Below are 144179 nucleotides of genomic sequence, written 5' to 3'. Positions count from 1 at the left end.
GTTTTGACTTTAAAGTGGGACAGAGGTGGAATTTGCTTGAAGGACAATATTTCTTTTTATACTTCCTCTTTAACACTCTTATTTATCGAAGAAACAGATGACATAAAATCCTTGCATTCCCACTTATACAGAGAGACTTCTTCCAACAACCTCTGCTTGGAAAGAGAATAGGAACAGTGATTCTACTCACTCTTTCTCTATGAATAAGGGTAAAGGAATAGGTTCAGGACCCTCTTTAGGTAAATACAATAATATCAAATACCAAAACCAAAACAACAGCAACATCAACAACAAAAAACAGCAATGATAAAACAAACAAACACTAAACTGGAAATCATTTAGTTCATTTGCATATTTCTAGCTGAAGTGATGGGAGAAAATAACTAATCATTATTGTTTTGTTGTTTTGGATTAGAGATGTGTGCAAATACTTGATTTAGTAGTGAAATTTTTTGATTTATGTTCTACTGAAGATAAATGTTGTAACTTCAGAATTAGGCAGCATTATGGAAACAGATGGGATTTGAAATGAAGAACAATAAAGTTAACTTCCAGCATAGAAAGACTGCATGTCAGCTCGCTAGCTAACTTTTCAGGATCATTAATAAGAATTACAGCATTCTTAAATATGCAATCTCAATGCATCACAGCTTCCTATGGGCATCTTCTGTAATGCAAGCTTTATGGATCAAGCACTGGTTTAATATCTGTGTTCTGCATGCTGTTAAGAACTCTGCTGTTATGGAACAAAAATACAAGTGGAAAAAATGTAAAGTTGTGCCTCTATTGGCCTAATCATGATTAAGGGCAAGGGTAAGAATTTGTCTGCAGATGGATTCTGAGATTTTTTGTTCCACTTGAATATATGAAGAAAACATTGTTAATGAACTAGGCCAAATGTGCGGATGAAATGGATCTGTAGACGAGACACGCTGATTTGGCTAATGTGGCTAGAAGCAGACCAGTCCCATGGAGTTCTCCTTGTATTTATGTCAGTCTCCATCCAACAAAGCAGGAGCTGATGTTTAGCTTCAGTCACACAGACAGTCCCATTTTCATAGGCACTGTGGAGTGGCGGAGGGGTGGAATGAATGTGTCTGCAGAGAAAGGTTTACCAGGTTGTCAATTAGTGCATACAGTCTCAGGACATATTTATAGGTTTTCTAAGCATGAAATTTGCAAAAGCATCACATCTGCATTTTAAGAGTCACTTTCAGTAATTGTCAGGCTTGTTCCAAGTGCACCAATCATATGCAGTCAGTCTTGAACTTTCCCAAAACCAAAAAAATCTGAAGAAAGCATTATTTTCTTAGATTATATATCTGGTCTCCTGGAAAAGATGAAAAGTGGGTTCTTTGTCTCTTTCCTGTCAGTAATAGCAACAAAAGGCTTTCATGAAGCAACCCTGTGTCTTCATAGAGACAAATACAAATTTCAGCCAGGTTAGAAAATACTATAGAAAAATAAGATTTTATGGCCAAAAGAAATAAAACAATGAACAACTGAAATCATGAGAGATTAAGAGAGAGAGAGAGGGTGAATACCTACCTTTTTAACCCAGTTAGATAGGAGGATAGGATATCTGAAAAGAGAATAAGTGAGAGTAACAGATCAAAACAAATCTCTCTGAAGAGGACGACATTCTAAAGGAACTGATCCTAGTGGCAAATCAAAGTAAAATCTGCCTGAATCACTGAGGAATAATTTTAACCTTTATTTTTTTTCCAGTTATCTTGAAAACCTAAGGTCTGTAGGACACTGGTAGTTTGTTAAAAATATATCTCAACTAGGTCCACAATGTGAAAGCCATCACAAATATAATAACTACAGGTACTTTTATGACAAGAGAATATTTGGTTTGTATATATATAAATGTATACACAAGTATACATATGTAGGCTATAAAGTAGCCTTCAACTGAAAGAAAAATTCAGTAATGTTGATTTGCCATGACTGAATTGATCTAAGCTATCTGCTGCTAGTTTCAAAACCATTAATTTTCCTTGCCACATTTTAAAATATAATTTTCTCAGTGAATTCATAGAACTATTTCTGATTTCTGAGGGAGACTTTGGGAATATTTCCGTGAATCAATTTTTATTTCTTGTTTTATCAATTAATGCTATCATAACTGAAATTTAGGGCCTCTTTTGTACCTATTTTCTATTTGTATTGTGGTAGTATCTAGAAGTCCCAATTACAAGTCCATATAAACCTATATTTTATGTTGTACAAACACATATTTAAAAATGGTACCTGACCCAAAGGATTTACTGTCCAAGTAATTCTACTGTGCATAAGGCATTTCATATATTTAGCTATGGGATTTTATTAATCTGGGCTACAATATTGATTTAAGCACAGGCTAGAAAAAATCACTTTGTTTTCCTGCTTTTTCTGTATCCCTAGAATGAGAGTAGTTTAGTATTAACTCATCTTTCACAAGAGAGTGCCAGATAAAATCATTACTGGATTCCTGTTTTGAGATTGGAACTTGTTAAAAAGGGTATAAATTTTAGGGTTTGTGATTTTTAACAGTTGATAATCAGTTGCCAAAACCAATTCATACAAGGCATGTATGTGATAATAATAATAATTACTTTTTTGACACATATTGAGGTTTGGGAATTTATTTTTATTCTGCATATTTATAATTTATTGTTTTCCACACATAATAGAGCTATTCAAAACCCACAGGACTTGAATGTCAGTATTCCATATTTTAGGTAAGACTTTCTATTGCTCTTTTTTTCCATTTTCTCTACTTCAAAAAGAGCCGTCAGAGTCAATATTGTCTCCTGAAATAACATTTTTCTGAAGTATTTGTACTTATTTGATTTATGTGTTTCTGATATTTTTGTATTTTATCTCTTTCTTGACTGGACAAAACTTTCCTCTGATCTAATCATAAAATCCACTGTTAAAACTCTTCAACTGGCTTCGTATGTGGTACTTAAAAAAAATAATATGAAAAAATCCCTGCTTGTCTTACTTTGTTTATCTCTCTGTGTATTTCTGTGCTACTGCCTTTATAAAAAAAAAAAAATCACATTTATAGTAAGGACAAGGTACAGTGTGCTTTCTTTTGAATAGGTTATTTGCAGCATAATCTCGTGATTTACCAATATGCTGTGGAGCAAGGGGAAAATGTGATTGTGAAGGGCATGATGATGATTCAATTGGTTTTGTGGACATAATGCATGCTTTCCAACAGGCATTTCAGCATTTGTTCTATCTTTGTATAGATTATCTACTTGTACTGTATATTCAGAAAGTCTGCTCTGTAGCAGCAGTAGGCTTTCTTTCATAAGAGTAATTGTCAAAGTTAGGAGTGTATGAAGGACTTGCCTGACCAATGTTCAGTGCCAACTTTGTATGACACCTCTCCCTCCAGAATCCTTGAGAGGCCTCTCTCCTTGCTATCAATATACAAAACACTCACCTTAGCATGAAGAACGTGTGTGATGCTACTTCCCATTATGCCTCCTATGATGCCACTTCTTCCAGCTTATATTTATGGACAGCGCATCTTATATCAATGCATGTTTGTTTCCTTCTCCATCAAAAGGTTTATATTTCAACTGTTTGTTTCTTCCTGCTGTTCCATCTTAATTTAATCAAAAATCTTATATTAGGATCACATAGTTAATCCACCTAAAGGATAAATAAAGGACTTGACTTAGCTAACCTAAATTGAAATAGAAATCATTCTCTGGAAACACATCTCCCACTTCACATTTTACCTATAGGATTAGGTAAAAGGTGTTGGTCCTGTTCTGTCCATGTGCAAAATTTTGCATCTCACTTAAAACATAGGCTCCAGACCTCCAGTTCCACCTTTCTGGGATCACAGAGTCTGCTCTCCTCTTCAACGTCTTGATATTCCACATTGTGCCTTAGGGACATAAAGCATCCATCTGTACTAGAAAACTACACGAGGCAGAGCAGAGCAGAATTATTGGCACTACATAGCAGAATTTTAAACTTTAGAATGTTCTCTAGAATGATTTTCACCAATTAGTTTTCATTCAAAAAATACCATGCAAAACCTATGCAAGCTAGTGCAGACTGTATCAGTTGTTCTCAGAGCCTGAGAAATGCCCAGGGCCCACTTTATTAAAATGGCACAACAATAATGTAGGCAAGAATTTAGTTTTGAATAGGAACATATCATTTTCTGTGTGAGTTACATCTTTGCATTAGCATGTGCTACTGTTGAATAGACATAAACAAAAAGAATGAAAGTGGCTCACATAAGTACCTCATTGTATGGACTCTAATATTATCATCTTAACAAGGTGCCTATTACTCAGTAATAGATGTTACAAAACAGTAACTGTGAAAACAAATAAGCAAGCAAACAAAAATCCTTCATATTTGAAAAAGAGGTAATGAAACAGTATTGTTTTATGGTGACCACTGGAAAAGGCTGAGAAGGTTATTCTCTTTGAGATTGGCAGTGATAATTGATGTAAAGAGAACTACTTACCAGTTTCCCAAGTTCGAATTTCAAAGTTGGATCACTGGGATTGGCAAGATTTTAACAATGCAGAACAAATATTTTCTGGCTATACTTAATCTGTAACATGCCCTGACCTAAGCCAGGTGGGTGATATATGCAGTTTGCATGTAAATGAACTTAACAGAAAATTGCTTTTTCAATGTGAAAGCACACAAATGTGCAGAAGCTACACAGCTGAGGTCTAGCTGCAGTGGAGATGAAGCAGTTTCAAGCAGAGAAAAGTCCATGCTTCATATTGGATTTTGTTTTGTGTGGCCTGATGGCTGGATACAAACTGATATGATGCAATGCTCATGTTACAGAATAACAGATTTCTAGGGAACTGTTAATTTATTTGTTTATTTTGTTGGTTTCTAAGCACCATGAGGGCTTTAACTGCCTCTTCTTATTGTAAGAAAATATTAATTCTGACACACTCATGATTGACTGTTAAAGTACTTTAAAAGGTGCTATGATAAATAATATATGATGTTTTTCATAATTTCTTGTTCATCCTTTCAATTAACACATTGGTGTGGATAAAGCACACTGAGAAGTCAAAGACGTAGGATGACCCAGGCAACTGGGTCAATCCAGCAGTATCCACTAGCTATTCTTATGTAGCAAAAAAGAATACACAGAGGAACAAATGTCATTGATTACGTCTATTTAGTAGTTAAAAGCCTTTACGACTTGTACACCATGGCACAGTAAACTGTGAGAAGGAAATTGGCTTCCTGTTCATTGCAATAGGTGAAAATATGAATGTCGAGTTTTAGCACAGTGTTATTTATGCACTAATATCAAAATTACAGCTATGTGCTGCGTGTGTCACTTCACAGTTGGAAATCAAATTATACTCCTGCTGGAATATTGGCACATTGGTATCAGCTATAGCAGCTGCTTTGCCTTCTCTGACTTTTCTTACTGTTGCTGCTAATGAATAAGGAGGCTGCTGTTGCTGCTCTTAACAGCACTGTTTTCCTCCACACTTGAAAGGCAAGCAGACAGTCTGGGTCTTCTCGTGGCGCAAAAGGAAAGGAACATTTAATTGCTGCTGAAGTGCTTTTACAAAAGGTCACCAAACAATGTAAGTTCTTATTTGGTACTGAACTTTGAAGTGAAGAATTATGGATTACATAAAGGATCCAGCAGTTTGTTGATGTGCCAGATCACTGATATATAGAAATGGAGGAGAAAGATAAATTTGATGGGAGTTTCCTAGGAGGCCAGGAACAAGTTTACCAACCATATAAAGGTGTTCATGAAGCACATTTAAAGAAGCCATTAAAACTTTTCATTTGTGGCCTACCAAAAGCACATAAAGAGGTGCACTGTGCAACTGAATATGCAGAAGTTGTTGGTTCTAAACCTACAAGAGTTATGCAATGACAATGACACAATTTCTCAAAGGAGACATGAGGCACTAACATATACATACCTAAGTACTTACAAGCCTTCCAAATCCATCTTCTAATCTTAGCTCCAGGGGATAGTGGATATGTAGGAAGTCTCTACTCCTCTAAAAAAAATCCAGACTTTCTGGTGGTAAATCAATGATTAATTAAAAACAGAGACTAGCTTCATCTTGCAAACAATGATGTGCTAGACATGACAAAAGATATATTGAGATTATTTACAAATATCTAATTTTAAATTCATAAAACATAAAAGAAACCAGCTCCTTCCCTAAGGGATTTTGCCTGTTTCTCATTATTAAAAAAATCATTTGTCTAATCAATATCATGATATCACAAACTTTGTCTTCTGAGGTTAAAATTTCTTCCTGAAACAAAGAACAGCTTTTTTTTTAGATATAGATTTTATTTTATTTTATTTTTAATTGGTTTCTCTGTCACTGTGATTTTTTATTTATTTATTTTTTTTTTACTTCATTGTCATTACTCTTTTTTTGCTGAGGAGTCTAGATACATGATTGATACGTGATATGCTCTGTACATTTGCAAAGGACATTTTCAGAAATAAAGGGCTTATTTTATTTTCAAAGCAAATCAGTCCCTCAACTTCTCCACCACACGTACTTTTCTCTTGCATCTTTAAGTGCTTTCTCTGCTCAAGAATTTTGTATTATGCACTATATCTTGGTAACATGCAAAAAAAGAAAAGCAAGTTTTTTATTTAGTTTTTATAAAAGCTGAAATCATTGGAAATGTTCTGATTTCCACCATCTGACATTTAATATAGAAACTTTAAGAGAAAAGTGAGACAACTATCACTTTTTATGCACCATCTCTACCACAGATAGGTTGATTCAATTCTGACTTTTAAAGATGTCACACATGTTTAGAAGAAATAGCTTCACACATTCTTTGTGTTAGTGTTCTGAAAGTAAACTTCAGGACATAACAGTTCTGTTTATTGTATAGTGTATTGTGCAACTTCTCCTTTGTGCCTAATACAAAATATGAAAAAAAATATATATATCAGAAAGAAGACTTCGTTCCATTAACTCAAAAAAGCCAACATGTAGTCCAGCTTCAGCCCTTGGTATTAATCATAGTCCTCGTCATCGCATTTCTATAACCGTCTTCACTTCTGCCTTCTCCCATTTTACCACACCATTTATGACTATTATTCAGTGTTTCTAATCTGACAGGATCATCTCATTTGATGTATGGCATTATCCCACAGTATTACATCAGTAATTACATGAGTAAACATAGTCTCCAAAGAATTCAACTTAACTTTAAATGAATGAAATGATAGACTATCTATGGATTTTTTTTATTATTTTTTTTTAATTTGGTGTCTGATCAGAAAGCAGAAGTTCTATTTCACAATAATTTATTTATCTTTCAGTCAGGACATCTGCACCTAAAAAACTTTCCCCTTAAAGCAAAACACGCAAAAACTGGGAAAATAATAACCCACTGAATTGCAAGGAAGTCTGTAGTACTTACTTATATTCACCAGTGGCTGAAATGTTATTGTATTTAAGGACAAAGTAATTTGGCAGTAGGTGGAGCTCATGAACATCCAGTTTATATCCAGAATGTTGTAGGCGTCAGTACTAGGGTACTGAAAGAGCTGGTTGATGCAATATAATTTTTCAAAACTCTTGGGAATCTGGAGAGGTCCCAGGTGACTGGAAGCTGGTAAATGTTGTCCCAATTTTCAAGAAGAGCAAGAAAGAAGACATTTGTAATTACAAGCCTGGCAATCTCACTCCAGTGCCTAGTAAAATTATGGAGAAAATTATTCTAGGAGTCACCGAAAAACACTTGAAAGACAATGCAGTCATTGGTCATAGCCAAAACAGGTTCAGGAGGGCATAGTCTTGTTTAACGAACTCCATTTTAGGACCAGTACTCATATTTTCATAAATGACCTGGATTCAGGACTCAAATGCATACTAAGTAATATTGGAGACGATACTAAGTTAGGAAGAGCTGTTGACTGTCTTAAGGGTAAAGAGGCCTTGCAGAGACACTGGCAAATTAGATATAGGCCAATCACCAATTATGCGAAGTTCAACAAGAGCAATTGTGAGATTCTGCGCCTGGGACACGGCAACATTGGACATGTGTACAGACTAGGGGAGAGGTAAGAGGCTGCAGGGAAGCTCTACGGAAAGGGATCTGGGGCTTCTGGTCACTGGCAAGTTGAATAGTCAGCAGTGTGCCCTGGCAGTCAAAAGAGCCAAGCATATCCTGGGGTGCACCCAGCACAGCATAGCTGGCTGGTCAAGGGAAGTGACAGTTCCACTCTATTCGGCACTTAGTAAGGCACATGCAGTTTGGGGCATTGCAATATAAGAAGAACATGAGAGCAACAAAGATGGTGAAGGGTCTAAAAGGAAAGAAATACGAGAAACTGAGGTAGCTTTACCCTGCTCCATATGCTGAGCTCCACCATAAACACAATCTCACTCCACCTTCTCAAAGTAAAACGTGGAGATAACACGATGAAAAGTGCTCAAGGGTTGTGATAATGTCAGGGAGTCACTCAACAATCATCATCACAGGCAAAACAGACTCAGCATAGGGAGAGTAATATAATTTATTGCTTATCACTAGGGGACTAGAACAGTGAGAAACTACAAACAAACTAAAACCAGCTTCTCCCCAACCACAAATTTCCACCTCCTCCCCATGACCAGCACAGGGGAACAGGGATGCGGGCTGTATTTATTTTATTTTACGTTTATGTTTACGTTACATTACGTTATGTTACGTTATCGCTTCATCTCTGCTGCTCCTTCAGGGTCCCTCTCTGCCCCTGCTCCACAGGATGCCGTCCTTCCCAAACTGAGCCTGCGGGGGCTGCCCACAGGCAGCAGCTCTTCAAGAACTGGTCCCACACAGCTCCGTACCATGGGGTCCATCCCCCAGGAGCAAACTGCTCCAGCACGGGTCCCCCACAGGTGGGCGGCAGCTCCCCCCAGACCCCCTGCTCCTGCGTGGGCTCCTCTCCACGTGCTGCAGCTCCAGCCCGGGGCCTGCTCCTGCGGGGGCTCTCCATGGGCCGCAGCCTCCTCCAGGCCACATCCACCTGCTCCACCGGGGGCTCCTCCTTGGGATGCAGTGTGGAGATGTGCTCCATGTGGGACCCCTGGGCTGCAGGGGGACAGCCTGCTCCACCAGGGGCCTCTGAACAGGCTGCAGGGGAACTTCTGCTGTGTGCCTGCTGCACCTCCTGCCCTCCTTCTACACTGACCTGGGGGTCTGCAGGGCTGGTTCTCTCACATTTTCTCATTCCCTTCTCCCAGCTGCTGTTGTGTAGCTTTTTTTTTTTTTTTTTTTTTTCCTTTCTTAGATGTGCTCTCCCAGAGGCCCAACCAGTGTCACTCACTGTCTCAGCTGCAGCCAGTGGTGGGCCCCTTTTGGAGCCCACTTGAGCTGGCTCTGTTCTGACCTGGGGCCCTGCTGGGCTCTGCTCACACAGGCCACTCCTACAGCCCCCCACTACCCAGCCCTTGCCATATAAACCCAATGGAATTACTTGGTTTGTTTCGCGTAGAGAAGAGGAAGCTGAGGATTGTCCCACATGCTTCATGGCCCACAGTTCCTCATGAGGGGAAGTATAGCAGAGAGGAAGCCACTGCTCTTTTCTCTCCATTAACCAGCAATGGGAACTGAGGGAATGGCAAGAAGCAGCATCAGGGTAGTCTGGGTATCAGGAATAGACTTTTTACTGAGCGGGTGGTTTGGCGCTGGAACAGGTTTCCAAGGGAAGTTTTGACAGCAACACGCCTGGTGGAATTCAAAAAGTGTTTGGACAAAGTCTCAGACATATGGTCTGATTTTGGGTGGTCCTGTGTGCAGCCAGGATTTGGACTCAATAATCCTTGTGGGTCCCTTCCAACTCAAGATACTCTGATTCTATGACTTCTGCTTGTGACGTATTAAACATGGCTTTTCTCACCAGCTTTTTACCTCTAGTTGAAGGGCAAGTTTTAGAAGGTGTTATGAACAATCCACTGTATTTAATTACCAGAATAAGACATAGAGGACTTAATCCATCCAGTGGACTGAGATGGATTTTAATTCTGCCATTTATTTTGGTAGAATTTTGAAATCTTTATGAACTTTGTATTTGCAGCTCTCCACTGTTAGATACCTTTAATCAGCAGGCTATCTGGCTTGAACTAAAGCTTAATAAAGTCATACATTTAAATGTCTGGGAAAAAAAAAAAAAAAGCCACCGGTACGTGAGTTATCCTCTATACAAAATCTGCAGACACAACCAGTCTCAAGACAAACATATTGAAGCCGTCAGCTCTTTCCTTCTGAGGTGGGTGCGAACTAAATCTCAAGATAAAGGGTAAGAAAATAAAAGAGGTGGAATTGTAAAATTTGGTGAGAAAAATATTTTCAAATGAAATTATCTCCTGCCTAAGCCTTTATATAAAATCTAAAATAAACAGTCCCTACTACTGATAAATGTGCTGATACTTCTGGGGTCCAGTGAGTGAGCCCTTTTCACATCTTCTCTATTACACCTCTCTTTCTCTATTATGACTCTCTTACTCAACTTGAATAAACAGTTTCCAAACAGTAATTGATATTAAAGTACTAGTTACTAAAATAGCTTTATCAGTATCTTCTCACCGTCACACAAAGCAGGATGAGTCTGAGTGTTTTCTCTACAGTAGCCTGTTGATCTAATGCTAATTAGTGTTTGATTAGGATCTGAGAACCAAGGTAACAGGACCAGATTTTCCCACCATTGATTGGTGAATTAATTAAAGGAATCTAGATGGAATTTAATGCTGGAAGTGTGCCATGTCAATTGACCTCTAGCATTTTGCAGGAACATTTTCATCATTATCAATGTAACATTGTTTTACAAGATTAAGTCTTCCAGACATGCTTTAAGTGGTAGGTGGGTATCTGGAAAGGCAAATATCTCTAGAGGTAACAGTTACTCCAACACAGTAAAAAAAAACAAACCTGCAGAACTCCTTATAATGACCTGATTATCAGAGTTGATGGCAACCTGTACTTCTAACTGATTTCAATACTCAATTTTGGATACTTATGTAGAGAAATTAGGACCAACCGTATCCTAAAACAGAATGAGAACTGAGGTCGTGCAAATAGAGACAAAAACCTTTAGTGCTGTATTCTCTGCAGTTGTAAAGAAACGTAATTCCATCAAAATTACAGATGTTTTGACAATTTATACCAAACAATGATTCACCTTCCACGGTTTTCCTCCTTGTGATTAGTCTGTGAACACCTGACTATTCTGTAGTTGTTTTGTTGTTGTTGCTGTTGTTATGTGTTTGTTTTCCAGTATACCCATTCTGACACACTGACAAAGTAAAAAACTGCATCTAGAGGAAGAAAAAAAAAAATTAAAAGAACCCAGGAATGACTTTTTCAAGAGGTGATTGAGACAGAAAATAATTTACACCAAGAAAGGCAAAACAAAAGCTACACAACTGTTTTTAAAAATTATATGTTGTTTTTTCCATTTTACAGTAAAAAGATGTAACAGCAGGTGCTAATCTTGTACAAATAACCTGCATCTTATCACAATAGGATTGCTTTGACTGACATAGATAAACAGTCATACATAAATACAATCTTGTGAAATAAATGAAACCAATGTTAAGTGATAGATGGAAACATCATGGGCTAAAATGTTTTGAAAAAAAGGTTCTGCTGTGGCTTTTAAAAAGCTTTAATATTCTATAAAGTTTTATAAAGCATGACACTTTTTTCTTACTTTGCTTTGTCTGGCTATGACAAAGACATTCTTGGTATGCTTATAGTTTTTTTTTAGTATCCCCAAAAGAAATTTTAAGAAACTACAGTGTATTTGCTACAGTCATAAAAAACACATATTTCTTACACATGAAAGGTAAATATATACCACCTAACTTTAGCGGTGGGATGAATCTCAACTAACTCAAGACATCTTCAGTACAGAAGCCTGTGCCTGAGAAAGTTGCTGTAGGTGCCATACCAAAGGAAAAAAAAAAAATCAGCACAGTGCGAGTTTTTCATCTTGTATATTTTAGAAAGCTATTTAAGAATGGGATGAATTGTACCTACAGAGTCCAGGAGTAGATCCAGATCAACTTTAAATAAACAGGAAGTTACACAAAGCATAATAATATTTTCCATTTGGTATGACTTAATATTAACAAGTTTATGTGATCCAGTCCCATAGCTCTAGGTGAGGGATGAACAGTACAGAAGATACAAATAAGAAAAACTGATGATTTTAGGAAATACAAATCTGGACATGCTCTAGGGCCTCAATGTCTTTCTTGAAGTGAGGGGTCCACAGTACTCGAGGTGCCGCTTCACCAGAGCAGAGCACAGGGGGATGATCGCCTCCCTTGTCCTGCTGGTTACACTATAAGTGCCATGAGTGAGAAAAAAAACAATGTGCAGGGTGGATAAGAATGACATCAGTGCATTCTGTTTTGACAGATTAAACATAGTAAAATATTTAAACTAGAAGCTTTCTGGAGTGTGATATGATCTCAGAAGGAAAAATGGTTTTCTGAGCCCTTGGGAAGGAGGTTATTAGTACATCTGAAATAACCATTGACAATGGAAAAAAGAAAACCTTTTATTGAATATCATTGCATTAACTATAATTTCCTCCTTTCTTTTATTTTATTCAAGACTTTATCCAGCAAATAAAGGTCAGTAAACTCTATTGGACATCAACCATACATGTGAAAGAGTTTTAAATTATCAACCTTACTGAGCTTCACTTATGCATAAATTGAAAATCTGACTTTCAACAGGGTATAAGAAGCAGTTTAAGAAGCTGTGCCTGTTATCTGAATATGATTTGGAGAATGGTAATCTGTAACTGCTGTAATTTTTTTATCTGTCTAAACTCTAAATCTTAGACTTTTGAAAATACTGCCCTGTACATTTGCAGCAGAGGTGTAGGTACAGGTGAAGGTAGTGAAGAGTGTTACAGCAGAGAATATTGTTCCTTCGAGAAATGAAGATTCATGATCAAACTACTCTTAAAGCATGTGAGAGTTAGTTAATTCTTGTTTCAGAAAGCTGAGGAATAATGTTCAGATCAATGTATTTTGGAGATATGAAGGATCGATACAATACTTGGATACTTGCCAAGAGAAGGTCTGGATGCCCCATCCCTGAAGGTGTTCAAGGCCAGACTGGATGAGGCCTTGGCCAACCTGATCCAGAGGGTGGCATCCCTGCCCATGGCAGGGTGGTTGGAGTTAGATGACTTTAAAGGTTCCTTCCAACCCAAGATGTTCAATGATTCTATGATTCTATGATACTTTTTCCATGTATGGTTGATAATGTCTCAATCAGGTTAAAAGATCTGGGGGAAAGAATTCCTGAAAAAGGAAGGAAGGTCAGATGACAGCTTTATTGACTTTTCTATGGTGAGGTGTTTCCCCCAAGCATATGAGAAAAAAAAAAAAAAAGTGATAGTGGGAAAGTAGGGATCTTGAAGGATATTCTGGCCATACTGTTAGAGGCAGAAATTATTTTTGAGTGAAGATACTAAAAAACCCTACAAGTCTTCAGAACAGATTTCATTTTAAAGCTTTTTAAGTACAGAAAGGCCAAGAGCATGTCGTTGCCACTTATAGTCATGATGTCTAACCTATAGTTAAATAATATTGACACACTTGGACGGGTAATGTATACCTCACCTTCATCTGAAATACTCAGCAGTAGAACTGGCTAGATAGTATCAGAGACTTGATCTGGGGTCTGGGCTCTGTCCCAAGGCAATAATGATTTGTCTTCCCGAGCATCTTCCTAAAGAAAAAAGGATCTGGCAACTGCAGGGAGAAGCAGCAAGTGCAAATCAAATGTTTTAAAATCAAAATATTTCATCATCCACAAACTTGTATTTTTCAAATGAAGGGAAAAGTAGGAAAAGATGGAAATAGGATGGAAGAGAAATGTTTTGTTAAAAATATCTCCATGGATTTTAGTAACTACAGAATAATTTGACTTGTGTTACCAATTATAGTATTAGTAAAAATACTACTAGTAAAACCACTAGAAACTCAGTTGGTTGAAAGTTTCCTGAAACATAAATTGAAAGTTGAATAAGGGAAAATGTGCAAATCATGGAAATATTACTAAATCTCTTTGAAAAATGTTTATGACAAAAAAATGCAATAAAAATAGCTTCACAAGCAGACATTTTTTTTTCAGGAAACATAGCTTACGGATTACTTATTGCTCTACTGTTAAAATTTCTGAGTTTTTCATCACCCATGTGAAAAATATTTAAAATGAATTTTCATAGCAGTCCATGGAGCTTTCACAGATAAGCATTTTGCTCTATTCCTTTGTCAATGATTCAACATTACAAAATGTAGCATTATGTGAATGTGATATCATGCATCACTTTGTAGAGCTCCCATTCCCTGATTTGCTGGAGGCAAATGGAGATGAAGATGGTTTGTTATCTTGACTCCAAAGGATAGGAAGAAGTGAAAAATGAAATAAAAGCTGAAATAGTTTGTAATGTTTAATAAAATATTGTGGCATCACCTTAGTCTTCATTTGTGATTCACCAAGAATCTTTGGATCTAAAGCACAATCATAAAGTATTGAGTCTTAAGCCATATGATGCTTATCTTCTCAAATGAATGTCTTCTGTGGAGATGGATAATGCATTAAACTGGTGAACAGCAAAACCTTTCTAATTATTCAATAGTTATCTAAAAAACTCAATCATGTAGTGTAAAATCATTCAACACCTTTATAGTCAGTAGATTTTTCAGGGTATAACTGTTATCAAAACAGAGAAGTAATTTACTACTTATCAACTTATTATTTGAGAAACTTCTCTAAAAAGACCCGTATCAGTTCCAGAAATATGATGTACAGAAAAATGTGGCATATGTGTTCTGTTTATCTTCATTTGTGTTTAAAAGAGTGGAAACAAGGCTGTTATAAAGGATGCATGAATTAGAAGGTAGCATTCATAGAAGACAAAAATGTTTACATATGAGGAAAAGCTAAGAAAAACAATAACTGTTTTGTTTATCAAGTGGTTTCTAAGAAATGCCATTGAATTTCTATCACTGTTATCATGTAAGATTCGACCAGAGAGTGTGTGTGCACATCTATATGTAATCTATCTCTATAGATAGTGAGATTTAAGTATGAGAAACCTAAGTGATAAAAAGCTCTTTTATTTTTGAAAGTTAAAATACCCATGAATGTATCAAGGTCTTTGAACAAAGCAGAAGAAACACAACTGGAATAATCACCAGTGGGGTCAGCACTCATCAGTGTGGAGGTAATGTGGGATAAGGTTTGGCAAGGAGCGAGTGTTTCTAAAAAGCCTCCTTTTACTTAACCATAGTTGTAGGTTCTCTATCTCTCTTTCAGTATCTGCTTTCCTTCAGCTTACCCCCAAGCTCAGTAGGACTATGAAAAATGGTATTCAATGTGATGAAATTGGAGGACTGGAGAATCTGATCCTAAAGTATTTACACAGTGGGGTTTTCATAAAGCCTGAAGAAAGAAAGCAGTGATGTTCTATTGTCAATTCCCCTTTTACCTAGATTAGGACTATTTGGTAATGTTTTTATCTCCTTCTTGGTTAAAACTGAAGAGTTAAAGTTGAAAATAAGTATGATCTTGTGGTTTTCTGATAAGAAAATCTTGACGTATTTGTTATATACAAAAGGTATTAAATAACATGGCAAGAATACAACTAAATGAGTATTTTGGAGGAAAAAAAAATAAATAAATAAAACAAAACAAACAACAACAACAACAAAAAACAAAGAAAAAAGATATCAGATGTTAGATCATTCTCCCAAAGGTTTTCTACTCCTATGAAAGTGCAAGATCAGAGAAGAAGATAGATAAAATATTACAGGATAGAATAGGGAATTGAAGCATAAAAGTTAGAAATAGCCAAAGTACTGTATGAAAGCTTTTAAAATATGTATAAAGAACACTGAAATATGCTGACTGTCTGGGCCTTGCACACCATGTATCCATTTACCTGAAAGACACTAAAGTTAGAAAAGCAGAGTTTTGAATATGAGTACAAAACTACCAGATCTTCAGATCTGATGGGCTTTGGTAGAGAAAAGCTGACTGAGATACAGAGGTCTGTTCTTAAAGTACAGCTATGCTTGAAGAAGTGACTACCTGAAGTACTTACAAGTTACGATTTCTGCAGTTAAAGAGACCTTCACAATTGTTAATACATTTATTATCAGGACATTTTGTGAAGTTATGGAAGTCTTACTATAAATATTTTACAGATGGAGAACATAAAGGTGAATTACTAGTTCATTCAAAAAATAAAATAAAATAAAATAAAATAAAATAAAATAAAATAAAATAAAATAAAATAAAATAAAATAAAATAAAATAAAATAAAATAAAATAAAATAAAGTAAAATTATTTACCACAGTATGAAAATTTTATTTTGGTACTCAGGATACTACTTACAGATCACTGTAGACCTAAGGCCTCTTAACTGCTTGAAGCAATATAAATGTTGGTTACTTATGGTCAGTTACTCTAAATTTGCTTCACAATAAATAGAGAGAATAATCACCTCTAAAAGGCACTATATCTCATGCTTAGACAGGTTAACTATCATAGGTTGGATGAATCAGCCTGTAATTTCATCTCTAAAAGGAACCCAATGTATCTATTTTGATGTAAATGGATAATCTTCATACATGTAGGAAATTATCCTGGTGCCTGAGCACATGTGTCTAGCACCATTTAAATTCTTGAGGGTGTCCAAGACCTCTGGGACCAAGAGCGAAAGTTGATGAATGCTACATCCTCAGCTGGATGGTGCCTGTGCTCACATCAGGTAGAGGTAGAAGGTCAATACGACCCTTTGTGCTTCCTGGTCAGGTTGGGCTGCCACAAGACGGTGAACTCAATATGATTTTTAAGACCACAGAAACAAGAGGAAGATGGATTCTATAAGGGTCATTGAATAAAACGCAGCACTTTTTTTTTTTTCACGCAGCACTTGCAGGGCAAGCAGGCGATCAGGCCTAGTCAGCATGGGTTTATGAAAGGCAGATCCTGCTTGACAAACCTGATCTCCTTCTATGACAAAGTGACGCGCTGGGTGGATGAGGGAAAGGCTGTGGATGTGGTCTACCTTGACTTCAGCAAGGCTTTTGACACCGTCTCCCACAGCATTCTCCTCAAGAAACTGGCTGCTCTTGGCTTGGACTGGTGCACGCTTTGTTGGGTTAGAAACTGGCTGGACAGCCGGGCCCAAAGAGTCGTGGTGAATGGAGCCAAGTCCAGCTGGAGGCCAGTCACTAGTGGCGTCCCTCAGGGCTCGGTGCTGGGGCCGGTCCTCTTTAATATCTTCATTGATGATCTGGACGAGGGCATCGAGTGCACCCTCATTAAGTTTGCAGATGACACCAAGTTAGGTGCGTGTGTCGATCTGCTTGAGGGTAGGAAAACTCTGCAGGAGGATCTGGATAGGCTGCACCGGTGGGCTGAGGTCAACTGCATGAAGTTCAACAAGGCCAAGTGCCGGGTCCTGCACCTGGGGCGCAACAACCCCAAGCAGAGCTACAGGCTGGGAGAGGAATGGTTGGAGAGCTGCCAGGCAGAGAAGGACCTGGGAGTGATGGTAGATAGTCAGCTGAATATGAGCCAGCAGTGTGCTCAGGTGGCCAAGAAGGCCAACGGCATCCTGGCTTGTATAAGAAACAGTGTGACCAGCAGGGCTAGGGAGGTGATCATCCCCCTGTACTCAGCTCTGGTGAGGCCGCACCTCGAGTACTGTGTTCAGTTTTGGGCCCCTCGCTACAAGAAGGACATCGAGGTGCTTGAGCGGGTGCAGAGAAGGGCGACAAAGCTGGTGAGGGGCCTGGAGAACAAGTCCTACAAGGAGCGGCTGAGGGAGCTGGGCTTGTTCAGCCTGGAGAAGAGGAGGCTCAGGGGCGACCTTATCGCTCTCTATAGGTACCTCAAGGGAGGCTGTAGCGCAGTGGGGGTTGGTCTATTGTCCCACGTGCCTGGTGACAGGACGAGGGGGAATGGGCTTAAGTTGAGCCAGGGGAGTTTTAGGTTAGATGTTAGGAAGAACTTCTTCACTGAAAGGGTTGTGAGGCATTGGAACAGGCTGCCCAGGGAAGTGGTGGAGTCACCATCCCTGGAAGTCTTTAAGAGACATTTAGATGTAGAGCTCAGGGATATGGTTTAGTGGGGACTGTTAGCGTTAGGTCAGAGGTTGGACTCGATGATCTTGAGGTCTCTTCCAACCTAGAAATTCTGTGATTCTGTAAAACAGTACGTAGGTTTGGTATGAGGGACTGGAACCTGAGATCCCTCCTAGCCATTTTGTTCAGGCATCCAGCCCTGGCTCTGCTAGTGACAGCTTGAACTACTCATGCTCCTGTGTTCCATGCAAATCCAGCTTCTCCTAAGGTTGCTATACTGTTGAAGACCTCTCAGTCTTCAATTTAGGTCAACATAACCACTGAACAGAAGGACTTGGTAGTGAGGCTCTGTAGACGTGCATTTGATTTTTTCAGTAACACACAAAAATGGAGAGTGCAGCTCACACACCAAATGCCCGCTTTGAGTCTGCATCCTAATAAGTGTTCATGAATTATGTAGGCAACACAATGAGAACATTTGAAATGGTGTTTGCATCTGCTATGAGACTTAAAATTTAATGGATTTTTAAGTAATTAGCATGAGCTATTTACCACACTGAGTTATACTGTAGGAGTAGCTGAATATAAAAATAAATATGATAATAATATGCATAAAATGCTCATTTCTTGCAGCATTATATTTTACTTTTAAAAGGCAGTGCTTAAGCAGACTATCCAAATTGACAGGGGAAACATGAAATAATGCCTTTTTTTGTTGTTTGCTTTTTTTTTTTGTATATATAAAAAAAAAGAATTCTTTTGTCATTTACAAGATGACAGACTAGTTCTCTGATTACTTTGATGTGACATAAGGCAGCGCATCCATAATCTAGCATGTCAGCCATTTTTAATACTTGTGGTATATGCTCAGCTAATCTGGGATTTCAATGAATGATCTATTCTCTGTATTTTTCTATGGGGAGCCCAGAGTTTTGCATTTAAGGAACAAGAGTGGTAGTCAAATGTTGTGATGCTCGTGCCTAATTCTGTCATCAACTGGTTTAAGGGACTCTTTATCTGAAAAGAGAAAGACATAGCAAAGATAACTACATTGTAAAGCCAGACCATTTCAAATCAGAAATAATGTGCAAGCAGCATTGATAGCTCTTTAACTATGAAGATGATATTAGGATGAACTGGAGGACTGGTAAGCTTTCCTTGTCTTGTAATAACTGTCTCCTTGAAAATGTGTCTTTCTTATGACTGAAGTAGAAGGGAACACATTAGGACAGGCAGTGATGTCTATATAATAATTGGCAAAAGATGAGATGAGCCTACCCAAGGCACGTGGAGAAATCTTTCTCCATCACCATCTAAGGATGTGCACTTACCAAAACAATTTGGTCTTTGTAATGTATAAGCATGGGAAAACATGTGGAAAGGGAAAGGCTGCCTTTCTAGTTTCAACCTGTATCTGTAAGGTTAAGATAGATAACCAAGTTGCTGCATTCTTTCTCTGAAGACACTACACTCGTGCTCATAGTTGGATTTTGACCTAGTTTCAACAGGAAAAATGATGAGCAATCATGTAGAGTGTTGTGTGATCTGCTTCTAGGTCACCTGACCACAAATGAACAGTATGAATGAAAACCCATTCAGGGTGAGGCAGCCCCTGTTCCAGGAATCTTGCTTCCAAAGCAGATGTGCTAATTTATTCCACAACACACCAACACCACCACATCTTATAATGAAAGCCATCTTACTTAATAGAGATAGTCAAAACCTATGATTAGATTACCAAGTCTGGCCTTGTTCAACATGTTACGTGACAACTAAGGATTCTTCAGCTAAGGTGTTGCTAAACTTTTAAGGTGCCTAAGAAGTTTTCAGAATAATTAAGATGCCTCCTTAATTACTGAGGTGAAAAAATACTGAGGTGGGTGGAAAAATACATGTTTTCTAAAAAATTGTTCTGTTCTTGGATAGGTTCCTCATTTATAAGACATTTGTATAATCTGTATCCAACCCAATAATGAAGCAATAATGAAGCGATTCATTTATTGAAGCAATTTTGACTTCAAATTTATCATCATAATTAATAAAACAAAACAAAACAAAAACTTTAAATATGGATTTCAAAAATGTTTTTTATATGAGTTGCAATCTTCATCCTTAAAAAAGATTATATAGTATAACTTGTACTGATGGCAGTTGGAGCAGAGCTGGAGCAATTCCAGCAGCTTTAGAAAAATGACTCCCATCGTATTTGAAGATAATTCTGCTCCTGTTGGTATCCAGTGCTCTACAGGTTCCAATGAAAGTCATTCAAGCATGCATTTGAAAGCAGGGTTTGGCACATAGTTTCCAATTTAGCAAGGTTTATGACTTAAAATGTTTTCTTCTTTACACTGAGCCAGCAGGAACAAATAATACAATGAAAACACACATGCTGGCCCCAGAGGACTAAGTGCTTGCACTCTTCCACAAAGACCTCCTCTGAGTGACAACAACAGTGACACTGATGGGATCCAGGGGGAATTACTCCCAGATGCCTTTCGTGAGCCATAAAGGTGGAGTTGCTCTGTTACAATACCTTTTGTGGAGAGAATAAGAAATATCAGTGAAGTATTTGTGAGGATGCCACAGAACCCTTAAATTGAAGATACATCTTCTTCAGTATTTACTCAGAAAGCTAAAGATAGCTTTAGTGAAATCTTCATATACACATAAATAATAACCCTGGAAATAATGCAGAAAGAAAAGATATTTACTTACCAAAGTTTAACACCTTGGTCTAACTTGTAAGCCAAAAATGAGACATAAAATCGGGGAGATCTCTATCAGGTCTAGTTTTTAAAAGTACTGTCTTTTGAATTGGATTATGTTTTAAATGTACATGCCTCATAAGAAAGGCAAGAATATCCCTAATTACCTGTGTAGGAAACTTGGCATTGGATATTCAAGCATTAGGACAGCTGGGAGGTCTGAAATGACTTTCAAAATGATTTTAATTTGGCAGCAAAGGAATTTGTATCTTACATTGAAACATGTGTACTGGAGAAAGAAATGATAATAAGTCATATCCAAAATCTGAGCTGTATTATCAAAAAAAAAAAAAGAAAGAAAAAAAAAAAAAAAAGAAGATGGGAAATGGGGGAATGGGCAGTTAAGGAAACAGCACAAGCTACTACATTGTCTTTACTACGGCATTATTTTTCCCCACGTGAATGAATGTATAATAGACTAACACCCAAAGCAGTCTGTCTGCACAATGCTTCATGTCCAGCAATGTCCAGTACAGTTTGTATGCACCTGCCCTAGCACTTAGAGCACTTGGACAGGCTGGAGAGTTGGGTGGAGAGGAACCGCATCAAGATCAACAAAGGCAAATGCAGGGTCCTGCACCTGAGCAGGAATAACCCTGTGCACCAGTATAGACTGGGGGTTGACCTGCTGGAAGTCATCTCTATGGAAAAGGACTTGGGGGTCTTGGTGGACAACAAGTTAATCATGAGCCAGCAATTGTGTCCTTGTGGCCCGCATCGCCAGCAGGTTGAGGAAATAATCCTCCCCCTCTACTCAGCCCTGGTGAGGCCTCAGCTGGACTGGTGTGTCCAGCTGTGGGCTCCCCAGTACAAGAGAGATATGGAGCTACTGGAGAGAGCCCAGTGAAGGGCTTTGAAGGTGATTAGGGGGCCGGAGCATCTCTTATAAAGAAAGCCTGAGAGAATTGAGCCTGTTTAGAGTGGAGAAAGGAAAACAGAGGGGGTATCAGCATATATAGATATCTTAAGGGAGGGTATCAAAAGCATGCAGCAAGACTCTTTTCAGTGGTTCCCAGAGACCGGATAAGAAGCAATGGGCACAAACTGAAACACAAGTTCCATCTGAATATGAGGAAAACTTCTTCACTGTGAGGGTGATGGAGCGCTGGAACAGTTTGCTCAGAGAACTTGTGGAGTCTTCTTCTCTGGAGATATTCAAAACCTACCGGGATGGTGACCCTGTTTGTCAGGGGTTTGGACCAGATGATCTCCAGAGGTCCCTTCCAATCTCAACCACTCTGTCACTCTGTGACTCTTACAATATTTCCAGCCAGAATCAGTGGATTCTGATTCATTCTGACTACATCCACATAAATAAACAAATCAAGCTGGGCACAGCATTGGAATGTTATGTTTTGACCAGGACCATATATATCTTGCTAGTGTCTGTGTCTGAGGGCTGCAGCATATGGCAGGGGAGGGAAGGGCAAAGCAAGAAAGAGGAGAGAGGGACTCTTCCTGTGCTCTGTATCACATCCTCCCCTCCCACACCTGAACAATCTGTTCCCTTCTATAAAGGGATTTAATCAATAAGCACAAACTGTTTTTCTGCTTTATGAAACCATCTTCTCAGAGATCAGATGACTTACAACCAGAGAATACATTAATTAGTTCAAACCAACCTTTCTTCTTCTCCCCCTCCCTTTTCCCTATCACAAGAGGCTATCGAGCAGAGTTCAACTCTTTCTGTTTGCAAACAAAATTATAGCATCTGTCTTGTCACTTTCACTGGGGTTTCTGACTACTTTTTTTTTTCTGGGTTGTTACCATAGTAGCAGGGTGGTGACTTTTTGACCCAAGAGAAAAAGACAAAGAGTCACAGTAGTATGCTAGTAGCTCCCAAGTTGAGGATTTGATTGATCAACTCTGTGTTGGAATTAATTCTTCCATTTATTAATTTTTTTTGTGTGTTGAACTGAAACTCTGAAACCTGATGATCTTGAATTGATTCAGATTGAATGCAAGGTATGATTAAAAATGTAAGTAGGAGTCCAGTAGAAAGACAGAAACTCCAGTAGAAAGAAAGTCGCAGCTGAAGTTTCACTTGGCAGGTTCATATATATTGGGTGATGAATCTGGGAAAATTATGCAGGGAATACTCTGAGTTTTTTAGTTTCCAGCTTCACATTGTACATTTAAAAAATGTTATTATGAGGAAAAAAGATGAACAAGTACATAAGGTTTTCTTCAAAAGGCTTATTGTGGCAGCATCATTGGGTTGAGTATGAAAAACGTATTCATTTGGGGAATCCATTTCCATTACAATGCAAAAGGCAGAACACTACTTCCAAACTAGCCCTCTTCATTTGCTATTTTGAACCTATCTCACCACTTCTTTTTTTTTTAACTCTTTTTTTTTTTTTTTTTCTTTTTTAACCTTTTCTAATAGTTTCAAACATAGTTTTGAACATTCAAACAAGTATTAAAGTAATGCTGTAGGGAAGCTGCTTGGCTTATCTTTTCTGTTGCTACCTGTTGTTCAGTAACAAGGGGTCAACACTTCTGATAGCTGTTCACAATCATCTGCTTGCTAGATTTCAAAGAAGCAGTCCCTGGCCACCTCTTCAGCTTGGGAAAAGTGCTTAATGAACAAAGCTGCTTTGTTGTTATCCTTTATAACCCATCTTAAAACTTTTCTTTGTCGTGTTGGCTGCAGTGATGCAGACTGTGGTCTCTGGAGTACAGCAAATAATTTGCCTCAGCAATTAATACAGGTTGCCTTTTATTGACTTGATTTTTTATGAGGAGTTTTGGAAGCCCATGTTTCCTGAATGCTTATTCAAAGTGTAACTGATCATTTAGATTTCCTTCAAATGTAAGTAGTTCTTGCTGCCATCAGAGAGGAACACTCTGCTTTAGGATTCTCACTTTGACATTCATATGAATATTGCATAAGTTACTCTTCTTCAGAGGATTTGGGCCAGGCTCAAAAGGTTTTGGAAGACATGGTGATCTTAATGGAGACCCACAGACTTGCTGACATCTCAGCCTCTTCTTAAAGGTCGCTTAACTTAAGCAAATGTTACAAATTAAACATCAGTGACATGTTTACTTCAAGGTAAGCATGGACTTTGGGCTTGGTCTCAGTTCATACATGGTAATTCTGCTAGTGAATGAATGTTATGGTTCTATGCCTGATTCCCAGAGACCTCTTATGACCACCATCTTATGGTGGTCATAATATGGTTTAAATCATAGCTCACACTACAGTAACTTATTATTATGAGTTTAGGGGCAAGAAAGTGTTTCTATCTTTTTAAATTTATTTATTTATTTATTTATTTATTTATTATTTTTTCCCACCCCCTTTGCAAATTTGCTGTGGTAATCTCATTAACAGAGACAAAAATTCTTGAGATAACCTTTCTATATATCTGACGCACAGAACTGTTACCAGAATGGTGACCATGGTGTGAATGATCATCATCTCAGTAGCTATGACATTGACCTTTTAAGTGAGATAAACCCAATTTCAGCCATTTGAAGGTTTCTCAGTAAACTTAATGGTGTTCGGTTCCATCCATAACTCTTCTAACATGTAAAAGAAACAGAGGTTCCCTTTAACTGCTTTTAATGCACACATTTTTTTAGAGACAGATATTTTCACTGAATGTGGTGTTGTTGCTTAAGTGGGTGCCTTTCTGTGAAATCCTGGATTTTCATTATACCATTCACTCTAAATGTACCTTAGTAAGAGAAAAAAATGATGTAAAAATTCAATACCACCCTCTGTAATATTAAATAAAACATCTCCCAAGGGAAAAAAAAATAAGAACCCACATTGCCAGAGCAGAAGGGGTCAAACAATAAAATATCCATTGTCTCCTGTCAAAGTAAATCACACTAACAGGTTGCTATGGCACAGGCGTTATGAGATACTTGATAGCAATATTTTTAAGATGAGAAATCTATATTACCTAACAATAAAGGGTGTATGGTGAGAAATGTTTATCTCAGGGTATGAACACACACCTAGGAGCAGGCAGGTGACATGTATTGCCTAGCATGTGATTTTAATTTCCTGGGATCAAAGTTAGTCCTATTTTTCCTTCTCAAAGTCTCTGATAAAAACAGTGCTTGATAATGCTGTCTGCTTTGATACATAAATCAAGGGATGACTTTTGTCTTATTCCTTCAAGCCTCATGGTAGCATGAGGATGGTCTGCCTCCTTCCAGATCAGAGCTGCTAACTGGAAAACACTGATGAAAAAAATGTAGCCCCATCACTTTTCTCTTGGTTTTTATAAATTCATTGATGAGTCATTAAAAATTTCTTTTTTTTTTCTCCCTAACCTCTTGCATGTGATAGACACTGTCTGCAGATACAAAATAGTCAGGCCTCATAACCTCACTTGCAGATGGACCAACTTCAACCCTAATTCATGAAGTATGTTTAGGGAAGAGAAGGGAAAACTGTTATATCTTTCCTTATTTGTCCACTAGCAATTTGGCCTTAAGAAAGCATGCTCAGGAAACAAAATAGCTTTTAGTGTATGTAGTGGTGATGGTACAGGATCAGAGATAGAATTTCTGACCTTCTGGACTAAATTCAGTACCCTTGCATTTTGCTTCTGGGTAATTATAATGTTCATGACTGATTTTAATTTGTGAGGGATGGAGGCTAGTACTTCCTTGCTGGGTAAGGTAGAGGCTTGTGATATACTTCCTGCCCTGTATGTAACCCCAAAGCTTCCTTTCCCAATAAGTCATTTTGTTTATTTACTGTCCCTCTGTTTTATGTTTCTACAAGTGCAGCACAATGAAGCTCTGATCTGGGTCTTTAGGTGACAACCTACTACAATTTTTAAATACAAGTCCTTAGTACTCCACTGCCAAATACTAAGCTGACAATATCTTGCAAGACTGGTGTGAGGGGAGGAAGAATACGGGGAATACGTTTGATTAGAAAAGGTGAACCATAATGTCAGCTTTAGACATGGGACATTTCACTGTCTAGATATCTGTATTTGGAAATTTGGGAGTATACTGATAGTAAGCAGGCAGCAAGATCAAATGTGTAGTTAGATCTGTAATTGCAAAATTATACTCTTGAGATTTTTTTTTCTCTCTTTTTTTTTTTTTTTTTCTCACACTTTCCACATTTTCACAATACATCATATTTTTCACTACATTTCTAAAACTTCACAGAAACTTCTGAGATCTCCATTCTCCCACTCCACGCCTCTTGGAATCCACACGTCTGAGCAGAACCAGAGTTTGCATTGCCAATAGAGCAGACATGGAAATGAAACACTTTTGATTTCTCTCACTCAGAATTTTTTAGCTAGAGTCCATCTGCTCTCCAGTGCCTATTTAGGAATGCACAACACCTTTTGCTTCTTCCATAGCAGCCAAACTGAACAAGAGTGGGTGGAAATATTAAAATGACACTTTTGAACTGAACTGTAACTTTTTATTAAATGAGAGGGGGGAAAAAAAAAAAAAGTGATATGTCTCCTTTACAGATTCTGAGCAGGAGCTGAAAAAGAAAAATCTATCTGTTAAAATAATCATGACTAAATTGTCAGTAGCAAACAGATTTTTGCCTCTGTCACCTCTGAAGTCAAAAAGTAGCCCTTTCAGTAAATATTGATCTGTAGTCCATTGTTGGATAAGAGGATCATGTAATGACAATAGTTTACGTGGACTGCAAAATTCTGCTTAAAGGAGGAGGCTATGAAGTGGTCTTACCAAAGGTTAGAAAGGTAATACTTTTAAAAACTTGTTCCTCTGGTCCTCTGAAAAATATTGCATGTGATGTTTTACTCACAGAAAACTGTGAATGCAAAATTTGGTACTGGCTATGAACTGCGAGTAAGAGCTAATTATCAATGTGCTTGAGTTTATAATGAAAAAAAAAAAAAAAAAAAAAAAACAAGAGAAATAGTACTTGCTATCACAATTTTCAATTTTTCACCAGTCTATTGTGCTATTGTGGGACAGGATTCAAGCACTTCCTCATGTGCTATAGTGAACATTTTATTCCTCTCTATAAGAGTAATGAAAGAGTAAAGTAAATGACCTTACAACATTAATTTGCAGTGATTTTCACTTCAAAATGCAGTGGCTGCTGTCCTACTTTGCTCCTTTTAAAGGTGTACTTATATTGTGCACTTCTGCCAATAATTCTCAGAAGAGATGCAAACTCATTAGTCCTCAGCATGTGTGGTCTGGAGAATCATATAAAACAATACACTTATGTCCTTCAGCAGCTACTGTTAATGTCACAACAAAACTCATACTGCTGTAAATATCTGTTAAGGTACAACTAGGAAAAAATAACCATTTACCCATCATCTGACATTTCAAGTTACCGTGAGCAAAACATCTAAAAATTGGTGCACCCACAGTCATTAATTATTTTGATGATGGCTCTTGAATTTTAACACTGATAGAAAAGTGAGCTAGATAAACATACGGAGCACCTGTAACAACTGTATATACCGCCATTTCAAATAAGAATCTCTGGTAGCAGAGTTGGCTACCTCTGCAATTTCATCTTGAAAATTACATCTGATAAATCTGTATAGCTTCTCTGTAGGCATCATAGCATCTTGCCTGAGGTGAGGAAAAAGTAAATAATGACCACATCAGGAGATTTCTTCCTTGAAAAATTTGTTTCTGACATGTCCTCATATAGCAGTAAATGTTACATCAGGAGCCTATCTCTGGAGCTGGAAAAACACTTAGGGTAAGTCTTCATATTTTAAAGAAGACTGTATTAATAAAGGTAATCCAAGCCATCCAAGGATTTGGTTTGGATATCAAGAATTATGTCATTAGGTATTTGTATGTAGCTAGGATATCTCATTCATACTCATTCAGCTATCTCATATCATATATCTCATATATATCTCATTCAGCTGATTTCCACACCTGAAGTAGTCACTATAATTGGCCTTTATAGATAGAATAGACATTAAATACTGGAGAAACTGGTCACCCTGTGATGATTCTGGATGTGCTCATTTACCTCTGTTGGTTATAAAAGAATCCCAGCTTGATTAGTTCAGATGATGAAGTCTGCAGCTGTAGATGGCAAAATTATGGACGTCGACCCCACCCACAACACTCAGAGTTTGCATACATATAAAATGGCTCTATTTAGCAGATGTATTTGTCCAGGAGCTCATGAAAAAGTAAGGAAACAGCAATTAAGTTCAGGTCTACCTAGCATGTGAAAAATTTGCTCTTGTTTAATAGTTGTACTTCAGGTATCATTCATCATCTTCTTAATCAAGTATATGTTATATTCCTAAGTCTGTAATGTCTCTCTTTTCCTCCTTTGGATCTTACACACACACACACCAAAAAAAAAAACAAAAAAAAACAAAAAAAAACAATCTGAATAAGGCTATTAGTTTCTTTAACAAACATGCAAGCTTTGCTATAACTGCATTATGAAACGTGACAGTAGAATTGTTTGCGCTGAACTGCTCTTTTATTCTATTATAACCAGTCTTTTTATATGCTCTTCTGCATTAAATGCAAAGTGACAACACATCGACATGCTAACATAAATGACTAAGAGATAAACAACAGAAGTCAGATAATCTGCAGTCTTTGATTATACTTACGGTAAACCTTTTGAATAGGATGTTTTACATAAATTACTCCTTCTGAAAGCATCACCTTCCCATTCTTCTGGCAGGTAGGACATAGTCCAAGTAATTCACATGCCTCTTGGGCATATGATTCAATGAATGTTTTGGTTTATATATGTGTGTATATATATAATGATACATTATCATAATGCCATTACTGAAAAGGCTTGGGAAGAAAAAAAAAAAAAAAAAAAAAAAAACACAAAAAAAACTCTGTATTCCTGTATTCTCAATACAGATGTCACACTTAACTGTTACGAGAGGCAGCACTGAGATTCAAAAACACCATAGTGTGTCAGGTCAGAGATGCAACTGTGCTCCTTTGGATTTGATTGCTAAAGATTTCCATATAGAGGAAGCTATTGCTTCCTTGCCTTGCAGATGTTGCACCTCAAAATGTATCCCTGAATCATGAGCTGACTAGCAGACTACACTTGCTGGAAAATGTGTCTAAATTTTCCACTGTATGAGTTTTTTCAGACCCTAATATCTCAGAGCCATCAAGTGACAGGCCTTTAAAACTCTACACTATTGAGCAGAAATTCCTGTTGCCTTGGAAATACAGGGAAACTGCTGAAGCTGAAAATATGTCTGACGGTATCAGAAACAGGATTGGTGTCTATAAAAGAGCTTGGAGTAATAAGGCTATTTAACATTTATACCACATGTTCATTTACAGGTGAGGTTTGTCGAGATTATGGCTATTACTAGCCCCATTTTCCAGAAGAGAATATTAATCCTGCAATGTTGAGAGACTTAAGTGAGGCCCCAGAGTGCACATACACAAACTAAGGCTGTGCATGGAAAAGTTATCCTCTGAAGTATTCAATCAACTATAGCATTATATATTAAAAATTAAAACAGCAGCATAGCTAGATTTAAATATCAGTATTTACCAGCTCTTACGAGGATTCCTGAATATTGCTTGCATACTACTAATTGTAACATCACTAGTGCTGGTTACCCATAACCAGCTTTGGGTACCAACAATGATGGCAGAGTGAGGAACAGATGACAGCACCCCAGGTACTGGTTCTTCACATTCAAGTGCTCAAGAGGTGTGTATCAACTGCTTCTACGAGTACGGATTTCAGCAGCTGAGACCTTCACTTTACCTCTTTACTCTTGTTTCTCTGATGAACACCTTCTCACTGACCAACTCCCTACATCATGCTAAGTAACTACTTGTTCTGAAACAAGTGCATACAGGGTGCCATGAACTGCTTTTATTTAGTCTGTAGAAGTTGTTATTGTGTCTCAGTTTTGCAACATCTGTCCTAACATTTGCTTTCAAACGTTCTTATTTACAAATGAAAAATAATTTTTGAAGCAATGTCAAGAATGGCAGCCTGGTGACCTGGTGAGAATCATGGGAAACATGCCAGTAGATGTCAGGAAGATCTTGAAGGACGTAACTGTAAATGGAAATGTAAGCTTCTCAAAGTTAATGTAATATACATTTGTACACTCAAGTCAATACAGACGTGAGACTGAAAAGCAATCAGTGGGAAAATGTAAGAGAAAACCATTTCAGAATTCACTTTCTTCTGAACAATACCGCTCACTAATCTCCACAATAGATCAGTAGCACCACATTACATGAAAAATTGGTTACTTTTGCTAAATATTATAATCCTATTGAGCTGTATTTTATACTACAGTTCATAGGATCTTTACATTTAAGCAATAATTTTGCCTATCAATGGCCTCCAGAAGCATTCACAACTGAGTTATTTTTATGTGAAATACAGCTGACTATGTGGAAAGTAATGTGGGTTATTCTAATTTGCACACAGTAGTCTATAGATTATTCTAAATAAAAGTCTATCAAAGAATGAATATGTATAATACATGTATATCTAGGACCTCGTTCTCTTTTCCACTGAGTTCCTTCTTAACATTTTGTGCATACGTAAGTACTTTGCAACCCACTTGAAAATGATTGTAACAAGACAGCATTTTAAAAATAAATGCAATGGTAAAGCATTTCTCCTGGCCTCTGTTAAGCCCATTCTTTGTAGAACATACACACAGAGAGTTGTGCAGACAGGTCACATTTTCACTCGTTATCTGATTTTCTGTGAACTGGGTCCAGATTATCTTGTACTAGAGTTTTGGATAAAGGTTTATGTTTGACCCTCCCAGAGAATAGGCAATGTAGCTTGGGTATCTCAAAACCATCAGTCTGGATGTGCATTTAACATTTTAGAGGCTTAACATTTTCCATGTACTTACTAAGGAATGTAAGAACATAATGTGGAGTGCCCATCTAGACAATAGGGGAACCAAGCAAATTAAGTGCACTGTGGCATGCCCTTACAGACCATTTTGTAAGCAATCGAGAGGACTTCAGCATTTATCTTTCTCCTTGATTTCTTACCTACCATTTCTGGTGTGATTAAGGTCAGTTAACTCAGATACCTGAAAAGTAGTTTTGTATATCTGAGGTAATTGCCCTAAGAATATGTCCTGCAATCAATGCGGAAAAAAAAATAGGTCCAATGAGCAAGCCATCTAATCCTAGGAAAAGTGGCCAAAACGGGTAAGATTAATTATCTTCTGGAGGATCCCTGGAAGTCTTCAAAAGACGTTTAGATGTAGAGCTTAGGGATATGGTTTAGTGGGGACTGCTAGCGTTAGGTCAGAGGTTGGACTCGATGATCTTGAGGTCTCTTCCAACCTAGAAATTCTGTGATTCTGTGATTCTGTGATCCTATTTCTCTGCACTAACTGTAAAAAAGCCTGAAAATTACTTTTTTAATTCCAACAGGTACTGTTTGTATACCTGAATATAACTGATGAATCCCACTTTTATTCCTCTTAATCCAGCCCTGCCACCTCAGTCAGAGATCTGGAATCAATGTCTACCAAAAGTACAAAAATACTATCAACTGTTTTGTCATAAAACATATTTTAAATTTTAAGGACCACCAGACTCCTTAGAGGCCTACCTCACCCCTGAGCTCCTGATTACTATTCCCCTACTGTAGGTTTTGGTGGTGAAAACCCCATGCCTTCCAGATGCCAAAAACAAAGAAAGAAGGTAGGGTAGCTTTGAAACAGCTTTGCTATATTAGATCAAGCAACTTACTGGCTAACATTTTTATCTATAGGATGAAAACATTATTTCTGTATCCTCATTTTGAAGAACTGCTTGAAGCAGGAGCTATTGTTATTCCATGGCATATGACAGTGTCTTCTTCAAAGCTTTTCTATTCAATAATAATAATAATAAATTACACAAACAATATTTTAAAACAGGTTTTCTGTTTCCTATTTTAGTATTTTACTCGAGAACCTACTGATTTAAGATGAAGAATAACTGCCATATCTAATACTTAATTTCAGAGTGTACTCACAGCTGATGCATTTCCAAATTGCTTTAGTAGCTAAATATCACCAGAATGGAAAAAAAAAAAAAAAAAAAAAAAAAAAAAAAAGAGGATGTAACTTTGGTCAAGGTGTGGAGATAAAAATATGGACATTTCAGTTGAATCATACATACTAAATCAAACATATTTTGGCAGCATAAATGTGAGATAAAAAAAATTAGAAACTCTTGTAGTTAATTTCAGGTTATCTTGTCCAATTTTCATTTTGCCATCTCTAACGCAGGTCTTTCTTCAGTAAGAATGACATCTTAAGAAGAAAAACTTTACCAGATTTCATTAAGAATACCAAAATTACATGTTATGGCATTTCAAAAAAAGAAACACTTCATTAAAAAGTAAAATATTTTGACTATATATATATATGTATATATATATTTTTTTATGGTCAAAATCATTCACTGGAGTTGAGATTCCTTTAGGCAGAAAATATACTTTCATAGAAAAAAGCGTCACTCATTTCTACAAGAACACATCCTAGGGAATAAGTGTAGGCTATTCTGTCTTTCCTTTTTTTTTTTTTTTTTTTTTTTTTTAAGTTTTTCTCCCTCCTAACCCTGGTATTTCCTCACTTATCTCAGGGCTCTCTGCCAAATCGTCATCTTATTTACCTAACTTTTCTATCTTTTGGGAGTGTTGATATTTAACTCAGAGATGATAGAATAATTGGCACCAATGTGCTTAAAAATGGGTGCAGCACTCCCTCACTTTTCATTATAAATTAATTATAAATGAAAAGTGAGGGAGTTAGCTTTATAGAAATAAGTTAAACGAGAAACATTACTATTTCATTGAGTCAACTCAGTGTATTAGGTTACATGTCAAGTGTTTGGTAGGAGGGAAGCTATAGAAAGGGCCTCTGTGAGGAGAGCCCAGCAGATGCCCAATGTCAGATCAGCGACAGCTCCATCCAACTCCAAGAGGGACCGGCTGCTGGGGCCAAAGAAGTGCTAGTGGTGACACTGTTTGGGTCTCTACGAGACCAGAGTTAAGAAAGGGAAGATAAATAAATAAATAAATAAATAAATAAATAAATATAAATGTGGTACAGCAGCTGGGAGAGAGGGTGAGAAAATTTAGAGAGAAACAGCCCTGCAAACACCAAGATCAACACAGAAGGGCCGGAGGTGCTCCAGACATGCAGCACAAGTTCCCCTGCGGCCTGTGGAGTGGCCCCTGGTGGAGCAGGCTGTCCCCCTGCAGCCCAGGGGTCCTACATGGAGCAGATCTCCATGCTGCAGCCTGTGGAGGAGCCCCCGGTGGAGCAGGTGGATGTGGCCTGGAGGAGGCTGCGGCCCATGGAGAGCCCCCGCAGGAGCAGGCCCCGGGCCGGAGCTGCAGCCCGTGGAGAGGAGCCCACGCAGGAGCAGGAGGTCTGGGGGGAGCTGCTGCCCACCCCTGGGGGACCCATGCTGGTGCAGTTTTCTCCTGGGGGATGGACCCCATGGACCCCATGGTACGGAGCTGTGTGGGAGCAGTTCTTGAAGAGCTGCTGCCTGTGGGCAGCCCCTGCAGACTCAGTTTGGGAAGGACGGCATCCCATGGGAGGGACCCCATGGGGGGCAGGGGCAGAGAGTGACCATGAGTGAGTAGCAGAGACAAAGCATAAGGGCCTGACTGCAGCCTCCATTCCCTGTTCCCCTGTGCCACTCAAGGGGGGAGGAGGCTGAAGAGGGTGGATGGGGGAAAGGTGTTTTTAGTGTGTTTTTAGTTTCTCACTGTTCTAGTCCCCTAGTGATAGGCAATAAATTATATTACTCTCCCTATGCTGAATCTGTTTTGTCTGTGATGATTGTTGAGTGATCTCCCTGTCCTTATCTCAACCCCTGAGCACTTTTCATCATATTTCATTCCCCTTTTCCTTTGAGGAGGTGGAGTGAGAATGTGGTTGTGGTGGAGTTCAGCTGCCCATCTGGGTAAAACTATCGTACACGGTTAAAAAATGCTCAGCCAATGCAGAAGTTAAATGAGTTTACAGGGCTGAGAATCTTGTTTACAATTTCTGCTGTGAGAAGTCAACCTTTGAAGTATGGACCTTCCCACACTCGTCTCTGTGGGGAAAATGTTGATATTCTATTGGCAATCATTTCCAAATCTTCCTCTTTTTTAACACTCAGCATTGGGAAGGCTGATTCCAAATTATGATTATTATTATTTATTTATTTATTTATTTTTGTATAGAGCATTTCTTGAAATAACCCATTCTCCTTTTGATTTACTGGGTGTTGGAGAATTCTTTGTGGAGGATGACATTTTGTTTTTCTCAATAGCTAACAGATTTTTTATTCATTTATTATTCCTGTGAACTTTCAGTTCCTTGTCCTCATGGAATGAGCTGCCACTCATACTTTTAAATGACACCGTATAATAGACTCATTCTTTCCTTAGGTGAACTGGTCTATTTCTCATGCTGCTTGGTGCATTATAAGAATACAGTTTCTTTCTTGTAGCTACATGCCATTTAACCTTCACAAAACTCAGTTCCCTGGTTTCTCCTAACAAGAAAATTCATTACTTTCTGCCCATAAAAGAGTGTTGCTCTCTCCCAGGGGAATTATTAGGGAGTTTATACTTAGCATCACATCTGAGGATGTTATGGATATGTATCCAGTTAGAAGTAGATCATCATATAATTTTGATTTTCTAATAAAATAAACCAGTTTGTGGTAAGTTGAGTTTTTGAATTACTACTTGCCTTTTCTGAATGCTACGTATTATTCATGCAGCAACTACATGCATGATCGTGAAATAATTTAACTACCCATACTACATGCATAATCCATCTCCTCTTCCCAAGCTATGCTAGTAGATTTGCACAGAATAAGCATGTGTGATTGATGTTTCCAGCATTTGTTCTCTATGGAGCAAATTTTGATACAAAGACTGTACCAATATCATTGTATTTATAATAACAAATATATTCTACTTTGCAGTCACATGGTGTAGACTTAGTACTTATTATATATACAAGGTCAACAGTTATACAGCTATAAACTGGCTAATGCTATCTTCATAATATAAAATGCTAGCAAGACAGAAATTAATCTTAATCATTACATTCATATAATGAGAACATATAATGAGAACACAAATAGAAGGCACACTAATGGCACACAAAATGAAAGGAGGTCAAATACCAAAAAGGAGTGCTGAATACTTAGTCTGTCCCAGCTAGCTTTCACTTTATTCATTCACAGAATAGAGAGGGAAGTTATCTTCCCTCCTCCAAAAAATATCTTCAGACAAAATGAAGACATTTATTTGAGGCACCATTCTCTTTGTTTTGAGAAAAGTAATAGCTTCCTCCAGGCAGTACAGTTATTTTTTTAGTTATTCAGCCAATGAGGGGCAAGGACAGGGAAGAGGCAGCTTTTCTTATCAGCTAGTAACAACCTGAACTAGGATTTAGACAGTGTTACCTAGTCCTGTCCAGACCAAACATCCAGGTGTCATCTGAGGTTTTCTCTGGGGTACAGCTTCCATGCAAAAATCTGTGACCTAAGTCTTTTAAAAGCTTTTATAACAAAATTTGAAGAAATAGTACATTTTTAAACCATTGTTGTAGCAACAACGGGGTTGGAGATGGGTCCTGCATCTGTGTCAGGGAAATCCCAAACACAAATACAAGTCTGGATTGAGAATAGCCCTGAGGAGAATGACTTGGTGTTGTTGGTGGATGAGAAGCTCAACATGAGCTGGCAAAGTGCTCTTGCATTCCAGAAAGCCAACCATGTCCCGGGCTGCATCAAAAGAAGCATGTTCAGCAGGTCAAGGGAGGGGAGTCTACCCCTCTGCTCTGCCCTTGTGAGACCCCACCTGGCACCCTGAATCCCTGCATTCAGCTCTGGGGCCCTCAGCACAAGAAGGATATGGACCTGTTGGAGTGAGTCCAGAGGAGGCAATGAGGATGATCAAAGACCTGGAGCACCTCTCCTCTGAAGAGAGGTTGAGGGAGTTGGGGTTGTTCAGCCTGGAGAAGAGAAGGCTCTGGGGACACCTTACAGCAGCCTTCCAGTGCCTAAAGGGAGGCCTACAGAAAAGCAGGACAGGGATTCTTTGTCAGGAAGTGTAGTGACAGGACAAGGAGCAATGGCTTTAAACCTTCTAACCCAAACCATTCAGTGATTCTATGATCTACTTGGCCAAACCAAAGAATAATAATTGTTTGATCTAATTTCTAGAAGAATGCAGAATGACATCTGCACAGTCACACTAAGTCCTATGAATAATATTATTTAGTTTTCATTATTCACAGACAGAAAAAGTTATATCATTTTCAGGAAAAGCCAGTTAGGCTGGATGACTTGGAGATGTTTGGCATCGCTAGATTTAAGCAAATGCTAAGGTTTTTTTTTGACATTTTAAATTTTAGTCTCAGGTACACATGTCCATTTCTGATTTTAGCCCTATATCTGTATGGATCCCTCCACTGTGATCAAAGATCTTGACAGAGACCTACTGATCTGAATTCAATTTTGCAAAAAAACATCAGGAGTGATCAGATACCTGATGTTCTACAGGAACACAGAAGGGCAGCAGATGTAGTAAACATTTAAGCTAAAATAAACAGTAGAGACAGGTTTTTAGACATGTTACAGCTAAAGGACTTCATGTTTGGATTCTCCAGTTGATGTTGCACCAGGTGTATTTCTTTTCCAGCATCCAGAAGATGCTGGAGATGTGATTATAACTAACTCATTTGGACTGGTTCAGTGGAAATTAAACCACCCATGGTTTACAAGATGCTCAGTTTTAGAATCTTCCTGAATTAATATTTCTTTTGACAGTAACAAAAAAGTAGTCCCCCTGTACCTAGCACTAATTTTAGATATGTAACTAATCCCATTCATTCCAAAAGGTGTATTTTAAAACTTTTTGTTATTCTAACAGCTTCAACAGGACTACACACCTACCTAAAATTAAGTACATGCTTCTGTGCTTTGCTGGATTTGAGCTTTGGATTTAGTAAAAGCTTAAAGACTGATAATAATAATAACAATAAAACTGCTATAATTAAGACAGTGACACTAAGATGGTTACTGCTGTGGCTACACTGAGCGATATATACCGTAACGTACAGCATAGTAATAGTAATTACACACTTCACTAGTTTTTATTGTAATGCATGCTATAGTGTAACTTAATTTCCATCTTGTGCATATTAACCCAAGATACATTTGGTAGTGTTTACTACCAGGGTTGTTTCAACAGGAATGAGGATTATGTGTTTAATGTGCATGTAGAATAAAAATAACATTTGCATTACTTGTATGGAACCAGGAGTTATAACAAAGCCTTGCATCTTCTAACCACAGGACTCTAGAATATTAACTTATTAAAGCAGCCTTCTCTGGGACTGTATTAAAGCAAAATTTTTACTTTACAATCCTATAGCTCTAAGTTCCTAAAATACTGCTTTTGTTGTCAGGCCCCTTCAGGCAAGAGCTCACTATGTTCAAAGTCTAATCAATGTATATAATTGCAAAGCAAACAATGCTGAGCTACAGCATTGTCAAATTAAATCCAATTTCACATACTGTAACTAGTTAAGTACTCAAGTGCTTCAGCAATTTATGTTGTGTGGGGCACTGAAGAAACTTGGCTGTATTTAAGAGAATACCATTGCTGCAGCCCCTTTTTACATCTATGGGGTACATAATTCAGATCTTTTAATTTGCTTTAGGATGAACAAACTCGATAATTCTCACTCCTTTGACCTTGCAAAATTGAAATGCTACAGATTGGGCTGCTTTTTGCCATTTTTTCCTTATGGATTAGGAATAAATCCTTGTTGCCAGTTTGGGAAGTTTCATTCGTACACATCCAATAAAAAACTACACTCATTTTTTCACACTAGTGTAGTGCAAGTCAGCAGTCCTATGTAGTAGCTGGTGCAAAAAAAAATGATAGTAAAACTATGCAAACCAAGGTATTTGCTGATACAGATGGTTGTAGCTGTAGCATTTCTGACTTAGTTTTACTCAGTGTCAGCAATAGAAAGTATTTGTCCATCTTCTTTCCTCAGTTCCTTTTTCCCTGTTCCCTAGCTGTTCTTTACATCATGAGAATTTGACTAGAGATTTGTGTCAGGTATTTGCAGCCTCATCTCTTTTCTCAAACTTGTTCTCATTTGTGTGTGTAGACTACACACTATGAAACAGATGTTCCCAGTCAAGAGCAGGTTACTTTTTGCGCATGCCACCTGATGCCCCCCCTCCTTTTTTTTTTTTTTTTTTTTTTTTTAATTCTCTTCTCCAGGATTGATGATCAATTATTTTCTCTCCTCTCAGTGATTCAGGAGACTGCCACTCCCCATAAACATCTGACAGGTAGCATGCTTTATAGTGTTTTGTCACTGACATGACCTTTAAGATCAGAAGTGACCATTAGACCTTGTAGTCTTATCCCCAATTATATAAACCCTGTCTATATATATTTTAGCTTTCAGGAAACCTACTGGAAAAAAAAAAAAAAAATCACTGTCTCCTTTGACTCCTTTTCAGACTACTCCTTTGTGGAAGCTATCAGCAGCCATATTCGTCTGGACTTTTTTATTTTTTATATTTACTTTTGAACATGTTCTGATTGGTTCTTTGTAACTAGTGGGTTAGTTGCAACACACATTTACATTCAGCTGTGTAGTATCTCATCTGGAACTAATGCTCTCATATAGATAGCTTACTTGATAATAAATCACTTTCACCTGTACTTACACAGACTTAGAAGGGTGGTGTTTTTTCTTTTTACTTATCGACAAAAAATTCAATTTCTAAACCAATTGCCACTTTCTCCATTTCTTTCAAGTATATATTAGGGCTCAGTTTGTTGCTTTTGCTCATGCTGAGAAGACTGAGTATAGCAGTAATACCACTGACATCATTGGATTAGTGGACTGGAGAGACAATTCTTCACTTGATTTGTGTTTCCACGTTTGAATCCTTTCCTTTTTTAGGTTTGAATGAGAAACAGGATGTCCTCACTTTGATATAAAGTAATCTACAGTCCTTAAAATATATTTAATATTAAATATGACAAGAACTAACCCTGTTAAGACTATTCACGTTCTTAAAAGGGCATAGTAGATTATGCATTCTTGTATATCAATTAACATTTTTAGGCATAATTTTGATTTGTGATTTATGCTACAAAATTCAATAATTTTCCTCTTCTTTTTCTTCTCTTTCATCCTTCTCCCCATAAAACTAGTAACATACTAGTAACTGGTAACACACATTTATTCCAACATTTTTAAAGAAATAAAGAAATGCCTGTTTTAACTTTATTTTGCACTTCATGACTTTTTTTTTTTTTTCCCTACAGAAACACCATGTCTTTACATGTGTGCAGTAGGTGGTCCCAGAGCTGACTGATTTAGTTGTGGGGCTGCAAGCAACATGGTCTCTGTGAAGCAAAACTAATTAGCATGGATATAAGATTGTGCTAAGGTTTTCAGGACCCAAATGGCCAGCTTTATAGACTGCTGCCCTGAGTCCCACGTGTCCAGGAAGACTCTTACACAGTCTCTAAATGCAGCACTGCAGCATGTAAGCATATGAATTCTGCTGAATTTGGGCTAGTGATACCTCCTCCACTTCACAAAAGATTTTTTATGTTATAGTATTCATCTTAGTACTAGCCTAGTATAGAAAAGATACTGTTAGGACTGCAGGCAGATGATGAGGTCTCTGACCTTGTCATGGTTTGAAGTTAAACTAGCTGAACAGGAGGAGGAAAACTATTTGGAAGTGACATGGATGGAGAAAGGAAGATACATAGGGAGTGAAAGAAATGGAAAAAGGACAAATCAGGTCTGTGAAGCATGTGTTTGGTGCTGCCCAAGGGTGATGCTGGGCAGCCCTGTGCTTCATCACTCCAGGACAATTAATCAAGCCTGCTGTTTTGACCCATGCCAGGCAAGTTAAGCCTGCTTCAATGGCCAGGACTGGGGAGAGGGAATGCTTCTCCTCGCTGACTAGAGAACACCCGACATAAATCTTATTTCGCAGAATTACCTACTCATATAAAAAATTTATATAAGACCTAATTGCATTGATGCAGATTGACAGAGTTGTAATTGACTTATACTGCTGCCAAATTTGATCCTTAAATTGCTGAATGTTAGGGATGAAGCATGCTTGATGCATGGATATATGTAGTTTCAAAACCACCTCTGTTCTTTTTTTCTCTCTCATGTATCTGACACCTTATTCATTCTCAGTATATCTTATTTTCCCTGCATAGACCATTTCTGTAGTCTTTCTTCATGCTCCCTTACATTCTAGCCAAGCTTCTCCCATGGAATTAACTAATCATATTTCTCTTTTGCTAGGGGTAAGGGCTTGTTCTCTGAGACTGCAATCTTGTAATTAAAGAAAGCTCACAATGCCAGTGTCAATCACGCTGCTCTGAAACTGGGTAGCAATGACCTCAGTTATGTTCCATTATACAGCACCTTTCAGACTATGATCAGGAAAGTAATACTTTAGGGACATGAATCTGACTCAACCTGTAACTAAGGATTTAAGTGATACTCAGACTTCTGCTCTTGACCCATTCTTTTCTGCACTTTACAAGATAATAACCACATATGAAGAATGTATGAAAGACTTGATTTTCTATTTTTGTTAAAAAGATTGTGTGCTAAAAATACCCCTTTACTGAACTTCACTTCTTCACTTCATTTTTGGTTTTGCTTATTAGTATTAAATATATATATATACAGAGAGAGAGATCTTATTAAAGAGAGGTTTAGATTTGCTTTGGTTTTTTTTGATTTTTATTGTTTTTATATGTTTGTTTGTTTTCTGTGTTCGACTTTATACATATCATAGGAAAACAAGATAACAGAATTCATTATAAAGTCTTCTCCAAAATTTTTGTTGTTTTTCAGTATGCAATAGCACAGATGACTGTCAGAAGAATTAGGACCACAGTACGTTATGTAGTGTGGCCTAAATTAATCCCATTTAACTTGAATCATTAGATAAATAAAACTTTTTATGGGAAGTAGAATATACAACCCAAATTATTCAACATATTTTTCCTTATAAAAGGAAAGAAGTAAGAGGAGAAGAGAAGTGAGATTTGTTATTTGGCAGCGTGTCTTTGATATAGGATGGATTGCTTTTTTGAATGTACGTTTTTTCTTTAAAGATATTTTAAGAAGGTTAGGTAACTAGTTTGGACATGATATCTACATCTTACATTCTTGCAGTTAAGTATATTTTCCTCTTCATCTGTTAAGAGTAACAAGGATTTACTTAAATCTTGATGAATTGATGCCAGTATCCAATATTTTTAATATTACCAAGGTAGTATATTCATGACCAGTTGTCCTAGCATGACACTTTCTATGAGAAGATTTTCAACTGCACATAACTTTACCAAAATCTAACATCTTAGGCAGCCATTTCCTGCTCCAGATGACAATCTCCAGCTGATTCATTTTGAATAATTTCTGTCAGACTTATCCATATGTCTAAGAAAGATGCCATTGGTAAATTTCTAATATTCTAATAATACTGAAAAAGACTGTTGGTATTTGAGAAATCTTACTGCTTCCATACTTGGGAGCTGCAGGGGTTTGCATATGTGTTCTTACTGCCCACTGCTGGCAACTGTTAATGGGAGGAAGGGAGGAAGGGAGGAAGGGAGGGAGGGAGGGAGGGAGGGAGGAAGGAAGGAAGGAAGGAAGGAAGGAAGGAAGGAAGGAAGGAAGGAAGGAAGGAAGGAAGGAAGGAAGGAAGGAAGGAAGGAAGGAAGGAAGGAAGGAAGGAAGGAAGGAAGGAAGGAAGGAAGGAAGGAAGGAAGGAAGGAAGGAAGGAATCTTCCTGCAATGAGGGGTTGTATCTGGTAGGTGTCATTAGTGGCTCTAGTGCTTACATACGACATTGTTCTTTCCAACTCTCCCTCCGTAGTAGTTACTTATTATTCCTTAGCAGTTTCTTATTACTCCTATGCTTAAATCAGTTCACCATATACAGTACTATTTAAGCTTTGCAGATTTTTGGTAATTTCATATCCTATTGCATATGCTTTGTCCCAGGACTGAAAATAAATAGCATTTCTAGGTGCCCAAATCTCAAGCAGATTGGCTTGTCTGGAAGACCAGAAAATGCAGTTTTCCACTCACCATGTGTGCCAAAGTAGACAATATAATTGCTGCAGAGAGGAAATCCCCATGGGAGGATGTCTGTCTCCATCTGTGCTCCATCCCGAATGACATTTATGTTCCAGGTAATGGAGCACAGAGATTTGATCTGAGAGTTCCAGATTTCAGGCCCTAAAATGCAGTGGCATGAGCTGGGCTGGATTTTCAGACAGCTTTGCTATTAAACTGGACATGGGCAGGGATTGGGCACTGGTGATCAGTGGCTCACTTTTCAATTGCTAGTGTTATGCTCAAAATCTTGTGGGCAGGAGAATAAATAGTTTATATTTAAAGCCAAGATTTTGTTACTAGTATAACTGAAATCTCAACAGTCTAATCAAAGAATCTTTATTAGTCCAGATTTAACTACTGCAGGAAAATAAAATTAAAAAAAAAATACTAATAAATAAAAAAGAAAGAAAAAAATTACTATAATACCATTACAGAAAAAAAAAAAAGCTTCAATAATAACAAGACAGTTACAATTGTTATACATACACCACCTAGCATCTAATCCTTTTACCTGTTGTTAAAACCACATCTCTGCTGTCACTTTAAGTGTTAAGGTCTACAGCTTCAGCCAGGAAGATGAGTAAGGCAAGCCATCAGTCCTTTCCCTGGGGGAGTACGATGTTGACAGTTTGTTCCTCCTCTCTTCAGGATCCAGTGGATGTCATTTTCTTTATGTTACAAAAGATAAGATGAAATTCAAAATACATGGTGCATTTTATATATGTTAGATATGTTTTCTTTGTTCTTTTTACCACTCTTAAGCTGCTTTTCTCCAGCTTTCAGATCTGCATTTCTTTAAATGACGGCTGGTAAGCTTCCATAGCAATGGCATCTTCAGCGTGAGTCAGTGCCACTCTTGTTATCATTCCATGCTTCTATGCATGGAATAGCATAGGAATTCCATGGATGCATGGAATATGCATCCTTTGCACTTGCTCTTAAATACCTTGAATACCTTGAATACCAAGCCTGTGCTCCTGTACTTGAGACCACTTTGCTAAAATCACAATTATTTAATTCTACACTTTCTACTGCTGTCAGTGTAAAAAATTTGGTTATACCATGCAACAATAAACACATACAAAACAAAACAGGCATAGGAAACTGGTCATCAGAAAACTTTCTGCTACAGCCAAGCAAGCTAAAAGAAAGTTCCAGAATTAGCAAGACAAGTTAAGACAAAAGTAAGTCTATACAAACCTGGCAGTATTGTATTTTCTGGGATAAATGGAGATAGATTAGCACAATGCCTGCCAGGCTCAGCCTGCTCAGAGTTCAGGCGTGGTGTAGGGAACAGTGTGGGCCAGCAACTGTTCCCAAAGACAATGCAGATGCAGCCTCTCTGTTTTGGGGGGGTTTCTGTTTGGGTGGTTGTGTGAGTTTTTACCTATAGGTATGCCAACTCTGGCTCTGGGATCATAGAGTAGTTGATGTACAATTCTGTTTACAAATAAAGACATAGAACCTCAGGCTATTTTTGTGATTTGGTTGGGTTTGTTTGTTTGTTTGTTTGCTTTTTATTTGTTGCACTGTAGTTGTAGATCTGTGTCGTACTGTGGATATGCAATTTAGTTCTGCACCCTGTCATACAGACATTTCAGAACAAAATGGTCATTCCACAGAGCTTTCTCAGAAAACAAAGCAAATAAAACCCTGACATTATCAAAAGATATTTTATCCTGTACTTTCTGTTCCTCCCATACTGGGATGCAAAAACCAACCAACCAAACAATATTATTTCAGATGGACTGTCTTTTAATATACTAAGTGATCCTTCCCCATCCAAAATAAATGTTACCCTCAGAACAGTTGACTCTGACTCCCAGATTAAAAAAGTCAGAGTTATATAAATTTTCTTTATTAGTTTGTCCTCCAACTGCTGTATTTTTTGGGACACACATTTTTGTCATTTGAGCATGGCACAATGATGACTGAGATAGATAAATCCAAAGTTGCTATGTCCACAAAACAAAATGGGAATTTTTTAACTTGGGAGTAAAGACTATCTAGTCACATTAGTATGATGCTTTTGTGAAGCCATGCCTTGTTTCTTTGTGCTCTGTTTTGGGCATCTTTGCTTCGGGATGGGCTCCAGTTATGGTACAGCTGTGATATGGACCTCCCTGAAAATCTTAAATCTGCTCTCCACAACAAATGTTACTTGAAAACGTTGCTTTTGAACATTTATTTTTCTGAATTGTATCAATTTTTTACCAGAGACATTTATCATGTAATTTGATCTTCTATCAGTTCAGTTCTCTCAAAACACAATACAGTTATAAGTGAAGACATGATTTTCTAAAGGAAGAGAGATGATTTCTTTTTTCCTTTTGAAAAATCATATGAAGATGGGATCTAAAGTGCCTAACCCAGCTAGCTAACTTAAGTTGACTGGATTTTCTTTTAGAAGCCCTCAGAGACACCTATCCTTTCCATTAGCTGTACAGGAAACCATGGTACTTGCTTTAGAAGTAAAGGCCCATTAGACACTTGTATTAAGCATACTGAATATCATCCATATTTTTTTTTTACTCAATCATACTATATAGGTGACAGTCTGCATTTTTAATGATACATTAAAAATGTTTTCTAAGTTCCCGCAGTATAGGCTCATCTTCAGATGTTTAGGTGCTTAATAGGTGCTTCTAGGATACGAGTCGATAATGTACTTTCTAATATTTTTGAAATTCATCGAAGTCTAAATATTTGACGTGAGTAGACATCCTAGCACAGGACATCAACACAAAACAAGTCTGGCTTATGTCCTTTTATATTAAATCACTGTATATACTAAATATTTTTGGTAAATATTAATTATTTAGGTGATGGAAATAAGTGAATTTTTTGACAGAATTTCTTGATGAAAAAAATTAGGATAGTTTAAGGTGGATGGAACACATGATTAATCTTTAAAGTGATCTTTATCAGTGAGAGAATTGGTTCAAAATCAGCAAAATAAATTCAACAAAAAGCTGATGTGAAATATCTTGCTTAGGAAGGAGAAATCAATTACACACATACAAAATAGAGTAGCTGACTAGGCAATACAACTGCAAAATAAGTAAATAAAAAGAGTTAAAAGGGGTTGCTGAATACATCAACAGAAAGATATTACAGAAAGGCCAAATCTCCTCCTGTAATATAGTAACAGTAATGTTGAAGGCAAGACAATCAGGTGATTATTCCTCACTATCTTGTGCTAAGGGAGGTTGCACCTAGGGTACTATGTCCATTTCAAGAAGATGAAGATAAATTGGAGAGAATCCAAAGGAGACTGGAGGAATGATTAGAAGCTGGAAAACATCACCTCTGAGGAAAAGTTCTAAATAATTAGATTTGCTTATTCTAGAAAAGAAAGAATGGAGGTAAGAGAAAAAGAGGAAGGCTGTGAGAGAGACACTTGAGAACAGCCTTTAAATATGCAAAAGATTGCAGAGTTCAATTGTTTTCCATGTCTACTGAGTTTGTGGTACAAAAAGTCATTTGCTTAATTTATGGGGGAGTGAGTCAGGAAATATGTTTTGTGTTAGATATTAGGAAATGTTTTCTAACTGTAGGAATAATTTCATAATTTTTTTCTACTTTTTTTTTTTTTCCCCCACCTTCTGGAGGAAAAACAACAAAACAGTTTCTTCAGAAAAGAGGAAAATCTGTTTTCTGAGAAGTTGGTTTCATTCTGTTCCAATCTTTCTCCTGAAAATGCAGTCAAACCTTCAAAAATATGGAAAGAGGTGACATGATTGATCACAATACGAAATCACGGAATCACAGAATGGCTGAGGTTGGACAGTAGATCCCTATGCAATCTGTTCCAGGGTTTGGTCACCCACATTGTGAAAAAGTGTTTCCTGATGTTCAGAAGGCACCTCCTGTGTTTAGGTTTGTGCCCTTTACCTCATCACTTGATACCGCTGAAAAGAGTGTTCATGTCTCTCTTATACTGGGGAACTGAATATAGTACTCCAGGTGTGGTCTCACCAGCACTTTGTGGAGGGAAAGGATCACCTCCCTTGATCAGCTGGCAACACTTTGCCTCATGTAGCTCAGGATACCATTATCCTCTTAACAGCAAGGGCACATTACTGGCTTATGTTCAAGCTGCTTTCCAGCTGAGTGGACCCCAGCATGTCTTGGTGCTGGGGTTGTTCCTTCCTTGGTGCAGGACTTTACATATCACCTTGTTGAACTTCATGAGGTTCATGCCAGCCCACTTCTCCAACCTGTCAAAGTCCCTCTGGATGGCATCACTCAGTAGCATATCAGCCACTCCTCCTAGTTTTTCGTTATCAGGAGGCTTGACTCTGCCCCATTATCCAGATCATTAATAAAGATTTTAAATAATAATTAATCCACTATTGGCCCCCAGGTGGGTTATTTCTAGTTTATGGTCTCCAAATAGACTTTTTACCACCAATCACCACTCTGTAGGCATAGCCATTCAGTTTTCAGTCCACCTCATCGTCTGCCCACCCAGTCCATACATTAACTTGTCTATGAGTCCATACATTAGCTTGTCTATGAGGATTTTACAGGATATTACAGTGTCTTACTGAAGTCCAGGTAGACAATATGCACTGTTTTCCTCTCATACATCAGGCTGGTCATTTCACCACAGAAACTTATCATCTTAGTCATTGTGACTTCCCCCCGGTGAATCCATGCTGACAATCCCTGATGATTTTCTTGCCCTTTCATGTGGCTGAAAATGGTTTCCAGGATTAGCTGTTTTATCACCTTCCCAGGGAAGGCTTTAATCAAGTATTTATAAAGTTATACAGTTTCCTATTTGGAAGTGATTTGAGGAAATGTGACAGAACCTCCAATAAAAGTTCCTGATCGAAATATATTTGATCCAGCTTACTTATACAACTGCTAAAAATTGTGAGCTACCTCATATATTTTGAATGGAAATGTCTCTGGTTTTGGATGGAGGTGGGACCATCTAAGAATCCAGCAACTGCATTGGGGGACTGGTAGTCACATACGCCAAAGCCAAAGTATTAGGTCACTTGTGGATCATAGATTTCTGATTTCCTGCTAATACTCAGAGCAAAGAGAGAGCCTTATCTCAACTGAGAGCTTCATAATTTGGGCTCCCAGATTCAATTTATTTTGGGTTAATTTAAATAATATTTTTGTTTGTTTGTTTCACTTAGAAAGATTTTCAGAGTTTTTCTATAAAGAGAATGGATTGAGAAGGGGGAGTCAAAATGAACACATGAATAGCCTTGTTGCATCAAATATTACTACTTTTATGCTCAAAGTTTAGTCTATACTGAAATGTTATGACTAATCAAAGGAAACTGCTCTTCTGCATCACTGAGTCTGTTAAATACTTCTAGTTTTAGAAAACATTAATGTGTGTGTTTAACTTTATCCATTCAGCATGTGTTTAGAAAATGGATTGTTCACTAGGTGGTATTTCTGCTTGACTTGTGGAGCACACTGAAATCCTCACTCTGCTCTCACATGTCTTCTGCTTCTCTCAGAGGTCAAAACCAACATTTCCTTCAACTGTGAGCACAGTCATGCTTACCTTGCATTGTTCCACATAGTATTTCAATATAGAGATGTATCTGCCTATTTTTGTTTTGATTAATGCTGTTATAAGATAAATCAAGAGCAAAAATATGTTGTAGGAGGTAGATGTTTTCCAAAATGTAGGGAAAGTGGAGTTTGAAAACTGTTTGCATCAGTACCAAAACACACAGAATCATAGAACGTTTTGGATTGGAAGGAACCTTAAAGACCATCTAATTCCAACCCCTCTACCATGATGGTTCCATTAGACCAGGTTGTTCAAAGCCCCATCTAACCTGGCCTTAAATGTTTCCAGGGATCTGTTCTCACCTTTTGTTGTTGTTGTTGTTTTTCTGGACAAAGTGTGTGATTGGACCTTAATGGCATTGATGGGCTTTACTGACCCCAACTAGCCTCACATGGGGTATCTGTAATCCCTGCCCATTGGGATCCCCTCTCTAATCCCCATAGGTTTAGGGGCTTCAATTTGGTTCACACCCTGTCTCCTTTTGCTCCTGCTTCAGCTCCCTATATGGACTATTGCCGTGGCTTATCACTGGCCATGTCTAGGGACATTGGTGGACACTTTTACTGTGAATTTACCTGTTTGCTGAGTTCAGGCCCTGTGGGACTGTGCTTGAAGCCACAGCCCATTCTGGGTGTTCCTAGTCTTGTCCATAAAGGAGCCGTGACCTTACTGGGCCCCACTGTCACTCATTACACATCTGAAACTTTGTGTATATGGTCACAATATCACAGTTATGACAGATTGGCAGGGTTTTACTATATATGCATTTTTCTTTTGTTTGATGCCTGTACATATGCCAGATATAAGTGCTAAATCCTTCCTTTTAGCTTTAAATTTCATAAATCCCATAACAGAAGCCTTTCACTATCAAGGAATGATAACTAATAATAATAATAATAATAATAATAATAATAATAATAATAATAATAATAATAATAATAATAATAATAATAAACATAAACATAAACTTTCTCTGAGTGGTCAGCTAGAAAATTCTCTCTAATAGGATAGCTGAGTTTTTAGTCTCCCCCAGGATACTCAGGACTGTCTCTTCCCTGGTCTTTAGCCAGGCTAGGATGGGTAAAGAGCATAGTGTATTTAGGTGAGCCTCAGAGTACAAGCCCTTTTAGCAAACACTTGTTTATCACACACGATGAGACATTCAGCTTACCCAGGAAGTCATCCAGACGTACACAGAAAGCAATTTGTAGGGCCACCTGCACTTCTACTTAATAATTGCAAATCACCAGTGGTACTACCAATATTCAACTGCAAATCAACAGTTCTGCTACCAGACTTCTCAGTAGTCACTCTTGAAAAACGATTGTTGCCTGAGCTAACTGGGAACCTCTGGGATTAGGAGTATAAATATCACAACACAGCTGAAAAGAAAGCCTGCTAGGTCTTTCTGCACGTGAATTATTTGCAGAACAGGCATTGACTTGGGAATTAAGGATGCTGAAGAAGGCCTTTAACAACAGTCATGTCTATTTAAACTGTCTTCCATATGGTATGGTATCTGAAATGTATTGATTTATTCAGCACAGCAAATAAGTTCTCTAACCATGGCCAGAAAACTATGCTTATGGAACCGGGCTTATAATGGTGCCTTTTTATTCCCTTGTGAATAATTTTTAACTTTTTTTCAGAGCTCTAATAATGTACATGTAATATATATATATATATATATATATATATATATATACACTTGCTTAATAAGTGCTGTATGTTTCAGGTAAGAAACAAACTTTTTTGCTTAGAATCATTCAAACTGCTATTAGCATATACATGCTTCATCATGTATTCCTGATCCAAAGGTTCTTACTGAAATATCTCTTTTGGTGCTCCAGAGAACAGGATCATCCTTCATAACCAGCTTAATATTTGAATTATTTTCTAAAGTGAAATATATGTACTTCATTGAAGCTGGACAGAAGAAGCTCAGAATGTGGTCTAAAAATATTAAAAAAAAAAATACAGTAGTTTTAATTGATCAGGCATTTAAATCATTCTCTTTGAGAAATAAGTAGCTATGATCATAGAAAAGAGCTATTTAACAACCTACTTTGTTCCCTGTATTTGCCTTGAAGAAAAGTCATTGATTCCATTTTTCTCAATCTAGTGATGTTTTTATTTCTGCTTTTTGTGAGGTCCAAACTGAGAAATCAGGACCTGGTTTTAGATTTATTGCACCTTCCTTGATACAGCTAAAAAACAGTATAGAGGGCTACATCTGAGCAAGCCAGTCTGTCACCAATGGAGAAACCTAAATATTTTTAGGGTATAATTAATTTGTCCAAAAGTAGACATCTACTTTAGGATTAAATTAATTTTACCTTGGAAATACATAATTATCTCTATTGATTTTAAAAGAGGAAGCTGATGTGTCTAATTTAGATAGGGATATTTATATTTGGTTAGGCAAGTTACACTTAGCATTGAAGGGAAAAGAAAGCTTTTTTCTTTTCTTTCTTTCTTTTTTTTTTTTTTTCAATCCCAGAAGAACTGTGAGCTTTCAATATTTTTTTGTTCCCTTTGCTGAACAGGTTATAAAAAGATTAAAAAAAATCAAAATTTCAGCAAATGTGCATATTTTAGGGAAAAAAAAAAAATACTAACCCAAATGACTTGTGTATTCCTCTTTCAATTTTTCCTTTAAAAAAATAAAAATTAAAGCTATGATTTATATTAAAGAGAATTTGACCTTAGTCCAAATGCAAAAATAATACAAAAGCAGAAAATATAGGGAATTAAAGATTCTTCATACTAGTCATTGCTGATATTAAAGTCATTTTCCTTTTGTTGGCAAGTTCATAGGCTATGCTCCTAGAGTTGATGTAAATATTAAATTTAGTTTAAATCTGAGCAACTTATTCAAAATAATTGATCCAGTATTAGTATGGGAAGCAGATTGGCATGAAAAATAAATAACTATTTTTGGTCGTAACAGAATTTCCATTCAGCTTTGAACATTGAAACCACAGCACTACCAACTTCACAAAAGAAAATTCAAGAATCCAGAAACAATATGTAGTTATAACTGCTTAAAATTTACGCAGGTCTTTCCACTTACTTAAACCTAAAATTCATAACTGTCCTTCTCTTTTCTGTCACTGAACAAGCCCTATCTTTGCTGCTCAGGGGAACATGCTGAAAATTGCTTCCATGTGGAGAAACCCCAAGCCCTCAGGACAGCTGCTGTGAGCTGGCCCATGTCCTCCCTGCCCAGTGCAAGCACCCTGAAGAGGAAGCCAGTCACATTTGTGTGTCATACCACCGTTGGTCCTGGTGTCCTTTGGAGTTCTTGGTTTTCTTATTTCTCCTTTCAGTTCAAGGGAATGGAAAAAAAAAATTAGATAAGGTTATGTCAGAGCTCAGCCTAGCAGTGCTTTGCAGCATTATATTATATTTGGGGGTGTTCAAGGAAAGGTTGGACCTGGAGCTTAGGGACATGTTTTAGTGGATGACATTGGTAGAATGGTACTGGTTGGATCAGGTGATCTTGAAGGTCTCTTCCAACCTTAATGATTCTATGATTCAATGATTTTATATGGTGTGCCTCAAGCCCTGTTACAAGAGAGTGGGGAAGAAAGTGAGGATGGGGTTGTGTCAGATGGTTTTTAGAAGAATGCCATTGTTGAAGAAAAACAGAGGTGTGATACACCTCCATGTTGTCTATCTGGAGTCAGTATGATGGTGGCTTAGTCTTGGTTTCTTCTCAGAAGTAATTAGCTGGTTTCAGAAGGGAACCCAAGAGTGAACTACTATGCATGGAAACTGGGTATCTGAGGAACTAGACATTTAAAGTGAAATTAGGGGCAACCCAAAGTGACAACACCATATGTCACTTAGCTCCAAGTGACATAGCTCCAAGCATATAAGCTACGCAGAAGCATTTCTGGGGTGGGCTGGTTCCTGTGCACCTAAAGCCTCCCCTTGCTGCTCTCCCTAACCCTCACCTCACCCTAACTGCAAGCTCCCAGAGAACAAAACAGGAGGTGGAGGAGGGCAATGTAGCTGGAGGAGTGCCAAGAAATGGTTCAGGCAGTGGTGTATGTCAAATGAATCAGAGAAAGCTGAGCAACCAGAAGGGAAGGTCTAAGGGACAGGAGTCCTTTTCAGCTGTTGTGCTAGCAGGTGCATTGCTGACTGCTTTCTCAGACTTTCTGTTGGTTGCAGAACAGCTGGAAGCAGGAACAAGGATAATCCAGACTATTTGCTCCTGTGCCAGGCCCTCTCGTCCCAGAGAAATGCAGAAAGTGGGTGCACCTCAGCACCACACCTCTTTTGGTATTCTCTGTTGAGTACTACCTCGAGATAAAATAGAGATGAGAAAACAAATGAATGAATTGACTAAACCTGTCAGACCTGAAACAGTGGAAATGTGAAGGTCAAATGGGAAATAGCAACACAAATACGTTTTACTACAGAACTCCAATCATGATATTAAAAAGTCAAGTGAATGTGCAACAAACTTACAGCACACAAAAGACAGACATGAGGTAACTTTATTTCTGAAAATAGCCCAGACTGAAGCACTCACATTTTTTAGCAATTTTCAGTTGAGTCGTGCAGAGGTGACTGACTGTGAAACTAATTATAGAAATCTGAAGAGCACTGACACCTGTGTGAAAATGAAACGTGAGTGACATTTTGTCAAAGTGGACAAAAAGGCTGAGATAATCTTCTGACTGATCTGAGTGGAAGAAGCAGCCTTTTCATTTTGGTGGGGGAAGATTAAACAAGCTTGATAAGAAACCAGAGATGAGATGCTGTTTTCAACAAAACACACACAGACATACACAGACAAACCTGAAAGTTTTAGAACATGCTCTTGACAAAACTGTTAGAATTTGCCCAGCAAAATGCTATACCACTGACTCTGTGGAGGACAGACAAAGCTCTAGCAGTGCTGAAGTTCTGCAAGGGAACACAGCATATTGCAGGAAAAGGAAAAAACAAACAAACAAACAAACAAACAAAAACAAAGGCAGAAAATCTTGCAGAGTTCAAAGTCAGAATCTAAATTGTACATGAAAATGCATATTACCTCAGATTTTGAAAAGATGCAAGAACTGCAGTAGATTACACTGCTTTGTGAGAGTTTGCAAGTACAGGCAGAGTTCTCACAGCATGGTCAAAGAGGATGCCAGCAGCACCATTAGTTCAGATGTGTTTTTTTCAAAGCAATAATGGACAGAACTGCAGCAGAAAATGGGTAATCTATCAACCAGAAAGTAAATGTATCTTTTATTAATCCTAAATTGGACATGGGGCACAGATTTATTCTCTATCACTCTGTGCATAGTGGAGCAGGGGGGGGAGAGCTGTGTTCTGAGCAGTCGTCCTGTCCCATGTTTACAAAGATACATGCTACACTGGGCACTGTTAATGGAAGGCAATCATTCTCCACCCCCCCCACACACCCCCCCCCCCGCCCCAGCAGTACACTTTTGGATACACAAGCAGAGCCAAAATGCTATTAGAAAGAGTGCTTTTGGCACTGAGTAAAAAGCCACAAGCCTTATGATTAAAACTTTGCACTTAGGGAACTTACCTCCCAAAAGGAACATGTAAGCTATATATATGGGTAAATAATGAACTGGAAAAAGTACAAGTTACACCTACTCCATGTGTGTGTGTTTGTGTATGATCATTTTAAAGTGGAAACAAGTTAAACCTCTGGTCTCATCAGGGAATCAAGTTACTGGGAATTCAGGGAATCAAAGCAATTGAGGGTAAGTGAATTTCTAAGAAATAAATATTTCTCAGCAGAATCAGGAACAAAACTGGCGGAACTTAAATGTCCTGGATTTAATGAGTTTAAAGGCTGATGACATGGGTGTATTTAATAGATTAATTATAACAACAATAATAATAAAGAAGTTACAGCCATTCATCTTCTCTATATACCCTCCATATATTAATTTTTACAGTCCACATTTAACATTCCCATTCAGAGGTAACGGCTCTTATTTTTTGTTACAACTTGTAGGTTGTAACTCTTCCTCAAATCCAGATTCACATACTACACAAGTAGTTTGCAAATAGACTTACCCTCTGGGAGGATTAAGCTCTTAGAGAGGTGGAGAGTACCCTCCTCAGGTCGCATGTGGGCAGATTGTTCTTCACGGGATGTGGGTAGATCAGGCACAGGAAGGACAGGCCGAGGGACACCCTGGTCCCATTGCAGCTATTATTTTTTCTCTTTCTAAAGTTGGGGTATATGAATTTTGAGCTTAAGCATGTTTTTTGGGTCTTGATGTATTTAAACCTCCTCTGAAGCTCACAATATAGCGTTGTTTGCAGTTTATTCACCATGCAGTTTGTATAGTACTGAGAACCTGAAATGTTTCACAGGAAAAGGAAATGTGTTTTTGATGGAATGTTGTGGTTGTATAGATGAAGTTTGGAAGAAAAGCATAACTAATGTCTCTAAGGTCTCTGGAATGACTGTGCTACTTTTCTGGAGTAAAACAACCAAGATTGCAAATTCTTGTGAAACAGAAATAATATATTCAAGAGCAAAATGGAAAAAAAAAAATGGTACAAAGACATTACAAGACTTAATATTTAGGCATTACAATGGCAGACAATTCAATAAATATAAATTTAAAGACGCACAAGGGAAAAATAATTTAATCTTTATATGTGGAATGAGAGACTCTGAGCTGATCATTACCACTCAGGAATTGTATCTTGGTATTATAACAGATTTTTCTATGAAAATATCAGCTCTACTGTCCTTAGTGACAAAAACCCAGCTGGAATAGCATGAATTATTAAGAACAACATTGAGAACAAAACAGAATTTATGATGACATATGAGATAGCATCTAATGTCAATTATCAATGTCAATAATATAATGTATGCTGACACTAGATAGTGCCATGTCCCTATATAGATCCTGCTCATAGCTTGGTTTGCCATCACCAAAATTATATAGCAAGAATCTACAAAATTAATGGAATGGCAACAAAGCTGCTAAAAAAGCATGGAGTTGCTAAGTAGGTAAGCTATAAAATAACTGAGCTTGGTCTTCTGCCTGTGAAAGAGTTGTAAGGTCTGAGAGAAATCTGGGACTACTATCCGTAAGGTTATGAACAGCACACAGAAGAGTTACTCACTACCTACTCCAAGCCAAAATCTGGGGAGGGTTGGACATTAAACAAGATAACAAGTCACAGATTCTATGTGGTTCTCAAGCAAATCCAAAGATGTAGTGGAAATTCCTATCACAATATGCTTCCAGTTCTGGTCAGTACTGAAGATAAAGCTGTGACCTAGGAAAACTTTGGTCTAATCCACAATTGGTGCTCTGTGGATTTTAATTTCTGCAGGTAGATGGCAAGGTAAACTCAGTAAGTTGTATTCACCACAATGCAATGTAAGAACACAGGTGCGGGATTCACCCATTATGCTGTGTGGGTGTCATAATTTGAACTGTTTGTTTAGATTCCTGTTATAGTCAGTGCAGAACTAGTCAATACGGCTTATGGAGTTTAAGTTGTGATTCATCTGGTCAAAAATCATTGCCTGTTTTAAAAGGAGATGTGTTCCAAATTTGATGGATTGACTAGCTCTGACCTGATGGAAGCTGAGTGATGTGTTCAGACAAAGAAACTGATATTGTAGATGACTCAGCCAGTCAGCTGAACTTTGAGACATCCTAGACTGGCAAACCACAAAGAAATGCATGCCTAACACAGCTAAGACAACTTGGTAGCATGAGTACATAAATATATTCAAAAATAGAGTATGCAATTTCGTTCAAGAGAACAAAAGGTATAATTACACAGATGTCTGTCTTGTCTTAAAGACATCCAAAACTATGACAGTGAGAATAAAATGTAGTTCTTCTTAACCTTCTGAAAGCAAAGTATTTTAGCACATCCTTGTTACTATGATATAAGGTAACTTGAGTACCTATAGTTAGGGACGTTTGGAGTGGGAGGAAGGAGGAGTAATAACAAAACAACAACAAAAAAAAATACAATACACTTGAATAAAGAAAGGAGTTTCAGCTTTGTTATGCCTATAACTTTGGGAGATAATGTTAGAATTGATGAAAAGCACTTACTAATTTGGAAAAAAAAAAAAAAAAAAAAAAAAAAGGCCCATTTATTGTTCCCCTTCCTGAAGTTCAGGAATATAAAGAATAAGTTGCCCATACCACTGTGAAATTCCACTATTAAGGATTTTTCTCCCAGAAGACAGATGGAAAGATGACTATGATGCTTTGCTGAGTCTTATATTATATATGGTTGATCAGACTTAATTGAGACATTGAAAGCAGCTAGTAGCTAGTAGTAGCAGCTAGCTGTTGTTCATACTATCCAACACCTGAGTCTACTGAGCAACACATTATCCAAGTCACTGCTCCCTGGGAATCCAGCAAACAAATTTCACATACAAATGAATAGGTAGACAGACATAATACAACCTATATTATATAAATTCAAACATAAGTCAAAGTACAAAATGTTTCCAAAAAATAGGAAGTATCCTTTGGGAAAATGAAAGTAGAAAATAATAACTTTAGATTTGATTATGGAAATTTGTGATGGTTCTTAGCAAGGGAGAATTAAAGTTGTGTTAAAAAATATTCCTTTTTTTTTCCTTGAAAACTAAAGGTAATGTTGCTTTATATTTTCAAGTCTGTAAAACAATACAGCAACATAAGAGATCATGTGTTTTCAAATATTCTGGGAATGTTCAGATTAAGGATTTTTGCTTAGAAAAATTCCCAGGTTTATGATAAAACTGAAAGTGCAGACAAGGAAAGGATTTATTCCATTTGCCTGCCACTGTGAGAGTGTTTTCACTAAGTCCTGATGGTCTTACCATCTCAAAGGACTCAGTTACATCTGTGTACCTAGTGAAGTTAAGTCAATAGTTTACATACTAAATTAACAAAATGTTGGCAAGAGGAAAGTTTAATCTATTGTTTTGCCACGACCACCACCAACAAAAAGGTTGAAAACAAGAGAAGGATAGATTCAAGTCATGCATGCAGGAAATTTTCCAAGTTGTCCTGTAAACCATTATTAATTCCCCACATTTTTCTTCCAGTCTTCTCGTAGTAAAGATGGCCCTGCACACTCCAGCTAAAGCCAGTTCTGTTGCTTGTAGTTGTTGTTGTTGTTGCCTGTATTTTACAATCACTGCTAATATTCTGAACGCAGAACTTTTAATTCTGTAGTTGTTTATGTCCTACTTTCAACATCATATTTGCATACAAATATGTGATTTGGAGGTTTTATCAGATTATACATAGATGTCATGCCTGAAATTGTTTTATGGTATAATCTACTAATCATATAGAGATGTTTAATGCAACAGGAGTGCTGTGTTGTCCTCAGAAACATTCTATTAGTTGCACTCATGGTAAAGGCATGTAATACCTGCTCTATTCAATTAGAAACCCCTTAATGTATCTTTCCATGAGAATATAGTCCTACTGGGTATTGATGCTGCTGTGGAGCATTCAAAATATTTTTAATATTATGCACAAGCATAACCTCCCACCACCACTGCCTCCATTGCCCTTACATAAGTCTGTAAAGGGACCATTAAAAATCCATTAAGCTTGTTAGTTAGCACAGCTTTCAGGGAATCTTGCAGCAAGTTTTGCTTTTTCAACACTTACAGGCTTCTATTAAACACAGCAATCTTTGAGGTATAAGGGTTTACTGGAATGGCCCATTAAGTGAGAGTTTTCTAGGGGGATTATGTCTGGGAGAAAGAAGGAGATCAGAGTTGTAATTACACAAATGGGTTTTGCTTTCTGCATTTTGTTTTTAAAGTAAAAGTGACTTCTGTTATCTCAAGAACCCCAAAAGCAAAAAGTTGAAGAGTAAAGGGATGGTGTCACCATTAAAGTATTTATTAGAGATTCAGGAAACTGGTTTCAATTGATTGATTTGAGATTTCAGAAAAAAATAAAAAATAAAATCACTTAATATGCAGACTGGAAGTACCGAATATCTCAAAACTTATGTCTATTTAAAGCAGAACTGTAGTTGTCTGGGTCTCTTAAAATCTTTTTTCTTTTTTTCACTTCAGAGTACAGAGAGTACAGAGTTAATAATAATTCATTTTTTTCTTGCCTATTTGGGTATTAAAATTTTTAGGGCCGGGGGAGGCTTATTTCTGACCTCTAGTTTCCTGTATGGTTCTAAACAATTATTAATAAGGAAAAATCATACCATCTGTAAAAAAAAAAAAAAAAAAAACCTTTCACTTGCTTCATTGGTATTCACATAGAAGTCTATCTTAAAAAATCATTGGACACTCATTTTAACAGCATATGCAGCTATTCTTGTTCTGTCTGGCCATTTAGTCTTGCATTTTTACAAGAGTTTTTTTCACTGGCAATCACTGCCCTTACATTGTGAAAGGAGATTCATAAAGACTCATTGCAAGCTATTGTGAAGATAGATTGGTTCCTCCGTATGAGGTCTAGCATTTGAATTGTTTGTTATTTCTGGGAAGGCATCACATTCCTGAGAAGGCATCGAGCTGCTTATGGGAATATGTGGATTTATGGGAATAAAATTGACTGGAATAGTAAAGTTTCACTTTTTTGTTGTTGTTTAGAGAATGGTAGCTATCTTTAACTTTGCATAAAAATATGGATAACAATTTCCAACTTTAAAAAGAAATACAATTTTTTGAATACAGTGTTTCCAAATAGTTGAGTACTTCCATGTTTTGCAAAAGGAGCTTTGGCATAAGTACAGCCCTGAGGTCAGGAAGATGCTTTTTACTCTCCTTGTGTCCTCAATCCATTCAGGTTTGCTGAATCATAAGCTGCCAAAAATCACTATTCCCCATCTGTGCTTTCCTCACTGGAGCTTGCTAGATGCTGTCTGCTAAAATCCGTCAGCATGCTATCAGTCCTGCCCATGCACCAACCTAGCATCTTGTTTAAGTATGCCACAAAGATGAAGCTCCAGATGGGATCATGCAAAACTGGTTCCCTTCCAGCTGCTCTTTCCTCATTTAAACAATACCGTGGGTTCATACGGAAGGGAGATTGGGCAGATAATGACAAGAGCATAAGTTCAAGTTTTACTTTTTTTTTTCATTAAGTTGCTTCTCTTAAATCTGTGCCTTTCTCACTTCTTATTATACCTCATCTAAACGTTGCACAATCTGGAAAGTGATCTCTAACGTGGAGAAGCCAGGATGAAGCAATGCTGTTCTGTCAAAAGAATTCGCCAAGTCTTAACAAGTCTTGAGCACTTTTCTGTGTTGTCTATGCAATGAGACTGTACATGCATATAAAACCTCAAGAGCAAATTTCAAACCTCAGGTTTGATCATCTTATTAAAAGGGACATTTTTTTAAGGCACAAAAGGCAGGCAGTGATTTATTATCTTTTCACATCCAATTGCCTGTAGGCAATTCAGATACCTGAAGAACATTCACAAGAGGCCAGATTTGTGCATGTAACATTAATTTTCATATGGACCGACTGTTGAATGCTTGATGTTGCAAATGTGGTAGCACTGATTGGAAGCCTCACCTAAAATGCAATATATTTCAAATCTATCTGTGCCTGTAACTGTTTCTGAATATAATGTATTCCTCTGAATGGTGTCCTTTGCAAGGCAAGTATGTCTGTGTTGCCAACTGCCAGTATTTTTGTGGCAGCACAGCCCCACAGCAGACGTGGTCTGTTCAGCTGAAGTGAAGCTGAACACAGAGGCACTAGGAATGAGAAGGAAATATTTGAAAGTTCAAGGGAATACTAAAGATGACTCAGGAATCTTTTCTATCCTTTCTCTTTGGCACTTCCATGAATATAAATCCTGCTTGCATATGGACTTGCTTGTTTCTCACTTTATTCAGTAAAAAGAAAGGAATCTATATTTATGGGAATGGTTTCATTTCCTATACTATTCTGTTGTGTACTATACTGTTCTGGGAGCCTGATGGATCTGGCAAACTGCAGTAATGGAAGCTGATACTGATGAGCAGTGGAAAAAACAAGAACCCCAAGACTGATCAGAAGAGGGTGCTGTAATTCTGGGAAGGTCTTTCATGTTCCGTGCCAGAATGCAAACAATGCCTCAGCAAGATCTGGAGGATGCTGCCTTTCAGCACAGATGTAGTATTAAGGACTTGGCTATCTATAGTAGTAATTAAGAGACAATAGCACTTTTCACAGTAAGACAAAGATTTCCTGAATAAACCTGCATTTGGCCACTTGTGTTCTGCAGATAGAAGCTCCCCTACCAAATCAAATTATGGAATTCCTTCCTTTCCTACCCTGCAGCAAACTACTGTGTATTGCTGCTCTACAATACTGAACAGCTGTTCCTGTTCATCCTACAGGCAATTGCATGTGAAAAGATAATAAATCACTACATTCCTAATCTTGAAAACACATATGCATATTTCAGTCATAGGAACCATGCTGGGTGAATCCACACTGCTAAATAAAAGACAGTGAGGGATCAAAGACAAGCACTGACCCCTTGTGATTTACATTGCTTAATTATTCTAATTCACTCCAAGAAAAATCCAAGATGTGTTTGACTGCTGACTCCAGAGACTGCTCCTTCCAAGGCAATGGGGATGAAGCTGTATCAGATTTGATTTTCTCTGCCCTGTGTTGTCCTTCTGCACCGCTTCATGGCCACTGCACCTTCTCATATCCCTTGTCATGAAACATCCTAGAGGAGACCTTTATTTTGTACAAAAAAATAAACGAGTAAAAATTTAACAGTATGGACAATCATGTACTGCTGCATAGACCCAAGTCATAGAATCATAGAATCATAGAATATCCTGAGTTGGAAGGGAGCCATAAGGATCATCAAGTCCAACTCTTGACACCGCACAGGTCTACCCAAAAGTTCAGACCATGTGACTAAGTGCACAGTCCAATCTCTTCTTAAATTCAGACAGGCTCGGTGCAGTGACCACTTCCCTGGGGAGCCTGTTCCAGTGTGCAACCACCCTCTCTGTGAAGAACCCCCTCCTGATGTCAAGCCTAAATTTCCCCTGCCTCAGCTTAATCCCGTTCCCACAGGTCCTGTCACTGGTGTTAATGGAGAAAAGGTCTCCTGCCTCTCGACACCCCTTTACGAGGAAGTTGTAGACTGTGATGAGGTCTCCCCTCAGCCTCCTCTTCTCCAGGCTGAACAGGCCCAGTGACCTCAGCCATTCTTCGTACGTCTTCCCCTCCAGGCCTTTCACCATCTTCGTAGCCCTCCTCTGGACACTTTCCAACAGTTTCATGTCCTTTTTATACTGTGGTGCCCAGAACTGCACACAGTACTCGAGGTGAGGCCGTACCAGCGCAGAGTAGAGCGGGACAATCACCTCCCTTGACCTACTAGCGATGCCGTGCTTGATGCACCCCAGGACACGGTTGGCCCTCCTAGCTGCCAGGGCACACTGCTGGCTCATATTCAACTTGCTGTCTACCACGACCCCCAGATCCCTCTCTTCTAGGCTGCTCTTCAGCGTCTCATCGCCCAGTCTGTACATGCAGCCAGGGTTTCCCCGTCCCAGGTGCAGGACCCGGCACTTGCTCTTATTGAACTTCATGCGGTTGGTGATCGCCCAGCTCTCCAACCTATCCAGATCCCTCTGCAAGGCCTTTACACCCTCATTCGAGTCCACAACTCCTCCAAGTTTGGTGTCATCAACCTACTCCTCAACCTACTAATCTACCTAACCTACTCAACCTAGTCCTCAACCTACTAATCTACCTAATCTGCTGGTTTAGGTGTAATTTTATTTTTGTGTGTGTGTTTGTTTGTTTTTAAATAATGTCATGTGCTAGTCAGCTAAACAGAAACATCCCCCAAAATAAGATTTTACAGAGGATTTTTTGTTTGCTTGCTTTGTATAATGTTAAGTTTATGTTCATATTTGAAATACAAAATAAGTTAATGAATATACATTTTTTTCCTACTGGTGTAATGCCTGTATTCCTTGCTCATCCACTTCCACACAAAATAATCAGCAGAGGTTGGCATCAAACATCTTAGAAGAACCTATGAAAAGCTTTCCAGGAAAAAGCTACCTAAACCTCTGAAGGGGTGAGTTTGTTTGAAGCCTGGTCTTACCAGGAGTTTTTGACAGTTCAGAAACTGTTTATGCTGTTTTTTCTGGTACTGCTGCTGATTGACTTAATATTTGCTGTTTTTTGCAAATCCAGGTAGATTATGTCAGTTGTTCCCTTATCCACCAATGCTGCAACCCTACCATAGGCCACCATATTTTTGTCAGGCACAATCTGCCTTTAGTGAAGCTATGTTGGCTGTCACCAGTCACTTTATTTTCCATGTGCCTTAGCATAGTTTCCAGGAGGATCTGCTCCATGATCTTGCCAAGCACAGACAATGGATTGACTGACCTGTCTCAGGTTAACATATTTATCTCAGAATTAACATATTTATTCAGATTAGGAGTGTGTTCACCGCACTTTGGTTCTCACTAAGGAAATCAGAAACTATACTGCTTTTAGATTAAAAAGCAGTGAGACCTGCTGTCTCACTCAGCAAATTGTGCCTGGATGTCCTGCATTGCTAATGTAGGTATGTGGTAATGTAGGCTACATAAATAGAATAGGGTGATTGCAGCTGACGGGAGAATCTCTGGCAGAAAAGGTTTTCCTTGGGTGTGATATGAAAAAGCCCTCAGAGAGTTCAATTTAATAGCAGTTATTTTAGAAATCAAGCAGAAGGATCTTGCTTGACAGGCATTTTCTAAACATTCCAGGTTCCTGAAAACTCATATATGTGGCTATTGGCTGGTTTTACTGAAGAGACCAGACTCTGAAGCTTCATGTCATTGAGGCAGCCGAGCAGGGAGATTGCCTCTAATCCCAGGGCTTTCAGAAACTGAAGCCCAGGTTCAGACGCTCAGAGTGGATTGTCTTCGTATTAAGAACCCTTGGACTATTCCTGTCTCTCAGAATTTTTGGGATTTGTTCTGAATCAGAACTAAACTAAGTTTTGAATATCAAAAACTGATGATATAATTAAATCCTCTCTGAAGCAGGACTGTCTTTCCCCTACCAATGCTGTTAAAAATGTGAATAGGAATAATGATTTTAATTCAGGTCAGAACTAGTTGCATTACTAGGGATGTGCAAAGAATAATAGCCTGCCTATAGCAAGTTCTGCTTGTGTTTCAGTTTCACAAGCATGTTATTCAAATACTAAATTCAAATAATAAATTTAAAAGATTCCCACTCCTCCAAAACAGTATAAAAAAGTCTGATAGTCAATTTAAGATATTCTTTTCACATCTCCTCACAAACACATGAGCTCCACAAAGCCTTTTGTCTCAGCTGGAAGATGCTTCTATTTGCTCTACCTCACATTGAAGCTGATTGCCTCTCCAAAGTGTCTGATCTGTGTATATTAGAAAAATAATAGATTTGAAAGATGCTTATAATTCATTTAATTTCAATTCCTTTACTTTCTTTCATCCAATATTCTAGATAAACAAATAAATGAGGTAATCATTTCAGTGACTATATCATTTTCATTTTCTATTCAGTACACACAAAAGCCAAAGCCATTTTTCTTTAACGCTATTTTTTTATCCTTGTAAATTGTAAAGCAGAAAGTGCTAGTCATGTGTTTTTTAACTTTTGCATCTATTCCAGAAAAACTTCACTACATTATGGGAAAAATAATACACGGTGATGTAATGAGAGGATATTTTTTTCTAAATATACATGCTCAAAACGAAACAAAACAAAACCAAAAAACAAACAAACAAACACATTTTAACCAATAACATTAATTCCCACCTTTGAAAAATTTAACTTTGGAGCCGGTTCAGTTTTCTGTTCTGCTTTGTACTTTTCTGTCAATGGAATATAGGATTTGTTTCAACCATGCTCAATCAAATGTAAGATTTTTGACCAACATAGATTTCTGTGAGAACTTTAGGTTCGCTATAGCACCTCTGATGGCTCAGAATTCTTTTCAACAGATTCTGTGGGCCTAGGAAAAAAAAAAAAAAAAAAAAAAAAAAAAAAAAAAAAAAAAAGATAAAACCTTAGGCTGATTGGATGATTCTAATGTCAGGCTACAATATTGATGTTATCTGTGTTACTAAATTTTTCAGACACTCCAATCATTACCACAGCTCCATTATGGGAGGGTTTTAAGCAAGCAGGAAAAAAGAAACAATTCCTGCCTCAGAGAGCTGATAAATCTTCCTGTCTCCTTCCCACACATACACTCTAATGTGGATTCAAATATGTGTTTCTCTGACGCTCAATGATAGTAATGATTAATGACTGTAAATAACATGTGAATTATTTGCCACAGTGTTCTGAATTCTAATATATGAATTAAATCTCCCCTTCTTTCATAATTATCAATCGAAGAGGAAAAAAAGAAAATGAAAAAGAAAAAAAAAAAAAAAGAAAAAAAGAGAAAAACCTCTCTATTTTATCTTATTTGGAATTTAGTTAGATTTAGGGGGTTAAATCTATTCAGTTTTAAAAGAAGAAGAAAACAGAGGATTTGATTGTTCGTGACATTTTGTTCAGAATCAATCATTGTCAGCTCAGGTTAGACTGATTTACTATGAGCCTGCCATAGAAAAGATTTGCCACAAATGGCAAGGCTCTGAGCTGTTTCCACCGCACTGAACATAATGATGGATTTATCATTGCAATCAAGATGGTAAAACAGCATGGTCCCCAGAGTCGTGCACTAGGCAAATTGATCACAACAGCCCTGAAGTTATATAAGGGCTTTGTTTATCTGGTCTCAGTCTGCAAGAGTAGTAATCCAACTTAAGATAAGACACTCTGATCTTTACAGAGGTTTGGACAGGTTTTATCTCCTAAACCAGTATATCACAAATTTGTCTCTGCTGAGGAGTAAAACTACCCATTAAACACATATATATGTTTGCTTGTTTGTTTGTTTATTTAAAATAAAATGTAGCCCAAAGTAAACAGAAATACTAAATATTATTATTGTGGTGTACAATTACCACTAATCTAACAGCATTGTCTCAATCTGTAATTGAATAAATATGCTGTAATTGCTTAGTGAGAATGTGAATAATGCAGGAACAAGAGCATTTCCTCTAATGCATTACCTTTTTGTCACAGGCATTCTTTCTTAACTCCATCAAGAAATGGCAACACCAACCTCCCAGGCCAAAATGAATGAAAGCTAAAGGAGCTAAGAGAAATATTGTCCGTCCTGCAGCAGCACAACAGAAAATGACTTTTACCTACCAAGACAAATGAAGTCAGTCTATAGTTTGCATTTCTGACCATATGTTTCATAAGGAAGAAAATACTATTATTTCTATTTTCCTGATGAAGAGACAGCTTTGGATAGAGGAAGTGATGCTATGGGGAAAGGTGAATCACAGAAAGCTCCTGAATGGTCATCATCTGGTAAGAAGCTAGCCTGTTACCCCTGCAGACTACTATTAATTTTCCTGTAATTTCTGAACCTATAGAAAAAGATACAAAAAATAAAACTGATAAACTGATCTGTTCAGTGGGATGATGATATATTTTTCACTGAGGACTGGAATTTTCTGATTTTCTTATATGATGCAGGAATATGAAATCTTCCAGAGCCTGGCTTTTTCCCATGTGGGGACACAGCCTTGTAAGGATTCTTCAATCCATTTTTCCAGTGTGGCAGAGACTGGAAAGAATTTGTAATTTTATCCTACATTCAGCAAAAGAACCCTTATGACTTTTTATTTTCACATAAATCTTGGCTGGATATATTCTTTGTCATTGGCTTGGGTATGGAAAATAAAATTTGAGTGTGAAAGTCAGGATTTGGCATATTTATAAAACAAGGAAGAACTGGAGTGCATTCTACAAAGGCAGACTTAAGCAAGAGTCAGTTGTGAGAAACAGCTGTGAAATAATGTGATTTTTTTCCCATACTGAAAATTCCATAAATTTTGTTATAAGCTCTCAGGAGCAAGGAATGTATTTTCCTATTTATCTGACATGATCTGTGATGATACAAACCAATGAGCAGAGAATAGTATCTATATATTGTGTGGATTTAAATTAGGTTAATTAAATAGCTTTGTGTTTTGAAACATGTGTATCTCTAAAAAGTATGATTTTGTAAATTCCATAAAGATCTATTGCACATTATTGATTCATTTTGAGTACAAATATGATATAAGCTACAATTCATAGACACTAATGATTATAAAGTGGTTATATAGATTAAAAAATAAAATAGCACATCACCTAGAAAATAGAAAAAACTAATTCAGAGAACTACTGGATTCTTCAGGGATTAATTTTGTCTATTGAGAGGTACAGAGGGGCTGTTCTCTCTTTTCACCTGAATGTTCTTTTCAAAGTACTCTCACACACTGTTTGACACAAAACGCATTTAAGCAAATTTATTGTCAATTTAGCTTTCAAAGTGTGTGTAGAGACATATAGTAGGAATATGTAAAATGAAATTTTTATTGTGAGAAAGCAGTGGCTAAAAAAAAAAAAAAGTGTGAAAATTAATGGTTTTAACCCCTAAACTCCCACCAGTAAGACATGATAGCAAATTTCAAGCCCACACTAATATCTCTTCATCAGTATAATTTTAATGTGGTGGTTCTTCTCTTTCTTTAATTACAAATATCAACAGTTCTCTGCTCAATCCTGAAATCCTGAAAATTTTCAGGAAGGTGTGTTTACTATTTTCCCAGGAGCCTAACAAATACAGTGTGCTCTTAATTTTCATTAAAGCCAGCCTAGGTTGAGCTCATTTGTGAAGATCTAAATCCCTTCTAAGAGGCTGTTTCTTTGAAAGAGATGGACTATTTCTGCCCTCAGATGTTCTTCATCAGTGGGAATTGGCTGACCCCTATGTCCACCGCAATTGACCTTGTGATGGCAGAAGGAGGCAGAGACAAATACATTGCCAGAAGAAAACATACTCAGCTGTGGTGCTCCACAGTTGTCAACTCCGAATTAAAGGAGGCTGTTCAGATTGTCTGGTACCGATTCTGATGCTTCATGAAGGTAACTTTCAGAGGAGAGCACTGGGGTAGTGAAAATACCCTGTTCAGAACATATATTTCTGCATTAAGCCGGAGGGTAGCCTGGTATAGGCAGTAATACCAGATATGGGAGTATAGCTATGTATAGGTCATCAAAATTACTTGCAGGATGACATTTCATTCTTTTGTGGTATTTTAAAGGTACTAATCATCATTAAAGGTACTAATAAAGCCAATTTCTGCATTGATTCCAGTCTTTGATTCTGTCCCTAACCTGAGTTCAAAGGTGGTAGAAGAAGTCACACACCTGATTCACAAAAAAATATATATCAGAGGAAGCCCTTCATATTTTCATTTCTTAGCCACATGATTTGTTGAATTATATGAGGGACTTGGAATTACCCCTGGAAGATTTAACACAAATCATTTCAGGAATCATACCAATGTTGGTTTCTCTGTGGCAAAGTATCCTGGGGTATTGTAATTAACCGTTCATTTTAACACACATGCACATACAAAAAAAAAAAAAAACATTTTGGGTGGATGGTCACCTATGTCTAAAGTTCACCCAAACAGCTCAGTATTCACCCTCCTCCTGTAAAAGCAGGTGAGATGTGATGTATTAGATTAGGATATAAGATCATAAAAAGGAAAAAATCACATAAGGTAAATCATCTGTTTTCCTTAAACTTCTTATTTTAACTACCAGTGTTCTCTCCTGGATAATTTGTATCTACTGTTTTGACAAGACTCTACTTTACTAATGCATAGTAAAGAGCAAGGTTGAATGGAAAAGTGGTGTGGAAAGGCAGGAAAGTGATCATGAGAGGGTGCTACTCTAAAGTGTGCTGGGACAGATAAACATTAATGCTATTGCAGCCCTTTACATGCAGACTGTTGTCTTAGCTGACAAGATCAAGTCTATAACAATTATAATATACTTTTGCTATTTTCTTTATCAACCATGACTGTTACTTTGAAGCTTCTTTTGTCCCCTATTTCTCTTTTCTCTTCTTGTCTCTTCTTCTTTCTTTGGAGGTTAATGGGATGTAGCTCATCAGTGATCTCAGGTCAAACCGTTTGGTCATCTCTATCTAGAAGTCATCTAATGAGTGAACTAGCTCTTGATGCTGGTAACTATAGGTCAATCTGATTTTGTATTAACTTGAAGAAGGTCAAATGGTCTCTAAATTTGATAAATATCCCATTTCTTGAACTGCTGATGGAGAGAATAGACAAGGTGAAAGTTAATACAATTCTGGACTTGTACAGATGCACAAATAGGTATTACAGCTTAATTTGCACAGGAGATAACTTAGACTCAGCTTGTTCTCCAGAATTTTATTTATTTATTTATTTATTGTATCCCAATTAAATTAGAACAAATGATTAATGGTAAAAAGTATATTTGGTAATCTTAGCCTCTTTCAGTATATTAACATTCCCTGAACAGCCGGGTATTTTTAAACTACATCTATCATTATAATCTTTTCCAGTTATGATTATCTAAATTTTGGTTTCCATCTATATTTTTTAATGGATTAATTATAAATAATTGAAATTAGAGAAATGTTATGTGGTTCTAATAAGATAGACAAGTCTCATGACATGGTTTCTCTATGAAATAGGAGAGGAATGCAAACATTTCAGGCTTAAATATGGAAATAGTATGAAATAAAGTTTTTCTGATATTTTGTTTTGATTGGCTTTATATGTATTTACAGCAGAGAAGGGGTTAAGATGTACTATACTGATATCAAATTACAGAATAAAATGTGAGAATTGTAGAGCAGGACTAAAGGTTTGGATTGACAACGTACCTAGGAGACCAAGAGAAAAAGCAAACCCAAAACAAAGGAAAATAGAAAGAAAAAAGGAACTTCAACATAATACATTGAAACAGAACACCGAGTTTTGGATCTGAGCAGAAACATGGAAAGTTTGTGGTTTCCTGTCTTTTGCAGTTAGAACCATCTGACTGAAGATGTGTCATCTCAGTCTCTTCATGTCATCCTGTGAAGCTTTTTTTTTTCATTTGTTGCAAATGTACTGCTAATATAATGCTAAACCTTGAACACTGGGCTAAAGTGACCAGAAAGTTTTGAATTCAGCAGCACTGAATATATTTAGAGTTTTGGAGAAAAAGTTTGTAAATATTTCAGTTTTCATTTTCCAGCTATATCAGGCAACTACAGGCTACGAGAATAACCTGCAGAATATATTGGGCAATCTTATTCAAAAGGTTTCATTACAGCGGATGCATACAAGGGAAATTATTCTGTGTTTACTCGAATTTTTTGTGATTCAGAGGCAGTGCCTGTAAACTGTCTGAAGGTTGCTGTCAGGACAGAACCTTTCATACAAGCATTTAAGCTCCTTGGGAAATGAAATGTCCAGGTTGTGAAACATGAAGTTTAGTCTGCCAAAGATAAGAAGGAGCTAGAAGTATTTTGAGTGTATATTAGTAATGCATAAGATTATTCATTATGACCTATTGATGATATATGTTCACTACTAGTGTCTCATTAACACTTGCCTGTTAATCTGGCTAATTTTAATGACAAGTTTTAGAAATAGATGTAAAATTTTTCACTTAAATATAACACTTAATGCTTGCAAAGGCCATCTATATTTTTCTCAACAGTGTCATGAAACTCAATTTGTAGTGAGATTTAATCTGTATAGGGGGAATTTTAAAGACATGGATGCAGAATTTCAACTAGCTCAACCGTGGGCTTTGAAAAGTATGAAACTGGATGAAATCAGAAACATGATTATTGTTTCTGATTATTACTATTACCTGTATTACGATGTGGCATACAAATACATATATTGCTATTGCAGGACTTGTAGAAAATAACAGAAATGATTTGATTATGCCAAACAAAGCTTAGAATGGTACTTAGTGACCAATGTCTGCCTTTTTATATGCTAAATTGGCATAAAATGGTGAAAAATGTGGTTTCTATCAGAACACCAGAATATTTTGATATTTTGTATGCTGCTGCTGCTTCTGTTTCTTTGAAGGTACCTCCAGGGTAGTATTTTTAGATTCCAATTACCTACATTACCTGTGTGCCCCAACTGAATATGGCAACCTATGATGAATTATAATAACAAAAGATTGCAAGATGGCTATAGTGTATCATGGACAAGATACTTTACAAGGAAAACTGGAAGACTGTGATAGAAAATGAGAACAGGATGTACCAGTGGATCACCTCCCATGAAACAGCACAGTGGAGTCAAAATAGATCATACTGTGGGTGGAATATAACTTTTTTTTTCCAACCATTCATCTGAAATCCAAAATATTCCACCCAATTCTCCCTCCTGTCTTTCTCTTTCCTTTTCTTTTCTTTTTTTTTTTTTTTTCAGAAAAAAAAATCAATATATTTTGAAGCTGATTACATTTCTCACATTTACTTGCATGAATTTCAGCAAATGTGAATATTCAAGTTATATATATGTTGAATGATATTTTCAGCATGAAATGACATACAATTTGCCAAGCATGTATTTTGAGGCAAATGGACAAAATTTGTAAGTTAAGAGAAAAAAAAAACTTGGTAATGCATTTTTATTTATTATTTATTTTACAACACTCTGTTTATCTGAACTTTATTGTTCTCTGCTGTTTTTTTTTTTTTGTTCTCAGCTGTCCCCTGCATGCACAAGCATTGGTCTGTCTTCTCAAGAGACTTTCAGTGGTGTCTCTGAACAGTGTATTGCCTGAAGGTTTTAACTGAAAAACACCTGATGGCCAATACTTTTCAGTAGCAGAAAAGCTGAGTATTTTCAGTAACCATGAACATTTTGACAGTTTCTGAACAGATTGCCTAGTCCATGCAACTAATTTATCTTATGTGAGTATTAAATATGACAGGAAAAAAAATAAGTTTCCACCACTTTCAAAAGGGAAAACAAACGAAAAAAAAATACCTGTATGATTTTAAAAAATTCTCTTTCTGTTTTATTGCAAATAGATCTTGGTAAGCTGACTTGAGATTGACCTTTGTGCTCACAAGCTATGTAACCACAGTCAAATGGAGGGAGGAGAGAGCAACAAGCCCAGAATTGACTTGGAGCAAAGGGATAAGCAAGGAGAGGACTACTTCATAGCCCGTTCTTTAATTTTTCTGTCTTTCCTTCTGAAATTTCTTTAAGAAAACACACACACACACACACACACACAAAGTAAAAAAAGAAAGCAATAGAAAAGTTATGCAACAGTGACACTAACTTAGCAATAAATACTACTCAACCTAATCATAGAATCATATAACAGCTGGAGTTGGAAGGGACATTAAAGACCACCTAGTTCCAACCACCTCTGCCATGGGCAGGGATGCCGCATACTAGATCAGGTTGCCCAAGGCCTCATCCATCTTGGTCTTGAACATCTCCAGGGATGGGGCATCCACAGCTTCTCTGAACAACCTGTTACTCTGAGTGAAGAACTCACTCCTAACATTTCTAAATCTCCCCTCTTTTAGTTTAAAACCATTCCCCCTTGTCCTGTGATTGTCTGTGTGAGCAAAAAGTTGATCTCCATCTTTTTTGTAAGTACCCTTTAAGTACTGAAAGGCTGCAATGAGGTCTCCCCGGAGCCTTCTCTTTTCCAGGCCGAACAGCTCCAGCTCTCTCAGCCTTTCTTCATAGAATAAAATTTGATATTGTATTTTTATATAGTTTTGATATTGATGATACTTGATATCCTTTATTTTATTGATTATTCTTCCAGTTTCCCAGTGTATAGTGTACAGTCCCATGGGAATTATTGCCAAACATGTGTGATGCATGTATGTGTCATGTGTACATGTAGCATGGTATCAGAAATTGATTACTTGATACAAAAGTTAATTTTTCATGGATATTTCAATGAATATGTTTCATGGCAATTAACACGATATAAACACTTTTTTAAATCTACTCCTGTTCAACAAAAACACTGAACTCTAGATACACCAGTACTTCAAGCAAAAGTTAGGCAAAATAAGAAGGATTTATGCAAATTAATATCACTAGGATCTAGATCTATGAATCAAACACTTGTAGTGAGGAAGTGTTATGCACCCTAGATGGAAGCCTGATGTAACAGGAATACATAACTTTTGGTACCTGGCTAGCTTGTTTGGATGGCTTGTTTAGCCCTACCTTTTATACTATCTCATGGACCAAAATTTTATCAATTTTATAAACATAAATTCTTAATTTGATCTGTCTTTTAAACCCAAATGGAATCAAATTAACACTTTCACAGAATCACAGAATCACAGAATTTCTAGGTTGGAAGAGACCTCAAGATCATCGAGTCCAACCTCTGACCTAACACAAACAGTCCCCACTAAACCATATCCCTGAGCTCTACATCTAAACGTCTTTTGAAGACTTCCAGGGATGGTGACTCCACCACTTCCCTGGGCAGCCTGTTCCAATGGCTCACAACCCTTTCAGTGAAGAAGTTCTTCCTAACATCTAACCTAAAACTCCCCTGGCTCAGCTTAAGCCCATTCCCCCTCGTCCTGTCACCAGGCACGTGGGAGAACAGATCAACCCCCACCTCGCTACAGCCTCCCTTGAGGTACCTATAGAGAGCGATAAGGTCGCCCCTGAGCCTCCTCTGCTCCAGGCTGAACAAGCCCAGCTCCCTCAGCCGCTCCTCGTAGGACTTGTTCTCCAGGCCCCTCACCAGCTTCGTCGCCCTTCTCTGCACCCGCTCAAGCACCTCGATGTCCTTCTTGTAGCGAGGGGCCCAAAACTGAACACAGTACTCGAGGTGTGGCCTCACCAGAGCTGAGTACAGGGGGACGATCACCTCCCTACCACTGCTGGTCACACAGTTTCTTATGCAAGCCAGGATGCTTTTGGCCTTCTTGGCCACCTGAGCACACTGCTGGCTCATATTCAGCCGACTATCAACCATCACTCCCAGGTCCTTCTCTGCCTGGCAGCTCTCCAACCACTCATCTCCCAGCCTGTAGCTCTGCTTGGGGTTATTGCACCCCAGGTGGAGGACCCGGCACTTGGCCTTCTTGATTAATGATTAATGATTAATGCCCAGGTCAAACCTAGTGTATAGGTTCCTAATTTTCCATTCAGTCACCTGAATTTGGTAAAACAAGGTGTAATATATGAATGTTGTGTTGGTCCTGACCTTAATTATTTGGCAGAGAAAAAGTGGACTGCTGAAGTTGAGCCTTATATACTAGTATTTTTTTCTTGACTTTTAGAAGGGAAGAGGAGGATTTTCCCTGGGATCACAAATTATATTAAACAACACGATTTTAAATTGCATTCTAAGCAACATTTTTTTTTTAATGTTGTTTTTCTGGAATACATGATGCTCATTAATTGCTATTGTTTATTTTGGGCTGCATTTTGGAGAATGCAGCACAAAATAGGCGGCTTTGAGAAAACCTTTTGTTGGGGCTATCAATAGTATGTTGAGTTAGTCTGCTAGTTATTACTCTGCAGTCTGCCTCAACAATAAATTTTCTTTGTCAATAATAGCACACATCTTACTTCAAGTCTCAGCTTTGCTGATTTCCACTTTCTGCTATTTCTTTTTGCTATTGCTTTGTCTGCTCAATTAAGAGCCCTGTGGTATCACTGCCTTAGCCATTTCTCAAATTTTGATGAGCCAAGATTCTAAAGGAGACATGTGGGCCAATAATGGTTTTACAGAGTCCTCCAGCCAGACCTTGGTAATGTATGCAAACTCAGGAACTTCATCAACAATCAAATCATGGATGGCAGTAACCTTTTTAGGCATTGACTTAACAATTAAACAGCATGAATCAACATGTTGGGTCTCTGTCAATCAACAACATGTGCACTGCATAAGAGATGCCAGGTAAAGCTAATGGTGCTGACTTTATATACGTCACATTCTCCTCAGGGTCTTACTCTCTTTGTTTCAGTTCTGTTCCCCAACATTAGATTATAAGGTACAACATGTTTCTTCCTGAAAGATGATAAAGCAGCAGCTTTGATAAATTTTCATGACCTCATCAACTCACAGAATATGTACAGAGGTTTCAATGGATTTGTAAACAAGGCTTATTTTCAATATGTGTAAGTGTTTATGCTGAATAGTTATGATGCTCTCTGAGACAGATTAGTTCTCTTCTGTTGTAATTTAAACAACTGAGAGGTAAGGTGACTTTCGTTTTATAAAATTTTTAGATCTTGTGTATGTCAGGGTGTTTTTCTCTGTTTTATCCCTGCCAATGAAAGACATGAACACAGAATTTTCCCTGTATTCAGGAGACAATATTTAGATTATGTTGAACTAAAATTTTAACATTATAAGAATTTTGTAAGTAAAGTCACACGTTGCTCTGAATATAAGAGATGTGTTCACTCTCTGAAAGAATGAAATAAAATGGAAAAAAATATTGAAATCACTTAATTAAAACCAAATTCTGCTTTTCATTTTAGGTTTGTAGATAATCTAGCACAATGTTCTGCTGCATGATTTTGCAAATAAATCTAAATAGTAGTTTGCAATTTTTGGAAACCATAAGCTGAAGCTACACTTAAATTAGCTATCACTTGAAATTTCAAGTTGCAATAACTGGTTTATTCAAGATGTAGGGGGAGGGGAAATATATCTAGAGATTCAGTGCTATAGATTTATGATTAACACTACTTTTTGTTCTTGCTGCAATCACTTGTCTCTTGGAGAAGGGAATGTAAGATACTTCATTCCAAAATACTTGTTGAATATTACAGAATTTACTTAGCAGCAGATCTGCTCTTGAAATCTGAAGGACAAATTTTAATACAGACACATAACGTCTTTTTTGTAATTCTCTTTTGTATCCTTCATAGATGATGGCATAGGTATTATTTAGATATTATTCATAGACATTGCAATAATTTATAGAATTTTATTAAACATCTCAATTAGTTTTCAGGAGATCTTGGAGGAAGGTAAAAATGGCTCTCATTTTAATTCATTAATAGTCAATATCGTACACTTAAGAAAAATAGAGTAGCTAGAGTAACAGAAAATATGCTGTTTTTTTCAAGGCTCATTCATTTTCATATTTTCTATTTAAATCAGCTACTCTTATCTACCAGAATTAGGAATGAGTTATACTTTAGTAAAGGAAAAAACAAAAACAAAAACACTCATAGAAACTGTATTAAGGCAACAGTATTGCATTTTAATTAGTAATTTATCTAAAGTTACTGGAGTGAGGGCATTCCTCAAGTACCATCATCAGCTGCTTCTGCTTAAGAGCCTTCCCAGCATAGTGAGCCTATGCAAATTTGTTAATACTACTCACATGGTATGAACAATCATCCATTCGGGCAAAGCACGGTATATCTCAGGCAGTGAGAACTGAAAATGAATGTAGCTTTCACTAAAGAGCAAGGGTGGAGTTTCTGCTGGTCCTTTTAGAGTAATATATCCCTCACTGCTGATAGGAATTTCAAGGAGTCTGATAAAGAGGAAATGCCAAGTCCCGCACCTGGGAAGGAGTGATTCCTTGTACTTGGACAGGCTGGGGGTCACCAGCTTGACAGCAGCTTGGCTAGTGGTGTCCACCAGAGGTCAGTACTGGGTCCAGTGCTATTCAACCTGGTCATCAATGACCTAGATGAAGGGGCGGAGAGCACCCTCAACAATTTTGTGGACAATACAAAGCTTGGTGGAGTGGCTGACACACCAGAGGTCTGTGTGGCCATTCAGATGGACCTGGACAGGCTGAAGAGTTGGGTGGAGAGGAACTTCATGAGGTTCAACAAGGGCAAGTGCAGTGTCCTGCACCTCGGGAGGAACAACCCCAGGAACCAGTACAGACTGGGAGCTGACCTGCTGGAGAGTAGCTTTGTGGAGAGGGACCTGGGGGTCATGGTGAAAAAAAGTTAACAGTGAGCCAGCAATGTGCCCTTGTGTCCAAGGGGGCCAATGGGATCCTAGCCTGCATCAAGAAGAGTGTGGAGAGCAGGTTGAGAGAGGTGATCTTCCCCCTCTATTTGGTATTGGTAAAGCCACACGTGGAATACTGTGTGCAGTTCTGGGCTCCCCGGTACAAGAGGGACGTAGAACTTCTAGAGAGGCTCCAGCATATAGCCATAAAGATGATTAAGAGATTGGAGCATCTGACCTATGAGAAAAGACTAAGCAAGTTGGGCCTGTTTAGCCTAGAGAAAAGGAGGTTAAGAAGGGATTTTATTAACCTCTGCTAATACCTGATGGGACAATGTAAAGTGGATAAAGCCAAAATCTTCTCAGTGATGGCCAGTGATAGGACAAGGGGTAATGGATATAAACTGAACCACAGGAAATTTCATTGCCATATAAGGAAGAACTTTACAGTTCAGGTGACAGAGCATTGGAACAGGCTGTACAGAGAGGTTGTGGTCTCCTTTTCTGGAGGTATTCAAAACCTGCCTGTGTGCGATCCTGTATAACATGCTCCAGGTGACTCTGCTTGAGCAGGGGAGTTGGACTGCATGATCTCTGCTCCTTCCAACCTCAATCATTCTGTGATTTTGTGATCTGACATGCAAGGAGAAGCTGAGAAAGCTGTAAGCCTGGAACAGAGATGCCTGAGAGGGATCTTATCAATTTATGTAAATATCTGATGAGGACAGTAAGGGAGATGAAGCCAGACTTTCCTCAGTGATGCCAACAGAAAGGACAAGAGGCGAAAGACACAAAATAAATACAGTTTTTTTTGTTGTTTAAACATAAGAGAAATACTTATTGCTGTTTAGGTGGTCAAACAGTGGAAGAGGTTGCCCAGAGAGGCTGTGAAATCTTTATCCTTGGAGATGCTCAGGGCTTCATATTGAGTTGGGTTGAGTAACTTATTTTAAATGACCTTCCTTGAACATGGGGGTTGGTTTATACAATTCCCAGACATCTTTTCTAATTTCAGTGATTCTGTGGTCTCTAAAAGACAACCTGATAAAGAAGAAATTACACATGCACACACACACATACACATAACTCTTGAAGAGATGCATGTCAAGGATATCAACTTTACTAAAATGTCCCCTGCTAATCCTCAATATCAGCTTGAATGCTTGGCAGAGTTGTTTCCACTGCTCACATCTAAGTGAATATTATGCTTCTGGCAAACTTTGATTATAACTGATCTTACAATTAACCTGAGAAGCCGAAATGAAGCTGAAGGTTTTTCATAGAATATGATCTTCCTTAAAATGAGAGGACTAATGTAATTCTGCTTAAGTCTATGTACTTAATTAGTATTGAAATTGCTGGTATTGCTATTATTTTCATTTTTAACAGTAACTTCTAAAAGACCTGTCTGAGGCTGAATATGAGAACAACATAAGAACAACCAAAGCAGTATTAGAGTCTCTCACTTGAAGAACCTATAGACAAGAAAATGAAGAGGTATAAAAAATAACCATAACAATAAAAACCAGCCAAAATATGCTCAAAGTAATACATACATATGTGTGTGTGTGTGTATGTGAAAATACTGGGCACAAATGCAAGGTGTCATAGTTGTATGCTGTATATATGTTGTTTTGACAAATTTAAAGATAATTAATGAGGTTGGAATTGTACAAGATTATTTTTTTGATTATTTATTCTGATAACACAAATGCAAAGTGAAATGTGTGTTATTCATTTCTGTTGTTGTTTGTTTGTTTCACACATGAAAATCTTACAAATTACCAACAGATGGATACTGGATTAGGGATCTGCACATCTGATTCCTGAAATCCTGATTTCCTTTTTTTTGCCTACAGCCGAAAGTCATCATACTGGAAAATGTTTGTGTTATTACTTGATATATACTATTTAATATACTTCATATGAGAATGAAAGGACATCAAGTTGATTGAAACCTTAAAAATCTGACAGTCATGGTGATATTAAAAATAATTAATAAAATCTGTGTAATCAATATGTAATGCAATTACAGATCAATTAAAAATCTAAATGAAAGTAGCTCCCTTCTGATTACATCCCTCATATAATTTAATTGTGTCTACTATACTGACAACATACCTATAAAACATAAGTTCTGTCCAACACAAAAGTCAGGAGAAAAGGATGTTTGGTACAACATTCTAAGAAATAAAGTAGATTCTAGCATACTTCATAACATAAGTTCAAGCACGAATTACAATTTTTGGAAGTTCACATCAACGGATTAATATATAAATAACAGCATATCAATAACAGCATAACAGCAAGCAAAGAAAAATAAGTCATTTACTGCTCCCCATTGCTTTTTTTCTTTCTTTGTCTTTTTTTCTTTCTTTGTCTTTTTTTTTTTTTTAGAGTATGTAAATAAAGTGAGCAATTAACAACTTAATTGAGGGCTGCATGAGAGTCAACAAGAAAATGAATAGTAAAATGTAAAATTGCTGTTTAGACTAAAATAAAGGATTCCAGTTGTTGGACAAATGTGTTCTGTTTATTTCATATGATGATAACATCTTCTGTTTTATATTCTTCTTTGGATAGTGAAAACTGGGAGAACAAATCTAGTGTTAAGTAATGCTGTATGGCTGGCCCAGGCTGAAGAAGTCCGGACCTGAAGGAGGAGAAGGAATCAACAAGAATCTCAGCTTAGTATTCATCCAGTGAAGGAACAGAATATGACACCAGACTCACAAGATAAATATTGTTTTGGAGAAATAGAAATAAATCATACCTAGAAAGCAAATAATTTGTAATCAGAACATAGGTTGGAAGACTCTTGCTTAAAATATTCACTGATTAACTTGGAGAACACTAGAATTTATAAAAATCAAAGCCTGCTTATGGGTAATTCAAACGCAGAAAGAGAGCCTAAATTTATCAAATAAATTGTTGGCTGTAAATAGTTCTCCCAGCTCTTTCGTCTGTACCTAATTGGCTATCAATAATGCATAGAAATGCTGAGAGATTTAAAGAATCATGTAACAGGCATTCCATTATGTAATTAAAGATCATTAACAATATTAATGACTTTTCTAATTCTTATATTGTTAACCAATCAGTATTGCTTTATGTCAGGAATATACTTTCAAACTTTCCTGTACCAATAACAATGATACATCTTGCTTATCTAATTACTGCCGGTAATTCACATAAAAGATTTGGCCTGAAGAAGCCTTGAAAAACCATAATCAAAAGCCATATGACCAGATAACATCTCACTAGATAACTAAGAAAAATAAAGATTGGCTAACCTAACATTTCTATATAGTCACTAGAAAGTTTATAGTGGTTCAAGGAAGAAAATCCTAATCATATATGTATATGTGTAGAACACACAAAAGGTGAGAAGACTGCTGCAGAATAATTTTCTTGTAGGACTGCCAATACCATGGAAATTACAGATTTTAGCATCTGCCATGTGAAAATGCTGGTCACACAAGCTATATCTGTCAAAGACTGACAAAATTTGTGTTCCACTATATACAGCACAATTTTTCTTCAAGAATTTGTTTAAATTGAGTCCCTGTCTTTTTATTTTTGATAGTCAGTGACTTGTGGAGGTGAGGAGAGGACCCTGACAGTCTGTTTAAATAATAGACAAAATCACATATTAAAAGCCTTTCTGCGAATATTCTAAAGACTTGGTGTCATTGGCAGACTTGCTGAGGGTGCACTCAGTCCCACTGTTCATGTCACTGACAAAGATGTTAAACAGCACTGGTCACAGAATCACAGAAACACAGAATGTTAGGGATTGAAAGAGACCCTGCAAGATCATCTAGTCCAATCCCCCTAATTGGTCCCAATACTCAACCCTCAGGAACACCAGGAACACCACTTGTTACTGATTTCCATGTGGACATTGAGCCATTGACCACACCTCTTTGGGTGTGACCATCCAGCCAATCCCTTACCCAAAATAATGTAGAAATACTAAATCATATTCTATTTCTTTTATTGTAAATTATTAAATGTTTCAGATGATTCCATCCAGGAAAAGGCTGATCAGCAGTTGGAATGGGGCTGCTCAACTGCTGAAAGCTCTCTTACTCCTCATTTCAGATGTAAAGGGTGGAATGGCACAAAAAACAGGAAAATTCAGAAGAGATACCCTTGCAAGTCAAGCATAGTAGTCATGGTTTGGCAGATTGATCTCTTAGACTGTGCAGTGGTTTAAGACGGAAGACTTTTTTTCTTCCAATGGAATTACAGTGCTCAGCACAGGATATTTTAGTCTGATGAGATAAAGAGCAATTTCACGTCAGTTAAAACAAAAATGAACACTGTTATTACCTCAAGGACAATTGTTCCTGTCCCCAACCTATGCTAGGTATCTTTTCATCTTGCTGCAATGTGTAGCAAAGATGTACTTTACAGTCCTTTAGGTGTTGTTGGTCTTGTGTGCATACTTTTCAGAAGAGGACTGAATCTTGGGTGCCACAAAATGTTGCATTTTACAGGAGAAGTAACATGCCAGACTATGTGTTTGCAAGTAGTTGTCTAGAACTATAATCCATAGGTTCAATCATTTAGCAGTGATAAGAAGAAAGCTTTTAACTCAGACATCAGTAAGCATAATAAATATCCTCTAACTAATATAAGGAACTTTTCATCTACTCATGCTCAAGTGATTTATGAAGGAAGATAAATATCAGTATTTCTATTTTATAGATTGAGAAGCAGAAGAGCTGTGAGCTGAAATGATTTGTCGAAGGTCAGTGGGGCTGAACTGAAAGCAAAAGCCATCATTTCTAGCTCCCATCTCCAAAGTACAAAATTTACAGCATTGCAATTATTTTTGTCTAATATCTGTTTTGTACTCCTATCTTCATGTATACATACTGTTACAAAAATGCTTTTGCAATGGTGCACACACATATTTTTAATAGCATTTCTTCATAATATTTATATTACAGAAAGAATAGCAAGTTTAAGACTTTTTTTTTTTTTTTTTTTTTTTTTTAAATAAGTAATTCCATCATTTCCTTCAGCAGTTAGCCTGTGCTTTTTGTATACCATGTCATATTGTCTTAGTGCCTGAACTCACAATCCTTTGCCTAAGGAAAAAGGTTTTGTTAGCCTTATGTTCTGATGATGTAACTGTGTTTCTGTTGTTGTTTTGTTTTGTTCTCAAGAAAGAAAGAGAAAGAGAAAGAGAAAGAGAAAGAGAAAGAGAAAGAGAAAGAGAAAGAGAAAGAGAAAGAGAAAGAGAAAGAGAAAGAGAAAGAGAAAGAGAAAGAGAAAGAGAAAGAGAAAGAGAAAGAGAAAGAGAGAAAAAGAAAAAGAAAAAGAATAAGAAAAAGAAAAAGAAAAAAAAGAAAAAGAAAAAGAAAAAGAAAAAGAAAAAGAAAAAGAAAAAGAAAAAGAAAAAGAAAAAGAAAAAGAAAAAGAAAAAGAAAAAGAAAAAGAAAAAGAAAAAGAAAAAGAAAAAGAAAAAGAAAAAGAAAAGGGGAAATAAAAAGGGAAAGGGAAAGGGAAAGGGAAAGGGAAAGGGAAAGGGAAAGGGAAAGGGAAAGGGAAAGGGAAAGGGAAAGGGAAAGGGAAAGGGAAAGGGAAAGGGAAAAGGAAAGGGAAAGGGAAAGGGAAAGGGAAAGGGAAAGGGAAAGGGAAAGGGAAAGGGAAAGGGAAAGGGAAAGGGAAAGGGAAAGGGAAAGGGAAAGGGAAAGGGAAAAGAAGGAAGGAAGGAAGGAAGGAAGGAAGGAAGGAAGGAAGGAAGGAAGGAAGGAAGGAAGGAAGGAAGGAAGGAAGGAAGGAAGGAAAGAAGGAAGGAAGGAAGGAAGGAAGGAAGGAAGGAAGGAAGGAAGGAAGGAAGGAAGGAAGGAAGGAAGGAAGGAAGGAAGGAAGGAAGGAAGGAAGGAAGGAAGGAAGGAAGGAAGGAAGGAAGGAAGGAAGGAAAGAAAAATATGTTCACTGCAATGAGCCCAACATCTGGCAGGGTGGTTAATTATACACACTAAATCTTATTTCAGAAAGATGCTTAAATATGTGCTTAGTCTTAAAAACATATTTAGATCCCCTTGGCTGCATCCTAACCTGTCTGTGTTGACATATTTGCCATTATTTGGCTTTAACAGTGGCCTTTTCACTCGAGATCTTGATGCTGAGTTTTAAATGTGAAATAAAAATCTAACTCCTACAGGTTGTCTATAAAATACACTCCAGCCTAAAGTTTGGTAAAACAACAATTTTTAAGCTTTATTGTGATGTATTAATGTTAAGGTGAATTAGTTGGTCTTATTCAAAAAAAAAAAAAAAAAAAAAAAAGAAGTCTGAATATGCAATCATGGAGCTTTGTAAAAGTCCAAGAAAATTTTCTCATATCAAAAGGAAATAAAAAGGAAATGCTGTGAGTTTTATATATATAGCATCTCTCTATATATATATTATTTTTTCTAGATGTGGAGATGGGAAAGAGTAAAGAATCAAAAGACAAAAAGACAAGTGTGCATTTCCCCTCCATCAGGAATCAGTTAATGGTTCCCTTATACATACTACAAATGTTTTCTGCTAGTACTTAAGTAGATGATGATTCTACTAATTAAGCATGACAGTGTATTTTTTCCATCTATTGCAAGTGAAAACAAGGTTGCATGGATGCTTCTATATTTTCACTACTGCACTTCACAGTATCTTTCTCTGATCCAGGTGAAAAAAAAAAAATCTGCTTTAAAGTGTTTTACACTGTAAGCTTCTCAGTTGTGGCTTCTGTTTTGATTTCTTTAATTTCTCAATAGCTTACAAAATATTTTTAAGCCTTCAGAGAGCAATACCATCTAACATATATTATCCAAATGAACTGTATCTTAACAACTATAACCTGGGAAAAACGGTGTGAGTATGCACCCCAAGGAAGCAGGATAAGACAAGTTCCACTGGGCAAGGATTATGCTGGATAAGAAAAATAGAGATGCTGCAAGTAAAGGAAGAAATCTAGTTCTGAGTGTGGCTGACAGACTCCTTGGGGAGAGGACAAGAACAGAGTGACCTTCTGTCTGCTATTTTGTTGTTGAAAGCAAGATCTGCAGTGGTTACCTACAGCTTTTGATGCTACTAACCCTATGAACATGGAAAGTTTGAAGAGTGAGTTTTTAACATCAGCTCTTTCCAAAAAAACTTGAGTGGGTTTATTTCCAATGTAGCTAGAGAGAGAAGCATTCTTTCCCTGGTTACTCTCAGAAAAGACAAGACATCATGAACTGGCCTGATGTGTTTTTTTTCCTGAGTTTCATTACCACTAAATCTTTGATACCAGGAAGCAAGTAAGCCTTCAGAAAGGAGTGGAAAGATATAGATTGGTAGATACAGAGTCCTCTTAAAGCAGGGGCCAAAGATCAGAAATGTTTTTGGGTCTTGGGAAATAAGTGCTTATAAAAAGTGGCTGGTGTTTTTGATGAAAATTACTGAAAGTTGGTGCACAGATGAACAAGAAAACAGATTTCCTTTAATGATGTCCCCAGACTCTTAAATTAAACCTGGCAAATAACAAGATCCTTCCTGTATTTCAAAAGATATCTCACATCCAGGTGCTGAAACATATTTCTTAAAGCCCTGGAAACAAGAGCTTAAAAATCCAGCATCAAAAAAAAAAGTCTGTAATTCCTCCACAGATGTCTCATTCTCAAATATAGCATGAGAGCATTCATCTAATGCACAGCCTAGTTTTTCATGTCTAGCTCAGAGTGCTTGCAACAGCACAATGTAAGCATGTTACAGCTTGGAACTAGTCATACAAGACCTCAAAGTTATAACATTCTCATTTAAAGTGGATTACTTTTGGACTTGGAAAGTAGATAAGGTAGTGAGTATACCTAAAGAAAATAGCTATGCTTGAAGAGGTAGCACAATGCATATTGAAGAATTCTTTCAAAATTGGCATCTGGATAACTTGTTGAGAAAAACCCTTAGGGCTAAAGTTTTTCCTAAGCCTTACTTTATTTTTATCTTAGTGGCACTTATTGACAGTAATATTCCTAATACGTGTCTTCACACAGTTATGGTTACTTCAATTACAGTTTAAGGAAACGAGAAAGATAGTATTGTAATATTCTTGCTACGGCAATGTGAACCTGGCAGATCTAAACACACATATTTTGTCTCAAAAGCTAAGTACAAAAGGGGCTGATTTATTTGTTTAAACCACTTAAATGATATCTAGTGTAATTTTAGAGATCCTCAGGTACTCAACATGACCTTTGGAAGGGCACTGGTTTAAGTGTTGCATCATACCTACCAACCCAGCATAGAAATTTCAGACATCTTAAAGTATCACATATTTTTAGGTGTCTGTGTTTGGACAAATTAATCCCATCCATCTACTAAAGGATAGTAAGGTAAGTTTGCCAAAGTTTACTTAAGATTTCTGGTAGAGTGAACAAATTCATTTTGTGTAGTTGTATGTAACAAATAAGTTTTTCTGAAGCTCTAAGCTTATCAGGTCAGTGGTAATACAGTTCCTTTGCAGCTATGTGGTAAATCTGGTGGATCATACAGTATTTGACGCATCGTGTATAAACTGCCCAGCTGGTATGTTCATGCCCAGCTGGTTTTGCATTTCTTTAAGAGATTTGCCTTTCTCTACAGTAGTTATATATTGCATATGCTTGTATTTCTGTCTGGAGACTTTAAACTCAGGAGACCAGAAGACATATCTTACGAGTAATAACTAAACCAAAAAAGACATTCAGTATCTTGACTTTATCCACAGTCCTAGATCCTTTGTTTCTAGGTCCCCGGCTCCAATGAGCAATGAGGATTTACACTCTCTTTTTTTTTTTTTTTTTTTTTTTCTTTTTCTCTTGATATAATTACAGAGGCTTTTTTTTTTTTTTTTTTTTTTTTTTACTCTCAAAATATCCATCCCACCAGGCTTTAGCAATATTTTGATACATCTCCTGCACAGCCTTTCCCTGCTTCTACCCTCTGTGCATGACCTTTTTATTTATTATTTTATTTTATTTTATATACTTATTTCTTACATTTGACTTCCTCACAGAGCTTGCTGTTCACAGAATCACAAAATCATAGAATAGTTTAGGTTAGAAAGGACCTCTGGAGATAATCAGCCCCCTGCTCAAGCAGAGACAACCAGAGCAGGGTGCCCAGGACCATGTCCAGGCAGTTTTTGAAGATCTCCAAGGAGGCGTGTGTGGAAGGCGGCTTCCTGATTCATCTGGTTATAGAACCTACAGGGGGAGTGCCCCACTAGATCTGCTGTTCACGAAGAGAGAAGGACTGGTGGGAGATGTGGTTGTCAGGAACTGTCTTGGTCAGAGTCACCACAAAATGGTAGAATTCTCTGTTCTTGGGTCAGTAAAACTGCTACCTTGGACTTCCAGAGGGCAGACTGTGAACTGTTCAGGATGCTGGAAGGGAGGGTCCCTTGGGAGTCAGTCCTGAAGGTCAGAGGGGTCCAAGAAGGCTGGATGCTCGTCAGAAAGGAAATCTTAAAGATGCAGGAAAAGTCTGTCCCTGTGTGCTGTCCCTGATGAGCTGGTGGGGTAGACCAGAATGGCTGAACAGAGAACTTTTGCTGAGTCTCTGGGAGAAGAGAGAAGAGAGTTTATGTTCAGTGGAAGAAGAGACAGGTAACTCAGGGAGAGCACAGGGAAGTTGCCAGCATATGCAGAGAGGAAAACAGTCTGGGATGAGGAGCAGAAGAAACCCCCAAAGTTCATGTGGAAACAGTTAGAGACCTGCTGCTCCCCCCTGGACTTTCACAGGTCCATGGGGCCAAATGGGATCCACCCAAGGGGTCTGAAGGGTTGGCAGATGTGATTGCTGGGCTTCTTTCCATCATCTATTAGTGGTCGTGGTCATCCAGAGAGGTTCCAGATGACTGGAGACTTGCTAATGTGACATCCAGCTATAAGAAATGTGGTAAGGAAGACCTGGGGAACTACAGGCCTGTCAACCTGACCTTAGTGCCAGGAAAGGTGATGGAACAGGTCATCTTGAATGCAATTGCACAGTTTGTGTGGAACAACTGGGGGATCAGGCCCAGTCAGCATGGGTTCATGAAAGATAAATCCTGCCTGACCACTCTCATCTCCTTCTATAACCAGATGACCCACCTGGTGGATGAAGGAAATCCTGTTGATATAGTCTACTTAGACTTCAGCAAGGCCTTTGACATGGTCTCCCATAGTATTCTTCTGGAGAGGCTGACAGCCCATGGCTAGGACAGGTACACTCTTTGCTAGGTAAAAAAATGGCTGTTTTTTTGGTGGCCATTTTTTACTTAGAGGAAGATATCCTTGAAGTTCAACTATCTGTTCAGGCTCCTTTGCAATTCAGAACAGTTTTGCATAGAATTCTGCCAAGCAGATCCCTCAACAAGGTAAGATTGGGTCCTGAAGTCTATATAATTCAATTATTTGGCTTGCATTTTCTTTCTGCATTTGAAACTCAGCAATCGCACAGTTATTGCTGCCAAAGTAACCTTCAATTTTCACGTCTTCATTGTTTGTGAGTAACAAATTCAGAAGATTATCAGGTGAGTATTAGCACATTTATTACCTGCAGCAACCAGCAGTTTCAACACACAAGGTTCTCCTGGACTGCCTCCACCCATCTGTTTTGCCCTTCCAGAAGACATTGGGAAGTTTAAGGTACCCCATGAATACCAGAGCCTGCAATCGTGAGGCTACTTTCAGTTGTCTAAAGAAGGCTTGGTACATTTCTTCATCTGTCTGTAGCAGACACATAATGTGACAACAGCTGTGTTGTCCTGTCCTTTGTAACCCATAGACTCGTATCTGACCCCTATTTTGGAAAATCTGGAAACTGTAATGCATTCTGCCTATTCATTGGCTAATATATGTAAAAAATAACATAACTTAAGCCAGCGTGGGTTGTCGTTATTCCATATTTACGTTTATACTCAGATAAGCAAGAATCAAAATCTTCATTTGATCCTTTTATTCTCCTATTCACATATGTATACCAAGGTTGCTAAGTTCTTGCCAGAACAAAACCTGTGTTTTTTTGTTTGTTTTTGTTTTTGTCTTTTCTTCTGCAATAAATAAATAAATAAATAAATAAATATAAAGGTATTTTTGTTAAAGAGACTGCAATGGAATAATTAGTGCCTCCTTACCTTGTGTATTGCTCTCTCAATGCAGGAGTTACACACAATTTAAAACATCAATAAGAAGTAAATTGTTGCAAATTACTATTCTTTCCTCAGTATCCAATAATTGCTGGGACCAATAACAATGGTGTCAGAATGTAACCTTGGATCAGTTCTGTTCTGTAGCGAACCCATTAATTGTTTGCACAATACTAATCCTTTAAGAATACTCAACAAGACCATGCTAACTCCTTGAGATTTTTTCTTGCCTCTGTTTATAGATCTGCATGCTATATTTCTCCCGGTGTTAATGCTCTTGAACAGTATGTTAAAGGAAAAGAAAAGAAAAGCAAATGTAGTCAACTAAAAGCTTGAGCTAAGTGAGCTATTATCACAGCATTGATATAAAATTGACTATTCTGCTAATAATAATAATAATAATAATAAAAAAAATATGATGAAATTATCCTTCAGTTCTTCTAACTTACTATTTCTCTATCACTGATATGAGAATTCCAAAGTAAGTGCACATATTTATATTTTCTCTGAGAGTCCTTGATTGGTATATTGTATGAGTATCTTCTTCCAAGATTAACTGAACTTTATTTTTGGAGATGAGTTGATTTCTCAGATTCAGGAATACATTTCTGCTCAAAAGCACATAGGAGAGAGAATTAGCAACTGCATCTGTGCTGTTCAGGTAAATGTGCTAACTAACCACAAAGTAAGAAATAGCATCTCCTTGTATAGTTCTGAGCCATGAAGGAAATCTGAGATATTTTAAACGATCTCACATTTGCTCTGAGATAGACACATACACTCAGACAGCTACTGCAAAGCTGCTGATATGCAGTAGCATGTTACCCTGCAGTAACTCATTTGCGTTTTGAAGCCATGTGAGCCAACAGATTTAAATCAAGCTGCTATGACTGTAAATTGAGGGTTCTATCTACTGAACTTGTCAACCTCAGCTGGTGATATGTAGCTCACTTCTCAGGCAAGAGGTGAAGTGTTGTACTAGATTAGATATGATTTGTTGCCTTCTTCCTGGTTGTCCCATTCTCATTTCACAAACAAGAACATGGTGTTAAAGGAGGGAGGGAACAAGGTGTTTCCTACCTCACCCCATGGTAGGACATACCTTTCCATGGTAGGATCATGTTATGGATGGAAACCTACTAGCTGGGCTATTGATTTGAAGAAGTGGCATTTGAGAAGAGAGTACCATTAATAATCTCTTTTCTCCTGAAAAAAATATTTGACTATTGAGATGAAGTTCTGGGGCTGTTAATATAATTTTGTGTATATGCAAGTCTTGTAGTAGTCTTTGAGTAAAAAGAATGTCCAGTGTCCTCCTACTCATGGTGGAAAGTGGTTTGTAGCTACTATTCTCCTCCGTTATTGCACTGGGCTAACTTGCACATTCTGGATTGACAAGTAACCTCTTCCTTTTGTGGGAGAAGATGTTAAGTGAGGGAGAATGCCTAAGGAAGCTATAGGACAGTCCCCGGTATAAGACTGGAACTAGACAGACTGTTTGAGATTGGTTGTGGTCTGTTATCTCTGTGTAAATTAACATCTGTCAAGTTTTACATTAAACACTTCTGCTTTTGGAAGAATGCTGTTCATTGGTGTTCTTTATTATGACATGGTGGGTATGCTTTGCTCTTTTACAGTGTGATGGGTACATTCTGCTCCTGTACTTGGCGTAAGTCTTGCTTAGGCTTGTGAGCCACAGCAGGCCTCAATGTGATTGTTTCTTGACTGGACAGCTTGTTAGCAACAGGGCCCCAGGCAGATCTCATTCCCCTGAAATCTCTCATAGGCAGTAGTGAAAGAACCTGAGCTTGACTAAAAATCAATCCTTTCATCTAGTAAATATGGCATCTCATCTCCGTTCTCTCCATAATCAAAGAGTCATCTTGACACCATTCCTCTGTTATCTACAGAGTGCAGCAAAGCCTGACTTTTTGCTTTACTCCTTTTAACATCACTTGCTTATACAATACAGGCCTTGGATGAACAGACCTCCTCTTTGATCACATCTGGGCCTGGTGGTGTGACAACCAGGACATATTGACAAGGACACATTAACTGCTAAGGGGAGGGGGACTGCACAACCTGATTCCTAAACAAAGTGGCAAAGACCCAAATTATGGAAAATTACTGACCAAAAGACAATGGCCCCTCAATCCTATAAATAGCGACCCTGAGCAAGAACTCTTTGAGGACTCCAGGGACCACAGGGGACTGCAATCTCATTCTCCTCCTGAGCTGAGAGGTTACCTCTGAGAGGATGTGTGTCTCAGGGCTGCCCCTTCAAGGAACAAACTCGTACATTGACAAACACTGATGAGGATGTAGGGTGAGTAATTCATTCTAGGAGGTATTTTGAAAGAACATCACTGGATTTAGAAACCCTCCAGGACTCTGCATTGGTCTTGGGTGAACCTTGCTATTCACGAATCTTTAACTAAGTCACCGCTTCTATTGTAGCAAATTTCTTTAGATCAATAAGTTAATTGACTAGTACTTAGTGATTAAGTGCTGTTAAAATCATATAACCTAATTTTGCTATTTGCTAAAAAGGTATATTATGAATCATTAATTGCTGATACAATAGAGTTGTGTAAATCTGATTTGGTGACACATGATTTTGTTTTGTTTTGTGTGTGTGTGTGTTGCTTTTTTAATTTTAATATACTACTAAAATGAAGAAGTAGCAAATTTTATTTGTAACTGAAAGAAATTATAGCATTGTAACTTCACATTTAAAAAACACATTTTCAGGGAACAAAATACAATTGTTAATCAGACAGTATTGTTAAAGGTCTATCAAGACAGGTTTTATGAACCTTGTCAAAACGTCTGAAAAAACTCAGATCCAGTGAGGTGAGTTACTTTTTTCTTTTTCTTTTCCTTTTTCTTTTTCTTTTTCTTTTTCCTTTTCTTTTTCTTTTTCTTTTTCTTTTTCTCTTTCTCTTTCTTTTTTTTTTTTTTTTTTTTTTTTTTTTTTTTTTTTTTTACTGATAATGGTGTGAGACTATGTAATAACATTTGAAAGTGGAGCATCAGACTGCATGGCCAAATGTTTCAACCAAATGTTTCAACCAAATGTTTCAACCAAACCTAAAAAATCTGTATTGACAGAAGTCCACCAAGTTAAAAAAAATCTTCCCAAGTCTTTGATGTCATAACACAGCACAGCAGTCCAGGGAGCCAACTGTATAGGAAAGTGATTTTGCTGTTAAATATGTGGGTTTTGGTGGGCAACAAGCTGAGTATGAGTCAGAAGCATGGTCTTGCAGCTGTGAGGGTTAATTGAATATGGGGATATATTATGGGTATAGTATGGCTGTAGCCAGCAGCTTGAGGGAAGTGGTGGCACACCTGTATTGGTCTAGTATTTACATTGGAATGTGCGTTCAGCAAGGCTACCACCAAACAAATAAGGGGTCTAGAACACAGACCGAACAGATTAGGGGCCTGGAGCGCATCAGAAGGACAAGACACAATGATCATAACTTCAAAATCAGAAAACTCCAATGAAATATAAAAAGATATTTTTTCACCATGAAGGTAGTCAAACACTCACACAAGTTGTTCAGAGATGTATCTCAATCTTTGGCGATATTAAAAATTTAATTGTGCAAGGCTTTGAGTAAGCAGATGTAACAACAAAATTGTTCTGATTTTGAGTTAGACCATAAGAACTTCAAAGGGCCCTCTCAACTTAAATTATTCTTTGAGTATCTTAGTCTGTATACTTATAGTCAGGAAGCACTGTGCGGCTGGAGAAAAACATGAAAAAAAACACTCATATCATGAGTGTGGTAATAGAAATTTTTGAAATCTTTCTCAGGGAAAAGTGTAGCAAAACAGATGAAATGTAAGACCTTCCCAAATAGAAAAGAAAACTGCTGAACTTAGAAAAGAAAGGGTAAACTGTATATAAAAGGGAAAAATGTAGTCTATATTGCCCGTGAGTCAGTAAGAATTTCAAACATCGTTTAAGTTAACTACCAAATGAGATTTATAGCAGAATGTGAAGGGATAAATAACATAACGTTTTTAAAGGAAGTAGTCAAATGAATGAGTAGTGAAAAAATCCATATATTTTAAAAGGATTTTGAGTAGTGAAATATTGGACAACTTCAAGTGCATAAGAAAGTGTGCAGATACAGATACAGCTATGCTAAAAAAAGATAACCAGTCTTGTCAGAGAATATAGGAATCAAAAAAGTGTCATCTGATACAAAACTTTTTGAGATCATTGATTATTTAGAAACATTGATAACAAAATAACTGCCAACACTGCTACAAAAAAGGACTCCCTTGGTGAATCAAAATAAACTTAATCAGTGAGCATGTGTTAAATTCTGATATTTAGACAAGCTATGTGATGAAATGAAACTAATCATCAACAACTGCTGCTGCATACCAAACTCAGATGGCTCTCCATGGAAAAGCACTCTAGAGTCTGATTGACCTTCATGAAGAAGTTCAAGTATTCTTGATAGATAAGTCATCCCTTGTTGAACACCTTGGTGGCAAATGCTTTCTTGCACATCTGGTTTCCTTAGCTAAGATTTTTGACAAGCTGTATTCCTCCTGCTTGCTATTCCAGAATAGCAAGGCAATGATATTGGATGTTAATTGTAAGGCAGAGGGATTTCAGAGGAACTCATACTGGCTTCCAGAAAGAATTACAGTTCCAGAACTGCAGTGTTTACAGGACTTCTGTTGTTAGCCACAGTCTTCATTCTGAGAGATGCTATCAGGAAGGATATTGCCATATATTTAAATGCACTGAAAAGAAAGTTTTATATTTGCTTTTATGGACATAATGCTTATGCAGTTTCATGTGCAATCTGTTCTTTGTCAAAGCAGAATCTTAGTATCGTTTGACAATATAAGCAAATCTCCTCAAAAAACGTAGTCTTCCTATGTCATATATTAGCAGACAGGTCTGGATGAGTGTGAAAGAAATGTTTACTGAAGTATGTATGAAATTTCCACTACTTTCATTACTTCCTATATCATTGTGCCCTTTACAAAATTAACTCTTTATCAATGAAATCAAAGCACAGGAATTAGTTTGTAAATGTCAATGTTTTACCATTATGCCTTACAGCCATCAAGAGAAGAAAGCACAAACTTCTCAGAAATAAGTTATGCATAACTGCCAATTTTGCACTTTTTTAGTACAAATAGCTCATTCATTGTCTGAAAAAGTTCCCTCTTGACATGATTTATTTATTTTCAAATGACCTTTTTGTGGCCTTTGCTCTGGGGGAAGCTCAGAGAATCAGGTTGTTGTGGTTTAACACTTAGGCAGCTAAGTACCATGCAGCCACTCTTTCACACCCCTTCATCAGCAAGAGGAAAAAAAAACAAAACAAAACAATACAAAAAAAAAAAAACACCCTGCAGGTTTGAGATAGGAGTAATTTAATGGCAGGAACAGCAAAGGCCACATTGTAGCAAAAGGAGAAAACTATTACCTACTTTCCATCAGCAAGCCATGTTCAGCCATTTGGGAAGTTGGATTTAGTATGCATAATGGTTACTTGGGAAAACAGATGATTTTTTAACAAGAGTCCTCCCCGACTTTTATGGTTAAGCATGCCATCATATAGTATGGAATATCCCACACTGAGTTTAGATCTGTTGCTCTGCTGATGTCCTTTCTCCACCTCTTGCCCATCCTCAACCTACATGCCTTTGTGGTGGGGGAGAATCAGTGAGACAGCCTTGATACCATGCCAGCACTGCTCAGCAACAGCCAATACATTGGTACACTGTTTTGCACTGTGCATTGGTGCCATTCTAGCTACAAATGCAAAGCACATCTCTGTATGGGCTGCTGTGGGGAAAGCTAACTCCATTCCAACCAGAGCTGGTACAAAGATTCCCAATGTGAACCAAAGAGTTAACACTTTTCTCAGGTGAAGGTCAGTTACAGAAACTGAACCGCCACCACAGAAGACCACAATTCCTTCAAAACTAGTCATAGCCATCTTGTCCAGGGGCAAGGCTGGGCTATCTCAATTTCACAATTCCAGTATGGAGTTCTCATCATGAGCTGAAAGCACTTCCCCTTTTCTCTGATCCAGTTTCAAGTTTTTCTTGCCCTCCAGCTGTGGCAGTGTTGATACATTTCGCATATACTTTCTGAAGAAAAGTTTTATAATATCAGTCAACTAGCTGTTCTTGAAATCAGTTCCATACTTATCCAGTCTGAAGACAATTTAGTTCTGGAAAGGTTGCATAGAGAATCCATGAAATCTCTGTCCCTGGAGGTTTTCAAGGCCCTACTGGAAAAAGTCTTGAAAAACATAATCTTAAAACAGTGTTGACCTTTCTCTGAGGTATATCTGGGACTAGAGGCCAGTTCCTTGTACTACAGAGCAGGCATCTTCCAAATGAAAGTTTCTATAAATCCCATTTGGGGATCATCAGGGTCTACAGTAACAACATGAACCTCTTTTGATGTCAAAGGTAGAAAATTTACTTATTGTCACCATTTTGTTAGGATCAAAATACTTTTTAGGCGGTGTGCCTTTACCCAGCTTGTTAATGCTTACTAACACTAAGAAAGAAAATGATTAGGGATTTTGATTCAGACTTAACTGTTCATAAAAGTTACTAAACTTTTAATGAACTATTAAAAAACTGACACTTTCACAGAATCCCTGCTTTGATGGTGATAATATCCCAGCAAATGGTGATAATATGCCATGTTTGATGAAACATGCTCTGGCTCTGGCTGTCAGCTGCAATTAGTGCCTGCTAGTGCATGCTAGTGCACTTATAGACGTGTGTTGAGTATTCACTTCTGGTGGATAGAAACCAGCCTGGAGAAACAGTGTCAGGAAATGTAATCCAATAAAAGAGCTTGAATCCTCACCTGGCCATAAATCAAATACTTGGCCTGCTAACAACCTGATTTAATAAAGACGTCTACCTGGACTTCAGTGGCCTTTGACACTGTCTCCCATAAGGTCATCATAGACAAGCTGTTGATGTATGAGCTGGATGGGGAGACAATGAAGTGGATAGAAAACTGACTGAATGGCCTAGCCCAAAGAGTGATGACCATCTGTGAAAAATCAACAAAGGGTGATTTTTCATAGATTGAAAATCTAGTTGGAGGCCAGAAACTAGCAGGTCAATAATGGGTGCAGACTTATTTAACATCTTCATTAATGACCTGTATGATGGGATATGTTGTACCCTCAGATGATCTGGAGATGATACAAAACTTGAGGGAGTGGCTGGTTCATCAGAGGGCCACACTGCCATCCAGAGAGACCTTGGCAGGCTGGAAAGGTGGGGTGACAAAAATCTCATTAAGTCCAGCAAGGGGAATTGGAAAGTCCTGAACCTGAGGAGGAACAACCTCAAGCACCAGGACAGGATGAGGGGCACCCAGCTGGAAAGCAGCCTAGAATAAGACCTGGAAGCCCTGGTGGAAAACAGGTTGAACATGAGGCAGCAATGTGCCCTTTCTGCAAAGAAGGATAATGGTATTCATGACTACCTGAAACAAAGGTGTTGCCAGCTGGTCAAAGGAGGTGTTCTAATTTCTCCTCAGCACTTTCCCATCTCCTACTCAGCATTGGTGAGGCCACACCTGAAGTACTGTGTCCAGTCCTGGGCTCACCAGTATAGGAGAGGAATATACATACTATATATATAATATATATACTATATATATACGATATATATAATATATAATATTCCACATACTGGAGGGAATCCAACATAGGGTCAAAAAGATGATGAAGTGGCTGGAGCACAGGCAGAGGTTGCCCAGAGAGGTTGTGGAGTCTCCCTTCTTGGAGATCTTCAAAAGCCACATGAACATGGGCACCCTGGTCTCTGGGTGTCTCTGCTTGAGCATGGGTTGGACCAGATGGACCCAGAGATCCCTGCTAATCTCAACAATTCATGATTTTATATATACATATATATATATGTATAATGTCACTGTATTTTATTTATATTTATTTTCATCACTTTACCTAATTTCTATGTTCACTCCTCCCAAGTCAGCCTGATACATGTAGTTCCCATAACAGCTATCTATCTCTTTTCTTTATCAATCTCTTCTCCTGTAATTAAAATAAGATAAAATAAAATAAATCTAACAAGACAATCCATTCATTTCCCTGTAGCAAACTAAGAAATACAACTCCTGCTTTCATGCTTTTTTTTTTTTTTTTTTTTTTTTTTTTTAACCATCTTAATGTTATGCAGCCTATTTTACAAATTTTACAAATATTACATAGATGTATATTTAGACTCAATAACAGGCAGTTTGTTTCAGAATAACAAACTGTATAAACCTTTCTAAAAAACACTTTTTTTTTTTTTTTTTTTTTTTGCCAGGAGGTTCAGTAAGACTTTTGAAACCTGAAACAGGTCATATATAAATAAAATATTATTTTATGCTGAGTTTCAGAGCTGGAGAGATGAAACTTGGGAGAGTATCTGCATAGAGAGCAGAAGAATTTAACATTTCTTCAGCCCAAAGTGTCATGATAGTGATATAATAATAACCATAAAATAAGATTTTGAATCTGATTGGACTTACAGATGCTGGGAATTTGGTATTGTGTTTTATATTACAGAACTGAGGCCATCTTTTATACTAAGATTCGATATTTTAATAGGCTGTATAATGAAAAAGCTGGTCTACAACATTTGTTTAGATTTTCTTCATAAATGTACAGAAGTTGCTTCATGGTTAATTTAAAAAGCAATAAGGATATCAGTAAGAATTAAAAAAAAAAAGAGAGAGAGAGAAGGATTTTGTTGATCATCTTTGTATTCACTCTTCAACTAAAGGAAGGCATAAGACTTTAGGTGTTCTGTGCACTAAGAATTTTATGCTGTTCAAATTTTTTCTTAAATATTTTGTTCCACAGTTGCTCTTGGATTATTTTTCATTTGCTAGATTCCCACTCCGCTGGATTAAGATAAAATTGCATAGCAGGCATAAGAGATTTTCCTCACAGCTTGACTTGAAGTTTTGCGGATAAAATTAAAAAAAAAAAAAAAAAAAAAGAAATAAAAAGAAGAAAAAAAAATCCTTCACTCTTAAACAGTGGTGTGTATTTCTTGTTTAATGTTTTAGCATAAGTGCTTATGTGTTTAAATAGAATAATGAGACATTGTTATTAAGGAAAACAATTTTTTGCCTATTGTGTGATTAGGTGTACTTCATCGAGACCAGTGCTGCAGGAATTGTTTGTAAATTCACAAAAAGCTTTCCTCTGGAGATGTAAAAATACTTATGAAATTCAGATGTCAAGGCTCAGGTGTGAATAATTGTATTATGTGGAACATAAAGTTGTGAAACAGAATTACTGTGAGTTCAATAAAATAATGAACGAAACAGTGGGTGCCTTTTTCTTGGTCATGCTTTAGAACCAGAATTTGCTTTCATTTCTGAAATGCATATTACTTACATGGCTTTACTTTACTGAAACATGAGTGGTTTGGAATGATTTATGCTACCTCAGTGTACTATATGGTTCCAGCTCTAATTATCTAACTGTTTGGATGGGAGTTTTAATATTCTTTTAGAAATAAAATTAATTTTAAAAGGAGAACTAATCTATTCCAAACATTCCCCTCAAACATATATTTGAATGTGGGTGTAGTCTTCCACCCTTGATGAATTCAATGGAGCTGGTATAATTGCTACCCATTTAAAAACATTAGCATTGACAGTGATGATGGTATGCAAGGGATAACTTCACATCACTTTGACTGACGACAGAGAGCCTGGGGTTGTACACTGGCTGTACAGTAATTTCCTTGATTTCTCATGTCTGTCATCCATTTAATTCAGCAATTTCAATTGTTTCATAACATCTGCTCATTCAAATATGCATTAAGGTTAAATACTTGGGAGCTAAACACCTTTTTTAAAATAAACTTAAGGCAAGATTTTTAAATATAGCAAAGTGATCTAAATATAAATAGGTGGGATTCCAGAAACTCAAGGAAATAGACATATTTTAAAGTAATGAAGACTTCATTAGTCATAATAGTTTGAAAAATTTACAGTTCAGACTTTCAGACATGTGAAAGTCCTGCAGTAACAATGTGTATGATTGTCACATATATTTGAACAACATGTGTATATGTGTATTCACATACATCTAAACACACATAGAGATACAAACATGTATTGTACAGACATATAAGCCCGTATGATGCATATATACATAGGACTTAATTCTGTAAAGTTTGATTGGTAATTACACAAATAAATAAAATAAAATAAAATAAAATAAAATAAAATAAAATAAAATAAAATAAAATAAAATAAAATAAAATAAAATAAAATAAAATAAAATCCTTAAGTCAGCACTATCATCAACACAAAGCAGTAACTGGATTTAAAATCTTGTATTCAGATTTCTGGAATAATTATCATCTCACCTGGGCATTCTAACAAGTTAATCAGTAGCTGAATTGAAATTCTCATCAACACTGTATGTAATTTCATTGAGAGTATCTGCTAACTCAGATCAACTCAATTAATCTCTAGTGGAATGAAACAAAGAAGCAGATGGTAATGTGTTTCAGTCAACACCAACTTTTTATTCTGTATACATTTCTAAATTCACTATTCCTAGGCATCAGTCCTAAGGCATTAAGAAATTGTCTTACTTTTAATTTAATGCTTTATATAGAGAGAAACAAGGCACACTCATATGCCTTTTTGTCACCAATGATTACCGTTTTCTCAAATAAAACATTTCCCTTAGGCTCAGTTCTGCCTTATACTTAGCCTGACACTCCCATTTGCTTCCATGGGAGCAGCAGGTGTATACTGTGCAGGATGTGTTATCCTGTACTCTATCTCTTTGTCTCCTTGTAACAAAAGACATCATATCCAGTGGATTGCACTAATATCTAAATAATTGAAGTAGTGATGCTAACAGCTAAGGATGTACTTCAAATCCTCTTATCCATGTTTCCTCAAAATTGCTGAGAATTTTGCATCCTAAACTGCAGTGTCTTCATGCTCATCTAGGTATCCCAAAGGCAGATCTCTCTAGCCACATACTTCTGAGAGCCAGAAGTGGGGTGTGGTAATCAAGGCATTTGGAAAGATTGCTGAAATGTGAGTATTCAGGGAATCATAGAATAGAATCATAGAATTGTAGAATAGAATCATAGAATCACTTAGATTGGCAAATACCACCAAGATATCAAGTCCAACCATTAACTTAACACTGGTAAGTCTACCACTAGACCGTATTCCTAAGGACCACATCTGCATGTCTTTTGAATGCCTTCAGGGATGGTGACGTAATTACTTTTTGGGGCAGTGTGTTCAAATGCCTCACAACCCTTTTGGTGAAGAAATTTTTCCTAACATCCAATCTTAACCTCCTCTAGTACAACTTAAGGCCATACCATCTTGTCTGACCACTTGGTGCTTGGGAGAAGAGCCTGATTCCCACCTCCCAAGGCTAAATAATCAGTTTCTTCAACCACTCCACATAAGACTTGTTCCATAGGCCATTCACTAGCTCTGTTGCCCTTCTCAGGACACATTCCAGTACCTCTATCTCTTTCTTGTAGTGAGGGGTCCAAAACTGAACACAATACTTGAGGTGCAGCCTCACCAAAGCCACGAGAATTTCTCAGGAGAATGCTGTGGAAAACATTGTCAAAAGCTTTACTGAAGTCTAGGTAGACCACATCCACAGCCTTTCTCTCATCCACTAATTGTCACAGTAGGAGATCAGGTTAGTCAAGCAGGATCTTCCATTTATAAACCGATTCTGACTGGGCCTGATCACCTGGTTGTTCTGTGTTTGTTGTGGTTTAACCTGGTCGGCAGCTAAACACCACACAGCCATTCGCTCACCTTCCTCCCTCCCTCTCTGGGATGGGGGAGAGAAATGGGAAAGTGAAGCCTGTGAGTTGAGATAAAGACAGTTTATTAAGACAGGAGAATAATAACAATAATAATAATAACAATAATGATGATAATAGTACTACTAATAATAATGTGTACAAAACAAGTGATGCACAATGCAATTGCTCACCACCCGCTGACCGATGCCCAGCCTAACCCCGAGCAGTCCAGCCCTCCTCCCCCCAGCTAGCCACCTCTATATATTGTTTAGCATGATGTCAGATGGTATGGAATACTCCTTTGGCTAGTTTAGGTCAGCTGCTCTGGGTCTGTCCTCTCCCAGCTCTTGCTGCATCCCCAGCCTGCCCGTTGGCAGGACAGAGTGAGAAGCTGAAAAGTCCTTGATTTGGTGTAAACACTGCTCTGCAACAATTAAAACATCAGTGTGTTATCAGCACTCTTCTCATCGTAAGTGAAAACATAGCATTCTACCAGCTACGAGGAAGAAAATTAACTCCGTCCTAACTGAAACCAGGACAATGTTGTGTGATGGCAGTCAAGATAATCTGCTCCATGAGCTTCTCTGGCACAGAAGACAGACTGACAGGCCTGTAGGTCCTCAGGTTCTCCTTTCAGCCCTTCTTGTAGACACCTGTGTTCTTGGTGTCACTTTTAGTAGCTTCCACTCAACTGGGACTTCCCCTGATAGCCAGGACTGTTGATAAATGAGGGAAAGTGGCTTGGAAAGCACTTCCACCAGCTCCCTCAATACTCTCTGGAAGTCTAAGGTGGCAGTTCTGCTAACTCTCCCCCTTACTTTGCCAAGAATCAAAAACTCTATTAATTCATGATCATTGTGCCCAAGATGGTCTCCAACCTTCACCCACAAGTCCTTCTCTCTTCATAAGCAAAAGGTCTAGCGGAGCACCTTCCCTAATTGGTTCACTCACCAGCTGTGTCAGGAAGTTATCTTCTACTCACTCCAGAAACCTCTGAGACTCTCTTCTCTGTTGTCTTGTATTTCCAATGCTACCATCAAAAAAAAAAAAAAAAAAAAAAAGAAGCAGTAACTGGATTTTAAAATTAGGTCACTGTGTGCAGGATGGAGAGAGGACAGGGAATCCTCCATATTGTGTGTCCCTTTTGCCTGCTGGGCTTGTCTCAGGGAGAGTAGGGAGTGATTCTAGTCGTCTATCTCTGTCTCACACTCCCTGATACTCCTCAACCTGCTCACCAACTGTCACTAACCAGAGGAATGCCTCCACCTAAGCACACTTCCCAGTGGCATGCTCACTACTGGCACCCTGTGCCGGTGTAAGAGTTGGGCACACCCTGCAGACTGTTCCCCCCAAAGCTCTGTCTGGGAAGTCTCTCTGTGGTGGGTGCAGAGCTGAGTGAGGCTGTGGCCTTCTGCCAGGTGGATATCATCACTCTCTGGTTGAGCTGGCTACACTTTAGCATCCTCCCTGCACCCTCCCAAATGAACTGCTGCACAAACTTCGATGCCAGGCCCTGACTGATGTGCTAGGGACTACCTTTGTACATGTGAAGGATTGGCTGCCCTTGGTCCTGCCCAAGCCTCGCCAGCTGTTCTTGCAAGGTCTGCTGGGTCCTGGCAGCTTCCTCAGCTCCCTCAAGTTTTCTTGATGCAGGAACCCCCCATGCATGCTGTGATCATCTGCAGAACATGTCTGCCCCAGAGCTGATCACCTTATCTGTTCTACTTGTTCATAATATTATTTATGCATTACACATTTAATGATACCACCATTAAAATACAAAGAAATGAACCAGGAAGAAGGGTTGAAACCTATTATTTCCTGTTCCTACCTACACACCAAAACTATCAGTCAAGGGCCCTGCTCATGTACCAGCTTGTCATCCCAATTGCTTGGCTCCAACATGGCAGCAGTTGTGTCAGGAGGGTCAGAATGTGACCTGTTAAGCTATAACCTTGAATTCAGGGCAGCCTTTGAGCTGCTGGGAGACAGATTTAAACATGGTTGCATTGTGAAATGCAGTAAATCCATGTTTACAACTTCTTAGTTTATGTTATGCGTATAAGTGTATATATATATATATAAATCTGGGCAGAAACTTTCTGTTTCTAATGAATTTTGGAGATGACTGTAACTGTACTTTGTGCAACAAATTTCCCTGTATACTGGGTGTGATTACAAAACAGCTAGCTAGCAGATTGGACCCATCAGGTGTGATAAACATATTAAAGATCACGTTCTGAATACTGTCTGTTGTAAGGCCTTGAGTATAGCTCAGCTTGGGCAAGGTATGAAGCAAAATCCAACAAATAAAGAAACAAATTGCAACCAGAAGATGCTCAGCAATTTAAGCACCTTCAAAGTGAGGTGGCAGATAAATGAGGGTTTTTTTGTGTCAAGATTTGGACGCCATACTTCATCTACATAAACAGGCCTTTACAAGACCCGTTTTCTTCAGTGCAGGCTAACCAGCCTCCACTAGCGGATGCTATGCTTTAGCCAGACCTTCATCACTTTCATATATCCACAGAAGTCAGTAATGTTTTAAGTTCCTAAAAGGCAGAAAGAGTTGTCAAGATAGGCACACAGAGAAGGCATGACATATATATACTGATAGTACATTGCCATCACAGGAAGAAAACAGAGCACTTCTATAAGTCAGAATCTGTGTTAAGGGTTTTACCAATATGACTATGTCAGGCAGTAAGAGATATATTTTTCACTCTGCAGGCAGTCCCAGCCAGAAAAAGACAATACTGCAATACTCCTCCCTCCACAAAAACAAACAAGCAAACAAACAAAAAAGCACCTATCCTGTCTCACCATTGCAGTTTTTTGCAGATTTTCTACTTTGTTTTCATGAATCCTGTGTTGATTTGGCTTCTGATTTCTCTGTTTTCAATTTATGTATCTCTTGTTCTTGATCCATTTTTCATCTGTTCGGCCCTCTCTTTACCATCTCACTTTTTTTCTCTGACCTAATTTTTCATGAGACATTCTTTTTCCTATCAGTATTTTATGCATTCTTATCTTTGCTTGCTTTCTACTCCATTTTCCTGCTTTCTTTTTCTTTGCATTTCCTTCTATTAATTTTTTTCCTGCCCATTGGCTTATGAAGAAATATATTGTGGAAAGAAGTTATATGCATGATATTTCTCTGAAAACACACCTATATTTACAGTAACAGAAGCCAACACATCAACCTGTAATATCATATAGTGGGTGGATTTAATTTAATTCAAACTAAATTAATACATTTATAGAATGCCATATATGTGCCAGATACTTTACAAACATGAAAGACAGAGTATATGCACTGAAAATATTACAACTGAGTATTCTCAACTTTATAGATAAATAGATTTATACTAGATAACAGTTTTCAAGCAGTATAGATAAAGTTGGTGAGAAGATCAGAGTAGGAAAACTCATAAAGAAGGGAGCTTTAATCCAGTATTTGAAGGAGAAAAGAGATTGGTTGATCTAGGCTAGGATTTTGAAGGATAAAGCGCATGTCATAACACTGGCATATCTATATAGTCCCATATCAGCCTGGATCCTATTCTTGAATTATATATGCACTCGTATATATATGTATATATGTTATATTTATATGTTTTTGATTTTTTTTTGTTATCTATTTCACTTGTATTTCACTATGAATGCAGAAGTTTTTGACTACGTACATATGGTTTTGTCCAACTTTTGACTAAAAAACAATCCACAGACTTTGATGGTATTCTCAGAGATATGCACTTACCGGATTGAACTACCTTCCCTGGTGACACACTAGTGTTTTAGTTGTTGCAGAGAAATGCTTACACTAATCCAAGGACTTTTCAGCTTCTCATACTGCCTTCCCAGTGAGGAGGCTTTGGGTGCACAAGAAGCTGGGAGAGGAGAGAACCAGAACAGCTGACTCAAACTTGCCAAAGGGATATACCATGTGGCATCATGCAGAACAATAAATATGGGGTCATCTGGGGTAGGGGGGCGGATTGGGCTGGGCATCATTCAGTGGGTGGGGAGAGATTGCATTGTGCATCACTTGCCTTGTACATTATGTCATCGTCATCTTCATCATCATTACTATTCCCTTCTTTTTCTGTCCTATTAAACAATCTCTATTTCCCACTGTGTGGGAAATTGAGTCAATGAAAGGCTGTGTGGTGCTTAGCAGTTTGCTGGGTTAAACCACAGCAATAGCACTGAGTACAAAGGGAAAAACACTTCCCTAGTCCTTCTGGACACACCATTTCTGATGCAGGCCAGACAGTTTCCAAAAGAAAGGAAAAACATAAAAAAAATAAAAAATAAAAACAACAACCAGAATAAATCTTTGCAAACACTATCTAATATTCTGATCAGATCTTAGTGCTGCCTTTATTTTGAATCTAATTTGAAAACTTCTCCACTTAATCCTAGTTTTATTTCTAACATTTCCAACATTTCCAGATGTTATCCTTAATTCATTCTTAAAATTTTGGACCTCTTGCTCAAGACTTTCTTTGCTCACCTCTTTACTAATAGTATTTCCTAGTTTCTGACCTTGAGTTCCTGCACAAACCAATTTAAGTATTCTGGTGGTAAAACCATTGTCCTTGTTTGATCTGTTCATGTCACTGATTCTTTTTGCCATGTCATTGTCCCTCTCTCCTCATGAAGTTGGCAGTCAGTGGATGAATACCCAAAGGAGACATTCATATCAGCTTAGAAACTGACACCCTTTTCCTGTCTCATAAATAATGTAGGTTAATGAAAATATGTATGGTGAATTATTCTTAACTAGAGACACTTTAAAATGTTTTTTAGATAGAAAACCCACTAAGGAATGTGTATGAAATAAGTATTTGGTTTCTTCTTTTGAAAAAGTACTGATTTATTCAAGTATTGATTAATTCAAGATTAAACTCAAAGTACTAATTAATTCAAGATTAAACTCAGCATAAAACGAGATTATTACTCAGCTTGAAATTAAAGCCCTTTGTGTCATGGCCAGTGCAAACTTTGATGAGTCTTCTCCTGCACACACAGATTATATTTTTTCGTCAGTTATGTTGTTCTTGATAATCTGCCATTCAGTATCTAATAACATACTTTTTCTTTAACCAGTCTAAGTGACCTGAGTGGCTTATTCTAATTATATATTCATGCACTTATTTAGTTTACATAAAGACTGTTGATTCATAAGGTTTAGAAGCAGTAGCCTGCAAAATTCCAGTATAAATATATATATTATTTATTTATTTATTTGGGGGGGAGGGGAATTAATAAATACCAGGATTCATTGATCAAGTATCAAAATTTTATATTTATTGTGTAGGATCATAGGAATTTATGCACCAGATCAGACTGGATCACAATCTACCTTGTTTATTGCTTTTTAAACAGTGGTCAGAGACAGAGGTTTCAAAACAGGATTAAAACAAACAAACAAATAACTGCAATAAAAAGGGTTGGTATAAAATTCTCCCAAGGAAGGGAAACTTTCTAAACCTTGTCATTTAGAAATCATCTTAACTACTAAGTAAGAATGTTTATTAATCTTCCAAAATGTTTTATTTGGTATATACAAACTTGCTTACTTCATCTATGTAATGAAAATTAGTTATTTTCATTATACAAATAACTTTTTATTGTTATTTGTAGAAAGTCAATTTCTTATTTTTGCTGCTGAGAATAATATTGTTAGTTATTAGTACCTAGCACTATGTCTAATACTAGCAATGTCAGTATGTGATGGATATCTTTGACAACTAAAAGTTATATTGAGACTATTATTTAATCAAACATCTCACCAGGTGAGCATAAACCACTTCTGATTTTTGCTCAGTGATTACATACTACCTTGTTTATTTGGATTGGTAACTATGATTTGCTGTTCCTTGGGGGATTGCTCTTGAATAGCTGATGAACAAATCCAATCAAAGCACTTTGATTAAATCCTGTCTAATTCTGGAATCTTCTTTGTATTATTTTTGTGAAGAAGAACAAGTACTATTTTGGAGTGAAGAGAAAGAAAACTGACCATCCGCATAAAGAAATATTTTTCCCATGTGTAACAACTGTGGAATGACTTACAGCTTTTTAATAGAGTTTTAAAGACTGTCTGGAGACTTAGTAAAAAGCTTCCATGCCCAGTAGATAACAAAATGCTGTATTAATTTTAGTGCCAGACCTTAATTAAAAAGAAAACCATAAAATGTATAAATGGGCACTATATAGAATGATACAGCTTTGTGGAACCATTTCAAACTCTCCATCACAGAGATTACAGAAGGATTAATAAAAGGACACAATTTGTGTAATAGTGTACTGGACAAAAAGTACTCAATACTTTTCTATCCCTTTTGAACAAGCAGTTGTTTAGCATGCATGGTTCTGTCTTTCCAGGTAAACTTCCATCAGGGATAGTCCCCAACAAGCAAGCCTGTTGTTAAGGCTGTGTCTGCAAATGAATTGTCTATAAACAAACTCAGCATCTGGCAGACATTCCAAGGTGAAAGCCAAACAGATGGCTAATTTAATATAATCTAAGTGACTTTGGATCAGATAAAGCAATTGAATTAACAGCACTTTAAATGAACGTATACCACACATTCTCACTATGCTGTTATAATAGGCACCTTTTTATATCTTGAAAATCATCGCTAATTGAAGTTTCATATGGTGAATGCTTATATCTGTAAGATGTACAGTCAAACATCCTGAAAAAATGTCATTGTAAGTACAAGCAATCAGTATTATAACCTTTGACTCAGTTATAGTTTTTTTCTTCAGAACTCCTCCAGACAAATGTTGAAACAAGGAATATAGAATTGATACCATATGAATCCTTAAATGCATATGCAAGGCATGTAAATACACCTTGAGAATTAAAGAATTAAAGTGTTTTGTTTGTGTTTTATTATTACTATTATTACTGACGTAACTGTGTTTTTATTAAATAAAAACAGACTGTGAGTTATGGTGTGGGGTGTTTTTTGTTTGTTTGTTTGTTTTTTGTTTTTTTTTGTTTTTAATTATTACAGTTAGTTGGTAGTATTCATAACATTTTTTGGATAACAGTATAATTTGGACAATGGCAAAGGAAAGCATGTTTTCCTTTTACTTAGTTTCTTATGTTGTTTGCTACATCTCCATTAAGAGGGTGAAACAATTCATGAATACTGAGATGTACTGCTGACAGCAAAAGTTAAATGCTTAAAGTTATTTTTATCTATTTTTTCTATATATATGCAAGTTAATTCTTTGTGTATTTTATGACACATTTTCCAGCAACACTCTGTGTTTCATGTGTGCTAGATAGGTAAAAATCAGATGTAACAGAATTTGTGCTGCAAAAATGGAAGATCTTTGACAAAGTGGTTCTTAAGCTTCCTTCCATTTCACTCTCACTTGTACACAACTGTGAAATAACTGCCAAACTCATGGTTGCATTATGTTCCAGAGTTAGACATAAGATCTATGAATTAAATACTGTGCTGCAATTCCGCATGATTGTTCTTTACTGAAGAACATGTGGAAGAACTTCATGTTCCGCATGAAGTTCTTTACTGGTCCTCAAAGCTTTTGTGAGCATAACCTTAGATTCCTGGGCAAATGACCATTTGCTGTTTTTTAGCAGCATCTAGCCATCAATGCAAATTTAAAATAATGGGTAAATTCATGAACACATTTCTAAAACTCAGATGTTAGTAGCTATAAGAGCCTGATTTGATTATCTAAGGAGTGTATTTCAGTTTTATATTTTTACTTTCCTATAGAATCACAGAATCACAGAATTTCTAGGTTGGAAGAGACCTCAAGATCATCGAGTCCAACCTCTGACCTAACACAAACAGTCCCCACTAAACCATATCCCTGAGCTCTACATCTAAACATCTTTTAAAGACTTCCAGGGATGGTGATTCCACCACTTCCCTGGGCAGCCTGTTCCAATGCCTAAAAACCCTTTTGGTAAAGAAGTTCTTCCTAACATCTAACCTAAAACTCCCCTGGCGCAACTTTAGCCCATTCCCCCTCGTCCTGTCACCAGGCACGTGGGAGAACAGGCCAACCCCCACCTCACTACAGCCTCCTTTAAGGTACCTGTAGAGAGCAATAAGGTCGCCCCTGAGCCTCCTTTTCTCCAGGCTGAACAAGCCCAGCTCCCTCAGCCGCTCCTCGTAGGACTTGTTCTCCAGGCCCCTCACCAGCTTTGTGACCATTCTCTGTACCCACTCAAGCACCTCGATGTCCTTCTTGTAGCGAGGGGCCCAAAACTGAACACAGTACTTGAGGTGCGGCCTCACCAGAGCTGAGTACAGGGGGAAAATATACCATATACCATAAACTACTTTTTTTCCTATTATTCTAGCAGAGGTTGTGTCTTACAGCTATTTCCCTTCTAACAATATTATCTTAAAAACTCATACACTCACTTTTTAGAATTTTTTTTTTTTCTTCATGTATGGCTTATCAGCATTCACTCTTTGTAAGAGGGCAGAGGAGTCTAAAGCAGATAGAATTTTGTAAATTTCAGTGGTCAATAATCAGTAAAAGAATTCAAATGAAAAGTCTTACAGACTTGCTACTGTCAGCTCTCTTGTGTTACAGTATCCAATATGTATCTGTCTTATATATGAGTATTATTGCATTTTTCTTGTGGAAGAGATTTTTTTTTTCAAGCTATTCAGTAATTGTCTCACAAGGTAAATATATATGTAATGGACATACAGTGGACACATAAACACAAATACTTCTATTTGATTGAGATATGGTCAAATACACAAGTACATGTCTGGATCTCCCATTAAGCCCTATCAAAAAATACTATTTCCTTGTCAACAGAAAGATGTGAACTCTTGTCAAATTCTGAAATGTGGAAGCTGTCTACTGAAAGTTTTCAAGCCTTAGGTATAAACATATGTAGATTGTAGTTAAAAGAAACAGCAACTTTTAAAATATTGAAAATAAAATAATAAGAACAACAACAAGAAGAAATAAATTGCTATTTTTCCTCACTTCAAACATTCCAACCTCAGGAAATTTAGATAAGATATTTTACCAAGTAGACTTCCAGCCACATATTAGTGGAAAGTAAGAAATGATCTTAACCTTGCCTTTTAAAATAAAAATAAAATGGCTATATGACTATGAGGAAGATATTATTTTTAATTCTTGAGCATATTTATCTAGGTAGGTTAAGATTTTTATTTTTTTCTTCTCCCTCACCAAAGGCAATTGTTTCACTCTAAATCTTGTTATGGGCAAAAAAGAACACAAAGCCAAGAGTTTACTGTAGATTAGAAATCTATGTAAAACACAACAAATATTTTTATTAGTCCAGCTGCAAAGATAAGAACACTTCTAGTCCATATTCTAATTATAGAAAAGTATCATTAATAGTAGAGCTTTTTTAATATGTGAACTTTTAGTATGACTCTTTCCACTGGTGTCATTCCCACCCTTCCTCTGCCCCAGTAGGTCTGAAGGGTAAGCTTGGCTGGTCCTCAGGAATACAGAAGTGGGAGTTGCAATGGGCTGTCAGTGTCCTGAGTTCTTCATGGGGAGGAACATAATGCTGATGGCAGTTTCTCCCTCAGTCTTAGGTCCACCTGGAATTATTTTTAGATACTTTCCATCACCTGTTTAGCTGCTGTTTCCTCATTTGTCCTAGTTCCATGTCTTCCTTCTTAACCTTAAAACTGGGTTTGCCCGACTTATCAAATTAGTATTTTCCCTCAGAGAACAGTGATTCACTGTCCTCTGTTCTCTTATCATATTCTGTGATTTCTAAAGTTTTCTAAAGAAAACTCTGCTAAAATATTAAATATATTATTATCATATATTTCTATATAAAATAGATTATATATTATTACATTAATGTACATCATTATATATTTATCATGCGTTATTGTTTTAATATATTAATATATTATTTTTATATCATGTTTTGCATTATTAAATATAATACTGTATATAATGCATACTAGCTGCTTGCTTTTACTTTCTATTAATGAGTAATAGGTGTTACATCCCACTATAGCACAGAACCAAAATAAAGCTAAAACAAATTTAGGCAAAGTCACTTGACCACTACGGAAGTGCTATCACAGCTAAAAGAAGTTAAATTCATCTCAGTCCAGGATACAACCAGAAAAGTTCTGAGACCCAGCACTCTCATGTCAGCACAAAATTTTGGACCTTCTACTAGTAACTTTATGGTATTAAAGTCATATTTGTTAAGCTATGCAGTCTTTGGTCTTCTTTATACATGAAAATCATTGGAGTTAATAGAATAGATTAATGAAAATCAGTTGTAGAAGAAACATGGGGATTGGTGGAGCTATGTTTGAAGTCACAATCTCTTCATTAAGTAGCATAAAGTTTATTAATAGTTGATAGATCATTAAAATGTTCTAATTATACATAATTATTAATATTATAGCTTGATTACTACCTAATCATCTTAAATGTGGGTTATGCATATTATACAAGTTAGAAATATGTAAATTTGAAAAAACACAGGACTCTACTGCAGACCATAGGAGTTTAAAACACGGAAAGAGGATGACATAAGTACTAAATTATTATAGAATAGCATTTCTATAGCATATCTAAGAAGACAATTTTTCTTCTTTGTGAAGAAAAGAGTTTTGGGAGATTTACTTAGATCTTTGCTAAAAACTCAATGCAACAAACAAGATAGACTAAAGTTACTGATGCAACTTCCAGGAAAAAAAAAAAAAAAAAACCAACAACAAAAAAAAAACAACAACAACAAAAAACATATATATATATTTGCTAAAATTGAAACTAAGTGCTAAAAACAAACAAATATCACCAGCAGAGGAAGAAAAGACGTCAAAGGCATCTAACAAAAAGGAAAAAAGGATACCACTGAGAGGACATTAGTTTTGTTAACAGAAAACAAATCAAGTAAATGAATTCTCAAATAAAAGTGATAGCTATCACTAGGATAAACACACACAAAAAGAGAAACAAACAATAAAACAAAACCAAAAAACTACACACAGTAAAACAAACAAATTGTATATTGAACAGTCTCCAATCTGGCAGAGACCACATCCACAGAGATTTAGAGATTTAGAGATTTTAAAACACAATTTTGAATTATCATTAAAAAATAAGACCTGAAAGCTAACCTCTTAGTACATGCATAGATTACACTATGTATGAAGTGAAACTCTTCTAAGTTGCTTTCTGCAGTAAATAAAGATTTCATATGACTTTTAAGTGTTCTTTAATATGGGGACCATCTCTGCCATATGACATGTAAACAGCAGAATATAGTAAGGGGAAAAAAAAAGAATGTTATCACTAGCTCAAAGGATTTTAACATGATGGTAAAATTGCTGACCAGAAATTGAAGGATGAGGTCTGAGATCATTTCTGAAACACAAGTTTTTTACTAAGATATGTGTTAATCTTTATTCAAGTTATTTGTCCTCAAAAGGCTACCATTACACCTCCTTAAAGCACTGCTTCCACAGCTCTGATGGAGAAGCAGGCAACGTTCTCATTAAGCACAATTAATATAATCTAGAATTATTGTGATATATGGGAAAATAAAGAGTAGAATTTACATCAAGTCTCTTTAAAAGGTCACTTAATAATGAAAACTTTAAAGGCCATCGTTGATACCTTTTTATTTTTTATTTTTTTTCCCCCCAGTAACTAGTTCATTAAATTAATGTGGTTTTAGTTACAAAATTTTATCATGAGGATTTGGATATTTTTCTTTCAGAAGTAAAGGAAGTTCAAACTCTAGAAAGTTCTCATATAATCTCCCTCTATAAAAAGTTTGCCTTGTTCAGCATCTAGAAAACTGGGAAAGATATGTATGGCCTCTTAACAGGCACCCAACTTTTTGAATGAACACATTTTAGCACAGCGCTATGTGTTTTAGCACGTTCTTATACTACACATTTTAGCACAGTTGCTTTTCCCCTGTCCTTTCAGTATCTGTCCATGCAAGGGATTAATCTACCATGCTGTTACATGAGAAAAATGTGAACAAGAAGTGTTGTATACTCCTGTTAAGATTATCTTCATAGGTAAAGAAAACTAGTGATCCAACTCAGACTGCCTAAATTCCACTTCTTACTTTTCATATTAAATAGACATCTCAATGTGCTTGAAGTTATCCAAAGGATAACTTAAACATTAAACACATTTACTTAGCACATTTAACTTAAACACATTTAACTTAAACATTAAACACATTTAAACTATAAATATGAGTTTTACTATAGGGTGACTTGGGTTCCATATTCCTTTTCACCTCTTTTACACCACTTAGATGGTGCTTGAAACTTATAATAACTATCAGTAATAGTTATTGGTTATTGATGAATATTAGAATTAAAGATTGACAATCAAAGGAATATTTTGGGGGTGGGAGAAGGAAGAGAAAGAAGGTTTATAAATCCTATATTATCTTCATTATCCCTATTGTATCTCTCTTAATCTTTTCCAGTGATTGGTCCTCTAAGTGAAAAGGAGAAAATATTTTTAGCAAATATTTTTTGTTTATTTTATAAAGTTCAAATCTAGGGTGACTAAAAAATTCTCAATTTCATTTGAAAAAAAAAAAAAAGACTACAAAAAAAGAAAGATAAAAAGTAATTTTAAAATCCCTTTTGTTTATATGGTAGATTTGCTCAACAACACATTCTCAATATTCATTCTTAGCCCTCTGGAAAGGCTAGTGAACATAACTGGTGACTGAAGAACACCTCCTATTAACATATGGATTTCTTTCTCTGCAAGGTGCCAGTACCAGTGTTGGATGTAGAGTCTTCACTTTGTATACCAACCCACTTCCAGTGGATCAGTACATTTTGTTAAGCAAATCATTTTTAAGTGACCTTTTCTTCTTCATTAGGAAGTAGACTGAAATAAAGAGCTATTAAATCAGCTCCCACTTAGCTTGTGAGCTCTGCCAAGCTTTGTCTAAAGCACAGAAGGAAGGAAAAGCAAAAAGGAAGGTTTTTTTCCTGCTGAGCGGATTTTCTCAAGGTCTAAACACTTCAGTTTAAAAGCAATAAAAATTCAATTATATGGTCAAAATTATAGGATTTTTTTCCAGTAGCTCCTTCTGTGATTAATTACTGTAATGGTTTCAAAATAGCTGTTATTGCAGGACCATCTTAGGTTCCAAAGCCTATAGATCCCTGCTTACTGTGAGGCTGAACTCATAAAAATACAACCATTTTCTAAAAAGTAAGGAAGGAGGGAAAATCAAGGTGGTTATTTTTATCTGCTACAGGGAGGTGTGATTATGTGAGTCAATTCATTGCTACCTGAAGGGACTCACATCAAAATTAAGACTTTTTACTAAAGCACACAATTAAAGTTCATTGCAATTGTTGTAGGCAAACTAGCATTTGCTAGAGAAAGTACATGCTACAAACAGATGCACCACTGGAAATAGAAAATAATTTCCTCCTTAGGACCATTCTACTTTATTAAATCTGACAAATTCCACTTGAGCACAGTGTCCTTAGCTTTAAAAGAAAAAAAAAAAAAAAAAAAGAAAGAAAGATGACTTGCAATTTTACTCACTGGCCAGAAAAAAAAAAAAAAAAAAAAAAAAAAAAAAAAAAAAGGAAAAGCAAGCAACCAAAAAAAAAAACAGTATTCTTGATGGTGAGAGAAAAAGAAAAAAATACTTCCTTCACTTCTGTTTCCTTGCTTTCTGCAATTTTTGAGAGAATAATATTAAAAACAGGTTTTAAAAGCTTCTCTTTATTAGTAGACCTAAAATAAAGCATTTTTAAATCTCCCACAGTGAGAGAAAATACTCAAGTTTGAATTTTCCCAATCAATATGTTAGCTCTGCATTCTTAAAGGCTGCGTAATAAGTCATTTGTGTTAGCATGAAATGAAATTCTCCTTAAATATCTAGTTATATTGTATGACATCAATCAGGGATATAATCCATAATAAAATATACTCTAGCTTTTTCCTTTCATGCCATAAGTAACTTTACATGTCATTTACTACTGATAAAGTTATGTCTGCTCTCTCAGTTTAGACATATAACACCTATTACTGCTAATGGAAGTCGTGCATAAGAACATAAAAACCACTATCCCCCCTACTGTTAGCTCTTTTTTGTATCTCTGTGTTAATGACATTTGTAGGGAGACAGAAAACAAGAAAACCTGAAATTGCAGTAGTAAGAGACACATATCCAAATTGGTTCTTTTAAAATGGATGAGCTTCAGTCATAGGACATTTTAGAAGAAAGTGACAAATAGCCTCCATCATTCCATCCATAGTTTTGGGTGGAAATGTAAAACAAACTCTGTTGAACATATTGCAATAATGGAACTAGTTAATAATTCATTATTTGGATTGCAATAGCACCTGGAGACCTATTGTGTTAGACACTGCACAAATACATGGTGAAAGTCATTTCCTGTATAGTTTCAACAGACAGGAGAGGTGAAATAACTTTCAGGAGCAGGTCAGTGGCAAAGCCAAGATATGGCTCAGAATTGGGATGATAAAACCAAGGACCTATCCATTATATCACATTGTATTTTAAGTGAATTTTCAGTCTCTTTAATGTTTATTCAGTTATCGTGCAAATCAGAAGGGTGTAAATGATGCTTCTTTGTTATAAGCTAGCCACTGAGCTCCTTTTTACCTAAGGCCATGAATATTTTAACATAACTCCATAATTATACCTTCTGAGCTAAGGATTAGCATCTTAGCTTCTTCTGAAATTAAAGTCCTACCACAGTTGAGAGTCCATAGAAAAATATTTTAAGGAAGCATAAGGAAACCTTAACTGTTCAGATATATATTGATTGCTGGAGTTAACAGTAAACCCTCAGATTCACCTTTTCAATAATTTACTGATTTGATTTGGTCCTTATATTTTGGTTTTAAATAAAGATTCTATTACTCCTTCTTTTGATGATCAGTTATTACTGGGTACTGGCATTCACATGAAAGGATTTACCCCCTTTCCACTCATCACTGAGGTCAATTCCTATAGCTTGAGCTTCCCCGTTCTTTATTCAGATGCTACTGTCCTGCAACTCTTCACCCGGGCAAATTTGGAAGCCCCTTGTTGCATTTCTTGCAGATCCAGCTCTTGAGGATACCTATGTGACTGACATTCATGCAACAAGTGAAAGAAGACACAAGGAGGAAAACAGAAGTTTAGATTTTCAGTAGGCTGAATGACTCTGGGGCTTTTCCTTCTTCTGTTAATCATATGCAAAGAGCAAGGCAACAACCCTTTCCTCAGCTACCAATTATGGTCCCTTAAGACTACACATAGCAAAGCAGGATAACCCAGATCTTCGTATATCTGCATCTGAGCTGCCATGATGAGGCTTCTAATTGCAAACAGAGCTCATAACAGAGTAAGTGATTTAATATCCATTATTACTTTATCCCAACCAAACCAGAATGCTTCCTATAAAAATTGCATCTGGATTACAACCTCTCTTTTCACTATTAATTCATAGATGGCTTTTCTAGACAAGAAGCACTGAAGTAGGGAAGATGTTGATAATGTAGAAAAAAATGAGGGAGGAAAGGCCTGAGTAAAGCATAAAGGCCATCCAAATATATATATAGTGATATCCAAGTATGTATATAGTGATTTTACTCAGCTGGGCAGCTGATCTCCACCACAACTGCTCACTCCCCCTCCTCAAAGGGAAAGGGGGAGAAAATATGATGAAACGGGCTCATGGGTTGAGATTAGGGCAGGGAGATTACTCAATTTTCACCACAGGCAAAAGAAACTCAGTATAGGGAGAGTAAAGCAATTTATTACTTATTACTAACAAGCTAGATCAGTAAGAAAATAAAAAATAAACTAAAAACACAGTCCCCCCAGCTGCCCTCCTTCTGCACTGACCTTGCAGGCTGCAAGGCTGCAACAGCTCATTCTCCCAGCTGCTGTTGTGCAGCTTTTTTTTTTTTTTCTCATTTTCTTAAATCTGCTGTCATAGAAGTGCAAACAATGTTACTTACTGGCTCAGCTCAGGCCAGCAGCAGGTCCATCTGAAGCTGGCTGAAACTGGCTCTTATCTAACATGGGGCAGTTGCTGGGCTCTGCTCACAGAGACCACCCTTGCAACCCCCCCCCCCCCCCCCCCCCCCCCCCCGACTACAAAAACCTTGTCAGGTAAACTCAATACAATGTTGAGAATCAAAATAGGGAACAAATTCTTTTCTCTATCTTTTTGGTCTTTCTCCTTTCTTCCATGATGCCTCATTGTCCTCCTGGAATGTATCACTGATGAATGTAGTTTTCTTGAGGCCTAGGGTTCCTGTTTTTTTCTTCAAAAACCTCTCTGTCCTAGTTTTATCTTTAAGTGGTGTCATCAGCTATTAGTTATCACAAACTCTTTCAGTTACTTAGATACAGGCAATTACAATTCAGGGAGAATTTTTCTCATCTCTTTATGTAAGAATTCATATGCTGTTTGTAGGCTAAAAATAATTATTTTTTCCATACTCCACCTCAACACTCCAATAATTTGTCATTCACTTTTCCTATCCTTTTATTATGTCTTCAGTTTCTCTTGCCCACTTGTCAACCATTCGTGTAATTAAACATCCCTGTACCTGTATGCAAAAAATTAAATTCAATATTTTGGCTTCCTGCAAGTAAAAAACAAACAAGCAAACAAGCAAACAAACAAACAAACAACAACAACAAAAAAAACAGTTTCTGACTGATTGCGAGTTCAGGACAGGACAGGTAAAATTCCAGAGAGAGGTCTTAAGCACCTGTATCAGCTCTGCCTTGTTTTCAGTCTAGTATGTGTAGTCTTTGACAGATGAAAGAAACTACAGTACCTTAGGTGTACTATCTGTTTTTCTTAACCTGTGTCTGTCCACTGGATCTGATGACAACTTTTGAACATTTACTTTCTTGAAGTTTGATAGTCAAAACATTGAGGCTGGAAGAGCAGCTGAAATTGGTTTTGCTAAGAAGAAAGTAGAGATAAACAGAATATGGAAGAGACTTTTCTTATGGGATTCAGTGATGTAAAAAATCTAGTTTCAGTTATTCCTTGGCAATTTAGAAAAAGAAAAAAAAAAGTTTAATATTTTTCAAAAGAATACTTATGATGCAGCATCTATCAAAACACTTCTTTTTAATATTTGATTTCTTTAAAAACCATGATGGAAAAGAACTTATTAAAAAAAAAAAAGAAAAAAAGTCAAAGCATGCCTACTTCAGGCACAGCAGCAAATTAGCATATACATTTTTGTTATCCTCAAAATAATTTTTCCTTCTGCTTTTATTTAAAACAGATTTCAATGTACTTTATCCCAGATCTTCTCAAGAGTGGACAGCAGGTGATAAGGAAGGCACCTTCACTCACATTTCTTATTTTAATGTTGGTCTACTCTCAATATTGCAATTAAATAAGAATATATATTTTGGTTGGGCTTTTCTTGCATATTTACTGAGAAAACTCACTGTTTAGTAATGGTTGAAAGATAACATGTCTTTGACAGAATGTCCTGAGAAATTTGTTTTCGAAGGCAGACAAAAGTAAAAGCCAGAGAATTATAGGTCAATGTACTTTAGTTCCTTGCAGAGTTAATGCAAATGCAACAAATAATCAAACTGTAAGCACCTAGATCACAGCAAGATGCTAAGTAACAGACAACAGGGATTTTTGAAAAAACAGCAACAACAACAAACACAACACCAGAACATGTTAGATGAACTTAATTTCATCTTGCAACATGAGAGTCAACCTCGTGGGTTGTCAAGAAAGAGTAGAGAGTAGACTGCAAATTCTTGAACTTCGGAGAGACACGGTATATGATGATACTTCCATAAACATACCAGAATAATATGCTTTGTACCATAGGATGGTACAAATACCATACAGATGCTGGAAAACAAGTAGAAAAAATGTATTTACACAATTGCTTCCAATCTTTAATTTGTCAAACTGCTCTGATAAATATAATATGGTTGCTTGGAATCTGCCATAGATCCAGTGTTATTTAAGGTTTTCATAATGACTCAGATGGTAGAATGAAAATGCCAGTGAGTTTGTCACATTTTCAGACACAGTAAACTTGGATGGTCTGTATACATAACAGAATGTGAAAGGAACTTTAGTCCAGCATGCTGTTACAAAGAAGGTAATGGAGAGAAATGTGCATTGACTTTGGGTGAATGAGGAAAGAGAAGGCAATTGTTTGGATCAGAATCTGAATCCAGCTGTGAATTTTGTTTCCTCAGACATTTAATGATCTTTTCCAACTGTGAATGAAATCTGAGCTCTTTTGAAAGCTGTGTCTGGGCCTGAATTTTGCAGTTTAAATCTTTTATCTACTTTAAATGGATATGCTGTGACATACTGAAGTGGGAGCTAGCTCCTTGACACTGTGAAATGGAGAACACAAATGTTTAGAAATCAGATTTAAAATACATGATTAAAAATACATCTTTCCTCTACCACTAGAAAACTGAAGAGAGATAAGGTCGTGGACTATGCAGGATATTATGTTCACTTCATCACAGTAGCACTAAATAGTTTAACACAGCGACGTCTCACTGTGGGAAGAATCATTATCTCTGTAATACTTCTTAGAAATCATCTGTCATTGTTGTGGACTTTCAGCACCGAAATAGTGAATGTCAAGGTAAAAATGGGAATATTCCCCTTTCAAACCATTTGTCTTACAAGAAAAAGAGGCAGACTGGAGTAGCCCTGACCCAGTGAAGATTTAATTTATGGGGCCTGTTCTTGAAAACAGTGGTACAACTAGCTGACTTTCATGCCACCTCATGATATATTGCAGTATTTCATGTTGTCATGTGTCACATGTTTTTTAATAATTTTGTAATGTATTCACTTTTGATGGTGACAAGAGTTTATGTATATCTTGATTTTTTTGTAAAATACTGTGCCATGGGCCATAAATCATATATAACTCCAAGTTACTTGAAGCTTACAATATATCAAAAAGTTATAAGGAAGCACATTTGTATCAGTCACTATGATTTCAACTTTCAGAGGGTTCCTTCAACACCTATATGCAGGGTGAAAGGATCTGAAAACTGCAAAAGGTAACTCTCTTTAAAGTAGCAGTTGCTCCCTTGTTTTAGTTTACAGTATTTACAAGTCAGATAATATTGTAAGCTTTCACCTGAAAACATAAATATCTTTCATACATGGAGATCTGTCCAAGAACATCTAATCCTCAGGTTCCTTGTGCAGAATAGCACATGCTGTTCTGTTAGAAATATACAAAAAATTCAGAACAAAGATTCATGACCAGCAGGGCTAGGGAGGTGATCGTCCCCCTGTACTCAGCTCTGGTGAGGCCGCACCTCGAGTACTGTGTTCAGTTTTGGGCCCCTCGCTACAAGAAGGACATCGAGGTGCTTGAGTGGGTACAGAGAAGGGCAACGAAGCTGGTGAGGGGCCTGGAGAACAAGTCCTACGAGGAGCGGCTGAGGGAGCTGGGCTTGTTCAGCCTGGAGAAGACGAGGCTCAGGGGCGACCTTATCGCTCTCTATGGGTACCTCAAGGGAGGCTGTAGCAAGGTGGGGGTTGGCCTGTTCTCCCACGTGCCTGGTGACAGGACGAGGGGGAATGGGCTTAAGTTGAGCCAGGGGAGTTTTAGGTTGGATGTTAGGAAGAACTTCTTCACTGAAAGGGTTGTGAGGCATTGGAACAGGCTGCCCAGGGAAGTGGTGGAGTCACCATCCCTGGAAGTCTTCAAAAGACGTTTAGATGTAGAGCTTAGGGAAATGGTTTAGTGGGGACTGTTAGCGTTAGGTCAGAGGTTGGACTCGATGATCTTGAGGTCTCTTCCAACCTAGAAAATTCTGTGATTCTGTGATTCTGACTTTGCATGTAGTTCAATATTTACCCCTCCTTTCCAAATAACTTATTAAGATGTAGCTGAAATTAAGGAGGTACAGTAAAAATAGGTGGAGTTCTCGAAAGTCCTCCAAAAAAAAAAAAAAAAAAAAAAGTTTATTTTGGACACATAAAAACCAGCATAAGTCAGAGGCAGGGAAAAGAATATGAGTAAGCTAGATGTTCCTGTATACTTTTAATGTGGGGCCTGATGCTTCTTCTTGAAGCATGTGGCATGTATCCCAGGACAGACGACCTCAGAACATTCACTTTGAAAATATGTGTTACCTATATGTTCACTGCCATGCTTCATGCACCTTAAATCAAAGGAGTACACTTTAAGTAGTGAGGTTTACAAGTAGTAAGTTTACCAGGCATATCTTTACATACGCTAATTCATGTAGTATTTGCTAAAATAGTGGTGTTTTATCCTAAACTGCACTAGGAATATTGCAATAACTGGAAAGTGGAGTAATGATCTTGCTTTAAGATCCAAGTATATTTAGCACTTCAAAGACAACGTACCAACAAGACATGATTTTAACACTACATCCTCCTAATTCTAGACTGCTTGTATTGAAACTTCCTTCCACATAAATCAAAGAAATCCCCAGGAGCTCTAACTTCCAACTAGGGGAAAGGAAGATAGGTTTCCTCCCTGGAGAGTTATCTAGGGTGGATGAACACTACAAATATCACAGTCAATCACTGCTGCTCAAATCTCACAAAGAGCGCTGTCTTACAATGTCTCCTGAGGGATGCAAATAAAAAAATTAGGCAGAAAAGCTTATTTCCAAAAATGTGGGTGTTTCTCTGAGTACCAAGTAAGTTAATGCAGTTGATTATCACAGCAACAGATTCACTTTCACTTTCTCCACCCACCTTCTCCCAGGCCCTGAGCACCATTTTCAGGTGACATACTAAACACTACCAATCTGCAGGAGTCAAATTTGTACACAGCAGCATGTGGATAATTATGTTTAAGAGTCCCTGCCCTATAAAAAGTAGGGTATATGGATGGATGGCTGACTGCTAATTTGGGTAGCTCTGAGACAAACACAATATGTATGTTTGTGCTGAAAGTGTCATACACTTCAGAACAGCATATTGTGGTGTGACATGTGCATCCAGATGTGAACATTTAAAATAGACTGAACCCTTTTTTTTCTTGAAAAGTTGATATTCTGAAAGCTATGATTAAAGAAATATAGTTGTCAGGAACAAAAAGCTGTAATAATAATAATGCCAAGGACAAAGAGTAGTTTAGAAATTTTGCCAGGAAAAGCCAGCTCTGCAAAATTGCTTTTCTGTGCACAGTAAAATGGAAAGTTGTGTACAACTGCCTGCACAGTTTTGTTTTGTTTTGTTTTGCTTTGTTTTGTTTTTCCCCACTGTAACTACAATAGAAAGTGTTCTAACATGCAGTGCACCCCAACATTTTAGATAGATGCATGTAAGCTTCTTATTCTGTCATCATTTACATACATTATTTTTACTAATAGCTTTAAGAATCTGTTATGTTATTTCCTCAAGCAGAGGTCAGGCTGTACTTAGAGAATTTGTGCCACCACTTATTTTTAGTCATGTTTATTTTGGGAATAGGGCATGTTAACTGACAGGTAAAATCAGCCTGTACCCATACTTTCAAGGCCCCTGTCATCACACTACACATGTAGTAAGAGAGCTGTTACACCATCCAAATTGAACAGGACAGTTTTCAGCAGATTTTTTTTTTTTTTGGTCTTGTCTTGAAAACAATTCTTTAACACTTAATAAATCACAAAGGGCATTTTTTGTTTGTTTGTTTATTTCTACCATCCAGTTCTTACCATTAGATGCACCACTGAATCTTCAGTCTCATCCCGTCTGTCTGGTATGCTGTTTCTACTTCTCTTAAAGACATTTTTTATTTTAGTACTAACTGATGAATCATGACTGAAACATAAATCCAGAGCATTTGTCTCATCCATGGCTGGCAAACAACCTCAACAAGATTTTTAGATTGTGTATAATCAACTTGGGATATGGATGGTAAAATAACAGTTCATTAACATGGAGGTTTGTTCCCCCCTCCCTGTAGTTATAAGTATTGGTGTAAAGAGAGTCAGAGACTGTTTTGAGCCTGCAGGGCAGGATTATAAAAGTCATAAGCAATCCCAGCAAAAAACTTTAGTTTGGGTCCTTTAGGCTGATGTACATTGGTAGTGATGCTATACTATGAATGTTAATGAAAAATTAGATTTTCTTGAGTTCCTTGACATTGTTTTATTTTATTCAGTATAACTATGAAGTCAGATGATTAAAATTGCAAGTGCAATATGAATCTTTACTTCTTACTAGCTAGGTATTTTCTCTGAAACAACTGAGTACCTGGATTTCAGCAAGGCTTTTGACATTGTCTCCCTTATCATCCTTATAAGCACGCTCAGGAAGTGTGGGATGGATGAGTGGAAAGTGAGGTGGGTTGAGAACTGGCCAAGGGATCATAGGGCCCTGTACAATTCCTGTCTGGTGGAGATCTCATTAGGAAATCTCCTGTGAGAGGCAAATGCATAGATCACAGAATCACAGAATTGTAGGGGTTGGAAGGGACCTCCAGAGATCATTGGGTCCAACCCCCAGAGAGCTGTGATGCCATTCAGAGGACTCTGGACAGCCTGGAGCCTTGGGCTGTGAGAAACCTCATGAAGTTCAACAAAAGCAAATGCAGGATCCTGCACCTAGGATAGAATGCACCAGTGCAGGTTGGGAGCTGACCTGCTGGAAAGGTCCTTCTCTCTGCAGAGAAGGACTTCAGAGCCCAGGTGGACATCAGGTTAACCATGAGCCAGAATTGTGCTGTAGTAGCCAAGAAGGCCAATGGTACTCTGGGGTGCGTTAGGAAGAGTGTTGCCAGCAGGCCGAGGGAGGGGATCTTGCTCAGCCCTGGTGAGGCCTCATGTGGAGTACTGTGTCCAGTTCTGGGTTCCCCAGTACAAAAGAGACATGGAGAGAGTCCAGCAGAGGGCTACGAAGATGATTAGAGGACTGGAGCATCTCCCATATCAGGAGATGCTGAGAGAGCTGGGCCTGTTTAGCTTGGAGGAGAGAAGACTGAGAGGGGATCTTATTAATATGTATAAATATCTGAAAGAAGGGTGTTAAGAGGATGGAACCAGACTCTTTTCAGTTGTGCCCAGCGACAGAATGAGAGGCAATGAGCACAAACTGACACACAGGAAGTTCAAGCCGAGTATGATCAAAAAGCTCTTTACTGTGAAGGTCACTGAACACTGGAACTGGTTGCCTGGAGAAGTTGTACAGTCTCCTTTGGAGACATTCAAAACCCACCCAGATGCATCCTGGCACAAAGTGTGCTAGGTGACCCTTCGTGGCAGGGACACTGGACTAGATGATCTCCAGAGCTTCTAATTCACCCTCAGCCGTTCTTTGATTCTGTGTGTTAGTGCTAATCTGATTTACACCTGGAATGTATTTGGTCCTGACAGACCCAAACAAACTCTACCAGAGTTACCATAAAGCCTGTAAAGACTCTCAGAGTTGGGCATTTCAGGAATTAGTTTTAAATAAAGTCCTTTGAAATATCATTTCAGTAAATATCAATAATTTTAGAAATATCAATATCAGTAAATATAATTTAATTTCCGTAGAAACCAATAATTGCAGCTGGAATATAGGAATACCATGTCTTCAAGGAAGGCAAGTCAAAATTTAGAATGTAACCTAATTTTCAACAAACAAAATAGCTTTTTTCCTGCATCCCAGAGGGAATATCAATTGAAGTCAATAGCATATCAGACAGATAAAATGGCTTAACTAAACCTTCTTTGCTGCTTTTCATACAATTCTAAGATAACTCACATTATTAACCATTCATTGATAAAGGAAACCAGTTTTAAGCAGATAACAACTTCTAATGATGGACCTAAAAGCTAGATTTAACACTAGTAAAGCAATTTTATTGAGTCCTGTAATGCATCTAGTTCAACTAAAGTTGACAAGCTGTTTCTGAAAGTTTAATATTATTAAATCCATCCTTATTTCTAAAATCATAAAGCTAAAAATGTCTCCAGGGACTGCACACATACATCTGAACAAAATAAAACAATAAAGAAAAGAGAACCGGTAGCTCCCAGAGAAAAATAGACTTAATATCCCCCCCAAAATGACTGAAATTAATTAGAAATTATTGTTTAATTACCATGAGATAAAGTGATTTGTTGATGTCAACCTATATTTATATTTACTTATTATATATTTACTAGTGAATTTTCATAGAAAAAACACAAACTATTGCTGCCAAAGGTGATCTCCATGGAGTAAATATCTGAATTCTTTGGTTCCCAGGAAAGGTTATGGAACAGATATCTCTGAAGTCATCATACAGTCATCACACATATGGGACAATTGAGTGATCAGAAGTAGACAACATGGGTTTCATCTCTTTCTATGACGAGATGACCTGCTTAGTAGATGAGGGAAAGGCTATGGATGTTGTTTATCTGGATTTTAGTAATGCATTTGGCAGTTTCCCACAGTATTCTCCTGGAGAAACTGGCTGCTTGTGGCTTGGCCAGGTGTACGGTTCATTGGGTGAAGAACTGGCTGACTCAAAGAGTAACCGTGAATAGTCACCAGTGGCATTTCCCAGGGCACACAGTCTTTGGGTCAGTTTTGGTTAACATTTTTAACAACAATCTGGGTAATGGGATCCTGTGCACCCTCAGCAAGTTTGCAGACAGCACAAGTTAAGCAGGACTGTTGATCTGCTTGAGGGCAGGAAGACTCTGCAGAGGGATCTGCAGAGGGCTGAATCTAATCGCATGACATTCAATGAGTGTAAATGCTAGGTCCATCTCTTAGAATCATAGAATCATAGAATATCCTGAGTTGGAAGGGACCCTTAAGGATCATCAAGTCCAACTCTCGACACCGCACAGGTCTACCCAAAAGTTCAGACCATGTGCCTAAGTTCACAGTCCAATCTCTTCTTAAATTCAGACAGGCTCGGTGCAGTGACCACTTCCCTGGGGAGCCTGTTCCAGTGTGCAACCACCCTCTCTGTGAAGAACCCCCTCCTGACGTCCAGCCTAAATTTCCCCTGCCTCAGCTTAACCCCGTTCCCGCGGGTCCTGTCACTAGTGTTAATGGAGAAAAGGTCTCCTGCCTCTTGACAACCCCTTACGAGGAAGTTGTAGACTGCGATGAGGTCTCCCCTCAGCCTCCTCTTCTCCAGGCTGAACAGGCCCAGTGACCTCAGCCGTTCCTCGTACGTCTTCCCCTCCAGGCCTTTCACCATCTTCGTAGCCCTCCTCTGGACACTTTCCAACAGTTTCATGTCTTGGGTCATAACAAACCCATGCAGCAATAGACTCAGGGAAGAATGAGTGGAAATTTGCCAGGCAGAAAAGAACCTAGGGGTGCCAGTCAAGAGCTGTCTGATCATGAGCCAACAGTGTGTCCAGGTGGCCAAGAAGGCCAATGGCATTGTGGCCTGCATCAGAAATAGCACGGCCAGCAGCCCAAGGGAATTGATTTTATTTGCATTGTACACAGCACTGTTGAGACCACACCTTTAATATTGTATTCAGCTTTGGGCTCCTCCCTAAAAGCAAGATATTGAGTTTTGACTGTGTGCAGAGAAGAGCAACAAGGCTGGTGAAGAGACTAGAAGATAAGACTTATAAGGAGTGACTGACGGAACTGGGGTTACTTACTCTGGAGAAGAGGACGCTGAGGGGAAATCTTATTGCTTTCTACAACTACCTAAAAGGAGGTTGCAGCAAGGAGTGTGTTGGTCCCTTTTCTCAGGCAGCAACTGATAGGACATGAGCAAACAATCTCAAGTTTCTCTAAGGGAGGTTTGGATGGAATATCAGGAAGAATTTCCTTACAGAGAGGGTGGTCAACCTTTGAAATGGGCTGTTCTGGGAACTGGTAGAGTCCCCATCCCTGGAGGTATCTAAGAAATGTGTGGACATGGCACTAAGGGAAACAATTTAGTGCTGGGACTCAGTAGGTCAGCTTGATGAACTTGAAGTTTTTTTCATACCTAAGTTACTCTATGATTTTATGGTTATCTCAATAGATCATGACTTAAAGCCTCTAAAACATACTTAAGATTTAATGTGAGTACTTTTATTAAGTAGGCATACTTCAGCAACTAGGCAAAAACTTTTGGTTTGCTACTTCAGGAACCAAAACAGTGCAGAATGTTCATGAAGGTGACAGAAACTGGCTTTTGATAAACATGTACTTCTAGCTGGGGTTTGGGGAAATTAACTGTATTAAAATAATTGTTTCAGGCATCATTTCTATCTTATTGATTTGTAATGAAATGTCCATCTGTGTTTATAAACAGAGCATGATCCATACTCTGTGCAGCCTCCTTCATGAATCTCCAATATCTCATGTGTATGGGTATTTCTGTGAGAGTTAAGTCTAATTGAATGATAATTTGCCATAGCATTACAAATTGTAGTTTAACTAGAATTATGTGGAACTTTATATACAACCCAATCAGACAGTAAAACAGATTTTTAGCCTTAAAGCAGAGGTCATCTTCCCACTGAATTGTAATGAGATAGTCTGAATACCTCAGAGGAAAGAAGTGTATTTAACCCTTACATTGCAAATGGGAACTTACCAACTGTAGTCTTTCAAAATTACCTAATAAAAGGATATTATGTTGACATCAAAAACCAATTTGATCTGATGCCAATTAACCCAATTAATCATTACGAACAACTGAAAAACAGCTTTCCAAAGACCTTTCAGAAAAAGAAGAGTATTTTTTCCACAATGTGTCACAAGGGCAGAAAAAGCATGTAATAGTGATTAAGACGACTATGGAATCAGTGTAACTGCTTACAGAGGATCTTTGTCAGAGAATTTACATGAAGAATAATCCTACAGTTGTGGCACTGAACAACAATCCCGGAATTTTGGATTTAATTCCTGTTTTTTGGTGGTGGTGGTTTTTTTTTGTTGTTGTTGTTGTTGTTTTTCCTGTGAATCTAATGAAAGGGCAAAACAAACTGTATATCTGTGCTGTCACTCAGATGAATTGGACACGGCACTCCTGGTGTGACCTCACCGATGCTAAGGAGAACGATCACCCTCCTTGACCTGGCTACTCTTCTGCTCTTCTCTTTATGTAGCACTGTTAACTTTCTTTACAGCAAAGGCACATATAGGAATCTGTGGCATGAGACTTAATGGAAATGGCACTGTATCCTTGCAGTGCTATTGAAACAATGACCATCGTTAACATAAATAACCTTCTCAAATGCTAGAACTCTTGGCAAAATATCTAGTTTGAATCTTAGTTCTTCTAAAAATGGAACAGGGAGGCTAAGCAATGTCTAATGGAGCTATGAATAATTATAAGCATCCATCCCATGCCTGCTTTAAATTTATTCAAATCAGCTTTTAAGGTCCTGAGCTGGGTTATATTTGGTTTTGTCAGAATCATTAGTAGACAAATGCAGAGCATTACAGGAAAAAGACTCCATTCTGTCTGTGTGCTCTGCATGTCGGAGCCGTGGAATGCTTTTCTCTTTTTTAGCCTGCAGACCTTTCTTGTGTTTGAGTAGATAAATGCAAATTGGAGATTGAGCAAATAACGTTAGATATTTTAATGCAGAAAGATATGGCTGCTGCTGAATAAGAGCTTATGCTTCTATTATGTTCTAAATTTGAATAACTTGGTAGAGCAAAATTCTTTTAGAGTTCTTAGCAAAAATGAAATCAGGAGAAAGTCTGAACAGCTCTGAATTTATGACCAGTAATTTATCATGAAGCTTAAATGGACCCTACAGAGAATACTTTTTTTTTTTTTTTTTTTTTTTTCTTTAATTTGAAAGAGGGCATTCCAGTGAATGCACTGAAGCATGCAAATTCATTAAAACGCACTTTTGCTGTCCTTAGTGTTGGAAGGAAGACACCCACCAATGGCAGCCCATACTCTGCAGACTTTCTTACCTTCTGAACTTTAAGTGTAAAAAAAACACCCTCTCACATGCTTCAGACTAAATAAACAAATAATATATCACACTGCAGTGGAAAGACACAGCTGAATAGAGTATTTCAGATCCAGGAACTGGCTGACTAGCACACTGGGAAACTCATTATGAGCTAATTTATCCAGTTTCTTACCCTGGCTAAGCTCAGCACTCCTTAGGCTAGATTACTTGCATTATTTAAAGCTTCCTAATGTATCCATCTCATGTATCTTTTCAACAGACCACAATGCATGATGTAGCCATACCACATGAGTGGCTATTACAGGTAGTGCATTGGAAACTGCTCCTTAGACATGACTGTAATTACACAGCTATTTAATGGGACCTCCTCCAAGGTGTTCACAGCGCAGCACCACTTCCACAGTGATTACCAGACATCAGTGGGTACTTCTCCGAACAGAATATACACCTGTCTCTGAGCACTGGGAGGTGCCTGATGCCCTGGGCTGACTACTCTGGTGCCCTCCACCTACCCTGCTATTTCCTGGGGTGGTGGACAGGTAATGGTCCTGCCCTGGCACCCTGGGGATTCCAGACTCCTGGTCCACAGGGAGTTACTGGCTCTTACTGAGCCATGACAGTTTTGAGAATTAGGGCTTTAAATTAAACTTGACAAGTTTTGCAGATGTGGTATTTTTAGCAAAAGGAAAATCTTCATGTTTCAAGGAGTCTGCAAAATGGTTCTCAACGGTGTATATACATGCTGTCCATTTGTCTTTGCATAACACTGTTTTTTTGGCATTCAAATTTAATGCCCCTTTATGTATTTCTTCATGGATTTTTAGCCTCCTACATTTGTATTTATTCTTCCAGTGTTCATTGTATCTGTACTGCCCAGAGAAAATCTGAAATATAATAAACTGATTGACAGCATGAATTGAAGATTATGTATACATTCCCCAGAGCAACGACTTTGCTTTCTTGAGCACACAGTCAAACCTAGTTTGAAGCTTCAAATGGCAATGTTCTCAACGAGTACATATGAGAGCAATAGAAGGATATTTCATGTAATGAAGGAAACACTGAACAGGGATGAAGATTAACAGAACAGGAAATATAGGTACCTTGTTATTAATCAGAAGGGAAGTGTCTGTACCGGGCATATGTGGCAAGAAAGGGTGGGCTGAAAGGGTGGTCTCTGTGAGCAGAGCCCAGCAGTTGCCCCATGTCAGATCAGAGTCAGCTCCAGCAGGCTCCAGAAAGGACTCACCGCTGGTCACAGCTAAGACAGCTATGACAGTGGCTGGGCCTCTGGGAGAAGAGATTTAAGAAAGAGGGGAAAAAAAAAAAAAAAAAAAAGCCAGGCAACGGTAGCTGGGAGAGAGGAGTGAGAAAACGTGAAAGAAGCAGCCCCGCAGACTCCCAGGTCAGTGCAGCAGGAGGGCAGGAGGTGCTCCAGGCACACAGCAGCAGTTCCCCTGCAGCCTGTTCAGAGGCCCCTGGTGGAGCAGGCTGTCCCCCTGCAGCCCAGGGGTCCTACATGGAGCAGATCTCCATGCTGCAGCCCGTGCAGGAGCTCCCGTTGGAACAGGTGTATGTGGCCTGGAGGAGGCTGTGTCCCATGGACAGCCCCCTGCAGGAGCAGGCCCCGGGCCAGAGCTGCAGCCCATGGAGAGGAGCCCATGCAGGAGCAAGGGGTCTGGTGGGAGCTGCTGCCAGTGGGGGACCCGTGCTGGAGCAGTTTGCTCCTGGGGGATGGACCCTGTGGTACGGAGCTGTGTGGGAGCAGTGCTTGAAGAGCTGCTGCCTGTGGGCAGCCCCCGCATGCTCAGTTTGGGAAGGACAGCATGCCGTGGAAGGGACCCCGCGTGGAGCAGGGGCAGAGAGGGACCGTGAAGGAGCAGCAAAGTTTTATGAACTGGCAGCAACCTCCATTCCCCCTTCCTCTGTGTCCCTCATGGGGAGGAGGTAGAAGAGGGTGGATGGGTGGAAAGTGTTTTTAGTTTGCTGTTAGTCACTGTTCTAGTCCCCTAGTGATAGGCAATAAATTATATTAATCTCTCTATACTGAGTCTTGTTTGCCCATAAACATATGGTAATTAGTGAGTGATCTACCTGTCCTTGAGCCCATCGGCTTTTTCTTCATCATATATTCTCCCCCTGCTCTTTTGAGGAGGGGGCATGAGAGAGCAGTGTGGTGGAGTACATCTGCCCATCAGGGTGAAACCAGGTCAGCATCTAAAAATTATCTTACTGCTAATGATCTGTGTAAAGAAATTTTAACAGGGCAAGGCAAAAAATCTCAGGTTATGTTTCTTTGTTGAGAAGAGCGAAGACCAATTTGCTACTGGAGGATTTGGGGGGTTATGAATGCAGTCCTAAAACTTCATTTTTTTAATTATAAAGGTTGCATGACCTTTGATTGCAGACTTATTGCTTCTATGAATTGACAATTTTACTGCTTCTGTCCCTGAAAAAATCACTATGATTTCACAAAATGCATGTTAAATTAGTTAAATAAACTTTTACTTTACTGTACTACAAATAAGAGGAGAACCAACTCCATATACCTGGTGAATTACAGTACTAAAATAACGTAATGCAGCTTAGTTTGTGTGCTGAAGAATGTGATTTCTTTACAACCTGCGATCACTGTTTCTTCTTGCACTCTCTTTACTACATGTACAAGAGACTGCTGCTGTTAGCAGGCCATGAGTCCATAGATTTTTCTTGTCTGGTATTTATTGTAAAGCTTATAAAACTTTACTAAGTTTTTATAGGCGCAATTTTTTTTTATTTATTTTTATGTATTTATTTATTTTTGTAATAGGTATTACAATGAATACCAAAAAAGAAATAGACTGGAATTACATACTTTGTGGGAATCAAAGTGCTAAGCCTGTTTCTCACAAACGTCCCTTGGGTAGAATTTCTATAAGCAACTCCTGGAATAAGGTACCCATTTTCTATGGATTTTTCATTAAATACTTAACGGATATAGTGTTCTAAAACCTTGTTTCTATCTTTTATGAAAAAGTAAATCTAATGAGTATAGCATAATGCAGTGAATTTCCCAATTTAGGTCCATGCAAAAGTATTGGTTCAAAAAAAATCACAGCAAGTGGTCCATAAAAAAAATAAATTTATATATATATAATTTGCACCTTTACCTGTCATACAAGCTGTTTTCAGTTAATGCTTTATAGGCACTTTGTATTCTTCATTAACTTAAAAAAATGGGAACTATTAGTATAGTGGCAAGTGCATGCAGATTTTATGAAGTATTCATTTTTTAATTTTAAAGAGAAATTGGTGTTACAGAGTTAGGTCTGTTCTTAGTGCCGCTTTTCAATTAGAAGGTTTACAAGAAATCTGATTCTTTAAACAGATGACATACATATACTTACATACCTATACAATGCACAAGCCCCTAGTAGCACACCCTGATTTTAATCTAAAAGATAGCATTTTGCGTGGTCTCTATGATGCTGACTAATTCCAGGACTTTGTGCATAGTGCAGCAGAAATATGACAAAGCTTGTGCAGATCTATTAGAAATAGTTTGAAGTTGGGAGCATAAGGACATTGAACTTGCCCCCCAAAATAAGTGCAAGTACAGTGAACCAATTCAGTGTGCTCTGTAGTCACAGATGTCCTGCCAGCAATTCTCACAAGCAACAGGATTAAAAGCTAGCTCGGGTACATTCTGCATCCAGGAGCAAAGTCAGACCCTCTAGTATGCTTTGCCCATCATTTCTTCAAACAGACTTTGTGAGCTATGAGCCTGAGATTTTATGTAGACCCAAATCATTAACTGCTTTGCACTACAGAAGGACTGAATGACTCAGACAAAGAAGCAGCATTTAATCCACACAATATGCTTAATAACTCTCCCAGTGTGGTCACTGCATGGCATTTTTAATTATTTCCGAGGAAAGTTTCACTCTGAATGCTTAGGCAATGATAACCCTTATGTGCTTGCCATTTTCACTTCTCCTAATAGGTATAACAATCTTTTATTTAAACTATAATAAAATAAATTATATACAGCAGTAGAACCTGGCTTACCTATACCAACCATTATTTGTCCAGAATAAGTTAGAAGCTACCGCAGGCAAATGCATGCTAAGGGTTCACACCAATAATTGACAGAAGATGAACTACTTTGCTTAGTGTTAGCTTTTCTCTTCATCACGTGATGACACTTCATTCTACCAATGCCCACACAGGGAGCCTGGAAGAAATAGTTACTGCACTTTAAATTTAGAGTTCACAGTTCTGTGCACTAATAAACCATGCCAAGCTTCCTGTGATTGTGAAATCCTCTCCCTCTTGCCTCTTCATGTGTAGAAACATAGAACTGGAGAGACTACAGCAGTTTGCTGCTGGTAGCCCTTGTGTCAGATGACAGGATGCCCTCCTCCAAGAAGCTCTGTTCCTTAGATGCAGTCTTGAGCTGTAATTCCTCCTCACATCACTCACTACAATCTCATCATGTTATCTGTCACACTGCTGCCTCAGACTGACTAAAAAAAAACACACTTGGAAGGTCAGCCCAAGTTCCCAGGTACCTAAGCGAGAGATTTTTCTTTAAAATCCAGGAGTGCTTGATGGCATATTTTTGGAGAAATCCTTCCATACTCAGGCAAAGGGTAAATCGTTGTTCTGCTTGTCTCCCCCTACTGGAAGTAAAGAACATTGCTGTTTTGCTTTCTGCAGATTTAAAAGCGACTTGCCAGCTCTCATTGCTATTTTCCAGCACAATATGGAAAAAAAAAAAAAAAAGCTAGACTTATGACTAAAACTTACGGATAACATTTAGAGGTTAAATTTTGAATAACATCTCAATGCTAGCAAAAAGCCTAGTTGCAGTTCCCAAGGAAAAAAGAAGAAAAAAAAAAAAAAAAAAAAAGCTGGGTGAAAACCTTTTAGTTTTTTCCCTTACAGCTGCATCCATACTGGAGTGCTTGCCAGCATTTGCTGTACTGAGAGATATATCTATTCCAGTAAACCTTTTACTAGTGTAGGATAGACCTCAATTTCACTCTGCTGAAGCTCAAGAAATCAATGACCACCTGCAAAGACAGGCACTGGAAATAATCACTGAGAATTATGTCAAATCCTTCTGGAGTTATGAGATTATGGGAGAAGCTCAGCCTGCATTAAAATATGCATATGCTCCAGCTCTTTTGGTTGTAGCAAGACAGCAAAAAGCACAATGTGGTAAGTAAAAGGAATTCTAAAATGGTCAGAAAAAGAAAGGAAGCAATGGTGCTTCCTTCTTTGTTCAACTCTTTCTGTTATTACAGTAAGAGAGTAACATAATGGTACAAACAAGAAGTTAAGAGTCTGGAATATTACCATGATCCTAACCCTCACCCCCTCAGCATCACCTGGCATACAGGCAGCACTGAACAAAACCATTGAACCATTATTAGTTCATTATAGGACTATTACTTCTGTTGTATCTGTTTTCCAAATCTCACATTCCTGCATAGAGAAAAATCATGAGTGTGTATAAAATCATAGAACAGATTCATAGAATGGTTTGTGTTGGAAGGGACCTTAAAGATCATCTAATTACACCCCCATGCCATAGGCAGGGATACCTTCCACTAGACTGGGTTGTCCTAAATACACACACACACGCACACACACACACACACATGTACTTGTGTTAAAGGAAAATATATCATACTTGATTGCATTGTCTGAGATTGGTGTGGCTGCTGCTGCTCCATGTCCTCAGGTCCAACCAGTAACAAGACAGAAGATGTGCTCCAAATAGGCACAGGTGAATACTACATATATACAGGTATGTCTACATGTGTATGTATAAATATACACACATGGCTGGCCACACAGATCACAGACACTCAGTGAATCCATGCAAACACCAACAGCCTCATCCTGCTTCCCTTTCTGTCTGGGCAGAGTAGAAGTCTGCTATACCTATATATGTGAAAAAATATATATATACATATATGCATATACGCATACACACACAACATATATTCTGGTATGGGCCTTTAATGGGCTAATGGGGCCTGAGGGTAGCACAGAGACATATTACTTGGGCTTTCTTTCACTCCTGCTGTTGTCTCTGTGAACTCTTGTGGGTACTCAGATGAACTTTACCACATAACCTAACAATACGTAAATAGCATACATGAATACATTGTATTTAGATTGGAAGAGCAGTAATCTAATCAGTATTTGAGATTAGATTACAGTAGTAATCTAATCAGTACTTGACTTCAGTTGTGGCATATATGGCCTCCCATGCTTCTAGTTAAAAAAGTCATAATTTTAAATCACTCAAATTTTTAAGCACTTGGATTTGGGATATTTTGAATGAAGGGTTATTTAGAGATAATTTTTGGTAGCTAGACAGTGGCAGAATAGCCAGTAATGACAGTAATGAGCATAATACAAAGTAATGAGGAGTCCTGTGAGAATAATGTAGGACAGAGGGCCTGATCTCTGCCCTTCACGTAAGTGAAAGAGGTCAGGTTTTCTGAGCCTCAGAGGCAGCTTCAGCACTGAGCTGATTTGGGTGATTTCTAGGATGAACTGTGATGCAGATCTGTGACCCTAAGGAATTACTAAAATAGTACCAAGTCACCCACTGTCCAGTGAATATTTAAGATTTATTTTTTCAGACAAATTACAAATTCTGGTCGATGCTATGAACTAATGAAATTGTGGCATTTTTGAAGTTTCTTCCTGACAGAGTACACACTTAACTTACAGCATCTCATCTTTTTCTCATGCACTTGGTACAACAGCAAAAGATTGTGCTTAGTGATAGGTTAAGTTACACTTACTGGACAATAATTATACCACTGAGGGTTTTGAAGGGAAAGAAAAACAGTTCTTCTTCAGCTTTTTTTTGTAGGAGATTTCTATTTGGAGAATAGAAAATGATCAGACACAGAAGAAATATGTTAAGGGTGTGAAGAGGGAGGGAAGGGGGCCTATAAACCAGGTAAACTTCTCAAAGACATACAACAAGTGTTGTGTAGGAGTGGAAAATAAATATGAACAGACTTTCAAAGCAGGAATACATCCATAGAAGCTTTTATTCCAGCCCAAGAAGGCTGACAAAATTCAAGAAGTAAATTATATGCAGGGCTTATTGTTATTTGTGTTAATACGTTTTCATTTTGGTTTAGTTTTGTTTGCTTTATTTATTTATTTATTTAATGGCAATGATATCAAAATCTGGGAAAAACTTGGTAGAGAAAGGGAAGGTTTCATTGTTATATATGTCGTGGTTCCGCTCAAGTGGGCAGCTGAGCTCCATCACAGCCGCTCTCTCACTCCCCCTCCTCAAAGAGGAATGGGGAGAAAATATGTGAAAAGGGCTCAAGGGTTGAGACAAGGATGAGAAAATCACTCTGTAATTATTGTAACGGGCAAAACAGACTCGGCATAAGGAGATAGTAAGATTTATTGCCTATTACTAACAAGCGAGAGAAGTGAGAAAACAAAGGAAGAAAAGAAAAAAAAAAAAAAAAAGCACCTTCCCCCCCATCCACCGTCTTCCACCTCCTCCCCCCTAGCGGCGCAGGGGAACGGGGTAATGGGGGTTATGGTCAGTTTACAGCACTTCTTCTCTGCCGCTCCTTCTCGGTCACTCTTGTCCCCTGTGCTGTGGGGTCCCACCCACGGGATGCAGTTCTTGATGAACTGATCCGGCGTGGGCTTCCCACAGGCAGCAGCCCTTCCAGAACTGCTCCAGATATGGGTCCATACCACGGGGTCCATCCCTCAGGAGAAAACTGCTCCAACCTGGGTCCCCCACGGGCAGCAGCTCCTGCCAGGTCACCTGCTCCTGCGTGGGCTCCTCTGCACGGGCTACAGGTCCGGCCCGGAATCTGCTCCGGCAGGAGTCTTCCACAGGCGGCAGCCTCCGTCGGTGCAGGGCCACCTGCTCCACCGTGGTCTCCTCCATGGGCTGCAGCGTGGAACCCTGCTCCACTGTGGTACTCCATGGGCTGCAGGGGGACATCCTGCTTCACCATGGTCCTCACCACAGGCCGCAGGGGACTTCTGCTCTGGCGCCTGGAGCACCTCTCCCCCTCTTTCTACACTGACCTTGGAACCTGCAAGGCTGTTCTCTCATTCCCTTCACTCTCCCGGCTGCTGTGTGGCGCAACGTTTTTTTCCCTGTCTTAAATATGCTCTCACAGAGGTGCAAAACAACATCGCTTATTGGCTCAGATCTGGAAAACAATGGGGCAGCTTCCCAAACATGGGGCAGCTTCTAGATCTTTCTCACAGAAACTACCCCTATGGCTCCCTGCTACCAAAACCTTGCCACGTAAACCCACTACAATATATCACAGATCAGTAAAAATCCTTAGACTGCATTAGGAAAGTGAATGGTGAATGCCAGTGCTATAAATGGCAGGACCCGAAGGTGGCCAAATGAGCCCTGCTCAGAAAAAAGAAGCAAGAAGAACAGAAGATCTGTGTTTTGGCGTGGATAACTGATAGCCTGCAGCACAACAGGTCTGTCTGATCAGGTTGAAGGGCAGCAGATTAACAAATAATTATGCACACAAGAAACAGTGCAACAACATCTGCCATTTTCTGGTTTTCATGTTACTGTCGCCTCCCTCATGTGCTAAGAGGCACAACTTCCATGCAGCACACATGTGCACATGTATTTATTTTTAATTTAGAGCTGGCCATGTCTGCAGGCCTCCTGCTGCTCTTGTCCCCACTCCCTGAATGAATAAAGCAATGGGTGAACTGAGTAAGTTGATTGTAGAAACTGTATCATTGGTGGGTTTAAGAAGAAAGATTACTCAAACATCTATGAGGAATACTGGAATATCTAACAATTTAGCAAAAGACAGTAAACTTTTTAAAAAGCATATGCTTTTAGTTCTTCTAATCACTAGTGTTAATAATCCTGTGAATAGGTTGGTGACAGCTACTACTGAAAGAAAAGAGAGGAAAGAAATATATAGAAAAGAAAGAATGTAGTTTTAAGTGAAGGCAAAAAGAAAGGTGCCAGTGAGAAATAAGACACAGGCACAGCTCATGGAACAACTCACCATTGTCCAATTAAGAACAGGGAGGGGCAGGAATGTCCAGGGTGGCAAAGCCTAGGGATGGAAAACTGATAATTTAAACGAATACGGTTATGCCAATAGCTGAGCATGGGCTGTTTATTAAGGGTTAATGAAGAACATTTTGCATGCTGCATTGTAGTAATTCTATTTAAAGCACTCGCTTTTTCTTTTGTCTATTCTGTCGCCTACTGAAAATTGCACAACTATGTTCTCAAATACTATTATGAAAAAAGCAATCAACTCAATTGTCTGGGGTGTAATGATGCTGACTACCTCCTCCCAGCATTCAGAGAGAGAGGGAAAATAAGATAAATAACCTGGGACAAAAACACAAATCATTAGAATTTTTAATAAGCCTTCACCAATGGAAAGCTGAATGCTGTTAGTTATATCTGCCAACTATTGCTCATGGTCCAGTGGACAGCACACTGCACAGGGAGCTAGGAGATTTCTTCTCTTCTTTCAGCTCTGACACTCTTGCTGCATAAGAGCTTAAACAAGTCACATGAGCTTCAGCTTCCCACTAGTACAATGGAGATCATTAAGTAACATATAAATAGTGCTGGTGGTGCAGTATTCTGGGATAAAATACACAGAAATTGAGAGCAAACTTTTTTTGTTCTAGTTCAGACAGGAACAGTGACCCTCCCAGATGAAGTGTTGTGACCTCATGTAAGACATGGGGTCATGAACCTGAGGGAAATTCAATTGCAGACGTGGGGTTGTAAGTCTAGAAATAGAAAGAGACAAGTATTTCTGGCAAGAGGTTGCAGGAAACTGAACTAGAAGTTATTACCATCAAGACTGCAGCTAGAACTTTCAATGTGCAGAGTCCCAGAGAAAACCTACAGGAAACCATAGTTCGAAAGACTTTTATTGCCTCTATTTCTGGACCGTTCTTAGTGCCAGTTCTCTGATCTCTCCAATTAGATTTTTTTTTTTTTTTTCTTGGCAGTCCAGGACCAGAATTTAGTTCTCTTTAGACTGTGCTGGAGGTCTAAAGCAGCTGTTAAACCTGTCACAGACCACCAATGAAAGATTACCCAGATAGAAGGAAAAGTATCCAATTGCAAAAGCTGAAAAACAAAACAAAACAAAACAAAAAACTCACCACAGTCTAAATCAAAGACATTGCCAGATCTGGAGCAATAAAATAAGCATTGCACTAAAAACAATCCTGGAAAAAAAAAAAATCAAGCTAATGACATTGTGTCTAAGCTATGTTTAATGGTTTCTTTTTTATGTTTGCCTAGATAATACGTATCCCACACAACCTGGTCCTCCTGACTAAAATCTTTACAAGATGAGGTACATGCTGAATTTGAATTGGGTCTGTCTTCTGGCTATAAGCAACAGAAATGTCCAAAATGCCTTTCTGCCTGTCTGCTTATTTGTCCTTTCACAGACCATGCCTCATTATTTACAGAAGTTTGGCCCTATAGCTGGTTTTAGGTTGCTTGGAAAGAAAGTAATCTTGATATCATGCCATGCCAAGATAACAACATGGAAACAGAAATGAGCATTTCACTCAGATCAATGGTGTGCCTCTGTATCCAGCAGTAGCAAAAGAAGGAAGAGTGCATGAGTCTTGCTGCTCTCTGCATCTATTCCCTTTGTACTCCCATGAAGTTTTAATCATTTGCTTAATCATTTTGTGTGTGCACTGATACAGTTTGCTACCACTCTATTCCTTTGGCAGTGAGTTCTAAAAGTTTGCAGTCTTCCAAAGTTAGTCACACTTTGACCTTAAAAGTATCAAACTGCAGATTTTTAGACATATGATGAAGCTCTTGGTGTGTTCCTCTCACAAACCAATTTGGTTTGTGGACTCATCTGTGGTCAGATCTAAACAGCTTTCTGTACATTTTAGCGTTTTTTGTTTGTTTGTTTGTTTTCCAGAGGAGGATACAGCCTGCAGATCAGACTCTGTGGGTACACTGTGCCAAGAGTAGAGAACAATGCTAAACAAAACGGTTGGCTCCATCCCTTCCATAAGAAAACTGAGGAGGAAAAGAACATCTACTTAACTGGGACAATTTCACCTGACTGATTCAGAGCAATTCATTTCAATTACTCTGATCAACAGATAAATAGCACATCTGGTAGTGTCTGCAAACTAATCATTAACAGGTGTGAATTGGTGTCTGCAGGCATGTATTTCCTGCTGTGTGGCCCTTTGTTCACTTCAGGACACTTCTTAATTAGAGACAAGTCTGAACCACAAGCCTTTAGATGTGGATATATTCTTTGAACACCCTAAAAATCAACACTTTGTTCATGGGGTTGTTATTTAGAGTGAAGATCTCTGGGAAGAAAAAAAAAAAATCAGTTTCATGGTTCTGAGCAAGCATTCATTGTCCAGTTCTGACTTATTGGAATTAGTTTTGGATTTTAGCTTCCATTTACAGAAATAATGGCACATATGATCATATGCCTGTGGTACTTGTGATAGAAATGACATCCATTACTATTATTAAGGTCATATAAGAGTTTGCATTACAAATGTAGGACCTGCTGCCACTGTTGCTGATGATGACAGTTGCCATTTAGGTATATAAGGGGAAGAGCCATTAAGAGACTACAGCGACATCTATCAGAACCAGGTGGAGAAAAGCAAAAACAGAATAGGGATGTAATAATATATGACCTGTCAAAGACTTGTTATCACTGCATTAGCAGGCTTAAATCTAGATTTTTCTTTCTTTTTAGACCCAACCCTTATCAGACCTACTGCAATTAAATTTCTTATCTTGGTTTTAGAACAATGTGTCAAGATGGTTTAGTCATACACCTTCTATTGGAACCTGTAAGGCTAAATTTGCTAACTTACTTTGAAAATGGCTGTTTGTATATTAACTCAATTTAAATAAACCAAATTACACAATTTAAATAAACCACAAATCACTAGAATATGAGTTTCTGAGCTTCCAATTATGAAGATGTGAGCTTTAATACAAACTAAGAATATAGTTTCTATTAGAATTTGTGATTTAAGAGGATCTTAGGGGAAAAATGTATATAAATGTTAGCTTTTCGTACCAACCGACAAAGTTAGTATTGCAAAGTACCACATCTGTGGGAGAACTCTGTGAATATTGGTATGTGTAATTCCGAAAATAGTCTGCTGGTGGAGACTCAGTTTAGGTTGCAACTAATCCCAGCATAATCAGCAAAGATTAAACCTTATTTTGCTATTTAATGCTTGTTTGATTCATTCCTAACATGGTAAAGCAAATTTTTGATTTGGAATTAAGGAGACATTAATCAACTACTGCAGTTTCTATTTACTTTGACTATAGAAATGTAAACAGAAAACATTAAATGGACAAGCAAAGACAGTTCACAGATCAACATTTAAGAAGACTAAACTGCACAAATAAAAGAGATGAAAAAAATGATGAAAAAGTACTTTTGCATGTACAGTGGGTTAAGCAAAGTATTTATGAAGCCTGAGAAGAAAATCCTCTAAGATAACCGACCAGCTAAATGGTGTATTTTTTTTCAATGAGGCCACATCAGAAATTAAATCAAAAAGCTGTAAGGCAAGAGAAACAACAAAAAGACAGAAAGTCTGCAGTAACTGTAAAGGTCAAAACAGTGGAAGGTAAGAAAAGAAAGAGTGTTGAGTAGATGAGGCTTAGTAAAGATCCTTTCTGGGTGGGGAAAAAAATAAATAAATAAATAAAGATTATTTTATTAGAAGAGCTAGAAGTGCTGAAATTTATTTTTTTATTCATTTATTTTCAATAATGTTACTGGAAAACCTCACAGAGCTTTGGATCTGCTTCTCTCTAGTATTAAACTATTAGTATGGCATCTGGTAAACCATCACCTTTCCCCAGATTGCCATGCATGGTTTGGGAATTATCACAGCCAAAGGTTAATTCTCAACAAGCGATTTGGATATGGCCCCTTTGTTTTAGAATTTTTGAGAGTATCAGTGTATATAGACCTGTCCATTTGGCCTCAGGGCTGGGAAGGAAGTGCTTCCATGTTTTGTTTATGATACCACATATGAAGCCACAAGCAACTCCATGCTCATTGTAAGGTGTACAGTGCTGCTGACAACAGCAGGAATGCCATGCTGTTGTGTGGGCTATCAAACAATTATGATCATATTTTCTAAACCACACAAAATGAGTACAAAACTGCCATATATATGTATATATATATATACTTACTTCTCACTGCTGTAAGTGTATGATCAATTTTCAGCAAAAATTGGAATGTTATCTTATGATCCCATGATATAGTGCAGAGAGAGATGGAGTATAGAGGAATGCTAGAGGAAAAATGTTCATTTGAGATTTTTTATTTTTCTACAATGTAATTTTAAAGTCCTTCTTCTTGGAACATTTTGGACATAGACTCAAGTACATATGTTCAGTTTAAAAGGCTGAAAAATATGATATAACAGCAAATTACTGAAGTTTCAGCACTGCACATATGTGAAACCCCAGGAAGTCAATAACAGTACAGAGCCATAAATTTGTATGAATTTCAGAGCAAGAGGGAAAAACACTGACTTTCAGTAAAGTTTGCAAAAATAAGAAGCTATTAATGCTGATGGATCAAAACCCATCAATTTGGTGAAAGATCACAAAAAAAAAAAACTTTATTTTTCTTGTTTTTCTTGTACACTGCAGAGTTCGGAGTAATGGACTGAGAACACAAAAAGAAGAAAGCATACTTAGAAGAATGCCAGAATAACACAGAAAACAGAACTCCATTGAGAAAACTGAAGAATCCTCCAGCATGCATAGACTAAAGATGCAATTCGCGTGCTGTGAAAAAGCCTTTTCTCCAGGTTCTAAATTTTTCCCTCGATTATCTGTAGAATGAAATAGAATACGTGTACAAGGCAGAGCACATTGTGCTCCGCAAGGAAGAGAGTCAGTAATGGGTGGGAAACTACATGATCTAATCTGCAGACTGCACATTTTCAAATGCCACAGTCACAATTATGTTGAATCCAAAGCAAAATTGAAACTCTTCCTGTTCCTGCAAATCCCGTCCTATCAGCCTCTATCTGTATTTGCTTGAGGGACCTTCTAAATAAATAATAATAATAAAGAAAGGATCTAGGTTAAGTTATATATATATATATATTTCTAAATCAGGTATTGTTATTTTGAAACGAAATGGGGGCTTATGGCATGGACACTCTTTTGCTAAAGTTAAGGTACCTTGAAATCTTTTGACTCAGCACAGCAGGCTGTCAAAGGTGCTTAAAAAATAGTCCAATATTCTCCAAAGCTCTTTCTGCAAGAGGAGTCTTGTGTGAAATGTTAACAGCCACAACCCCAATATTGTTTACAGAAATACAGCTTTTCACTGCAGAGGGATCACAGTGAAAGTTGAGGGGAAAAGGAATATTAAATGAGACAAAGACTTCAGTTCGCAATACTTGAAAATTAATAAATCTTCAAAACTAGGTCTACATATTGTATTTTTTCCTGAATTCATTCAAGTAGAGGTCATAGACTTGATGAGTTCATTTTAAGACATCCTTCTTCCAGTTCAAGACAAATGGTTCCTTCTTGATTTGAAGATGGAGTTATTTTTCTGTCCCCAAGATTTGTGCTCCCAGATGCAGGACTGCCAGCCTGCAGTCCCCTCTTTATCCTCTCTTTGCATGAACTAACACAGTAGCTCAATCATGTACTTCTGGGAAGTAGAATATTTAGGTTTGGATGTCCTTATAATAAAATGATAACTTCTAGGTTATTACACGGTGCTGCAGGTCTTCCCCATCACAACAGCTCCTCCTGGGCTACTGTTGTGGAGTGGAAAGAAATACCATAATTGCACTGTCCGCTTTTCAAAGCATTATTAATTTGCATTAATGAATGTACAGAGAGACTAGGCTACATCAGGGATGGAAGTACACATATGGTATATCTCTGAATGAATAAGGTACCTTTCTTGGTCATAGTGGTACATAACACCTAGTTCTTCAATCTAGGATGGGACTATGTGGGCATCTATAGATTTTTGTCGTCCAAGACAAAGTTATTGACAGAACTTCTGAGTATTGTTCTGCAATGATGATTGGTGTTTGTTTTTTTTTCCTTAGATCTTTCCTGCTCTACTCTATGCTAGTGAGGCCCCACCTGGAATACTGTGAATGGTTTTGGACACCACAATATAAGAAGGATATAAAACTATTAGAAAGTGTCCAAGAGAAGGCAACAAAGATGGTGAAAGGTACAGAGGGAAAGTTGTTTTGTTTTGTTTTTAGTTCTTATTTATTTATTTATTTATTTATTTATTTATTTATTTATTTATTTTCCTTCTTCAGCTTAGAGAAGAGAAGGCTGACAGATGAAATCACAGACACCTCACTGTGAGCAGTGATAGGTAAGAGCATGAAGCTGCATCGGGGAAGGTTCAGGTTGAATATTAGGAAAAAGTTCTTCACTAAGAGGGTGGTCAGGGCAGTGGGCAAGGATCCCCTGGGAAGTGATCATGGCATCGAGCCTGATGGAGTTCAATAATTGTTTGATCAACACATTCAGACATATAGTCTGATTTTTGAGTGGTCCTGTGTGGAACCACGAGTTGGACTCGATGATTCCTGTAAGAGGAAATTCTTCCAGTGGTGAGACACTGGAACAGGTTGCCCATAGAAGCTCTGGATGCACCATTCCTGGTAATGTTCAAGACCAGGCTGGATAAGGCCATGAGCAACCTGATCTAGTAGGTGGCATCCCTGTGCATGGCAAGGGGGTTGGAACTAGATGGTATTTAAGATCCCTTCCAACCCAAGCTGCTCTATGGTGATTCTATGATCTTTGTTGGTCCCTTTCAGCTAGGGATGTTCTATTTTTCTGTTTCTGTGATTAATGTTTACATTCCACCTAAGTAATGTGCTAGGTTGGAAAACGGGTGGTTTGAATTTTCTCCTTTATCTCTTTATGCTTCAGTTTACCTTAGATTGGTGGTGATAACATTGTTGAGAGAAGTATATACTACATTACAATTACGCAACTGCTATGAAAATGTACCAGATAGTGTAGTTCGTGGATATATTAAAATAAAAGCATAAAAATTGTGAGAAAACTTTATGGTATTATTCCTGCAGATATGTTCATATTGTAGCAAAACAAAGAAATTAGCAGACTGACCTTGATGTATGAAGCGCTGTATGAACACCAGTCAAAAGTATGCTGTATAAAAACACATGTAGGATGTTCAGAAGACAACAAACAGCAAGAAGATAAAGCATATTATAGGAAAAAAAAAAAAAAAAAAAAAAAAAAGGAAATAATACCAATATGCAAAAATCTTAGTATTATTGCAGCTCATTTACACAAAGTAATATGTTTAAAGATATGTTGGAGAAAGGATGTGAAGAAAACAGTGATGTTACTTCAGGGTGTTTTGCCCAAGCGTGAACAACATGAAAGGAACTGCTTGAGAAGGAATCAAGTGGATGATAGAGGATATTATCAGCAGCTGATTAGAAGCAAGAGACAATCTCTGGTTTCTGAAGGAGAGATAAAGTGGGATTAGGTTATGAACACAAAGCAAATAACATGAATTCGATAGTGAAGAGGAGTCACAAGCAAACTGTAAACAGGGCAGCACATAATCAAATGGTAGGGAAATGCTGTCCACAGTATCATTTCATAGTAGAGCAAGACTATGTTGTGTGCTCAGTAAGCAGGGTGCTCAGCAAGCAGATCATAGATTTGGTATGTGGATGGCCAGGTAATTGTTAACAATGCAGAAAGAATATGAGACAAGCAGGAATAGGTTAAATTTAATAAATCAAACGTAAAATCTGTGTTAGAAGTTCAAGTGATTAGGAAGAATTGTGGTTATGTCCACAACATTGAAAATGGATAGCAGTGACATGGCTAGGGCTAAGGAGGTATTTCAGTCATTCTCAGTTTGAATGGTTCAGTGAGTGGTATCACTGGTGTTTGATATCTGAAAGGACTAGTTAATGATACCGGGACAAGTGTTGCCATCAAAACAGAGCTGTTTCTTAAGGGCATCTTGCAAATAGCTAGGTTTCAAGGAAGGGGAAAAGAAACTGGGGGAGAGGGAGGCACCCCTGGGTCTGACTTTAAGCTAACAATCTCTGAATGTCATAAAATTAGGAATGCTGATAGGCCTGGAGAAATAGGAATACAGTAAGAATGTATGAATAGAGTTAATCAAATAATCTGTCTATTTCAGTTTTCAGACTCCAACAGTGGCTATAATAAATGACTAAGAAAAAATAGTTTATATGTAATATTTCTGAGCATTCAGCCTCTGGCTGTTTTCCACTTAGTGGGTGACCTGAGCCCACTGTGATATATGTATGCAGTAATCCATAGTAGATTTTTTATTATTATTTTTTTTTTATGAGTATTTGTTCCATCTCCCCTGGAATCCTTGTCAACTTTTGCATATTTGGAATCTTTTAGTGAAGAATTCCACAAGTTCCTCTTTTGCTTGAAGAACCACATCCTTCAGTTGCTGTAAATCTGGCTCACACTGAGCTCAGGTGACTGCACCTGGTGGGGGTAATAAGAGTCAACATCTCCACTCAGTCCAGTCTGCTACCAAATTACCTTCCATCAACCATAATTACAGTTATATCAGCTCCTATGGGACCTTGGCATTTTTATAGGCATAGTTAATTTTAACATGCTATCTCTGCCCTGGTAGGTTCATATTAATAAGAATGGTATTCATTTCCTCATTTTCATCCTCCTGCAAAGCACCAAACGTGTTCATGTTATCCATGGCTTCACAGTATGCATACAAACATAGATTGGGAACTGGAAGTGTTTACATCTTGTGCCACAA

At 37.7% G+C, this 144179-nt stretch overlaps 1 long non-coding RNA gene across 1 annotated transcript; it reads left to right on the top strand.

Moving 5' to 3' along the window:
- The first annotated feature begins 64710 nt into the window (after window positions 1-64710).
- Window positions 64711-141487, top strand: LOC116487785. Its single transcript, XR_004253109.1, has 3 exons — window positions 64711-64978; window positions 140021-140181; window positions 141451-141487. It is a non-coding gene; the product is annotated as an uncharacterized LOC116487785 (long non-coding RNA).
- The last annotated feature ends 2692 nt before the right edge of the window (window positions 141488-144179 follow it).

Source organism: Aythya fuligula, chromosome 3 (assembly GCF_009819795.1).
Source record: "Aythya fuligula isolate bAytFul2 chromosome 3, bAytFul2.pri, whole genome shotgun sequence".
NCBI classification, from domain to species: domain Eukaryota; kingdom Metazoa; phylum Chordata; class Aves; order Anseriformes; family Anatidae; genus Aythya; species Aythya fuligula.
The sequence above is the reverse complement of the archived record's forward strand: the minus strand, read 5'-3'. Positions and strand labels throughout refer to the sequence as shown.